General features: G+C 38.8%; 3 protein-coding genes across 4 annotated transcripts in view; 1 reads left to right on the forward strand and 2 right to left on the reverse strand.

Moving 5' to 3' along the window:
• Window positions 1-20509: 20509 nt before the first annotated feature.
• LOC117301715 (P-selectin-like) lies at window positions 20510-21094 on the forward strand. Its single transcript, XM_033785740.1, has one exon. The coding sequence runs from the start codon at window positions 20510-20512 to the stop codon at window positions 21092-21094; it is 585 nt and encodes a 194-aa protein (XP_033641631.1).
• Window positions 21095-37959: 16865 nt separating this feature from the next.
• Window positions 37960-70650, reverse strand: LOC117301402 (transcriptional regulator ERG homolog). Of its 2 annotated transcripts, XM_033785366.1 has the most exons (6): window positions 70067-70650; window positions 69534-69614; window positions 55360-55425; window positions 51591-51638; window positions 42178-42216; window positions 37960-41517 (listed from the first exon to the last, which is right to left on the reverse strand). In XM_033785366.1, exons 1-6 carry the CDS (start codon window positions 70077-70079, stop codon window positions 40994-40996), a joined length of 771 nt encoding a protein of 256 aa, XP_033641257.1. In that variant the 5' UTR covers window positions 70080-70650; the 3' UTR covers window positions 37960-40993. The 2 variants fall into 2 exon arrangements, with proteins under 2 accessions (XP_033641257.1, XP_033641258.1); XM_033785367.1 differs by lacking the exon at window positions 42178-42216.
• Window positions 70651-96691: 26041 nt separating this feature from the next.
• LOC117301716 (transcriptional regulator Erg-like) overlaps window positions 96692-144179 on the reverse strand; it is a 98667-nt gene continuing 51179 nt past the window's right edge. The window contains exons 2-7 of the mRNA XM_033785741.1: window positions 127638-128100; window positions 117190-117390; window positions 107563-107640; window positions 104547-104636; window positions 102169-102237; window positions 96692-97041 (exon numbers count right to left, since the gene is read on the reverse strand). Coding sequence (XP_033641632.1) covers window positions 96692-97041; window positions 102169-102237; window positions 104547-104636; window positions 107563-107640; window positions 117190-117390; window positions 127638-128100 — 1251 coding nt within the window. The remainder of the gene's footprint in view (window positions 97042-102168; window positions 102238-104546; window positions 104637-107562; window positions 107641-117189; window positions 117391-127637; window positions 128101-144179) is intronic.

Here is a 144179-nt window from a genome sequence, read left to right on the forward strand (position 1 = left end):
TCAAGCATCTGAAAGCACACAACTTCGTGCGAACATATGGTGCGACAAGGGTGTTTTTTCTTACCTTAATATCTCGCAAATTCGACGACCGATTGAGCTCAAATTTTCACAGGTTTGTTATTTTATGCATATAGTTCGTGTATCTAAACATAATATTATTATGTTGAGATACACGAACTATGAAGAGTAGTCTTTGAAAATTACCAATAGTGTGTCCAGTGTCTTTAAAATTACGCGTCTAAAATAACTTAAAGTTTCTCTGAAAATTAGGATGATTTAACTGGAAGTGTTTTATTCAATTTAAAATCAAGTTTACAATAGAGATCAAATGAACCATTTAAAAGTATGGGAGAGTCAATAGATAAGCAAATGTTTCAGACGATGAAAATGATGTCTACCGGTTTAGGGACAAGTCGGTTTTCCAACAAGATGGTTCTGAAGATCGCGATAAACATTGTTTATCTCGGTACATCATGGAGCTAATAAAAGGGCTAAAGAAAAGCTATGATATAAATCTTTCAGTGTGCAAGCCACTGCCCATGTGCGTCTGATAAGAACTAATGAAGACATAATTGGAAAAAAAACAATTGAAACAATTATATGGGCAGGGTTGTTAACACATTGCCCAAGGTGGTGTTGGAGGGGGGGGGGGGTGGCTTGGCATCATGTTATGAATGGCAGCTTCACTGATATGTCAATCAGGGGCGCGTGGAAGGCGCAAGTTGTCAGGCGGGGTAAGGGGCGGGGTAAAGGGGGGGGGTTCTGGGTGATTATATGAGGAGACACGGGCCTAAAGCGATTATTGCTGGTGGAGTTAAATTTCCACACATGAGATACGGTAAGGTGAAACCTTTGTTTACAATAAGGAGTGACCTTGTACATTCCAGGGATTTTCATGGCAGACAAGATACTGATCTGTTATTTGGAAAGTTTTTTTTACCACCTAAATCATATAAACGCAAGATTCATACAAAAAACAGCTATAAAACACGTTTTGAAATGTGCCCTTTCTTTATTTCAAAAGTTAAGAAAACAAAAACACACGTTATCAAGAATTTTTGTGTATGATTTGTTTTTAAACAAAAAACATTTCTTTCATAAAGTTCATAACATTTTCTTTCATGGATATCTGTATAAATCGATTCTGATGGGAAGTCCCAAATCTCAGGACCAGATTCGGCCACGAGCGACATAGGACAACAGCCTGACACCCCCCCCCCCCCCCCCTCGTGGCTACTTCGAAATTCCAGGCACAAATAAAGGTCTGCCCATTCAAATTTTGCATTCAAAGTGAAAGTTGAGTAAAATGTCACTTAATTCTCATACAATAAACCCACCCATGGGAACAAGTTCATGTTTAACAAGATTTGAGCAAACTTAATATCGACTAATCTCCAGAATGTATAAAATGATACATACATTTACTTTAAAGGGTCGGTATACGTTTGTTTATAGTACTGAAAATAAATGTCAATTAAAACTAACTTTTTGATAAAATAGCTGGCACAGTAACTTTGGATATATATTATGCATTTTGAGAGCAATTTCACTACGGAGTACTTCGGTTATGGAAAACGATATCACTTGTTATCCCCCAAAATGTAAAATACGAAGCTTCTTAGTTGTCATGAAAGAAGTTGTGTATAAGAAAAGAAAAGAAAAGAAAAAAAATTGATTATTCTTCCTGCGTGGACATGTTTGCTCAGGGGTCAACGCGACCACCTTTTGAAATGAAATAGAATAAAAACAATCGAACAGTTCAAAAACAATAATAAAAACTGCCTTTAAAGGCAGTGGACACTGTTGGTAATTACTCAAAATAATTATCAGCATAAAACCTCACTTGGTAACGAGTAATGGGGAGAGGTTGATAGTATAAAACATTGTGAGAAACGGCTCCCTCTGAAGTGACGTAGTTTTCGAGAACGAAGTAATTTTCCACGAGTTTGATTTCGAGACCTCAAGTTTAGAATTTGAGGTCTCGAAATCAAGCATCTGAAAGCACACAACCTCGTGTGACAAAGGGCGTTTTTTCCCCATTATTATCTCGCAACTTCGACGACCGATTGAGCTCAAATTTTCACAGGTTGGTTATTTAATGCATAATATGTTGAGATACACCAAGTGATAAGACTGGTCTTTGACAATAGTGGCTTTAAAGACTTGTCTCAGGTCAACGACCAGCAGCAACAATTATAAAATCCAATATATGCTGACCAATGCATAGTTATTTCAACTTGAAGTCTCTCTGCTGACTTTAAAACGCCTCATCTGAATTTCAAAACGAGCGTTTCTTTTTACAAAAGCTTTAGAAACTTACAATTAAAAATGCATTAGTTATACCAGACGCTGAGACTTTGATTTGGGATCTTAAAAGAAGTCTTTTGAATACTAAACTGAGCTGTTATTGTGGATTTATCAAATTGAGCACGGTCAATTTGGGGGCAGAAAGAATTGTCAGATTTGGTAATCAATTCCGGAATTAAGGCTGGATGAGGTGATTTTATATCGGTATTTTTAAGGCAGTGGACACTATTGGTAATTACCTAAAATAATTATTAGCACGAAACATTACTTGGTAACGAGTAATGGGGAGAGGTTGGTAGTATACTATAAAACATTGTGAGAAACGGCTCCCTCTGAAGTGGAGTAGTTTTCGAGAAAGAAGTAATTTTCCACGAGTTTTATTTCCAGACCTCAAGTTTAGAACTTGAGGTCTCGAAATCAAGCATCTGAAAGCACACAACTTCGTGTGACAAGGGTGTTTTTTTTTCTTTCTTAGTTATCTCGCAACTCCGACGACCGATCGCGCTCAAATTTTCACAGGTTTGTTACTTTATGCATATGTTGAGATACACCAAGTGAGAAGACTGGTCTTTGACAATTACCAATAGTGTCCACTGGCTTTAATTCGAAAGTCGTATATTTTTAAAGACACCACACGTTTGGTAATAATTGCGAGAGACCAATTGAGCCTCAATTTTCACAGGTTTGTTACAATGGATACACACCAAGTGAGAATACTTGTCCTCTGACAGTTACCAAAGGTGTCCTGTCAATTTAAGTTTGAGACATGAAAAGGCACAATAGACTTACACTAGGATGGCCCAACATAAACATAAAATAACAAAACCGGAAAAAATTTGGGCTCAATCGGTCATCGAATTTTGCAAGAGAATTACAGAAAAACACCTTTGTTGCACATAATGTGCTTTCAGATCCGCAATGAAAGATTTTTAAATCTTATAAATTGTTAAGGCCTAAAAGCTTTTAGAAGTCTTTTATTATTTTTGAGAGAAATTCCTCTTGCTCAAAAACTAAGTTACTTCAGAGCATGGAAATCTTCCTCCATGTTCAGAGGGAGCAGTTTCTCACAATGTTTTATACTATCAACAGCTCTCCATCTAACAAAAAGTTACTGTTCTGATTAATCACCACTGGTTTCCAGTGCCTTTAAACCTTCAGTGGCCTGTTGTACAAAACATGGATTTCGGCTGTGGATAAAAAAACATGGGAAAACAAATTCAAGCAGTGGGTGTTTTTATTTTTATGACCACCGTCACGTGCCGCACGCTCACTTGCCGCATTACCTCTCAGCACCCTCAGCAACATGGAGAGGAACATGACCCGGGGTCTATTCTCAAGGTCACAGGGTCAATAAGATGGTGTCATGTATCGTGTACGTGCGTCATCGCTTGCCCCGCGGTGCCCCCGGATCTATTATTGGCACGTGGCACTCGTGTGGTAACAATCATGGATACACAACCGCAGAGATACAAACAAGTCCTTTCTCTATAATGATACATCCATGGTGGGGTCCACTAGTTTTAATGGAGAAAGGACTCAATCGAGTCTACTACAGACTATCCCTTCGTGCGCCAAGGGTTTACATCAACAGCAATAGACAGTGCACCAATATTGATTTTAGTAAATATAAACAATAACCACACAAAATAAACAATATTACACGATCGAAGGTAACATCTCTCAATGGGCCATATTTTTGACCGCGTGAGGGCGCTCTCAATCACTTCCGGGGGTATATTAATTCATACGCAAAACAGTTTTTAAAGATTGGAACACATTATAACCACAGACATCTAATCCATCACAGACAATAAGACTTTAAAAGGAGCCGTTATAATCCACCTCTAAAGAAAATTGAAACTACGGCGCAACAAAAGTGACAGAACGCCTATTAATTTGTGCAGGGCGAATCGCGTGTACCCCCGGAAGTGATCAAAATACTATTTATAGCGCCCCCGCGCGGTCAAAAATAAGGGGCATTGCCTATAGAAGGGACAGCTTGTATCAAACAATAAACACTTTGCGCAAACTGTTTTGACTACATACCGAGTGTAGACGAATGTGTTGTGTGCGTTGGTGCACGGAATGGATTGCACGGTATTTTGTTGTATTTTATTCAAACTTTTCATGCAGATTGACTTATGGCCTAACATTTGTGATTTATCAAAGGCAACATAATACATGTACTACTTCATCTATTGTTTGTTCCATTCACAGATAACCCCCAGATAACCCCCAGATAACCCATGGTTTGAGAGTTGTATAGAGAACCAACGGACATGGAAGTGAACAGTTCAACATGCTCGGGGACGTATACTTTAATCCCACGGGATGTGGTGTCAAAGGTCAACTCGTTGACTCGTTGCGTCCTCACATAATATAAATCTCTTGTCGCACGCGAGCACGTGGCACACACACTGCGAGCCCACAAGAACCCCCCCCCCTCCCCTTCTATCTCTTCACTTTTACTCTAGACTTTTGTCAAGTCCTTCCTGGCTTAGACAGCTGCACGGAGCTGCTATCCCAAGCGACTGGATGGGGAGACCACGCAGTCAAGCTACTCGACTCGCGCGCATGGTATATCCCCTTTCAGTCGCTTACAGGATCGCAGCTTTAGAAGCTGTCCAGGTCAAGAAAGCCTTGACAAAAGGCTATCTTTACTTCCGTGGTGTTTCCGTTTAGACAGTGATTGAACACTTCTCGAGGGGAGGAAGGAATAGCTCCCTTGGTTACCAGTAATTGGACCTCCACTATTTAGTGTCGCAACTAAACTTTAAAGGCGCTGATATTTACTCAAAATAGTTGTTTAGCATAAAAACTTGGTAAAACGAGCAATATAGAGCTAGAGAGTTCGCAACATTGTGAAAACGGCTTCCATTTGATGTTGAAGTAACGTAGTTATTGAGAAAAAGATATCTCTCACTCGAACATTAAAGGCACTGGACACTATTGGTAATTACTCAAAATAATTGTTAGCATGAAAACTTACTTAGTAACATTGTACCAAGAAATGGAGTGGAGAGCAGTTGATAGTATAAGTATAACACATTGTGTTGTCTTAATTGACGTAGTTTTCGAGAAAGAGGTAGTTTCACACTCAAATGTTGACATACTTCAGGCCTAATGCCCTTTTAGGCATCTGAAAGCAAACAATTGTGCAAAAAGGGTGTTTTTTCTTAGACTTTTCTCTTGCAACTCTGATGACCAATTCAAGTTAACATTTTCACAGATTTGTTATTTTGTGAGGACACTGCTCTTTTGTGTAATGCCTGGGAAATAAGTAATACTCAACAGCTCGCAGAGTGAATACAACAAAACTGACTACTGGCTTGTCGTCCATGGGGAAATGAAGAAGAACCAAAACAAAATTATTTAAAAAAATAGACAAAAGGTGTTTCCCTGATCCTGACAAATCGGTTGTGGCTTGTGTTCACACCTTCGAGCTCGAGTAAACCAAAAAATGTTTTTCTGGGAAAATGAACAGTCTGCAATGCCAAAGATAAAAACAAAAGCGAATTTATTGCGGTTTAATAATCGGATGTGCTACGCTATCGGGATATCACAGGCTTTATGTTTAAAAACTGATTGTTATCTTAGATGGACGGGTCATCGTCCTGAGTGCAGAGGTGACACAAATCCCCCTCTTTCCCCAAAATGTTCCTGCCCACTCTTTCCGGCCAAAGGTCAGCACCTCTCGAAAGTGTCGAATTTTACGCTGGTAAAACAACAGAGGAAGAACAAAATGAACCACACCTCCTCCACTGTTCAAATGCATGTTGATGAAGTTGTGGTTTGGTTACTACAGTTTATTCAGACCCACATTATGTTCCGACACCTATACTAATCCTAACCCCAACTCTAACATATGTAAACTACCTGTTGGTTTCGGAATTATAGGACGTCGGAATAATACATAAGGGTTGCCGGAACATAAGGAAGGGTGGCAGAATAATTATAGAACAGTCGCATTATGAAACTTAAACGGTGGCTGCTGTATTTTCCGTCACCCTGTTCCGAAAACATTATGTTCCAAAACAACTATGGGGATTGAAACGCTATAAAGACTTGTGTCGGAACATTTAAGATTTAAATTAGTTAAAGTATTATAAAAGTAAATTATTATTAATGTTAGCTTATAGAAAGTTCACGGTCCTTGCTCTCTGGATAGTTTGTGTTGGTACTGACAAAAATAGTCGCACAAGTTGTCATGTTTTGTGTGATCAACCATAATGCATGACCAAACAAACCTGTGAAAGTTTGAGCTCATTGGTCATCGAGGTCATGAAATAATCGTGAAAAGAGACCCATGTGTTTTCTGTTTTTCAAACATCGAGTTTGTTATCACATCGATAAAAACTATTGTTTTACTCATTTCTCAGAAACGATAGCATTTTAGGGAAAAATATTTAAAGGAACCCTTTCTACCTTTACTTACATTTGTAAATCAAGTAAGTTATGTGTGAATCTGTGACCACTTTTGCTTTTCGACCTACGTAGGCAGTTCTACCTCCATCTACACATGGCATCCTGAACCCGTTATTCAATAACTATCAACTGTAGGTCTGTGTCTATTTATCGCGACAGAGGCCAGCTGGGCCTGGTCTGGAGAGCATCACATCAGCCACACAGATGGCAAGTGGCTGCCATAACTGTCACAATCACTTAAAGACAAAGCATTATCCTTTGGTTTTTTGGACCCGTTCGATTGTTTCAATCCTAGGTCTACACAATAAAAAACCTAAGATTAAACTAACCAAAAATAATAAAATCAATCCTTTCAAAAGGTGGTAGAGTTTTTGAGGTATCGTCAAAAATCTGTAGAAAAACCATTTCCACGCATGAAAAAAAAAAATCTCCTAATCCGACGCTTCTCATAATAATTCGAACTTTGGGGCATAAAGACTGTTATCTTTGTTTTATATAACCACATTACTCCGAAGTATTTTCTCAAAATGCTTTATACCGTCATGGAGCAATACGAAAGTATAGCTCCATGATACCACCAAACGCTGTTTTTAAGTGCCATCCATTTAAAAGGCAGTGGACACTATTGGTAATTGTCAAAGACTAGCCTTTTCAGTTAGTGTATCTCAACATAAGCATAAAACAACAAACCTGTGAAAATTTGAGCTCAATCGGTCATCGAACTTGCGAGATAATAATGAAAGAAAAAAACACTCTTGTCACACGAAGTTGTGTGCGTTTAGATGGTTGATTTTGAGACCTCAAGTTCTAAATCTGAGGTCCCGAAATCAAATTCTTGGAAAATTACTTCTTTCTCGAAAACTATGGCACTTCAGAGGGAGCCGTTTCTCACAATGTTTTATATTATCAACCTCTCCCCATTACTCGTCACCAAGAAAGGTTTTATGCTAATAATTATTTCGAGTAATTACCAATAGTGTCCACTGCCTTAAAGGGAAGGTACACGTTTGGTAATTACGCAAAACAAATATTAACTTAACAACTGACTTGGTAACGAGCATTGGAGAGCTGGTGATAGTATAAAACATTGTGAGAAACGGCTCAGCACAGATTTTGAGAAAGAGGTAATTTCTCACTAAAATAATAAAAGACTTCTAGCCAGAAGTCTTTTATTCCTATCTGAAACCACACAAATTCGTCCAACAAGGGTGTTTGTTCTCTCATCATTTTCTCGCAACTTCGAAGACCAATTTAGCTCAAATTTTCACAGGTTTGTTATTTTTTGCTTATGTTGGGATACACCAAGTGAGAAGACTGGTCTTTGACAATTACCAAACGTGTACTTCCCTTTAAGAGTAAATTACCAAACGTGTACCTTCCCTCTATAACTGTTGAGGAAAGCGCAGTGAGTCTTTTTGAGTGGTTTAAAAACCTGTTGCATGTGACGTTGTACTCTACAACAACGCCCTCTCCGAGTTCAATCATTGGCTGAGAGTTGTGTGTGGTGCGTGCTCGCGGTCATGTTTCCTTTGACATCTGTTATGGCAGTAAGTCTGTTTTTCTGAAAAGTTACAATACCAATGGAGCTATTATCGTGCACAATCTATTTTGTTTTACCATCAAACCAGAAACGAGATGGCCTTATATTAAGACAAAAGATTTATCTGGGACTAAGAAGGAGCGGGGGGGGGGGGGGGGGGGGGTGGAGTGGTGGTGGTTGGTGAAGAGGTCCGGAATTTCAGGAAAAACCTTATCTTGATGGCCCATCTGTTAGTTTGATGGAGTTCTTTGAGACTAGGTTGGAACTATACTGTCAATATTTATGCAAGGGCACTACAGATACAAAGCGTGCGTCAATGGTTTCTGAAAGAGTTCTCTAGTTTTCAAGCAATTTATTCATACTTCACAATATTATAAGTAAGCAGTGAAAACAAAAGACGATGTGACCTTTGACTACACACGTGTACAAAAGAGCCACAGAGCCTGGACTTCATGCAGACACTATTTGAACACAGCTCAATTGAATAAAAACATAAAATCTTATATTTTATTGGAGATAAAACTTGTTCAGCTTTTACTTTCATAATTCTTGGTTTTATGTGGAAATTATGACACAAAATGTAAACTTTCCCATAGGACCAGTGTAGCATATTGCCTGCCAGAATACTCGAAGAATGTACAAGGTCACATTTATTGTAAACAAAGTAATATTCTTGCTTTTGTTTTACCCCATACACTGATGTATGTCTTCTATGTCAATGTGAACGAACGGCTCAGACATGCAATTTGGATTGGATTCGAACCCACGACCTTGGTACAACTTGTATCTGTTTTATGTTCAAATGACACCCGTTTTAATTCCTTTTCAGGATCCTCAATAGCTTTTAAAAATCCCAGGTTTTATGATTGATTGATGGGTTGTTTAAATGGATTTTCCCGTCGTTTGAACTGTTCAAGGATCGCTTCCCGTTACCATGGAGCAATCTGGTTTATTGATCAAATTAATAAAAAACATACCATTGCTGAATTTTGCGTATTGTGCATAATATAATTGTTGCGCCATGAGATGGATGTAACACCAGGATTTTGAGAAAGGATTTTTTTTTTTAATTTTGGCTTTGAAACCTTCTTAGAAACGAGCAATGGAGAGCTGCCGATAATATAAACCATTGTGAGAAACGGCCACTTCAAAAGTAACAAGTTTTGAGAAAGAGGTAATGTCTCACTCTAATTAACGCCTTCAGGCCTGAAGCACTTTTCTTAGGCATCTGAAAGCACACATTTTGTGAAACAATGGTGCTTTTTTCTTCCATTCTCTTGCAACTTCGATAATCTATTGAGCCCGAATTTTCACAGATTTGTTATTGCATATTGATCTATGCTCTATGGTTGTTGTACGCACACTGGTCTTTGACAATTACCAAACTTCGCCATGAACCACCACCAAGTCACCACCAGCTGTTTGAAACCATGAAAGTAGAAACCACTAATGCAAACAACTGTTTCAGATATGATTTACAGATTATCTCAACTTACTTCAAGGGTTCACTCAACATCACTCATCGGATATAACCGCTTCGTCAAGTAAAATTAAAAAAGGGACACAATTTTTGTTTACGGGCGAGCGTCCCCCCCCCCCCCCTCATTGACGTCATTGCCGCTAAAGCACCCAGGAAAAAACAAATCGGAAGTGGCTATTTTGGGACCCAGCGTAGCCATAACAATAGCAGCCGAGGTCATAGAGGTCATAAAACAGCGTCTAGCCCGGCTATTAATAGACCCTGGGCACAGTGCGCCATCTTGGATTCGAATTAAGTGTAATTTTTAAGCAGTTGTGATGTGATGGCATTTTGATTTGAGCGGGGTTGTGGAACTTTGCCTGGATTTGTTCCAGTAAGCTGTGACACAGGTTGAGTGGTTAGACATGGTTAGACAGAACCCTCAATTAAAGGCTGTTGCCAGACTATCGACCGCAACAGGTCGTTGTAGATTTCAGTGTCACTGGTGCTTACCTCACTGAAGTTCACAACTACTGCAACTTTTCATAATAAACTTATTCAAGGGATTGTGTATGTTTGGTAATTGGAAGACGTTTGCTTGTTTTACTCCTATAACGAGGCCTAGAGATTATGATAAAACTGACCTTTGAAAATTGCGTTTTTGAGATTTTGACCAAAATCTGGAGCGGTTATTATTGTCCATCACGCAGGAAGAATAATCTGCAATTGGAGATACACAATCAGAGAAACGTTAGTCGTTCCAGCAGCAACGCTAATGAGATTTAAATTTTGGGGGTTTAAAAAGGTGACCCTTTTAACGTTGACGTCTCTCAAAAGGCATTATATATACATAAATAGTCAAAGCTGTTGTACTTCTTACCTAAGTAAGTTTGTAGTGCCATTACCAAACGTAAAAGACTCTTTTAATATATAATAATAATAACCTGTGCTTTCCAATTCCTGCGGGAAGGGGGGGGGGGTCAAATCAACGTTACCTGGATGGAAAAGGGGACCGGGTTCACTTCCCCAAGATCTTCGTTTTCATAAATTCAGAAAAAAAACTTCAGCAAATTCTGTAATACTTTTCTTCTTTTCTACAGGGTAAAAAAGGTCTACCGAAAATCTGTTGCTGTATGTTTGGTGGTTTTAGTTCGTGGTTTGGAACGGGTTCAACCCACAGAAAACAAACAACATACAAAACGTGACACTCTTTGAACGGCCTTCAAATAATGGGTTTATCTGGGCTATCAGAATGTAACACGCGTGGGTACCCAACGCTGCCCCAAGTCAACCGAAAGGGGAGTTTAGACTTGTCACAGTCAGCTGTGTGTATCATTCGAAACGATTTGGGGCTTCCCCATTTTGAAGTGAATCACAGTTGTTCAAGTAATTATTGCTCTATGTTTATTTGAAGTCATCTTTGAGCACGAAGACATACTCTGTGTTTATTATTATAGAAATAATGACACGGAAATGGTGCTTAAAGCCATTATACACTTTCGGACCAGAAAAATAAATAAAAAATCTCCCGAATTTACAAATAACAGTGTTTACAAAAGGTAATGGTGAAATAATTCTCTTGAAATATTATTCCATGAAATGCTTTACTTTTTGAGAAAACATTAAAACAATTATCAATTCTCGATAACGAGAATTACGAGTTATTTTAAACACATGCCATGACACGGCGAAAAGTTCTCGCAATGATTTATACTATCAACCTCTCCCCATTACTCGCTACCAAGTAAAGTTTTATGCTAATAACTATTTTGAGTTATTACCAATAGTGTCCACTGTGACAAACATGAGATAACCAAACATGTATGAAGCTTAACCGCCAACAACAAATTGCGTGCAAGAATGACCCCCGATGACTAGTATCACTTCTTTTTCACAAACCACAGATTACGATCTCTCAACAGACTTGAACTTGTCTAATTCAATCCACCATAACCGTGAGTCGGCTTAAAATAGGCGTTGTTTTCGTAAATTAATAAGTTCCCGAAGTTGGTTTCGTTTAACACTATCAAGGTAAGGACTGCCTCTAAGTGGTCGATGAGAGAGGGGGTATTTACTGGAATTACACGGGAGAGAGTGGGTGCATGTGGGTTGAAGCGCCTTGTGGACAGTGCTGAGTCTAGGGTATAGGTAGGGGGCAATGGGGTGAACTTCTGGAAAAACCGGTCACTGGTGACTGATACAATAAATAAAGCACGAAACCGAAACACTATCGATATTGTTTAAAGACCCCGGACACTATTGGTAATTGTCAAAGACCAGTCTTCTAAACTTGGTGTATCTCAACATAATGCATAAATAACAAACCTGGGAAAATATGAGCTCAATTGGTCGTCGAAGTTGCGATATATTTATGATAGAAAAAAAAAAAAAAACATTATCGCACGAAGTTGTGTGCTTTCAAATGCTTGATTTCGAGACCTCAAATTCTAAATCTGAGGGTCTCGAAATCACCGAAAAATACTCTTTCTCGAAAACTACGTCACTTCAGAGGGAGCCGTTTCTCACTATGTTTTATACTATCAACCTCTCCCCATTACTCGTTACCAAGTAAAGGTTTTATGCTAATAATTATTTTGAGTAATTACCAATAGTGTCCACTGCCTTTAACCTTGTGAAACATTAAGAACTAGATACAGTTAAGCCAGCCTATTGTCAGCTTTAGAGACTTCAGGCCTGAAGCCTTTCTCATGCGCAACACGGTTTTCCTTTTCTTGAGACTTCGATGACCAATTGAGCCAACATTTTCACAGATTTGTTAATTTTAAACTGTTGGGATACACCAAGTGAGATAACTGTTCTTTGAAATTTACCAAAGGTGCAAATAAACACTTTAAGGGGAAGGGGTGGAAGGAGGGTGGAGTTCAAACACTCTATAACTCGAGTTAGGCCCAATCGATTTCAATAATTTATTGAATACAAAAACAAAATCCGTCAACGAGGTAAACAGCATGAAAAATTAATCTTTCTAATTTTGCAGTTCAGTGATCTCAAACACTTTCAAAGCGTATGGAGGGTAGCAGGTCAAATTGAAATCAACATTTGGAGACAATAGCAAGCACCTGTGGGGGCATGGCGCAGGGCACAAAGCATCACTCGTCACTCGTCTGTATACGTGTTTGACCTCAATATTGGAATTGAAGAAGAAAAAAGAAAAAAAGAAAAAAATAACGGGGGAAAAAAGAGGTCTGCTCGCTAAGATTTTCAAGGCACTGGACAAATCCCCTAACAAATCTGTGAAAATTCGAGCTCACTAATTGGTCATCGAAATTGCGAGAAAATAATGTAAGAAAAAAACACCCTTGTTGCACGAAATGAATGTTTTCAAATGCCTGTGAGAAAAGCTATACAGGCCTGCAGTCTTTCTCATATTCAAATAGTTTCTTTTCGTACAATGTTGTGTACTATTAAAAGGGGCCTGTAGTCAACCTGTGCATACACTAGGCTAGTTCTTTATACTGTTTTTAAACAGTATAAAGAAATGTCTTTGTTAAAAACTCGTTGTTTGAAGCTGCTTGTTTCTAATCTGCTTACTTGTAACATGGAGCTCCATGCTTGTAATTTATCCTTGCACATTTTTATTGTTCTCTTTATGCGCTTAGATGCTTTTGCATTGAACGCTTTTCAACTAAATGCACATCGTGTTTGTTTTGTTTTGTAACGTTTCCAATTACAGGACAACAAAACCCTAGATGCACTTCATGGGATTCTGTTTTTAGTGTACATGCGCTCTCCAAACCGTGAGAATTTTCTCCATCGTCCCTTTCTGTTCAGACAGCAACGGGGTAATCCAGGATTAAAAGTGTTATCAAAATGTGTGATTATTTATAAAATTAAACAACAATAGCTTTTGAACGCCGATTTATTTACAATTTTGACTCGCTATAGTTATCATTTGGGAGTAAGCAACCTTAGTAGTGACTATAGTAGGACAATAACATAGGGCCTAGTTCAATGTGACACATTGGTTGTATTTGTATGGTCTGGGAATTGCTGTGTTTATTATTTACACACTGGTCTGAAATTAAAACAAATTTACCACTGACTTATCGGCTTAAAACCCTGTCAAGAAAGACCTGGGCCCAATATCAATATATTGGCACATACAAATAGTATTGCTGAAAGGCAGTGGACACTATTGGTAATTACTCAAAATAATTATTACCATAAAACCTTACTTGGTAACGAGTAATAGGGAGAGGTTGATGGTATAAAACATTGTGAGAAACGGCTCCCTCTGAAGTAATATAGTTTTCGAGAAAGAAGTAATTTTCGACGAATTTGATTTCGAGACCTCAGATTTAGAATATGAGGTCTCACAAAATCAAAGATCTGACAGCACACAGCTTCTTGAGACAAGAGTGTTTTTTCTTTCACTATTATCTAGCAACTTCGATGACCAATTGAGCTCACATTTTCACAGGTTTGTTCTTTCACGCATATGTTGAGATACACCAAGTGAGAAGACTGGTCTTTGACAATTATTACCAATAGTGTCCAGTGTCTTTAACAGAAATAGGTTACCAGCCGAAATTACATTGATTTTGCATTGTTGCGACTGGGGCTCGCTCAGTTAATTTCTTAGCAAGGAAGTTGTCAAGTAGTATTTATTTTGCTGAAGAGTTTTATGCAAATTCCCTAGTCCCCGTACACTGCAAACAGACTCGATGTCTTGTGTAAAACACAAGTAATGTTCTTTATCCCCAATGCAAATAATGTTCCTTGTCCCCAATGCAAAATACATCTAATTAAACATTGTAATAATTTATCTCTCATTTTGTTAATGTTCATTGGGTTTCATTTTGAATAGAAACAAACATCCTATAGTAAATTAAAATGGCGAATTATTGTTGCCACAGATATCAACGTGACTTGTTTTGTTTAGAAAAAGAGAGAAAATAGACACCCGACCACTCACACTCACACCGACACAAACCACAACACCACAAACAAACACTCTAACAAAGAAACAAGCAAACAAACAAGCACCCCAACAAGCTTGACAAAACAAACAATTTCTCAATCTACTATTTTATCATACTTTTTAACGCTTCAAATCTATACCAAAGTTTTATAATTATTCTCTCTGCCAATGTAGCACATTTTGTATAACGCAGACACTATTCTTGTTCATCATAAAAAGAAAGGGAAATACACAGTTGGTTTCGATGTGTAAACCAAGAGTTTCACATGCATTGATTCTGCATTATTGGTGTGTTGACATTTCGCAATTTCTTTCTTCTTTTAGAGCTGTTTCAACATACCTTACTTTCAGTTGCCTTACGTAAATCGCTCAAAAAAAAGTATTCCTATTTTAGATTTAGGTTGATTATTATTTATTTGTTTTATTTAGTATACATCTTCGTACCTGATGTTGTATTGGCAGGGGCCGTCCAGGATAAGACAAAAGTAAACGAAAACAAGAAAAATCCATCAAAGCGATGTGCGCTCCAAGACCCCACAACAAATATCGTATGGATATAAAACAAATAGAGATAATACAATATTATATAGGTTTTCTCGGTCAAATTCGGCAAATGAGCAGCCAATTTCATTTTCATGCGTTCGAATTAAAGCTGTTTTGCCTCTCCAGTTGTTACTGCGTTTCAAATTCAGAATTCGGCCATTCAATTTCGTTTTGAGTCGAGTCAAATTCATTTGGCACTCTGTTCAATTTAGCGTATCGTCATTCTTTTTCGAGACACACACGCCTCAAGAATCGACTGCGAATTTGAGTGCTGCTTTGATGAATTGTTAAATTGAATGTTTATTTTGTTAAATGATTCTGGTACTTTTTCAAAATGTCCATAGATTTACATTAAACTTACAGGGTTTGAAGATAATGATATTACTATCTGAGGTGCTGTAGTTTTTGAGAAATGAGTAAAAAAAATCATGAAAATACGTTTGTAAATGATTAAAATAATTTTCGTCTCATGAGACGAAAATTATTTTCATGACATTGTTTTACTAATTTTCCCAAAACTACAGCACCTCAGCATGTTATATTTTCAGGGAAGCTTTCTACTATCATTCTCTTCAAACTGTGTAAGTTTAGTGTACATCTGTGAACATTGTGTTTTTTTGTCCTACAAAAGTTACATGGACCCTTTAAATCGAATGACGCAACATTACATTTGACTAATCATAAAACGAAATCGAATGACTCTTTTCAGTAGCATTCGATTTCGCGCGAAATAGAATAGCTTGCAGGTTAAATTGGCTGCTCTTTTTCCGAAATTGGCCGAGAAAACCTATAGTACAGGACTCTACATTATTCACTCTACATATTCAATAAAAAAAAAGAAATAATGAAACACCGAATTGACACATTGGGCAAGAGACATTATTGACCAAAACTGAACACTAACAACGATAAACCACAAAACAATTTCACACAAAAATGTCTCCTCCAAAACTCTATGCAACCCCTCCCTATACCATCACACTGAAACAAACCTAGGGGAAGTTAAACAAATCAATCACAAACTGAAAAATAAATGTAAGAATGAAATTCAACTATTTCTAAATCTATTCATTGAAATCGGAAATTGTGCTTGGTTTTATGAATTGCTAAACATGCACCACAGATAATGAATTTGCAAATTAGACACAGTCCTTATGTACATCCCAGCCATAGACTTTGAATGAACTGGTTAAAAGTTTTGATTGAATAAAACAATCTATAAATAAACCCGATGTGAGTATTTCCGAAGTTATATTTGGAAAAGTCTTTTGATTCGTTTTACTCTCGGTGGAATTGAATCAAATACTTTAGGTCCGGCCAGTGGTGTATAGAAGGCTATACTAGAGTGTAAGATGTGGGTTCGAGGATGACACACCCATCGTAGCGGATACAGGGGGTAGACCACCGGACCGAGGAGGCCTATTTATAGAGGGGTACCCCCTTCAAAGTCAACAACACACCCGTCTCTCGACTAGCGACCAAATTCCATGGCGCACTTTTGTTGGTAAAACACAATCTTCTGTAAAGTATTTATGAGCCAATTATCTGAATTTGATTATAAAATCAATGAATATAATGTTTAGTTCATGCTTGAACATGTTTTGTTTTCAATTCAGACCATATTCCGTTTTTTTCTTTTTCTTTTTTCTTCTTTTCTTTAAGACACTGGACACTATTGGTAATTGTCAAAGACCAGTCTTCTCACTTGGTGTATCTCAACATAATTATGCATAAAATAACAAACCTGTGAAAATTTGGTCGTCGAAGTTGCCAGATAATAATGAAAGAAAAAAAAAACACCCTTGTCACACGAAGTTGTGTGCTTTCAGGTGCTTGATTTCGAGACCTCAAATTCTAAAATCTGAGATCTCGAAAACAAATACGCAGAAAATTACTTCTGTCCGAAAACTACGTCACTTCAGAGGGAGCTGTTTCTCACAATGTTTGACACTATCTCCCCATTACTTGTTACCAAGGAAGGTTTCATGCTAATAATTATGTCGAGTAACTACCAATAGTGTCCATTGCCTTTATAGGATGCAACGACGGCGATTGCCTCCATTTGAAATTCCCCGGTTGAAATTTACAATTTTCTCATTATACTTATAGGTTCGCTTTACCAAAAAGAAATGTGCCTTGGTGCCCGTGCCCTTTCAAAAAGAAAGCACGACGTGTGACTTGTTATAACAGAAGTGTAGATCTCTGAATGACATTCACCCAGGACAATTCAGAGGTCACAAACCATCACTAGGCGTTGGTAAATGAGGTTTTAATACCAAACCAAGGTGTCCAGTGTATTTAAAGGCAGTGGACACTATTGGTGATTGCTCAAAATAACTATTAGCCTAAAACCTTACTTGATGACGAGTAATGGGGAGAGGTTGATGGTGTAAAACATTGTGAGAAAGGGCTCCCTCTGAAGTGACATAGTTTTCGAGTAAGAAGTAATTTTCCACGAACTTGGGTGTTTTTTTCCTTCATTGTTATCTCTCAACTTCGACGACTAATTGAGCTCAAATGTTCACAGGTTTGTTATTTTATGCATATATACAACTAGTGGGAAGACTGGTCTTTGACAATTACCAACAGTGTCCACTGTCTTTAAGAAAAAAAACTATAGCTGATTCCTGTGGTGTGAATTAACTAATAAGAAAACCTTGCTTCGGTCTCCATGACTTGTTAGCATCAGCAATGATCTTTGAGTGACATTCACACGAGACAATTCAGTGTTTACAAACCATCACAGGGTGATAATGATCACCGGCCCTAGGCTACGAGAGGGACGGGGACGAAGGAGGTTCTGTACGGGGTAGAGAAACGATATATTTCCGCTGGCTGTCTGCACCTTGCCGATAAGAAGATCATCTCTGGGTTTTGTTTTCCTTTTACTGTGTGCAAGGTGGACTGCACTGATAAGCGCCCGATGGGTTCGGGTCTGAATTGAATGGTCTGGTTTGGACTTGCCATAACAAGTGAAGATCGCTATAGAATGTTTAACACCAAGTCTTTGAACGTTTATTCTTGTTGAAATATATATATATATATATATACATGTAGAGCGCCGGCACGTTAAACCGGAGGTCGTTGGTTCAAATCCCGCTCTAGTCAATTTTTCTTGGTTCAATCCAAAATCATTTAAAAATGTTCCCAGTCAGTTTCCCTTGTGGTTTATTATTTTATATATATATACATGTATATGTATAATATTTTATTATAAAAAGTATGTACTTTTTTTTGAGAAGGAATTTTAAAAGTTTTTTTTTAATCCACTTTATTTTCGTTACAATAAAGATTTAAAGAACGAACCCGATACTTATTTTAGCCATTATAACTGATATTTAATGAAGATAAAGAAAGAACAACAATCGTTTACTTTACCATTAATATATAATATATAACCATATAAAAGAGCCTGGTGCATGTTTAGAGACTTGCCATAACACGCTATTATAATGTTTTAATTGGTGTTATAATCTGTTCGTGTTTGTGTTTTGTTTTGTCTATTTATGATAGAAGAAGGGAAATCGACGGTTATTGTATGGAGTTAACCTTTTTATCCAATATTATAAATGGAACTAAATTAACAAAAAACGGTGACATTAAATAATGGATGGGGGAGAGTTTTTTTCTATAAATCCAAGGCTTGCCGAATAGAGGAAAGGTTGATACTACGTAAATATTATACGACGGCTGATAAGTGTGGAGACAATGGACACTATTGGTAATTGTCAAAGACCAGTCTTCCCACTTGGTGTATCTCAACATATACATAAAATAACACACCTGTGAACATTTGAGCTCGATTGGTCGTCGGAGTTGCGAGATAACTATGAAAGAAAAAAACACACATGTCACACGAAGGTGCGTTCAGATGCTTGATTTCGAGACCTCAAATTGTAAACTTGAGGTCTCGAAATCATATTCGCGGAAAATTACTTCTTTCTCGAAAACAACTTAACTTCAGAGGGAGCCATTTCACACAATGTTTTATACCATCAACCTCTCCCCATTGTTCGTTACCAAGTAAGGTTTTATGCTAATAATTATTTTGAGTATTTGCAATTATCTTGTATACTGTGTAATATAAATTCATAAATGTATTAAAAATTTAGTTAGCAATTAATGCACAGTTGTACATCTAACTCCCATGGTTTTCACTGACGTTTCACTGAGAGACAATACGAGGACAGCTAAAACAATTCTCTGCTTACTCTACACCCAGCTATTAAAAGACGACATTGGTGACAACGGGGATGTAAAATAGCGCCCTCTGTAGACAATGACTGCTTCATTCACGACCGTATACAAAAGACAAGCAACGAGCACGTCCTTTGAAGCTGCGCTATACAATCTTCCCTTAGCAGCTAATGTTAAATGCTAAACGAATCAATACTCTAAAAGAAGACAGGAGACAATCAAACGTAATTTCTGACGACTGAACTTTAATTATCCTCATTATTTGTGGTACGTGTTTAATTTGAGAATTCGTTTGCAATAGGGGGCCAACTAAAAACAAAATAGAGTTTGAAACTGCATTTATCAATTTACTGTAAAAACTTGGAAGGCGTGAGCGTCAACACGTTTCAATTGGCAAGACGTTTGTACAACTACTGGGTGAGATGAGCTGATCGCACGTATTCAGCCCCGTCTCTGTGGGTAACGGTTCGTAAACAAAACCTGTGTTTTCACGGTCAAGGATGCCCTACACACACCAGGTCAGTAGTTGGCAAGGAGCTTCGATAATTAGCCGAAAAGTTAATAGTCAAGTCGTATACAACTAACTGGATAAGGTGATATGGTAGGCACGAATTCGGCCTCGTCTCTAGGTAACGGTTTGTCAACAAAACCTTGGTTTTCACTATATAGAAAGAGAGCTGAGTTGTAAATCTGTTTTAAAACCACCTAAGAACAGTCACAAAATCTTGAAGAGTTCGACTTCAACTTGTAATAGGAGGTTCTTTGAATTTGACGACAGACAGCAAGATATTTGGTTTGCGGTAACGCTTTGTGTATCTACTTGCCTGGTAGTTTTTCTTTCGAGAACTTTGCTTTATATTCTACTACTGCGGAGTATAGATTTGTGAATTCGAGAGACAATTCCGTACTACCGCAGAGACTAGATTTTCGGAAATCGAGAGATTTATCAGTTCAGAAAGTAATTATGTCAAGTTTTGTAGCTTGGGCATGCATTATCTCCCTTTATTTTAACATATTCTTCAGTGGTATTCAAGCTGTGTGTCCACCCGGCTGGTTGACTTGGCAAAACTCCTGCTACATCTTACTGCCTCAGAAGATGACTTGGTTCGAGGCTAAGATGTTTTGTGACCGAAAGGGGAGCAGCATGATCGTCCCAAACTCGCAGTCGGAACACGATTTTATTTGGCATGAATTTGGCGCCAACAAAGGTAACAACTTTGGACTTTGGATCGGCTGTAGAGAGGTTTACAAGGCCGATACAGTGTGCTCGGATAACAACAACAACAATCTTCAATTCAAGAACTGGTACCAGGATCAGCCCGACCGGGACAATGAAGAGTGCATAAAAATGGCATATAAATTTGGTGGTAAATGGGGAGACACTATTTGCACTTTGGACGAATTTGCCGCTTGTGAAATGAGCGTTCCTGAACCCGAGTACTGCCTGACGGCTGAGGATTACGGTCGCTTCACACCTCAGTGTCTGCTCAACCATGACATCAAGAACCTGAGAGCCACTGGAGTCATTGGGTGTGGTCAGGCGTGCTGGGCGGAGCCTCGATGCCACTCCTTCAATATCTGGCAGAAGGGTAAGATCTGCCAGCTTAACAACGCATCCCGCCTGCAGGCTGACGTCGCCAATTTCAAGATCATAGAGGGCTGTTCGTTCTTTGACCTGTGAAGCCCAATCATTTTTAATCTATCATTGCACTGCACGGAACTATTTATGATTATTGTATTGGATTGATTGGGACAATTAAAATAACTATGTGGTTTAATGACAATTATTGATCAGTTCAATTTAGAAGGCCATAGTTTATACGCTTCAATCAATGACCTTTTTTTTAGACAGTAGTTGCATATAGGTCGTGTGTAGAATTATCTGCAATACGGAAGATGGCTATAGGTCGCTGTACAAAAAACTCATGTTAATAATGAAGATAACAGAGCAAACTTGTCGACACGTCGGTACTTATTTCACACCTGCAACTTACATGGCAAAAATAGTCACATGTAAACCAGATTCTAGTAGAATGGTAATCATGTTGTGCTGACAGACTACCTATAAGAAATCGTTTTATTTTTTAAATCTAAAACAACAATAACCATAATCTCATTATTGCGTGGTTTTAAAGTAGTGCTGGGTGGTCAGAGGAAATAATTTTAAAAACAAGGTCCGCGGCACTTAGTTGTTGAGCTCACGGTGCTGTTCAACAGCGCCCTCTGGTGGACATCTCGTCTTACCCCAACAATACAGGATAAAACTACCGTTGCCCAAATGGGACGGCGATTATCTAATCAATTCAGTTTATAACTTACTGAAAGTATAAAGATAATCACATTGGTTCGTCATTTTCATTGTGTGTGATTATGCCCCTTTCCCTTTTCGGAGAATGGTTACGCTACTTTTTAGGGCAGGGTATAACTTTGGTCATGTCAAAGACCGGTATCCTAATAACAAACATAATGTACTTTTTCCTAACAAAAAAACACAATGTCCACAGATTTACATTAAACTTACACAGTTTGAAGATTATGATAGTAGAAAGCTTTCCTTGAAATTTTACTTACTGAGGTGCTGTAGTTTTTGAGAAAATGAGTAAAAACAAATAATTTTCGTCTCAGTTTTAGCATGTAAAAACGTATCAACCAGTTATGCTATGGTTTTGGTATAATCATAACTTGTTAATGGGATTTTACATGATAAAATAATGTTCATCTTTTTGAGACGAAAATTATTTTGTGACTTGTTTTACTAATTTCTCAAAAACTACACAACCTCAGCTAGTAATATTTAGAGGGAAGCCTTCCACTATCATTATCTTCAAACCCTGTAAGTTTAATGTAAATCTGTGGACATTTTGAAAAAAAAAACGAATCCTTTAAAGTTTGGCTGAAGGTCACCGATATTGCAAAGAAAATAACAAAAGAAAAGAACAAACGTTGTTGCACAAAGTACAGTACTCTCTAAATTTAAAAGAGTGAAAAAACACCACTCTTTACATTTCGAGTTGTACCTCATATGGCTCTTTAAAAAGAGTGGTGATAATTTCACTCTTTTAGAGGGGTTTCACTCCAGACCAGGACAGAGTGAAAAATCACACAAAAAAGATGCAAACTTCAATCTAAAAGAGTGGAAGACCACTCGAAAAAGAGTTGTCCCTCATATGGCTCTTCAAAGAGTGCTTTTTCACCCTAATGCATTTAGAGAGTATGCTTTCAGATACATGAGAGAAAAGCGCCATTCCTGAAGCCCTTTTCAGATTCAAAAATGTGTGGGTGAAGAAACTAAGGCCGTGTCCGAAACGGCGACTTCGGCTACAGCTACGGCTAGATCGCGCGCGTCTGCCTATTCTTCAACACTGGTAGACGCGCTGATCTAGACGTAGCTGTAGCCGAAGTCGTCGTTTCGGACACGGCCTAACCCTTTCTAAAAAAAACTACTGCAAACGGTATTAACTGCAAAGTACACCCTGTCTAAAAATGGGAAGACTCTGCTATTCTTAAGGACACTGGACACTATTGGTAATAGTAAATGACCAGTCTTCTCACTTGGTGTATCTCAACATATGCATAACATAACAAACCTGTGAAAATTAAGAGCTCAACTGGTCGTCCAAGTTGCGAGATAATAATGAAAGAAAAAACACACTTGTCACATGAAGTTGTGTGCGTCAGATGCAAGTTGATTTCGAGACCTCATCTAGTTCTGAATAAAAATTCGTGAACAATTACTTCTTTCTCGAAAACTTCGTCACTTCAGAGGGAGCCGTTTCTCACAATGTTTTATATTATCAACCTCTCCCCATTACTCATTACCCAAAAGGTTTTATGCCAATAATTAATTGAATATTTACCAATAGTGTCCACTGCCTTTAAGTAAAATCCAACGTATCAAGACAAAGTTGTCTTTATTAATCTCTTTGTTTGTGACGTAAAATTGCAGAAAAAAATACAAAATAAATAAACAACACGGTTTGAACATCCAAGATTGAAATGAAATGCTGTCTTTCCCTTGTAAACTTGTAAGTTTTTATTTAACATAAATACCCCCTTTTTTAGCCTGCCTCATTTACTATAATTAATTACCCTTTTTCCCCCTCTTCCCACCACTGACTTCGTCTTGTGTGTCCCGCCTCTGCGATGGTCAAACCAGCCCCTTATACCTAAATATCACACTTTTCTTGCCGTCTATCCCCATCATTATTCATCTCATGTTTTGTTCATTTGTTGTCATCTCGTATCCATGTTGCTTTTGTTGGCTTTCTAGACTGCTTTGTGTGTATACTTGTTTATAGGTGTTGTGGATTGTGTTGTCATTTTTAGCCTCCGAGACAGACTCTGCTAGGGTAGAAACGACAGGCAACAAATTGTGCAATACAAACATTGACATGAACAAAATATAATAATAATGCACTCAATGACCTGACGTTTCGACCTTAACATAGTTCAAAATTTAACGACCAAGCTATTACAATTTTAAAAGAAAAAACAAAACACGTTTTAATGTCAGCATTGTTTTTTTGTTTTGATTTCATGACGATGTAAAAAAGTTTTAAAAACAAGTGTTAAAAAGTATTGTTGAATATTTCGCATAATAAAATTTGCCGATAAAAGAGAGGAGCTTATTTTGTTTTTGTGTGCCGCACTGAGAACAGTATTCCAGTAACAATAAATAGCGCCCTCGCTCTGAATAAACAAAGTTGTGAGTACTTGTCAATGCCATAGACATTTGCAGTTCTAATATAAATTGCAATCGAAATTATATTTTGAGGTTTTCATTCAAAACTCTCGGGACCAGGCAGCCATAAACGTATCTGGTTTTACTTTTCCCCTGTCAGTTGTATTTTTAATTGGGTTGGTGTATGGAGAAACTAGGTACACACAACGGTGCTTGCACTAAACTATCATTCAATATGAGACTTTCTGGGACGATAGGTGGCAGCAGACTGACCAGGTAAAATCCATTGTTCTCGGTAATGTGTGCATGCTGAGAATTACGTACACAATGGGAGTTTACCTGGTAAGTCTGCTGCCACCTAGCGTTCAAAAGTCTCGTATTACAAAATAATTACGAAGTCTTCTGTCTGCAACATTGAGTGCATTCGGCTCTTCTCGGAACCACCACCAACCTACATAGTGTCACAGCAAATTTCCTACGTTTATTGTATTTCCACAATGCAAACATTCAAGTCTTAGTTACAAAGTTACTTGTTTATTTCGTCGTCGGAATGTTCAAGAATTTCAAAGTATATAGGAGTACAATGGTGACCCATACTTTGTACGACGCGCATAACATTATGTATAAAATGTTTACACATAACTTACACAGTTAAGTGCAACTGTCAATGGTGGAAAACTTCCTTAGAAATTGGCCTGAAATGCTATTGCCTTTTAAAGCCATTGGACACTTTCTGAACAGAACAAAAATTACAAGTTCACAGATTTACAAATAACTTACAGGGTTTACAGAAGGTAATGGTGAAAGACTTCTCTTGAATGATTATTCCATGAAACGCTTTACTTTTTGAGAAAACATTAAAACAATATTATCAATTCTCGATATAGAGAATAATGGATTTATTTTAAAAACATGTCATGACACGGCAAAACGTGCGGAAACAAGGGTGGGTTTTCCCGTTATTTTCTCCCGACTCCGATGACCGATTGAGCCTAAGTTTTCACAGGTTTGTTATTTTTATATAATAAGTTGTGGTACACGAAGTGTGGGCCTTTGGACAATACTGTTTACTGAAAGTGTCCAAATGGCTTTAACAAAGAAATGAGTAAAACAGTATTCACTATGAACTTGATTACAAGATGCAATGTTCGATAACAATGATGATGTGTGGGTGTGGGGGGGGGGGGGGGTATGGTTCACACACAGTTCTCTATTGACTTCAAGTTGACCGATGGAGCCTCAACTTGCACCCTTTGTTATTTCATCTATGCTTCGCCACACAATTAAAATGCGGATAATGCTTTTTGACAATAAATAATTATGGGCGGTTGCTTACCAATTTTTAATAAAAATTGCCATTATTACACTGCATACCACATCCCTTCACAAGAAAACAGTACACAAAGCAAATGAATAAAGGCTAACAATATGAAAGACAAATGGTCCATGGCAATCAACCATCCCATTGAACAAGAACGTTTTTCGATGTTTCTTGAAAACTTCAAGGGACTCCACGGATCGGGTTTGATGAGAATGAGGGAGACAGTTCCAACGGTGCAGGGCATGTACGTAAATAAACACACAAACCACAGAAGCAGAATGCAACTTCGGTACTGACAAGAGTGTACTGTCAGATAGGGTCATAGGTAGGGTAACTGTTTGGATAGGTAATAATACATCAACAATTAATTACCCTTAAAAACTTACCCAGTGAGAGTCAATGATGATGTTAAGAGTAAAACCTGTGTTGCGAAAGGATTCCTTTCGATGTATATCTTGGTTTTGATAATATAATTGTTTGGTTTGCGGTAACACCATGTGTGTATCTACTTGCCAGGTAAAGATTGTTCTTAGAGAACGGTAGTTCTCGTGTAGGCCCCTTATATCGTTCGTGTAATTGCTTTTACTTGCCATCTTTTGTTTAAATTTGTACTGCAATTTTAGAGTGTTTAATCAAAGTATATAATGGTAACTTTTTATGATCTAGGTCTGGGAGGGCACATCTTTTTTGATATATTTTTTTTGTTTATACATTTTTTGTTATACTTTTGCCCTTCCCTGAACGGCCTGTGCTTGTTTAATTGTTTTGTCCGAAGAATTAAAGTAAAATAAAATAAATAAATAAAATAAAAGAAACTGTCTTACTTTAATCTACTACCGCGGAGAAGGTTTATCGGATGTTCGGGAAACTTCTCAGTTCTGAAAAGAACAGCCTGGTAAGTGGTATGGATAATGTTTATTTCACCCAAACAAATTGAGGCTGAGAAACGAATCATGCTTGAACAGTTTCTCGGATTTCTGGAGAGTTGACGAACAATTAAATTTTCGTTCGCGAGTGTGACTGTCAGAGATGGGGTTGGTATCCCATTGTCACCTCACTAAAACGTGGTTGAATTTTTTCTTGAGAAAATACTAGTTTTTTTTGCTGTCTTTTTCTTTTCCCGCAAAGACACTGAATTCAGCTGAAACTCCCGTATATGAGACTTTCATTGCATCTGCCTGTATAACTTTGCATATCAATCAGATTAGCGGAAACAAAAACAACTACCTAAATGACTCCAACCTCGTTCACGCGTTTGATTTTCAATGTGCATGCTTGCTAGGAAACTTTAAGGCGGATAGGCCTACGTGCTTAAAAAAAAAAAAAACTATTGTGTTGCAAAGTTTGGGTTTTTCGTTTCAGTTCAGTAAGTGCTCCGTGGTTCACTGCAACGATAATATTATACGCATGGAAACAAATAGTTTGGTTTAATACGCCAGAACAGTAAATGACACAAAGGACACACAAAATTGACAATAATAATTAGTAACATTAATTCACTCAGACGGCATTGTAGGCTGGCATGCACGATGATGCAAGCTAACAAAAAGTACATTAAAAGAGTAGGGACGTTTTTGTACCTCTAAAAACTACATCACATTGTTGGATACCATGGAACGGGATAGACTAATTTTACCCCCTACTTTGGCCGTGTTCCAGGAACTTCATCACCGGGCATCTCGAGCCGATTGACGGCAACCTATTGACTGAGTCCTGCCGGGTTTGAGAAATGATAGGCAATTACCTCGTTAAAAATCGGCATCCCATTAGTGACGTGTGTTGATTATAAATAATGAGGTTCATACAGGTGGTTGTATCCTGTACAGACAATGCCACGATAGTATACATGCTAATTGAGTTTTCCATTAATTGCATTATAAATCAATGGTTTTAATTTGATATGGATTCCTCCATGCCAAAGGTTGTCAATAACGGTTACTTGATCGCATAATAACAATTAGCATGGTTGTGCAAGGTTTGTTTTGAGAAAAAGGGGGGGATCTATTAATTGAACCGATTCAATTGAATTCCCTTCAAATATTTTTTTTTTTTTTTTTTTTTTTTAATATCTATCATAGAACAATGCTGTCATGTCGAACTGTTCGTACATATGTTTACTTAGTTTGTTTTGTCCGTATCGTTTTGCTACACCTTTTTTTTCTGGCACAAACATAGGGCCAAAGACTTTTAAGTAAAATGTTTCTTAAAATCCATTAGGCCTACCATCCAAAGCTGCTGTATATTTCGTACCATAATTATAATTTTGTTTTATTGCCATTCATTTTCAGAGTCATTTGCAAACGTATACAAACCTTAGACGTAGGAATAAAACAGTGTTGGCAAAAACAACAAACATAGCTTACAAAAACAAATTATTTAGATCAATGCAACAATTACAACTTAGCAGTTGGGCACACAGTGCTGGGTTTGGTTAGAGTTATGAGGGGGCATATTCTGTTCATTAAAAGTTTCTCGTTTACCCTTGCAGAAGAAAAAGTAATATCTTGCATGTATGCTTGAATAGTTTTTCTGGAAGGTTAAAGATAATCAATTTCGAAGTCACAGCGACCCCGGAATTCACCCAAAACGGCCACCTCTGAGCTGGCCATCAAACGGCTCCACAATACCCGTTGATGGGAGCGGCACCAACATCCCAATGACTCTTCCCGTACAATTGAACTTCTAACAAAGACTTCTAAAAAAACGGCAAGATACCCCGTTGTGAGGTGACTACACCGGACAATAATCACCACATAAAGAAAGACATAGTCGCTGAGAGAAAAACAAAAAGCTCCCACAAGAAAAAAAATCGCTACAGTTAAAACTATGCAATTTTGTTTTGTTGCGAACGTAATCTTCTAAAGCCGTCAAGCGAGAAACGGGTTTGGGATGGATCGTGATCGTAAAGCGTGGCAAGGGTTACGCTTGTGCCTCGGATTTACCCACGCGTGTCAGAGAACAATAGTTTTGGTCAGGACTGTCGCCCGCTAAAAGAAGAGGAAGGGATGGGTTCATTTATTAGGATTTTTTTGTGTTTTTGACTGGACTGGATCAATGATGGACTTTCGGATCAGCGTGGGAAAATAAAAGGTTGGAATGCACTTGTTAAGAAGTATCACATCGGGACAATTGAAGTTGACAAATTGGTTGATTGATGGAGTGTGGGATGACAAGCATCAGAGTGTGATGGGCGCAATATCACCAGTTCATTTATTGTTTTCGTTTTTGTTTTTAATGTTTAATGTTCGAATCCCACCTTAGTAATACACCTGTGATTTTGTTTCCACAAAACTCAGGAAAGTACCGAGTACAAAGTGCTTTCACGCGTAGGTGTAACTTGTAAAACCAAGTAGTATGATTTCAAAGTATTTAAGGTGCTGCAGGCCTTACTTGTGGTTTATATTAATGATATTCAAGTTGTTGTGTGAACAGTTACATCTCTTTCTAAACTTCAATTATGTCAAAAGGGTAGTTGCTACAAAATATTTTCTAAAATCAACAGATCTACTGTGCTCTTCGCTGAAATTCACTTACTAATTTGATGGTATGTTTCTTCCAAAAAAGAAGAAAGAAACCCCAAAACGAACAAACTGTAGGCCTGTCTCATCTTGTTACGCTATTTTATTATTTCCTCCTCTTTTTGTTTGTGTTGCTTTAAATCGACAGCCCACTGGGGTCCAGTCATGGATATAAGTTTCTTCACAATCATAGTTTATTATTATTATCATTCATCACAAAACCATAGATATAATAATCAGACAAAACCCAACACTGTGTCGTTGTCTAGCCACACCGTGGAAAACCAACTCCTTTGTACGGTACACGAGAGCGGGGTTGAAGAACATCGACTGAGGGCTTCACAGTCCCTCACATCACCGAGCTCTCAAGGGTCTCCATGAATCAATAGTAGGGGAACAAAAGTAGCCAATTTAACCTCACAACTTGCGATCCACGGATTAGGATAAAACAACCGGATTGGAAAGGGGCAAACTATTGTACCCTCTCTGTATACATTGTCGGATGAGGGAGAGTTGTTAATCCCTAACAGTAGGTGGATCAATCGATCCATGACTTGATTAATCTATTCTTTAAAAAAAGATGTCAAACTGGGAGTGGAATCCCAGTGAAATCATTTAGTAACCGCTTTTCTCATGGGGGTATTATCTTGACGTGGCTTTCTATTGTTTACAATAAGGGGATTAGCAAGATGAAGACTTTGGAACGGTGGGAACAGCCATTGAATGGGGGATTATGAACATTATTATTAAGCTATGACGTAGATGTAAATTAAGCGGGCCGGCGGGAGGAAGGTGACCCTGTTAAGTTCAGATTTCTTTTGTGTGCATGTGCATGTACATTTTATTCTGATCATATATAACTAGGCATGTAACTGCTTATGTCTGTTGTGATGTCATTAAGCTTTCGAGAAAGACGATCTGACTGGGTTGAAACGTCGGGCCATTAACTATTATTATGATTACACCATAAGTCCCTTTGGCTGGTAGGCAGTTTGCAACAGATAATTCTATTAGTCCATAGTATTACAATGTTTGTATTTGAAACATAGCATGGTGTGGACTAACTAGTAACTTTGCCAGTACACTCTAGAACTCCGGGTATGAGTTGATCCGGTTTCAGATCATAGTGGGTCTGATCTTTTCTGGGTCAGTCTGACCAGAACCCGAGTCAAAATTACCTACAAACGGGTCAAGCTGAGGCAGAATCGGAGCTAGAATTCGATTTTGCTCAACTGTAGGATCAGTATTGCTCGTGAAAGAACCCTGAACACTTATATAACACGGGGCGGTCAAAATCATGCAGAGTCTTAGCTAAAATCCATTTTATTCAACTGCGCTAAGGATTGGTAGTCCTCGTAGAGGAACACAGAATGCCTATCGTGGAAGAGTAGGGGTTAACCTTTGTGTCTCTGATTCAAATAGCATGCAATCTAGTTTACATTTTGTTCTCAGGCTTGCGACCCAGCAGAGTTGAGTGATAATTTATAACGCATCCCTGGTTCCAGAAATATATAATTACCCAAATGATGTCATATCAATCAATCATAACAGTGCATAAAAATAATAAAAACAATACCTTACATGACGTTGGTGAGGATTCAGGTTTATTGAGAAGTTTTGCTCTCATTGTTGCGACAGTTACTGCAGAGTAAGAAAGCTGGAGCAAAAACAACAACAGTATGATGAAAAACATATAAGCCGAGATGTACAAATTTAGGCTTTTCCTGGTGTAGGTAAACATTTTGGTGCCTTACCCCGGCTCTTTTTATTGTTGTCTTCTTAACGGCAGTTAAGCAGTTAAGCAATTAAGCAGTTATGAGCATAAAACCTTATTTGGACGGGTAATTGAGAGCTGTTGATAATATAAAACATTGTGAGAATCGGCTGCCTCTGAAGTAATGTAGTTTTCGAGAAAGAAGTAATTTTTATGAATTTGATTTTGAGACCTCATAATTAGATGTTGAGGTCTCGCAATCAAGCATCTGAAGGCACACAACTTCGTGTGACAAGGTTTTTTTCTTTCATTATTATCTCGCAACTTCGACAACCGATTGAGCTCAAATTTCAACAGGTCGTTATTTTGTGCACAATGTGGAGATACAACAAGTGAGAAGACTGGCCTATGACAATTACCGAAGGTGACCAGTGTCTTTAAAATTTGGTAAGTGTGTGAGGTATGATCCTAATTAAAGGATTCGGGTACTTTTTCAAAATGTCTACAGATTTACATTAAACTTACAGGGCTTGAAGATAATGATAGTGGAAAGCTTCCCTTCAAATAATTATTACTAACTAAGGTTGTGCAGTTTTTGAGAAATTAGTAAAACAAGTCACAAAATAGTTTTGGTCTCATGAGACCAAAATTATTTTAGCATGTAAAATCTCCTTAACCAGTTATGATATTATACCAAAACCATAGCATAACTGGTTAATACGTTTTTACATGCTAAAACTGAGATGGAAATTATTACTTTTACTCATTTCTCAAAAACTACAGCACCTCAGTAAGTAAAATTTCAAGGGAGGCTTTTTACTATCATAATCTTACAGTACACAAATACCCTTTAAATCATATTATTTATTGATTTTATTTTTTTTGGGGGGCTGGTGGAGGGGGGCTTGGGCAATGTGGGGACTTTTATCAAACAGGTACAATATTCACCAATAATGTAAAGACCCCTCGCCAGTGGTTAGCTATTTTATAAATTTATTTAGTTTGGCATGGAGTCATCATGGGAACATGCATCATAAAAACAGTAAAAACGGTATGCAAAGATAAACCCTACCTGGAAACCCATCACATCTAGTGTCTTCTGGTAGGAAAATGTCGCCTGAATAACTGAGATTTAACGGTATAGATGACACGATGTACTTTTCACAATTTTACATTGGCCGCCATCTGTAGACTGGTGCCGTTGCGTTGTGTCGATCCGTTCATTCGTTTACTGCTCAAAGACGTCACATGCTTCACAGCGAACCAGTTATTTCACCACAAGCTATTAGTGTGTACACACACCGTACAAACCTCGACAAAGGGGGGCGGATCCAGGAAGGCAGTGAAAGGGTTGGAGGGCTGGGGAGAGGTGAAGTTTTTGTGTTGACCAGCCACTCTCATGTTTTTAGTCCTTCGTCATACAAATAAAAAAGGACTTGACAGTTTGTTTTCCTTATTATTATTATAAAAGGGTCTATGTACTTTTTGTAAAAACGATCTTTTAGTAGAAAGCTTCCCTTAAAATATTAGTTGCTGTGGAGCTGTAGTAAAACAATGTCATGAAAATAATTCTCGTCTCACTGATCATGAGACGAAAATTTTAGCTTTTAAAAACGTATTTTCATGACATTGTTTTACATATTTCTCAAAAACTACAGCACCTCATCAGCAACTAATATTGTAAGACAAGCTTTGTATTATCATTATCTTCAAACTGTGTAAGTTTAATGTAAATCTGTGGACATTGTGTTTTGTGTTAGAAAAAAGTACCCAAATCCTTTAAGACAGAATAATAATAATGCGAAATAAATTGGAATCAGGTATCAATGCTGATGTAATATTAAGTCGACACAAAGTGGGCTCCTACGTAAATATTTATTTTATTTGTTGATCACCTTTTAGAAGAGAAAAAAAAACAGGCCAAAAAAAATAATACAACAAAGAATAAAAACAAAAACAAAACATACATAAGAAAAGGAGAGAGTGTTTTTCGAATGTCTGGTTGTACTAAATGAGAAGTACATTTTTATAGGTTTTCTCGGCCAATTTCGGAAAAAGAGCAGCCAAGCTAACAATCAAGCTACTCTAGTTCGCGCGAAATCGAACGCTAATGAAAAGTGGTTGGATGTGTGTTTAATAAAACAAAATGTACAAGTAGTCTCTGAAAATATCCGCTTCTAAATAAAATGTTCCTCCCCACGAATACAGTTCCCTGCCATGAAAACGTATCAAAATTCACATCCCATACTTCAACCCAAACAGAACAGATTCGAAATCAAAACAAAATAATCAAGATAAAAGAACCAATGCAAGTGATAAAATGATGAGGGGGGGGGGGTAATCTACTCATTTCGTAGGAATAGAGTAGTCTTTTGTCAAATAAAAAAAATCCTTCCTACCCCCAAGCTCACAAGCGAATATTCCCCGTGTGAATCCGTTTTCATTTTATCGGTTACACGGACAACCTTTATGAAGAATCGAATCATATAACACAGAAAACCAATGTAGAAGAAAAATCACTTAAAGGCACTTGACACTATTGGTAATTATTCAAGATAATTTTGAACATAAAAAGCTTACTTGGTGACGAGCAATGGAGAGCTGTATACAATATTTTGAGAAATGGCTCCCTCTGTAGTAAACGTGTTATTTGAGAAAGAGGTTTATTCTTACTCGAATATTAACCTACACCATCTGATGCCTTTTATATGCATATAAACCACAAGGGAAACTGAACAAAGATATTGACAAAATAGGGACACCGCCAATAAAGGGCTAGATAGCCCAGTTGGTAGAGCAGCCGGCACGTTAATCCGGAGGTCGTTGGTTCGAATCCCACTCTAGTCAATTCTTTGTTCAACCCCAAAAAGCCTTTTATATGCATCAGGAAATGCAAATGAGCCAAAATAATTGTCACGGGTTTGTTATTTTATGCATATGTTGGGACACACCAAGTGAGAATATTGGTATTTGACAATTACCAAAGGTGTCCAGTCACTTTAAGTCTGAGAAATTAGACGGCACAAGAGACATACAATAGGATATTGAGACCGGCCCCTTTAGAAATGGTCAAGGTTAGTTATTAAATCTGTACGGTACTTCTTCGTTCCCTGTCAATTTATTTTCCCGCTTTTTTCTCTTCTCCTCCTGTATTTGATAGATTGTCCTAGAGTAAATCCTTGTTTTCTTCAGTTCTTCTTCTTTATTCTTCGCCGGACCTGTCAGGCTTTTACCTCTTGTCTCTCGATTCACGGGGATACCCCCAGGGGCAATGCGTGCCGTCCCCCAATAAAGACCATACTGGCGGATTGGGAAGTTGCAACGGAAATTGGTGAAACTTGAGGGAGCTTTTAAAAACGCTCTCTTCGATCTTGGCTTTTAAGTGTATATGGGGGGGAGGGGAGGGGGGGGGGGGGAGAGGGGGGAGGGGGGAGGGGGGATGGGGGGTGGAGGGGGGAGGGGGGAGGGGGGGCTCATCTATCATTGGGAGAGATAGCCCTGTGGATTCTATTGAGTCTCGGAAGAATCAAGAAGAGAGGGAAATGTATGTACAAAGTCTGAAGTCAAATGACGTCACAATGACGTACGATGGGTTTGTTTATTTTGTAAACGTGGAGCATTATTGGAATACTTTTTAAGGTTATGGTTAAGTTTACATCCTTTGCCAGATTTTAATATGTTCATAGCATTTTTGTGTTTATTACTTAGGCTTTGCTGTTATAAACAACAAAACAACAAGTATAAAAACAAAATAAAAATGTGTGTTTATATCTAAACGCGTGTATACCTGATGTAATTATTTTGCGATCACTTCACGGAAGTCGAATTAGTGTTTTCAAGTGCAGAACTTTGCTTGAAGTAAGATTGAAGATTTGCCAATAATTCAAACATTGCATTGACCTAATGTTCCAACCGTTACCCCACCAGCACACAATTGTACCTTTGCTTGATTCAAAGAGAGTATACGAACGTCGGTCAGGAATTTACTGTAGTATTATGTTGTGATTTTGCCATCAAATAAACAAATAAACAGATAAACCCAATAAGCAAACATTCATAAAATGTAGTGAAGCCTTATAACTTCAATGAAATTAATCTTATATAATATTTATTGTGCACCCCGACTGTTATTACTTCAACCGTAAACCCTTTCAGAGGTTTGTATTAATTTCGCTCAGAATCCATAAACCAAGCTTGTCAATGAATACCCTCACATAGCATGGAATCCATACCAAACACCTCTCCAGTGTTTTTGTACCGATTTACAAGCAGCCTATGTTAATAATAAACGGCTAATAACACACCCCTTTGGTAACCAGAGGCCAACTGCGCCATTATTGCAGTTAATTTCGCGCGCGCGCGGACATAAGGTGTCCCGAATCCATCTACCGTTTTTTTTCTTTTTATGAAGGACATGGAAGACCACACTACCCGTTTCCAACCCGAACACCATCGGGGTACCTTAATTGAATTTCTTCAGTATCAGGATCAGGTTCCCAAAAGGGAGAGGGGGAAGAGATGTGGGGAGAAAAAATCCTTGGTTCATAAAAAAAAAAAAAAAAATGGAAAAAATAAAATAAAAATAGAAGCACACACACACAAGTATTAGGAGAAAGGGGGATAAGGGAGAAAACAAAATCAGAGCCCGGGAAACAAAAAATCACGCCTGGGGCTAGAGATGCATCACAGCACCGAAATGAAGGATGGGTTTCAGCGAGACGGTTGACAGGTAGATGGTTTGGAGTCCGTATACGCTGGCGTATACCACACAGCACCTCTTCCTTAAGACCAGTGCTTTTGTGTAAAACTGAGGTACTCTGCACTCTTCTGCCTGCCGGTTTTTGTTGTTTTATTCATGGCGGCTGAGCGAGTCTTAATAGTGCTTATTTTTTTTCTTGGAGTGATTTCCTCTACGCTATTGTTATCACTAATGGACTGTCTTCATGAACAGGTGTTTTTGTTGCGAAACTGACACATTCATCTTTTCCCCCTCTCTTTCTAGGTTTTTTTTGTTGGTGGCGCGGATGAGAGGTAATTGCTTTGTTTTGTTGTTGTGTTTTTGCGTAATTAGGGTAATAATAGTTTAAATAGAGAGGTTTGCTGGCGAGCGTGTGTGCTTATTGGGGTGGTGGGGTTAGACGGCAGTTAAGGCATAACATTTAGGCCTACCCACTGTCAAAAAAGTTCACACTTCTTGCCATATAGTTTTTAAAACAAAATATTGTGATGAATCTCCCTTTAAGAATGCCACGTGGAACAAACTGTCCATAAACTATGCGAGTTAAATATGATTTACTAAATGTTATTAATAATAATAGCTGTATTTATAAATCGCCAAACTGCCAAAGGCATGACACAGAAGAAAAAAATGACAGTACAAAGACGCTGTCGATCAGCAGGGGAAAAGATGGTTCTTGAGAGCCCGTTTGAAGGCTTGTTGAATTAGTTCCATCAATAAAACTTGATGACAATCGCAGCTATACATGTATGTTAGTTATGGTCAATCGTTAAAAATCATTACGATTTGTGGCGAAGCTTTTGTTTCAAACCTTTCGGCAGACGAGATACAAACTCAGACAAGACAAAGAAAGAATGAGAGAGATGATTCGAAGAACAAAAGTGTTAAGCACTTATTTTAAGCAACCGAACGCGTATGACAGGGCTTCTGTCAGTTATCATGTCTATTGTCACTTAACAGACACTTAAACGAATTATTTTAATTGGGATTAATATCTAAACGTTTTGATAATCTGTTTCTCTATCACTTATTGTTATTTTGTTATTATTTCCTTTTCGGATTGTTTGCGTTAATTAATAAAGCCACATCATCAAGGTTTTGACGAACTGGCCACACTTCTGCCGTTGACGGCGTGTTTCAAAATGGCAATACCTTGACGTCATAGGAGGGTAATTAAAGGCAGTGGATACTATTGGCAATCATTTACTCAAAAGAAATATTGGCATATAACCTTACTTGGTAATGAGTAATGGGGAGAGGTTGATAGTATAACACATTGTGAGAAACGGCTCCTTCTAAAGTGTCATAGTTTTCGAGAAAGAAGTAATTTTCCACAAATTTGATTTAAAACCACAGCTTTAGAATTTGAGGTCTCGATATCAACAATCTAAACGCACACAACTTCGTGTGACAAGGGTTTTTTTTCTTTCATTATTATCTCGCAACTTCGACGACCAATTGAGCTCAAATTTTCACAGTTTTTTTATTTTATGCATATGTTGAGATACACCAAGAGAGAAGAATAGTCGTTGATAATTACCAATAGTGTCCAGTGTCTTTAACAATATAATATTTGACATACAATAACTTTCAAAAGGAGCACCAAGCGTACAATAACGTTCAAGAAAATCTTTTTATTAATCGTCCTCAGCTTTATACAAGCCCAAAATGTTCTCCAACCTCCATACATCAATATTGATAATATTTTGGTCCTATTCCTCAAAAAACACAAAAATGTACAGCAAAAATTAAGGTAAATATAATAATCCATAGGAGCTTCTATACACTCTGGAATGTAGGAAAATCAACGTGATGTTAAAACGCAATAATTATTATAATAATAATATATAAATTTGTCTAAACTCTCTCTCTCTCGCTCAATTTTTTTTATTATTTTTGTTTTTTTGTATTTAACACTTGATTTCAGAGAACTTTTATACTTAGAGGTACATGATTCGGAGTGTCACAGTCGGTTTGCAAAGTGGCGAGAGTGAGGGAGAATTGTCGATAAAGGGATGTGACGTCAGAGTAATCTTGTGCTCCTACTCTCTAAGTGTAAACGAGTGAAAAACACCACTCTTTAAATTTCGAGCTGTCCCTCATATCAACATATCAAAATGAGTGGTGGTTATTTCACTCTTTTAGAGGGGTTTCACTCCAGGACAGAGTGAAAAATCACTCAAAAAGATGCAAACTTCAATCTAAAAGAATGGAAGACCACTCGAAAAAGAGTTGTCCTTCATATGGCTCTTCAAAGAGTGTTTTTTCACTCTTTTACATTAAAAGAGTAGTGACCCATGGGAAATCCTATAGATTATAGGAAATGGGGGAATGTTGCACATTGCATTCTATATCTGACGTGTGTGTGTAAAGGTCACAAAATTGGCACACATTTTGATGAGTTCAACGAACATACCCGCGCCTAACGCTCTTGTCTAGCACGTGTCTAACCTGTGTATAGTACGTGCCTAACACGCGCCCAACACTTTTCTAACACTGATGACGTACACGGGTGGGACCGAAAACTTGAACGATTAAGTTTTCCTGTCTCGTGTTTGTTTGTTTTGGAGAGTGTTTTTTAAGTGATATTTCCAGCCACATTTTTCTCTGACCTCGATTCACAACCGATTCACTTGAAACTATTTCACAGTAATATATCAAGTGTCTCTTTTACTTTCTTTTAAATTTTAAACTCTAGCGTCTTGAGAAAAAGCCTACGACTGCACACAAAAGTGAAGTCAGGCCATTCTTTCAAAATACTAGTAAAAAAGGAAACTGTTTTCAAACAATATTTACAAAGATACAAAAGTAGACATAAATTCTCAGAATCCTGTCTCTGGGTTAGTATATCTAGGTATTGCAGAGTAAAAAGGTCGCTATAGGCTAATATATTATTAACTTTCGTTTGTTGTAATGTCATTAACTATTATTTTTTAGTTTGTATACGAACTCTGACCTATCAAGGTCAACTTAATAAATTTACATAATTAACAATGTTCTCTCTAAATCATTCTACATTATGCACGCACGGGATACTTTCGTGTGATAACTGGTAGCACGTTAAAAATGGCATTCAAAATAAACAAATTTATTGTATTTCAACTAATAGGCCCCTATCAAGTTTTTTTTAACTGTCTTACTTCGCCAAAGTGTTGGTACACTTCAAATCCAACCCATTATGTTTGAATTATATTATTGTATGGAATAAAATAAAATTAAACCATTGCTCTCTACCTATACAGATTTAATACCAAGTTACTTGTGGTGTGGGGTGCGGGCTTGGAATGTGATAGCTATAGATCGGTGTTATTCATTCAAAGTATAGGCGCAGTTAGTGTTTGGTCTTTCTTAGTTTTGCGCAGAGGAGCAAGGGGCTTTCAACAGAGCGATAGGTTTCACTTATGTCTTCAAGTATACCCGTATTTTATCAACAAGACAATAAATTGGCAAAACAAAAATAGAAGGGCATTCTTCCGAAAGCAACTTAGAGGTAATTTCGACAGTTCTTAAATAAATTAATCAAACTGGAGATTTTTAAGAAAACCAGAAGGAATGTTTGAAAGAAGACAGAGTTTGGCACAGCCATGTCTGAGTAAATTCATAAATAACGAAAAAATATATTTCAAAAGCTTAACTAAATCACAAAAATAGAAAGACCACAGAGAGCAAATGAAAGAGAGATAAAAATGCATCCGAGCCGAATTGCTAGACCATTTCGCGACGTAATGACTGCATCTGACGTAACACTGAGTCGCAATGACGTAACCAGTCACGCGATACAGGTGTTTTCAATGTTGAAACAGAAAGAAGCAAAACAAATAATAATACCGTCACCAATATTTAAATTGTGCGTACTTCTTTAACACCTTTACGACATTCAATAGCTGAGTCACTGATGTTAAGAATGACTGACCAATCGTTGTAGTTTACAATAAAACAAAAATGCTGATAGTCTGGGTAAAAGTTGCAAGAAGGCCCTTTTAAAACAGAAGAACAAATCTACGAGTTGCAAGTCACATTTATTATTTTAGACAGAGGGCGCCCCAGATGCAAAACAGGTTACGTCACGCGTCTATACTCTTACGTCAAAGGTCACATGCCGTGAACATTATATTCTAAATATTTTATTTACAATATTTATTGGTAAAATATGGCATTGCACATTATGGATAGGCACCGCTTCATATCATAACCTTATAACGGCTTGTCAAAATAATCATAAACAATAATTAAATCAAGCTGAAACGAAACTAAAAAAGAAATCACTTCAAAATAAAAACCACATTGTAACAGGGCAATTTAAAATTTAAATAAAATGTGTTTCGGAATGATTTTGGGTAACAATTGTTTATTATTGTTTTAATTTCTTTTTAAAATGAAAAACTCCTTAAAACATTGGAATGGTCAACTAACATGATGGAATGTCGCAAGTTAAAACTGATCAGTTGCTACCCAAAACACCATTTTCAGCGTTACCTATTGTTATCATTACTAAACTTTATACAACAATAATCGAACGAAACGAAATCTGATTTCAATATTCCCCGCAATAATTTTAAAACTAAGAATGGGTGAGTGAACAGCTTTCCTAGAGTGTGATTAACACGGACTTGTTAGGTGGTACCCATGTCCCAACCGTGCACCAACCATGTTCCAACCCTGTCCCACATAAAGGGGCACGTTGGACCAAACAGACAACCGTGTATTTGATGGAGATGTTAGCTCGTGCAAAAGTTGCCTCCAAGCTCGAAAGAGCACACCACTTCGACGTTCAAACGAAACTGGAACATAATTGTTTGTTTGCGTGTGAGTGAAAAAAGGGGGTTTATTCCCCATGAAAAATGAGTTTGCACTATTCCCATCCATGCTCATCGCATGACTGCAACCAGTTCCCACCGCTCGAAAAGAAAATTCCACATACAAATAAAATTAATTACTTCGCGAATAGAACAGCGTCCACAAAAAAAAAACGCTTTTATTTTCCCTGCGTCTGCTTTTCTTCGTACACAATTACACTTACGCCGTGTGGTTTGGCGCCAGTTTTATTAGCCTTCATTTCGCCCTGATCGGCTGTAGTGTTTTTCAAGCCCCATACCTTTATCTGTGCACTGACTACACTAATGAGAGCCTCCATCAATCTTAAGCAAAGGATATACAGTACACACCTTCGTAATGAAAAGGTAAAGGTTAGGCAACCACACAAAAAAAAGAGTCGAGTTGGATGCATGATGTTTTATCTATGCGTGAATGTGACTTCAGTTGCTCTTCCATTTGCAAAGTGTGTGCAGTAAGGCAATGGCATAATTTATTGTGTTGTTTGTTTTATTGTTTAAAACTACACAGTATTCGTTGTCGGTGAAACCATAAGCCTCGATTTAGAGGGTGTAGGTGATAAGCATGTTTATAGAAACAACATAAACTCACTACAATATAGAACTGCATGTTAAAACATGATCTGGTTGAGTTTATAATTACCAACCTAAAAAACACCGAGGATCACACACCTTATAGCTCTGTCCAAAAAGTTCCAATACTGGAATTCATACAGGGTGAAGTTAGTTTTTATATCATGGCACTTTCAGTCTGGTAAATAAAAACACAATGTTTTCTACCCATAATACGTGCCTATGTGCGGTGACACGTGACTATGTGGATGTGCCACGTGACTGCTGGGGTAGATATTTGCGGCACTGGGTGATGACCAATAGGAGCCGTGAGAGCTGAACAAGCTCGCGTTTGTCGACGGGATAGGAGTGCCAACAAAGTTGATCTTGCTAGGGTGATGGTATCCCTGAGCCAGGTAGCTGAGGTCCGACTGGTACCGGTAAACACTAGGGTCGGCCTGCACGGGTTGCATGGCCTGGGCTAGCCCGGCGAAATCAAACTTGTAGGCGTATCGCTTGCCGTGAACTTTCGTCATAATGTTCTTGTCGTAGTAGTAGCGAAGCGCACGGCTGAGCTTATCGTAGTTCATGTTGGGCTTGCTCTTCCTTTCGCCCCATCGTCTGGCGACCTCATCTGGGTCGGTCATTTTGAACTCTCCGTTGGTGCCCTCCCATGTGATGCAGTTGGCGTTGGAGCTATCGGACAGGAGCTCGAGGAGAAACTGCCACAGTTGGATCTGACCGCTTCCTGTTGAAGAAACAAAATTGAGAGAATAAATAACAACATATTTTAACATTATGGACCAATCATAGGACACCAGGGAACTCTCTGATATAAATTATAATGTACACTGTTAAATGGTAGTTGCAGTGGTTTACGGTAGGCCTAGAATACCATTGAGGAAACTGAGTTTAACAATTGTGGACCGAACATAGTACAACAGGAAACAACAATAAAGGCATACTGAACACTGTTAAACCGCTATGCATAGGTGCAGTGGTTTACTGTAGGCCTAAAACGTTGTGCACTGTGGATTGCCTGGCATTGGGATGACAGAAATGCACTAAAATAATACAATTTCAGTTCATGTTCTATTAGATTCAAGAAGACAAAATGAACAATTTATTTATGGAGTTGTTTAAGAGAAGTTTTAAATCATCTCGCATCCCAAATATTAAGCACATTAAAATTAATACCGCTCACCACAATTCAAGTATCACGACAATAAACTAAGACACTGTGTTTGTAAAACACATTGACTTACACATAACATAACTACACTTAAATATCAATAAGTGCACACAAATGCATACGTCACTTTTCAGCAATGCATCATGGGAAATATCGATTTTTGTTTGTTTATTCATGGGTTAATTTTGTTTAACAAAGTCAGAAAAAAATGCTTACGGTTCCAGACAGGTCCTCCTAAGCTGGCAGCAGGATTTTCTGTATGAGGTGAAAAATACCGAATTTTGTTTTCAATTATGGCGGTAAAAATTAAACATTCGACCAAATTCTTACAGCTTGGATTCAAAACGATTGGACCGTTTTCGAAATCAGTAATCAACAAAAGCAGATGTTAGTGATTGTCAGCTTTAGAAATTATGTCGTTTTATAGAATGGGTGGGTTTACAATGTTTATTAGTATTGTTTAGTATTACTATTAGTTCGCATTATCTGGTATCAAAGTAATAAAAATACAAATTTCCCATGATATCTTGCGATAAATGACGTCACTTAACGGGAAGTAGGCTGCTACGCAAACACCGACCGTTTACTGACAAACACTGGGATTGAATGAGCTTTATAATGGTATGCATGAACAACATTAAAAACAACAAATAATAATAATAAAAGTAAAATGAAGAGACGGGTTTACATCAAAGGAAATCAAAATTACATGAGATGCTTAGCAAGTAAGGTTTGCGGTGACACCATGTTCAAATCTATTTGTGAGCATTAGTGGCTCTAAGAAGAACCGGTTTGTTCTGCCCGGTGTTTTGGTCAGTCGACAGTCATTCTATAGAAGATGGTCAGATCACACTGACCGAAACGTCGAGCAATTACAAACCGGCTCTTCTCCGAGCCACCACTACTCACAAAATATATTGTGTACATGGTGTCACCGCAAACCTTACATACACGAGACAGTTTAAAACAATTAAAGAAAGCTGACAAAACAGAGATGCAATACAAGTATAATCAAGCAGGGATTGACAGCATGTGGCTGTGCCTTAAGTCAGTTGTTATTGATTTAAGTCGAGCTAAACGATGGTAACACTAGAAACAGGCAGGCTTGTACAACATCGATCGAGCACAAAAGTCAATCGTTGAAAGTCACGATCAAGTATCGCAGAAGGGAAGGTCCGAACCGGGCGGTTTTTTTCACCCCAGGCCAAAAACTGATTTGCGGTGGTGCCTAAAAAACTGACGGTGTAAATGAAAAAAAAAAAAATATGGAGATGATGTTTCATGGAGGTTTTTGATTTCCACATTCCGTAATGCATGGATGTCGTACTTCGGTAAAGTGGTCTTTCTTCCCTTTCTGCTTTTTGTTTTGTTTTCAATTATTAAGGATTTGCAGCGAGACAGAATGGGGCAAGCTTGAACGTGGGATACATTTCAACATGCGTCTGACGATTAGCTCTCCATGTCCCATTAGTGTCCAAAAACACAATCAATTTGTCGAGGCCAAATTTAACTTGGATTGAGTTACGTCTTCGAGAAACGGTGTCGTTTAGTGGTTTGACAAACAATTGAATGGTTTCAAGTTAAAGCTGACCCTTTTTTAAATTGAGTGACCTGGAAATTTAAAGACCAGTTTGCATTTTCAAGAAACGACAGTCTTGTCAAGACATTTGCTTTTTATTATTATTTTTTAATCTATTACAGTGTCGAAGAGTGTATAAGAGGTAGACACAAGATTTACCGTAACGAAAACGAGTATTGTCAACGCACAAGCGAGCGATACCATTGCTTGCTTTAGTCACGGTAATCGTAGTCACTGTTAGTTAGTTGTGGTCAGTACTGTAATTTAGTTTGGGCATCGGGTAAATTTGTCGGTGGATTCGAATGTTTTTTAAAAAGACTTCCATGATATTTTATTCAAACCGAACAATTGCTCCAAGGGCATCGATGATTCAACCAATATTATTGTTTTTTTTATTCCACAAATTGAATTGCCCAATAATAATTGCGCATGAAAAAAAGGAATGTATGAATACTCCTGAGAATGGCTCAAGGGCGACAGAGTGATTTAAGTGTTACACTGGCAGAGATTTTGAGCTTACAATCTAAATATAAAAAACCGTGATTTTTTTTCTTTTCTGTATTTTCTCTTATCCTATCATCCGTTATTTTAATGATTTTCTCCCCTTGCCTTTCATCTTCTGTTGCGCGGCGATGGATAAACACTGGGCAAGAAGAGAGTAGATGCGAAACAAACTCATGTAATCCCCGCCAGCGCCAGCGAAGATCAAAGCCATTAGCAGAGGTTTTTCTGACTATGCCAATAGTTTTCGCGCCAAAATGCCCGGCGAGGCTATCTTCCCGCGTCACTGAACATGCGTGGTCCCCATCCGTTCCCTGCGCACGTACGCAGGCCTAGAGCGAAGCCAAGCCCTTGGCACCGCTGCTACAGCTACGCTCAAATCAAAATCCTATTATTAAGGGACACGTACACGCGGGTGTGTGAGTCGCGGGTCCATTAAGGTAGTCAGGTCTAGAGTTGCTTTTTAAGATGGTGATTAAGACTCGTTTTTTTTTCTTAGATTTTTTTTGATGAGCGTAAAAATCAAAGAAGATAAAGAAGATGTTCAATAACGCGAATTAAACCTCAGTTTTGTTGTGAAGAGTTTAAGCTTTATTCAGATGGAAATTGTGTGAGAGTAAAAGTATATTGGTTTCAAAAGAATTTAATTTCATTCCCCCGGAATAGGCTTGCTACAGTCGAAGAAAGTGGCTGTCAATTGCGTACGAGTGTTTAAATCTATATATAGGTGCTGCAGTTAAGTAGGCTTATGTTTTGCGTGTATTATTTATTACTTATAAGCATTGACCAACCCTCGTTGTATAGTGTTTGTTAATTCAAAAACGCGACCAACAACACATAATATAATTCAAGAATGTGTTTCTTTAACAAAGATAGTTTTAGGTAGATTTGTGTTTTTATGTGTATGTTTAATTCATTATAAGCAATGAGCAAGGCCATAGTGCGTGTCTGTAAAAAAAACGAAAACAAAAATGCAGAACAAAATTAAATATTGTTTATTTCCAAAGACAGTTATAATCATTTTACATGGAGTTAATTATCAATTATGATTGGAAGGCGTGTGTAATTTTATTTTATTTTATTTGGTATAAATAGTTATCAAAAATTTAAAAAAACATTCTCGCAGCTAGTAGCCTGAATAGCATCATTTGTACAAGTTAAAAATAAAAAGCAAAACAAATCATTGATTCAGCTACGAGTTAAACTGCGATCTCTTTGAAAAGCGGTTAATTTTGTTTGTCGTCTTTTGTATTTCCATTGCTCCTATGTTCTCCCCTTTTCTCTCCAGTGCTTCACGTAAATGGATCTCGATGGCAGCAGACGCATCCAGGTCCGACTGGCAGAATTACAGTCCAAATTAAGTTAAGGTGTTTAACGACGCACGCTGTATCAACCCCGAGCGATATCTGGCCATGTATAATGACGGGATAATTCAATTCTGTCGATGCAGTTACATGTATTTAATTTAGAATCCTTTTGAGTGATGTGGGGGATGGTTTTTATCTACTACACGCTCCCCTGCGTGTTAGGAGGTTGCATGTTAAATCGTGTAGCTCGAGATATGGGATGATGGCTGGACGATGGTTGTTGCACAAGTGGCCATCTCTTATTGTTGACTTAGGTTTTTATACTGCGTAGAAATCTACATGGTTAATATATAGTAGCCAGTGTGAATGTCAAGTGTATTTCAGTTAATGTGGCTGGCAAGCAGTCTAATCAAATGCATTAGTAAGCAACCACTGTTCATTTTTATAAAAGACAAAAACCTGAAAGCCCCTAAATTTATTGAGAGAACATATACATGGAAGGATGACAACACCAATTTAAGGTCTCTGTTAGTTTAGTTAGCATTAATTTGTTGTTATCTTAATGAATTTGAACCATTTTAGTTCATTTCTTACAAAATCTGCTCCTTTGACATCGAAACATTATATATTACAAATGTCTGCAGTTTTCGTCCACAACACTTCTTTATTTTTGTAGTTAACGCAATTTAAACCTATTATTCATATGAAAGGTTATTGAATATTAATGAAAATTATAAAATTAATATAATAATTGGTTAGTGGGATCGGCAATGGATATTTCTCTTCGAATCATCACACAATAATCTTTGTTTAAAATCCAAACCAATAACTTTCGTGTTATTGGATATTTCAAGCCGTAGCGGGTGCGCACCTTCAGCTAATAAAGACTCCATGCTATTTGAAGAGACTTTCGGCGCACGTGGTTTCAAAGAAATACACGTTTTTAATTATTATGATGTTGAATTCATTTCATTTTGTTAGTACCTGAATGAAATCGGTAGAGTTTTCAGGGCACACAGTGAAGGACGTTGGATAACAAGACCATGAAGACAAGAAACGCAATCTGATGACAGACCCATCATTCTCCCCTATCTCTCGGTCCGCGAAACACGATCCAACCAACCCTTCCTGTCCTAAAAGACCGAACATCCCATCTTCATCCACCGTGCGCGTGCCTCGTCAAGACGGGGCAGCTCACGTCTCAACGCGGTCGCTCTCTTACAACCCGGTAACTGAATCCTCTCGTACAAATCGTAACTTTTTTTTTTTCAACCTCAAACTCAAAACCCCTCTCCTTTCAATCAGATGCCTGTCACTGGACACGATCCGAAAACGTGGGGGAACAAAAATCATATACTAGACGAATTTCAGATTCTATTAATTTTTGTGAGGGCTGGCGGAAATGTTGACCCTATGCGCACTTCCATGCAGTTGTCGATCAGACTATCGCAGTTTACGACAAAACTTATTTGTTCAGTTTTTCCCCTTCGTTTGTTTTTGTCTAGCGTTTTATCTTTCGTGAACACAAATTACATTCTTGCACTTTTTGTTTTGTGTTTATACAAATTATATTTAACACATCAGAAGAAAGCATCATTCATCGCTCACATTCTTTGTTCCTTTTGGAAGACACGTCTTAATTGATTCATTTTATTCAAAGACAACAATTCCTACTGTTTGAGATTATTCTACAACTGCGTCTACTTTGTTTCATTTTTGTTTTCTTCTTCGACCAGGGAGTTTTTTTTTTGCACCGTTGTATAAATACCTCCAGGCGTTATTGTTGTGTCCTTTGTGTCCCTTACATTTGGGGTATAACACAAAATCGTTAGGTTTGCCACATGAGGAGAAATTCGATACTATGGAAATACAAAATTAATAAAGTTATTGTTAATTTAGCAGAATTCGATGGCTATTGGTCTTTAAATTCGCGTTTAAAGCTCATTCAAAACAGCACGCACGCTCCAACAGAGAAAAATACAACGAAAGGACATCCAACTTTTGCGATCCTTGTCTTTTGTGTCTGCTTTTATGTAAAATAACAAAACCATAGACCGTGCTGAATCTTCTCTACCAGCCTGCTCTATGATTTGTTGTTTCGTTTCCTGTTAAAACACGTCAATTCATAGGGATCGTTTAATGAAACACTTCAACACGGAGGGAGTGCGCAGAATCTCACTTGGGGAAAATTCTTTTTAGTGTGAGCGCAAAACTCTTGTCATTGTTTGTATAAAATCAAGAAACTTCCAGCTTCACTGGGAATTGTGCAGAAACTTTTGTGGAAAGTTTATGTGGGAAAAAGCCTGGTTGATTTTTAAACCAACAGGCGTTTTTTTTTCTTCGAGATAACCTACCAAAGATTGTAACACTTAGCTTGGGTCAAATATCAAGGTATGACCTAATTTGGTAACAGAAAAAATCCACCGAATATGTGAGCCTATATCAAAAACTAGTTGGAACTATTTTGCAAACAGGAAAAAACACCGAAGATGTAATATTTAGTTGGGTAAAAAAAAAAGTAGTTGGACCTAATTCGCTATTGGAACTTTAGTTTAGGTCAAAGACCCAATACGCCTTCTAAAAGCTATTCGTAGTAAAGCTGTCGCATAAAACTATTGCAGGATCAGCTTATGTGCAATTGAAACCGTCTTCATCAGACCACACTATCTTAAGGAGTAAACTAACAAAGCAGTGATGTGCACTTAAAATAATAGTACATCAAGGATTGTTTGATGCAATGGATAAAAAGTACACCACTATTTATAGATTATGATAAATGATTAAAAGGCTAACTGTTGATCCATCATAAATCAGGGGCGCCAGTCGTAAATTCCCAGTCTCAATGGAAAGTACTGATTCAAAAGCAATTTTCATAATAATTATCCCATTATCATTCCGCCACGCATGAAGGATAGGGGGAGTGTAGTTCATTTTACATGACCCATTATAAGCTAAGTTATGCTAGGTAATAAAACCATTACTCGTGGTGGTCGAAAGAGTGAGGGGCTAAAGTGTAAGCCGGCAAACCAGTCATTCTGCAATTATGTTCTAGATGTATCATTATTGTTTAGAGTAGGAACCTCATCATGAACATCAGCCCCGCAGAAAGGACATGACAGAAGACAAAAGAAGAAGAGCCCCCCCCCCCCCCCCCCCAAATAAAAAAAAAATAAATAAATAAATAAATAAAATAAAATGCGGCGCTGACCATTACGGGTAATGGAGGCAAAAGTGTAAGCCAACCAAACCAGTAATTATACAATATGCCCAAGCTTTTAACATTATTGTTCTCATCATAATAATCGGCGATGCAGAAAGTATATGACCGAAGCAAGAAAGAAGGAAGAAAAAAAAATTGAAAAAAAAAAAAAAAAAAAAAAAAAAAAACAGCACCGCGGCGCTGCGAGAGAGCCTGGTCCGCTTTGGGTGTAAAGTCACTCCTCGCCCCGGGCAAATCGGCCGGTTAACTCGGCTATGAGATGGCAAGTCGGCGGTGCTAGATGCTACTCGTGCCGTAACTCAACCTGGTCGAGTGGCCACTACAGTCCCGCTGCCTCTCCATGCGTGAGGCACTTGACGCCAATATTGCCGTTGGTCTGGGCCGTACAGGGCGAAGCATTTGTAGAAGGCTGGGTGACTCACACACATTTGCATTATCTACAGGAGTCCCAAATTATTCGTCTGCCAACCCGCCCGCCATCATAAAAAAGCTTAAATTCACCGAGAAATTATTGTTGATATTTATTTGCATACAGTCCTACATTCATCCATACTGTCCTCGCCATCATAAAGCTAAAATTCCTTGAGAGTTGATATTAATTTTGACTCTACACAGTCCCGTATTTGTCTATACAGTCCAAATAAAATAAAAGCTAAAATTCCCAGAGAAGTGATTGTTGATATTCATTTGCATTTACTGTCCTTATTTGTCTGTACTGTACCCGCCATAACAAAAACCTAACACTCCCAGAGAGTTGATATTTATTTGCATATATTATACAGTCTCGTAGTCGTCTATACCACCAGTCCCCGCCATAACAATAAGCTAAAAATCTCTGAGACATGATTGTTGTTGTTCGTTTGCATCTACAGTCCTTACTCGTCTATACACTATACCCGCCATAATGAAAAAGCTAAACTTCACAGATGTGAGTTTTTTTAGTTCGTTTTCACATGGCTGTGGTTTGCCGACATTACTCCTGCTTTTTGGCATTCCATCCACGAGCAATTTATATTAAAATAACTCAAAAACGTAATTTTGATATTTGTTTCGTCTTGTTTTACATTTCTGCTCGTTAACAAAGATTTGTTTGAATTCAGTAATAATACCACCAATGTTAAGTGTCACACACACACACACCCCCACACACAGTAATTGTGCATCGCTTGGAGATAAGATTGGTTTCGCATAAATTTGACAATAATGCACGCGGTATCTGGGCTATACAAACATTTCATCCCAAGGGATTGATCTTTGTTTTCTTATTAATTTTCTTCTGCTGTTATTTAATAAGATAGAAAGCAACCTTAAAGTCGCTTTGTGTAAATGCAGCCCGATTCAATTTTGTTTTTCTTCAAAAGAAATTACAGTTTTTAATATCAAGGAATATTAGTGCAAATTCGCAATTTCATAAAGCCGCTTAAGCAACAAATAATTGTTTCTCACAACGATCTGCTAAGCACATAGGCAGGGGTCCAGTCACATTGTACACATGGCAATGTATGTTGGCCTGTAACCTTGTGATGGTAAGCATAACTACAGTGCTTACCTACGTTTTGTCATTGGTGATTAAGCCCTGTTTTTTAACGAATCACTCATTACAATGTAAGACCATTGTTTTACACAAATGATTTTATTATTACTGCTATTTGAATCTGAAATGCTTTTGACATTGACATTGTAGTTCTTATAAACAACAATTAGTAGCAGAACCGCAATTATGCTTCCAACGGAACTTAGGATACATGTGAAGCACTGACCCAACCGTTCATTTATCTAATATATTTTCACAAGTTGAGATTGAGTAAACTGCGTTGTGCTGAAGTGCTCCCAACTAGCAATTCCAGATTAATTAAAACGACCGCTTCAAAATGAGTAAAAATAAACCCTTTGGGTTATACAGTTTGTTTTCAGTTTTATCCGCCACAATGGCAAGAATCCACTGTGCTGAAATCCTACATATTAAAAAACAAAATTCACCCAGCTCCAGCAACTAATATTAAACCAAAAAATATTGTATAAGTTCTCCGGAAAATCATTCAGTAGGTTATTGCAAAGCGAACAATTGTGTGGGTTTATTGCAGCGTGCTGCCGACCCACACCCGAGGCCTCCCTGTTTGTCGCTTGGCAAACATCTTAAACTAACCGGCCGTGATTCCGTCGTACACGGCCTTTCCTTCCTCGGTTGCCGACAAAAAGTGTTCCCTGAGTTTTGAAGATATTTTCCTATTTTTCCTTGTCTGTAAATGCGACTCGCTTCCCGTGAGCAAACCCGCTGCGTGAGGATGTTGGCTTTTTCGTTGCCCGTACCGGTTTGTGTCTAGTAATTATTAACACGGTGCACGCACGCTTTTAAAAATCTTTGATTAAACTTGTGTTTGTTTTCTACATGAACGTCATCAGTGAAACGTTGTCATTTCAAGCGGTTTATCACTCACTCTGTATGCAATTTAACTGTTCTCGTACAATGTTTGAGTTATGCGAGACGCAACAAACACACAAGCCTTTAACCGTTTGAAAGGGCAACCCACAAAATGCACCCACAAAAAGGCCGCGCCCGTCGGGGAAGACTCTGCTAGGGTCAAAACGTCAGGTAATTTACTTCGTTTTGAATTCATACCATAGGTCGTGTTAGTAAGCAACTTGCAACAGCCAACACTTTTTGTTTTGATACTTGATACAGGGAAAGTTTCTTTAAGAACAACCGAGACGTTCCATCAACCACACTGACTTCACAAACCAGCAACTTTCGATGTCCAATGCAAGATACATCGCGACTTGTTGGGATAATAATCTTTCAGTCATCATCTGGACATTTATGTCGTAAAATAACAATTTCAATATTTTCTTTAATGATCGCGTTAGCTCCTTGATCTTAAATCGAACTTTAACTGACTTCAACCTCCCGAATTTATTCCCGATGCACAAGTTAGACAGACACAAATCAATGGCAAACAGGAAAAACAAAAGCAAGACAAAGGAAAACAATGCAATGAAAACAAAATTAATGAAGTGTAATTACCTGGGTTGGCAAGCGTCCTGCTGGTTGGACCAAAGACTTGGTAAGGATCTGGAAACATAGAATAAGAGCGTAGTTGTTTACAGTTGAATCCCATTTCACCGAAAACGGAAACTCAAACACTGGTTGAGATTTGACGAAAATTACAAAATCTCCCAACGTCTCTTGAACAAGAGTAACTTCTCTTTACAATGGATGTACGTAACTACCACCCGGCAGTAATGAGTTACGACAAAGAGAAACCATTGACTCTAAATTTGCGAACGTAACTTGTAACTTGACTGGTATTTTGAAAGTGTCCACTACCCACAGTTGTTTAAATGCCACCAGTTTCTACCACACGTGCTCTCGTGACCAGTCGTTTCGGTTATACTATAGGTGGTGTTTGAGCAATGAGAACAATTTTAACCCCAAATTCCCACTGCCCCCCCTAATTGTTTGCTGTGTGGATAGGGATTAGAACACTAATCCCTTTTCTTTTTTTAAACTTGAAGAGAAAAAAGTAATCCACTTAAAAACAGGCCCCGTTCCCGAAGGTGTTGTGCTGGGAAACAAAAGCTCGTGCCACGCGCCTGGTGTCCGAAGTGACCCACGTGCCAAAAAGTGGGTTTAGACCCATGGCTTAAAAACCCGTCTTGGAAAATGAAAGCAAATATTTGTCTTGTGGTCTCTGAGGGATTGTGGAGATGGGCGAGAGAAAGAGAGAGAATACACGAAACAAAGACTAATCGATCTGTGTTACATGGATGTTGGATCGTAGATGGTGGGGGATTTGGACTGGACGTGGAGGCAGAAGAGAGGACGGGTGGGAGAAAGTGACAAACGGAGCAATTTGTTTCGGCTTAGGAAGAGATAAGTGATTTCTTTTGAACAAATAATTTGGTGGTGATAGCCTGGGAGCTTGATGAGAAATACGTTAACAATGGCATTGAAGGATTGTGAGCTGATGAAAGGAATTGTTGGTGGTTTTGTGGTGTTGGGGTGAAGATAATGCTTTTGGGAAACAATGCTTGGGTTTTGTAGGCCACGGGCAGAGACTACGGGGGGTTTCACACGACAGAGGACAGAATAAGTTCAGGTCAGTAAAATGGCACCTACATGTATGATGGTCAGACTACCATCAATCACATCTTGCATTAAGTGGCTTGTTGCAAATCCATTTTGAATGTAACTTTGCATGTGTTTCTCATTTTTCCCTTTACATTGCTATTCAGGTAATATTTTTTGTTTAACCTTTACTGCACAGTATCGCCGAGAAAGGTTGGAACGTGAATGACTTTTTGAACTTTCGATTTTGATGTGAACAAAGCCCGAATGTAAAAAACGACGTCATTGTCAAATAGAATGTCATGCATCTGACCAATTCGCACTGGTGTACTTTCTATTTCATTGACGACAACTTAAGAATTAATTATCTAAAAAAAAAAAAAAAAAAACACTAAGGCTGGGTTGCCTTGCCTCGTAGGATAAATGGCTGTATGCCAAAGTATGATAGTGAATTGTACAAGTACCCGATATTTTTTTTAAAGCGTGTTCGCAAAGCAGATAAGAGGTATCGAGACGGCGAGCTGCCCTGTTAGCGAGGCTGCTTCTTTCAAACAAAAACCTCGTTTGAAAACAAGACTGGCACTTGGTTTTAGTCTATTTTCTACCTACATGGTTTTAGGAACCAAACCCCCGAATTTGTTTCAGCATCAAATCGGCCTCCATCCTTTTCTTTGACTGTATTAACCTTAGTTCGATAAAATGCATTCTGTAATGCTGTGTTTTTAACAGTATAAAATGTGAAATGAATTAATTAATGCCACTTAAATGTGAAACTTGGCAGTGAAGAGACTTTGTAATGCACGTCATCCATTGTCCATTTGTTTTCCCCTTTTTTAAAAGTCCGCACCGGCTTAATGCCAGTCTGTTTATGAAGCACAAAGGGAACAAAGTCGCTGTTCGGAAGGATTTGGTTTTTAAAAGTGGATTATGAGAAGTAGAAGAAGAAGAAGAAGAAGAAGAAGAAGACGAAGAAGAAGAAGACGACGAAGAAGAAGAAGAAAAAGAAGGCAAAAAAAAGAAGCCAGTCCAGGGCCGACCAGGGTTAACCAGGTGTAGATAATAACGTAACGCTTAATACGCGTGAATAAAACACAAAACCGCATGAAAAAAAAACTGCGAGTCTGTGGGACGACTCTGACCACTCGCCGTAGAACTTGAGGCATTAGTGGGATACTGAGCGTCTGCATTAAAAGGGTTTGCGCGCCAGCACTTAACCCGCTATATGGCACACACAGAGACAGGCGACTCTCGCTGGCACAATGTGCTCTTGTGTTGTTGGTGTTTCTGAACTCCATTAGTGACCTTTGAAATCAATTTGCGAGGAGTTTGGGGTGAGGATGAGCGAGTGGGGAAGCTGAGAGGGGATTGTAGAAAGGGGGGGGGGGGATTCAGACAGTCAGCTTGGAGACAGTAAGGATGAGTGGATTGATGGGAAAGAAAGGGAGTTGGAACTTGGATGAATGGAAAAAAATTGCAACCCTAAATAGTCAGGAGGAAGGCATGAGGTAGAAGAAGAAGAAGAAGAAAATAGAAAGGAAAATGAAACATCGATAAAGATTTTCTTGGTACGTCGAAACGCAAGACCACTATTTTTGCATGTACACCATAGATCTTTTTGGTTGTTGGCAAGCAGTGAGCAATAAAAAAAAATTAAAAAAACGGTAAACAAAAACAAAAACCACTATGAACATACAGACTTTCGATTGTGAGCACCTACTCTGCAACTTTGGTAGAGGTATTTTTGTTTTACAATTTATCAGTAAATATTTCGGGTACCGATATTATTAGAACGCAGCTATTTCAACTTAATATCCAAATAGTTACAGAAAAGGCTTAGCAAGACCTTTTGTTTACAGAACGAAATATTTTGTATCAAAGACCTTGCTTTCAAAACGGTGATTGTACGAGTTATCAAAACGCGTATTGTTTGACTTCGGAAAAAAAAGGCCAACTGCCATGTTGGCAAGAAGAAGTGAGGTCATTCTTTGAATCACAATTTCACAAGTAAAAAAATAATCATTGTAGGTGGGTATTCTAATCACCTGGTGTATTAAAAACTGCAAGAATTTCATTAAAAACCACGGCATTGTTCATGTATCATTTACATCGCATAGAGTGTTGGTTATATTACCAGCAACCGCAATGTGGGGCACACAGGGTGCGTCAATGAGCTAGCTAGTTTCTAGAGAGACGCAGCAGTTTTTTTCTCTTCTCTCCACTGTGCGGCAAACCACGCGGAGGAAATTAAATGGAAGGAAGGAAGGACGGAAAGAGTGGAAATAAGAATACTGATAATCAATATAGGACACGGGAGAACACCGGGGGAAGGGTTGTCACAAAGAGAGTCGACCAATGGGGGAGGGGGGAGGGAAGCCAGCGCAAGGGTACTAATGGCCATACAAAACTGAAGTTTTGTTTCTCGGGCAAGGTGGCCTCTTTTTGAAATAGAAGTGGCATCAGATGACACGGGAGAACACCGAGGGAAGGGTTGTCATAAAGAGAGGGGGAGGGGGCAAGAGTCGAATAACGGGGAGGGGTAGTTGAATCCAGCGGAAGGGTGCTTTTTGCCATACAAAACTAAATTTTTGATTCTCGGGCAAGGTGGCCTCTAAATACAATATCAGGGGCAATAGATGACACGGGAGAACACCGGCGGGGAAAGGTTGCAACCAAGAGAGGAGGAAAGAAATGGGGAGGGAGTAGGTGGACTCTTGTTTAACATTACCTGGTCTGATCTGTGTGGTGGGCTCAATACCAGGCTTCGGGACTGATGTCGTTGTCTGAGTAAAACCTGCACAAGGTGACAAGAAAAAAAAAGTTACATAAGTTCCTTTTATTAATGTGATAAGGGGTTATAATTCGGCACAATGAGTCTCAACTGGTAACTAGTCACCGAAAAGACAAGTTTGTTTTTAGTTCCTTGAGAAAGTACGCAGAGAGAAACGCACGTCTGGGTAAAAATTGTACAAGATGACAAGAACAAAATGTCATGTTAATGCCGGGGGAAGGGTATATATTATTGTGGCACGATGAGTCTCAATAGGTAACTCGTCATCGAACAACTTATTAGGGTTGTTTCAACTCATTGGGATCGGTGCAGAGACACACGTAAGCTTGAATACGTAAGTCGACACCAATCATTCCACTATTGACTCAAAACTCCCGTGTAATTCAAATAAAAGAGGGATGCAGTATAATTTGCAGGGATGCCTCAGCATTTCCCCTCTTGGTTTCCGCAACTAACTTTTGTTCTTTTTATTTTCCTTTTTTCAATTCCCACATGGAATATCTATGACAACTCCTGGCAATTGATTGAGCGAACAAAAAAGCACGAACAACACACGCACAAGTTGAATCCCGCAAGCCATTTTAGACTTGAGTTTCAGCGAGCACAAAAAAAAACCGTACAATTGTCACGCAGAAGTGAGGGGCAGAAAAAGTCACCCCGCGTGGCGCCACACTCCGCAAGGGGTCCCGCGAGTTCTGGGGTAAATAATAAAGACTGAATAAAGACTGAATAAAACAAAACAGACAGAGAGAGAGAGAACTCTACACATTATGATGGAGTGAAAATTTCGAGACAAATGCCTTGGACATGGAGGTTGTTAAGTGGCCGGCTTTTACGCTCCCGTAAAGGAAGTGATAATAGCCAACGTACAGGAAGCCCTACTCTCTGAGGAGCGCATCTTAACGACAGACCACGAGAGCGCATTTACTGCGTCAGCGCCCACGAATAACTCTTAAATCCGCGCTGAGATTTTGTTTTCAGACACTCGCTCCCCGCTCCTCTCCACTCTCTGTACCGTGTTCCCCGTCAACCAAGCGGTTGTGATTCTAAGGGAATCCTCTGCCTATACTACGGATCACCCATCTGCATCAGAACACCGGCTGGGGAGAGCAGGCGGCCATGAAAAATTCACGACGGCAAAATGCTGCAGTTTTGTTAAAATCCCGTGGGAGTGCTAGCTGATTATTGCTCGTATGTCAGCGCGCATCATCGCGGATTGGCCACGTATAAGACTCAATGTGCGTCTCTCTGGTATTTTTATCGACATGTTTTTTTTTCTCTTTTTTTTTCGACAGAACGGATATCAACAACGTCTTGAATTGTACGGTACAATTACAGGGCAAAGATCCCATTATGATAAAAACTTACTGGTTAAGGGAATTTAACGAAACCATATTTAACACAATCTTTTCGTAAGTACTTTCGAACACAGGCCGAATTGGGGATTGATTAACCTTGATTTATTTAAGCAAAATTGAATTCGAACAAAATTAAACATGGTTATTTCTTAATAAGCAGGTAAGTTTGTGGCAACACCACATTACGGTATTTTAACGCAACTTAATGTATTGATAAAATGCCTAGTTCAGAATTATAAGCCTTTATAACAATTATTTGTAGGTGTACCGTCCTCACTTTATCGAACACACTTCACTGTAGAGTATCACGAGAAGAGAGTCGGCAAGTGCCGTAGTGCGCAGAGAGGTTCTGCTGCGGAATGAGTGTCAACTTTAACTTCGAAGAGGAGGTGCATGGCTCTGTAAATAGCTGCTTGGTTGGTTTATTCTCGACGTTTCAATTACCCTGATTTTGTTGTCGTCAGGAGACATGAATGGCCAGAGAGGTACCCGGTATCCGAAACGTTGCAAATGTACCACTGAGCTCTTGTCAGAGCAGATCTCCACGAGGTTTAAAAACGAGAGACCATCATATGTTGCCCCAAAGATTAAACTTATGTTATTGTAATCTGTCGTTGTTGGATCGAAATTAGGTTATGCCTTTGTTTTCTAAAAATGTTCATGACAGGAAATTAATAAACCATTCTACATGACACAAGGGAAACGATTGTTGACACAAAACCCACAAACAACAAGCGGGACCCGTCTATAATTATTTCCTTTGCGGAAACTCGCCCAGTATTTTCAAAACCAAACCCCGGTTTGAACGCCACCGGTACTGCCGTCTCGAACCCGGGGATCGACAGAACCTGAGTACAAGGTCATGAATATCATCCACATGAGGAAAATTATCTAACTGGAAGAAAAATCAGAAAAAAAAAAAAAAAAAAAAAAAAAAACAGGCACCAGATGTTCCACGAGATAAACAAAACAAAAGACAACCCATTCCAATACCCCCTGCATGGAAACTAGCCTATGTACAGGGTGACAGAAAAAACAGCCCCAAAAGACGAAAAGACAAATTAATCCATTCCAATAGCTCACTGGATACTATGCATTAAACAGGAAGACATTGGGGGAGGGGAGGGAGGGCATCAGATGTTCCTTCCTGGAAAACAAACCAAACCCAAGTTCCAACAGCTCCCTGGATACTACGTTTTTAAAAAGGACGACAGCTAAAAAGCACAACAAAAAAGGGCCTCAGATGCCACTTCATAGATAAAATACAAAAACCCAAACCCATTCAAATAGCTACATAAATACTTTTTTTTTAAAGGACACAAATAAATGGGGGGGGGGGGGAAAGAGCCTCAGATGTTTCTCCCTAGAAAACAAAAAACTAAAACCAAACCCATTCAAATAGCTCCCTGCAGGATACTATGTATTTAAAAAAGGAAAAAGGAAAAAAGAACGAGAAAAAAGGGCATCAGATGTTCCACAATAGCTCCCTCGATACTATGTATTTAAAAAGGGAAGACAAGGGGGAAAGGCCCAGCACTGTCATGCACGTTTGACTGGTTAAGCCGTGGTGTTAGGGGTCCCTTGGTGATTTTTATTGGGGGATATTAGCTGTGGATGAGAAGTTAAATACACTGGAGACGACCGTGAGTGGTGAGACCACGACATGAGCTTAAACCACGGGCACAGATGGTCAAAGCTTTTAGGGAAGGGACGAGATTTTTTTTTCTTCTCAGGTTTTGTTTTTCGAGAATGTTAAGAGTGTGTCTTTTATACATCGCTGTACACGCTGACTAGTGTTGAGTTCCGACTCTCCTCCTCAATTGTTGTTTATACAATAAATACAAAAATATTAACAGTAATAATATGAGACCTAAGGTTGTGCATGGTTGAAAATATTAAGGTTTGCGGTGCACTATGTAAAATATCTTTGGTGAGTAATGGTAGCTCTGAGAAAAACCAGTTTTCTTGTTTTTGAACCGGCTTTTTTAAGAGCCACTACTTACTCAATAATAAAATGTATTAATAAATAAAATAAATACACAAGGTACTATTTTGATCCTATTTTCGATCAATCAACGTGAACGTGTATGTCTACAAAGCCCCAATTCGAAGGGGAAATTTCTTTAAGAGACCGAGTGAAATTTCTTTACAAACGATCCTGCTACAGTGCTGTTTAGAACTTCGTGTATTCTTATTTATTTGCGATAATAGTAAAGGAAAAATTGTAAAATCTTCATTCCAGGATCACTGCGCCCAGGCACTCCTGTATACTCATGGAGTATTGTTTTCATTTTCTCATGAAGACGATCAGAGTGCATTGATCGAAACGTCGAGACCAAACCTGCTCTTTTCAGAGCCAAAACTCTCTTATTAGAGAGTCAATACATGGTTGTACCCGCAAGTTTTCTATTGTTAAGCATTCTTTTTATGCCCCCAAACATAAAAATTTTTTGTTAAAAAAAGAAAAGAAAAAAAAAACTCGAAGCCTCAAGGAAGGTGAAAAAGCTTCCGATCCATTGGCATTCTCTCCCGTCAGTGCGCACGCGCAAGCTAGGCGAACGGCAGGAGTAGAATACAAGTAAAATGAAAACAAGATCCGCCAATGGCGATGGATCGATTCTTTCAGCGGAAGACTATAGAGTGAAAGCAATATTATAGGAATTCGCTCGTCGTGAACTTGGTATTTTACCTTGACCACGGCGAATTTACTTTCATTAGGTTCTCTTGATATGCCTGCCTTTGATAAACTCGCTAAAGAAAATAAAGCATGGCTATTTTTTTTCTCTGACAGGGAACATGAAGCGACGTTATCAGCATAAGGAACGGCATTTGTTTGCCATTGCTGTTGTCGTTGTTTTTTTTTTTCTTTGTTTTTTTTCTTTATATAATTAAAATGTTTGTTTTCTTCAAAACTAACAGCATGGTAGTTTTCGGTTGTGGATACAAACAAATGGATATCAAACCCCTATAGCTTCTTTCTAATTCACAATAGTCATCCATCCCATTCTGTTCATTAGTTTAGTTTATCACCTTTACTGCACAACTATTAAAATACATCGTGGTGCGAAATAAAGAAACAAAATGCAAACGCAGCCCCTCTAAATGGGGATCCTTGAACAAACAAACATCAGAATAATGTCATTCTCAGACCATTTTGTATTGAAATTGTAGAATAGCTTCATTGAAAAGGGCAGCGAACTTAGGAGCAAATTATAGTTAAGTTTAAACAATAAATGAGTGATTTCGCCCCATCAGGAACTCCACTCACAATACGTTGGAAATCTCCTGACCCGAACCTCTCCACAACAACCTACGAGTGGCCGTTACGGAACGCTGACACCTCACCTCGTTCATCAACGCCACTATGGATGATATCTCCAAATAAATACAGTCCTATATTCCTAAAACATAAGCTCTAACTACTACCATCACTCAACATATCCCAATTGGGCATGCATTTCAGCACCATCATAGTCAAAAATCAGGCCAAAAAGTCATTCCCAATTTACTTTAAAAGGAAAAACACACATGATGAGTTTGTAGAGCATTTTCAGCGCGCTTTATTTCCCGCTTTTTTTTTTTGACAGGGCTGCTATCTTGCGTGCTCGCAGCACTCCAGCGCTGTTCTTATCGCGTCTGTTTAGCAAACATTGCCATATTTATTAGTCAAATATGGATACCTTATGGAGGAAGGATGGATGGGACAGTAATACTGAACAGCTGTTTCAATGTAATATGCAAGCATAAGAGGTGATTTAGTCCTCTGTGCCTACATGTAGAGAAGGGGAAAGACAACACTAGCGGCACTTCAGTGTTACGAGGTCTGTCCGTAATCCACATATGGACCGGTATTTAAATATGAGATCGGTGAACGTCTGATAATGAATGGCGTGAAACAAAGACAATTCATTGAAGAAGTGTCACCCTATATTTATAAAACCATCGTTACATATCATATGTAGCTCAGTATTCTCACTTGGTGTATCCCAACCTAAGCTAAAAACAAAACGAACATCTATGAAATTTTTTACTTAATTAATAATTGGTCATCAAATTTGAAGTAAAAATATAAGAAAAAACAGTGCCCCTTTTTGCACAATTTGTGTGCTTACAGATGCCTAAAAAGGGGCTTCAGGCCCGAAGACTTTTATTAGGAAAATTATTTTCATTCGAAGTACATTTTTGTGTGTTTATTTTCACTCAACATCTCTATAATAGTGATATCGTTTCCTTCTCGTTTTTGTATTCGTTTTAAATAATATAAAAACGAGCAAAACAGCAAGTCTCTGACCTCGTCAAACTGACGTCATCTTAGAGTAGGCCTACCTGTATAATTAAGTGGTGGTCCGTTTAATTATTGAAATGAAGAAGAAGAAGAAAACAATTTACGAAATTTTGTTTTGGGGTTTTGTATGTTGGAATGAAGTAACCACAAACGACTCCGCGAAGGAATTCCCCCAGCGCGCAGTCCAAGCCACAGACCCGCCGATGAATCGGCTCCGTCACCCCGGTCGCTTGCAACCATCTGCCCGCTGTCGCCTCGTGTTTACACGGACTTCCCAGTGATTTGTACCGATAACGTTATATCGGTCACTTTATACTCAATCGATCTTTATGGATCTACGAGTTAGGGATTGTTCCGAGATGGCTAGTGTGTATATAAACTCAGGAAGTTGAAGCTGTAATTAACTCATGAACATATGGATAACTGCTGCTGCTGCTGGCATGATCCTTTATAAATATATTTATTTTCACCCGAACTTTCGCATGAGATGTTGATGATCGTACACACATTTCTCAAAACTGAAACTTCCTTTTTCATCTTCCATTGGATTATTAGCTACTACAGTGATTAAGTTCGCTTTTCTGAGAGTTGTTGGCTTCATCACAACCAGATCGAAATGAAATGTGAAAAAAGTCAACTTATTTAAAGACAGTGGACACTATTGGTAATTGTCAAAGACCAGCCTTCTCACTTGGTGTGTCTCAAAATATGCATCCTACGATATAATTAATTGATGTTCATTCAGGGCCTTCGTAAAGTGTTGCTGTTTGAAACAGCTACGATACATTGTGTGTACAATCAGTTTTGTCTTGTGCTTTACTATGAGGCTGTGGCTTGGTGTGAAATCTTCATCTCTTAATTAACTGTTATGCAACTCTTCCTCAAACACAAAACATTGATCACCCTGGGAAAACAAAGAGCCGTTTTGGAATCTCAAAACACATACACACAATAAGATCTATGTATAGAATGCAAGGCTGTAGGATCAGTCTACGGAGCGACAATCAACGCAAAGAGTCGTGATAATATGCAAATCAACAGAGCAAAGATTGAATATTAAAGGCAGTGTATTGATAATTGTCAAAGACTAGTCTTCACAGTTGGTGAACCTCAACATATGCAAAAAATAACAAACCTGTGAAAATTTGAGCTCAATAGGTCATCGAAATTACGAGATAATAATGAAAGAAGAAAACACCCTTGTCACACGAAGTTGTGTGCGTTTAGATGGTTGATTTCGAGACCTCAAATTCTAAAATTTGAGGTCTCGAAATCAAACTCGTGGAAAACTACTTCTTTCTCGAAAACTATGACACTTCAGAGGGAGCCGTTTCTCACAATGTTTTATACCACCAACCTCTCCCCATTACTCGTCACCAAGAAAGGTTTTATGCTAGTAATTATTTTTAGTAATTACCAATAGTGTCCACTGCCTTTAAAGATGGGAGCCGAGCTCTTTGAGTACGATCGCTTAAATCTTCTCAATCACACAATTCCTTTTCAACATGATTGATAAAAACCGACGTTCGGTATAGTATGGTCGCATCCACAACACACGTCACTGATGCTTAAAGGCATTGCTTATACATTCTGCTGTAGAACCGTTTGGCTGTTTTAAGTATATACGTGTATTTGTATACAATTTTTTTTTTTGATATTACCAAAACTCCGGAACGAATAATATTCATACCTTATCCGAAAATGAATACAGAGTCTGGGAAGCGTTACCTGTACACGCTTCGCCTGATTTTTGGGATAACTAATTATCTTTTCCTAAACCGTAGTAGAAATGTTTCTTTAAAAATGCAAAAGCTGGTGAACTTAGTACCACATAAATTGTGTATTGGCATTCAGAGTCAACATCAAACATATTATACAGACTCTTTAATGCTCGCTGCCCTACCCCTACCCCTTAGCTCTTATTCCTATAGAAAGCTAATGGAATTATCTACTCCATACGTCACTAATGCTTAATGCTTGCTTCCCTATCCATACCACTACATCCCTCCTAATGCTCGCGTCCCCCGCTCCCCCCCCCCCACTCCCCCACTCACTCCTCCTATTCATATAGTACTGGGAGTTTAAACTCTGTACGTCACTGATGGTTAGGGCTCGCTTCCATACCATAACCCTACCTTCACTCTTAACGCTCAGTTCCCTACCCCTACCCCCCCCTCCCCCAACTCTTATCCATATAGTACTGGAAGTATCAACTCCATCCAGCATCCGGCGTGTGCCACGAGACGACGATGAGAGAGTGGGGGAAATCGCGCTCTCTTAACGGGGTAGGTTGTCCCCTTGCAACCCGCTAAGGTACTTGAACACCCCGCTGCAAGTGGCTAGGTAGTTATATACTAAGACCGCTCGGAAGTTGGGGCAAGATGGCGGAAAGCTGCTGCGCACCGTCAATACTTGACCCTTTAGAGAGACGAGCGAATGAATAATTTCTTTTGAGAGATTTTATTTCTTTCTTTTCTTGAAATGTGTCCTGAGTTTGTCTCTGCTAGCGACGAAGGCTTCTAATGGAATATTATTAGAGCATGTCAAAGTACAGGCTTAGTTTGTTAGAGCGTGGCGGACTCGAGGAAAAAGGCTAGAGCGGCTAGAAAATATCAAGTCTAGCCGAAGGAAACAAATACGATAAAATAGGGAGAAAATCTAAATGAAGAATGCTCAAAGAGAAGTGCATGAAAGGTGACTCAAACTTGAGCCTTTTATCCTCAAAATATAAACAGACAGAAGAAGAACAAGTAGGCTAACTCGCATTACCAAAGCTATAAAAGCTAACAAATCGTGCCCAATGAATATAATAAATGAATAAATAAATAAATAAATAAATAAATAAATAAATAAATAAATAAATAAATAAATAAATAAATAAATAAATAAATAAATAAATAAATAATTAAATACAAATCTGTAAACTTGTACTCTATATTTAAGACTGAAATGCTTCCTGAATATGACTATCGTTCAAAAAAAGGATGTTGGCTTCAAACCGATTAATTCAGCTAATTTATTATTATTATAATTGTCTGTTGCCATTAGCCCTGCAGCAATCATAGTAATGTTTAACTGCGGATGAAAATTTTAAAAGCTGTAGAAAAAAATACTGAACGCTGTAAAAAAACAAAAACAATATATATATATATATATATATATATACTAAACACTGTACACAAAATTACTTAACTTGTGTACTGTAACGATTACAGCTTATTAACTACTAACACACAGACGTAGGGCAAGGACCAAACGCATGGACTCTTAATTGCTCTATTATGCTATTTGATTGAGCTGTGGTGAGGAGGGGTGGGGGTGATGGACGTGGGGGGGGGGGGGGGGTGACAGCCATGAATTGTGTGCCCATTCGTTGGTCCAAGCCAGCTCAGGGTCCATCACGGCGAATCTAGAATCGTCCTAATTAGATGACTGCTAAATGCGTTTTGAGCCCACAGCAGTTTTCTGTTTTGTTAAATATCAGATTTCAATTTTTTTTACAATTACGGAGAGGGATTGATTTCTTGGGGAAGGATTTTAGCAAAAATCTACTAAGAGGGAGCGAGGATGTTATCTAAACACCCAATTCGAAATAGCGTCCCAAGTGAGTATTGACAAATATTCACTTATTTTTCTGTTGTGTTTTTTCTGTCAACCTAAAATTGACTGATGTCGTAACCGTATCTCGTTTTCATACACACCTAGCAAACCATCTATAAAACAAACAATGCCAACATCATTTCCCAAGCATCTAAATTCGGTTCATCCACAAAATTTCAGATTGAAAATAATTAACTGTCATTTCATTAACCAACCCTTTATCTTGTCTTCAAGTAGTTGCTGAAGTCTAGAATTTCACTGCACAGTCTTGCATGGTCATTAAACGTTGGCTATTGACGCCTTCGTTATTAAAATCACCGAGCTCCGTTTGTTTTCTCCTTTATTACCAAATAGCAGTCAAGCAAGAAGAGATCTGAACAGCTCTAATTAAGACGACCTTTTGAAATGAAAGACGGTGACGTAATACCAAAAAAGGACTATGCATATTATTCCACTCGCTTTTCTATCAGGTCCGATCGACGCTTACTTTAAAGGTAATTATTAGTCATTTCTTGACAGCAAGAGGGAACACGGGGAATGAAGAGAAGCATGGAGGTTCGATCCAATAAAGGACAAGGGCATATTCATCCAAAACAAAATGTGATTCACTCAGATTGATCATAGAACATGAAGGAGACAATGTCAAAGTCAAGTGGGCGGGGCTAAGGCTGGGGGAATCTCAATGCCGAGATTTATAATAATAATAATAATAATATTTATTCGGGCAATCACATTTACAAGCACATGTACATACATTAAAAATACTTAAGAAAACAAAGTAAAACAACAGGTGGGTGCCCAGGAGAGCATAAAAGCCAAAAGGCGTATGTCTCCTAAAACCCTAAAAATACATTAAGGCAAGAGGGGGCATATAAAAAAGCACAGAAGATAATACAAAACACTAAACAATTTAAAAAGGCAAACAAGCATAGACATACACAGATAAACACATTTTGTAAATTCCATTCCAGTCTGAGTTCAGTCAGAAATAATGTCAGCATGTTTTCCTTTTTGTTTGCAATGGGTTTGGCTTAATGTTCTGGAGGGGCGGGCTGAATATTGCAAAGACACTCACAGTTGATGAGGTTTTGCTAAATGTTGCTGCTTATTTCAAATAAGTACAGGGGAGTTTTTAAAAATAATTACATGGAAATTTCTAGGTTGTGGCAAATCAGGCAAATGTTGACAGTCACTACTAAGTAAAACAATGACACAAAATAAAGTGGACATCTAATTTATCCATTCCCAAATGCATGCACAATTCTCTACACCCCCCCCCCCCATTCAGTCGACAGAGTCAGAAATTATCATTGTTACAGTACTGGTTTTGGCTTAATGCTCTGGGGCAGGCTAGATATTGCAAAGACACCTATACAGTGGATGAGGTTTTGCCAAATGTTTTTGTTTATTTTGAGCAAGGACTAGGACACTGCATTGATTGTGGATACTAGATCAGAAAAATGCCGGCAGCTACTACTGATTTAAAACCACAATGCATAAACGCATGACGATCTAACTCATGAAGCTGTGCTGTTAGCTCACATTAGCATGCAAATTTAGCCCCCCCCCCCTGTAAAATTGACATCGGCAGGAATCAACATTGGTAAGGAACACGACAAGTGACTACAGTCCAGAAGTTATGACAGCCTAGTCACTATTATGTTTTTGTTTAATAAAGACCTATAGACGTCCACAAAGCGTCTTTGCATTGAGATATGGGGAGATAAGATAGCAAGAGCAACCCTAAATGAAAAATCAGACTGAAACCAAAACCTGTGCATAATATTGACAAGAGCTTCCGTGTCAACTACGAGCGAATCTAACACTCAGGATCACTTTCAGATTCGATAGAAGTAGCTTAATGAAATCAGTCTCTATGTGGAAATATAGAAGGGCATCGCTCATTGGTTCAATAGAAGTAGCTTAATGAAATCAGCTCTGTGTGGAAATATAGAAGAGCATCGCTAATTGGTTCAATAGAGAAAACCACATGACATTTCTTCGTGAAAATAAAGGAGAGCAATGCCCATTGGTTCAAAAGAGAAAGGCTAATGACAATCCCCTCTTCGTGAGAATAAAGAAGAGCAATGCCCATTGGTTCAAAAGAGAAAGGCTAATGACAATCCCCTCTTCAAGAGAATAAAGAAGAGCACCACCCATTGGTTCAAAAGAGAAAGGCTAATGACAATCCCCTCTTCGTGAGAATAAAGGAGAGCAATGCCCATTGGTTCAAAAGAGAAAGGCTAATGACAATCCCCTCTTCAAGAGAATAAAGAAGAGCAATGCCCATTGGTTCAAAAGAGAAAGGCTAATGACAATCCCCTCTTCGTGAGAATAAAGAAGAGCAATGCCCATTGGTTCAAAAGAGAAAGGCTAATGACAATCCCCTCTTCAAGAGAATAAAGAAGAGCAATGCCCATTGGTTCAAAAGAGAAAGGCTAATGACAATCCCCTCTTCGTGAGAATAAAGAAGAGCAATGCCCATTGGTTCAAAAGAGAAAGGCTAATGACAATCCCCTCTTCGTGAGAATAAAGAAGAGCAATGCCCATTGGTTCAAAAGAGAAAGGCTAATGACAATCTCATCTTCGTGAAAATAAAGAAGAGCAATGCCCATTGGTCCATTAACACCATGTGACTCACTACCATGTATTTTGTTGTTACTACTATAGTACTTGATGTACAGTTACTGCTGTTTCCTTCGGACATAATTTTGAGGTTGTACATTTTTAAAGCCTAATGAAACCCCCTCTTTGTGGCAATAAAGAAGAGCAACGCCCATTGGTACATCAACACCATGGGACTCACAACCAGGCATTTTGGTTCTACATTTATCATGATTTGTGCGTATTGTTATCGCTGGGTGTGTTTTTGTTTTTCTAAGAATGTTTGCAAACCTGCTTGGAGGTTGTTAATTTAATGATCAGGAGTTACCAATACACCGATGTGTGTTAGCACTGTATACTCAGTACTTTCCCCGACTCCTGTGAAAAAAAAAATCACAGGCATATTACTCGGCTGGGATTCGAACCCACGACCCTTGGAATTATAGAGCAGTGTCTTACCAACTAGATTATCCGGTAGCTAGAGGCAGTTCGAATCCTATGCTTTGGCACCGGGTACCGCAACGATATATAATTATATGTTAAATTTGCATCGGGGATAAAGAATACTTATTTAGTTCTGACTTGATAATTGATATAATTTACAACGAGATACCTGTCTGTTTATGCGGGTGATTTAACCGGGAGAGCAGTATGAAGCGCTATGATTTAATAATTGTATTATAGTTTGGATAATCCGAAGCCTCTCAATAATTTAAAGTATCCTGAACGTCACATTAGCTTCGTCATGTGGAAATATGAAGTCGATTGGCGTACGAGGAATTGAGCTTGTCCAACGGATTAGAAAACTACTGTGATGGGCAGGATTTGCTTAGAAGGCTTAATTTCAAATACTGGTTGGAAAGTATTTGAACACGAATAATAAAGGCTCTACATTAACCTAACATTACTTAATGTCATATTGAAAAATTAACACATTTTGTACACCGACCCTACAAGTCCAATGATGATTAGTTTTGTTTTGCCCGCTGATTAGTAATGATGCGATGATTCCAGTTTCATTGTTTATTTAAAGGCAGTGGACACTATTGGTAATTACTCAAAAATAATTATTAGCATAAAACATTACTTAGTAACGAGTATTGGGGAGAGGTTGATAGTATAAAACATTGTGAGAAACGGCTCCCTCTGAAGTAACGTAGTTTTCGAGAAAGAGGTAATTTTCCACGAATTTGATTTCGAGACCTCAGATTAAGAATTAGAGGTCTCGAAATCAAGCATCTGAAAGCACACAACTTATGTAACAAAGGTGTTTTTTCTGTCATTGTTCTCTAGCAAATTGTGTTCAAATTTTCACAGGTTTGTTATTTTGTACATAATGCAAGTGAGACGACTGGTCTTTGACAATTACCAAACGTGTCCAGTGTCTTTAAAGACATATCAAGCTTCAATGGAGTTGGATTTATACGAAGAACACATAATTGGTGTAAAAAATATCGCATATTGTATTATGCGTTAAGATTTGCATTTTTTATGAGGTTTTAAGCACGTTTTGAAATAAGGATAATTTTTTCTCAACAATCTAGTAGAGGATTTGCTAATTGTTAAAACATTTATTAAGAGACAAATTGTGTTCTCTGATGACTTAAACCGACAATGAATTTCAATAATTTTAGTCTTTTGTAAACCGGTTATTGGTTTGTAATTATAAATTAACAAGGGGTTATGAACGTAAATATAAAAACAGCTAACCAACAGCTAACTGAAATACGAACGTGCCAGCCACTAAATAGCAACAATATTGAGCCTAGTATTAACAATCGGGAGCGATAGTTCGTAGAGAACGAAGGCAATGTCCCAAGTAAAAAAAAAATTATAATAATGCCCCGACTACTAAATCTAGCAACAACATTTGGGCAAAACAGCGATGAGTGTTCGTTCGTTAACTAAGAAGACAATGTCACAGGTAACAATTCAAATCACATGGCAAATATTCCAATTCCCTTACAGCAGAGGAGTCAACATTCGTTGACAGTTTTAGAACTCTGTAAACTTTACCATCTTGATATATTTAAAATAGGGTGCTAAGATTGTGTCGACCACTTAATATAGCAACCAAAGTTGAACCAGGACTTAACGACAAGAAAAGGTCATTCTTCGAGAAAGAAGACAGTGTCACAAGTAACAATTAAAATAACACGGAAAATATTGTTTATCCCCACGGCAGAACGGCCATTATCAATTAATAATTTATTTAACTTGTCAATCTTTCAAAAAGAAAAAAAAAAGGTTGTTTCAAGACTTACCCTTTGACGATGACGACACAGGCACCGATGTCGCCCAGCTATTCTGCCTCCCCCTCACCAGTGACTCGGCACACGATGGCTCTACAATAAACATCGAAAGAAAATAGAGTTGGCATTTAGCGTCGTCCGTAGTTACAACAAAAATAAGAAAATAAAATCACAATCCAAGGGAGCGAAGACAAACGCCTTCTGCGGCTAAGTCCGAACGGGGAAGAAGTGGCGAGCGGCACGGTCTGAGATGCCGTGCGCCGCTCGCTCAAGAGCCCCATTGCACCGCGGTAAATAAACGAGCGGGGGAAAAGGGAACCCTTCAGATGCATGGAGTTGTAGACATCCTTCCTTCCTTCCTTCCTTCCTCAATCTCAATCTACGATGGCGAGGACGAGATAAGTGGCAGGGAGAACTCCTCCCGCTAAAAATAAAAACCCCAGTTAATTGCCGGGTAGTCAATTAATCGGGGGTGAGGTTTGTTTATAGTTGTGTTTGACTTGGCTAAGAATGAAATTAGCAACAATAATAATGTGTGGAATTACCCGTTAGAAACATCTGAGCGGATGTGTCGTAGTGATGTGGGTAGGAATGGTGATGACCTGGCGACCACCGCTTCCCACCTATTTTGTCCGCCAGTGCAGCGAATTTCTCTCGCTGCAGCTCCACAATTGCGACTTTTTTAACGACCTACACCGGTAATTTCCAGACAAGATCCTGACTTTCTAAAAGCCACAGCAACACACACGGCAGCGTTTTTAAAAACAAAACCCAACTCGTTGACTTTTAATACACGTGCATATGAACACGCAGTAGCTGTTCAGACGACGTGGTTGGAGAAAACGCGCCAAAATTAGAAGTGGAAATTTCGTTGGTAGCAACAACACACGGGTAGCAGACGACATCCAGTGCTCACGACACGCACACAGCAACCATCACCACCACGGTCCGACTGTGATTTATCAAATATTTTGCTTGGGATTCATTGTTAGTGATTTGTTTTTGGTGGGCCTGTACTACGGAGACGATAAGGGTGAAAAAAAAGAGGAGTGAGAAATAAAGCCCGAGCTTCGTTTGCCTATAGTCAGTGATGTGACGGGTTATGGCCTGGCGGCCTAGCAACAACAGTGAGCTCTTATTGGTTTGTTGGCCTTAATGGCTGTGAAGAGCGCGTAAGTCGCATGAATAGCGATGAGAGTAAGGGCCAATCAAGTGTCTCTATCACGGGCAATGAAACCAGCGGGTGAAAAAAAAATGAGATGGATGGAGAGCTATGAGAGAGAGACTGGGCGAAGGGTACTTGCAGTGCTCTTGCGCTCCAGGCATGCATTAGAGAAAACTCCAACCCGAATCAGTGGTCAAGTCAGCGATCTTGTTGGGCCGCGTGCGAGGCACTTTTCCCCCGTGCCTCTTGTGATGTTAATCGGTGTAGTCTCAATCACCGGTGTAGTCCGGCCTTTCGTTTTTTCCCCAGTTTTTTTTATCCTCTAGTTTTTATCTAATATAGTCACAAGTCCCTCCTCCAAGCAAGTGAAGGATGCAGTCAGACAGCATTGGTAGTCATCAGAGTGTGGGATATAGCTATGGTATCAGTTCACCAACGTGGAAGACCAACGTCCGGAGAACCCCGTCCCAATTGGGATGCGGGCGACCGTGAGGAAATCACAAACAGCCCGGTGAGAAGAGAAGGGAGATTGCCCCCGGTCCTTGGTCATTTTGACGGCACGTGTAACTACGCCGGTACGGAAGGGGTACTGCCTCCCCTCCAAAAATGTCATACGATCAATCAATAAATAAAATAAAATCACAATGGCGATCTTTTGTAGGCATTATGATATGACCTTATGACTTGTGTCAACTGAAATATGACGGCTCGTTCCCAACGCTTGTGCTAAATGCAGGCCTGCGTGCAATGAAATATCATCTTGAAGACTGTATGTGCACTCAAATGACTCTTATAAAAAATAGAATAAAATAATGAGTTTTTATTCGATGGAGTATATTATAAAGTGGTAACTAATTCGGTCTCAAAATTCATCACTGCAATAACCTATCTTTCTGAAAGTTTGTATATACTCAGCGCCTTGAGTACCTTGTTTGGTAGATACGTGCGCTATATAAGACTTCGTTATTATTATTATTATTACATTTTTGAGTGTTTATGTACTATACAGTAAAATTAATATTATTTCCTAAGCCGGTCTTTACGTTATTGTTGTTATGTTTTCGTCTGGATTTTTTTGGAAAACCTCTAAAAAAATACATCGTTTGTAATAAGAAAAAGGGAATATTTTGTCAGTTGTGAAAACAATAATAAGGACAATAATGTCATCAAGGGTTCAAAACAAACCCCTGTAATCAATAACGAACAAGTACAATTTTCTATCAATCCATATTGCAACGACAGGCAAAATAAAAACTGCGGCAGCCTAAATTTAGCAATTTGAAGCTTGCAAATTCCACTAATTTCTCCTGACAGCGATATTAAATTGAAATGCTTCTTCCAGAACGAACAACAATGAGAAGGTGCGTCAAATTGTAACAGATCTGACGTTTATGCTTAAAGGCACAGTTCTTAGAGCTGTCAAACTGGACAACAATATGATGACAGTTAACCATAAACTGGACACTAGATGGCGTCTCGTACGGCACAACACGCTCGCCCATAGGTGACATCTACCTGGTTTGAAACAGCACAACAAAGGCAGTCGCCAATCGCATACACGAATGAAGCACAGACAATGGTTTTCTGTCACAGTTGCCAAAACAAAGAATTGACATTTTGGGTGGAGATACGAAATGTTCTTATTATATCTTGGGGCACACCCTCTAAGAAATATACACAGTCAATGTCAATTAAAAGTATCAAAGGTGGACAGTTGGCTTTGTTGTAAATAGAAGGGATGAACAAAAAATGCCATCAATAACGTCGCGTTTAAAGGCAGTGGACACTATTGGTAATTGTCAAAGACTAGCCTTCACAGTTGGTGTATCTCAACATATGCATAAAATAACAAACCTGTAGAAATTTGAGCTCAATCGGTCATCGAACTTGCGAGATAACAATGACAGAAAAAACCACCCTTGTCACACGAAGTTGTGTGCGTTTAGATGGTTGATTTCGAGACCTCAAGTTCTAAATCTGAGGTCTCGAAATCAAATTCGTGGAAAATTACTTCTTTCTCGAAAACTATGGAACTTCAGAGGGAGCCGTTTCTCACAATGTTTTATACCATCAACCTCTCCCCATTACTCGTCACCAAGAAAGGTTTTATGATAATAATTATTTTGAGTAATTACCAATAGTGTCCACTGTCTTTAACGCGTGTACTAAATTTTGCGTCACTGCGTCAAGTGACCAACAAAGTATCTGGGACATGGTAAAGTGTTATTTATTATAAACTATAGATCGAAATAGCAACAGTCAGCTTCATGTATCTCGATCCACTTTCTGCACAGTGTTAAATTTTAATAATAAATTAAACCATTAATTATTGTTGACCATATTCATGTATTTCTACTTCCCTGCTTATGTTACACTAATTAGCTACCTGTTTGTGTTTGTAGTGTTGCCATTTAGCCTTTGATTTAATATTCTGCTATGGGGTCAACACATCAGACCATTATTTTATTTTATTTTCATTTATTAAAGAGGTTAGACAAATTTATATGTCCATCAATGACGTAAATGATTTCTAAGAGGAGAAAGGGAAAAAAAGGTGTCAAATGACCACGCGCTCCAATTTCAATGTTGGCACTGTGACATAATCGACTTTATACGCGGCAGTGCGGAGGACATCCGTTTAGCGTATGTTCAGCTGAAATATAGCTCCGTTTTTGAATATCATAAATCACAAAGTCGATCAGAGCTACGGCATTTTCTCCCGCCTTTCCATGTCACGGCCGCTTAACAATCAATTAGGCTCAGCTTCGAATCATAGACAGAGCACACACACCGTCTTAAAGGCACTGGACACCTCTGGTTACTTGGCAAAGACCAGTATTCTAACTTGGAGTATCTCAACATTATGCATATTAAATAAAACAAACCTGTTAAAATGTGGGCTCAATTGGTCATCGAATTTGAAAGAGAATAATGCAAGAAAGAACACACCTTTGTTACATTACTAAAATGGGATAGGCTTTCAGATAAATAATACAAGGCTTCAGTTGAAGTATTTTATTATTTGAATGAGAAATTAACTCTTTCTCAACAAACTACGATTTACAAAGAAGGAACCGTTTCTCACAAGGTTTCATTCTACCGACAGCTCCCCATTGCTCGTTACCGAGTAAGTTTTTATTCTGAACATTTTGAGAAATTACCGATAGTGTCCAGTGCCTTTAAAGTCTCTATGTTTGCCAATATCATATCAGGTAAAGGAATCTGCCGTTTTGAGTTTTTTCTGCCCGTCCTTCCTTTTCGATGATAACAGAAACCAGGATAAGATCAGCGTTTGTGTTTATCAACCCCTTGGCTTATAGAGTGAGCTTCACGTTACGGTTATTGCCTTACACTTATTCATCTATTATTATGTTCACTTTACTAAGTTACAAATAATCAATTTATCGAGAAAGGTTATTCGGCAAGAAATTTACCTAAATTACCCAGTGCTCGTTAGAATTTGTGAATGGAAAGGGGCAAGATGGACCTCACTATGGATCATTGTTAAATAATGAACATTACTTGAACAATATATAGAAAGGTTTGTGGTAACACCATGTAATGACTATCTCTAATGAGTTGGAGTGGTTCTGAAAATAACCGTTGGTTTCAACGTGACGTTTCGACCAGTATGCTCTGATCGTCTTCTGGAGAAGACTTAAACAGAAAACTAAAATAACAAAAAGGAAAACAAGAACATCAACTACAACAACAACATTATACAACAACAATAATAATAATGACATAATGCATTCAAATGTGTCGAATAGTTTAAGTTATAAAAGGCAAGTATTTAAAACAAGCAATTAAGTCAGTTCATTCACAACTGCATAAAATGCACTTACAAAATTGTGACACCCATTTCTTGCATTTCTAGGTGAATGCACATTATGTTTTGCTTAATTTATTTTGTGTATTACATCATCATTGATGCATGATTAAATTGTTGTTTTGTGTAATATGTTTTTATCTACAAATAAACAATGATATTAATCAGACCACTTATAGTGCGCCGGTATCCACCACAAGTGATGCTCAGTGCGCAAGGAAGAAACAGAAAACTAGGTTTTGAGGGCCTCTTTGAACTTATAAATAGAAGACATGTTACGGATATTAAGAGGCAGATTATTCCAAAGTAAATTACCAGCATGAGAAAAAGCCCTGTCACCCCAAACGACCTCTGTATTCTTTGAGTCGACTCAAGATTTCAAAATTCAACCACAGGCATCGATACAAAAAATAGAACACAAAAAAAAACGCTTGCATTAATGTCATTACTTTGTATATACAAATGATATTTTGCTTCATTTATTATGTTCATTATAACATTGCTGGATATAATAATTATTAAATGTGTTATGTTGTGTCTTCAAAGTGAACCATATACTTCTTGTCTTTTGGTAGACTCAAATTACAAAATTCAACCCCAGGCGTCGCAAGAAAACCTTGCATTAATTGTTTTCTTTACTTCATCCCACAGCAAAAAAATTCCCTCTAGAGGGGCATAAATCCTTGCTTTTATGGCACTAAATGTTCTTCGTCGCATGGTAATTTGCGCCCCATCCATCAAACGGGACCCGAGTCCCCAAGTCTACAACTGACGTCTTTATTTAAACACTGGCTCCTATTTTTTTTTTTTTTTTTTTTTTTGCTGGCGCTGATTCTCTCTTTCTCGGCCTTTTTTTTATCTGCTCTCTTTTGCTTGCCTGTATTTCGCCCGAAATGTGAGCCGCTCGCTGAATATTCAACACGAGAGTTTGATATCGCGGTTGTCTACGCCGAGTCCAAGCTTCTATCCGCGGGTGATACACATAGCGCGTGGTGAGGACTTAATAATGCTCTCGTCGTCGTTGTGATTTCTCGCTGCGAGTAGGCCTGTAGCCCTGGGACACTTTTTTTCCATTCTATTTCTTCTTCCCATCTCAGAGATGCTCGGTTAAAAAAAAAAAAAAAAAACATTTTACTTTTTTGATTTTTTTTTTCGTAATAAAAAAAGGTGAGTGGTGATGGATCACTATGGGGGGAAGAGATCAATTGAAACAGAATATGTGGGCATACACACGAAGCTCCATTGCTTGCCTTGTTGGGAGAGAGTAGATGCAATAGGGCGAATATTCATGCTTTGAAATGAAAAGAAAAATAGCTAGAGCAGAAAAAAAAAGACCGGCGGGGGAGTCGGCATTGACTGAGGTTTTGACGAGGTACGGGGCAGAGAATAGAAAACAATCACGGGGTAATAACATGCAAATCCAACCGGTTAAAAGCTCTCGTATAAAAGCCAGCACCCTTTTATATTCTCCCCTTTTTTATTATTATCATTTTTGTTTTGTTTTGTGTGTGTGTTTGATTTCGACTGGCTCTTGGCCTGGCGCAGCGGTCCGCCGCGTGCAATCGTTTATCGACAGCACGTGTGGACATCAATTTGCCCCTGGACAACGGTGGCCCAGTATTTGAATGAAACTGAAGCAATACATTTCTCTCCCCTTCTACTACATTTTTTTTTCAAGAACACTGTGATCATTAAATCCCTTCGTTTTACGAGCTATAATAGGTCGATTTCATCAGGTGTATCGGAGGGTAAAATATAATACGCAGGGACAAAGGTAGCTCAATGTGGGATGTGAAGTTGCATGGATAGTGCCACGTGTGTCTTCACCGTTCAAAATAAACTGAAGACCAGTGGAGTGATGTTCGAAACGTCGAGATTACAACGACACTAAAATCTATTTTAAGAGCAAAACAGGCGTAATGTTTTTTTGAGATGGGTAAATTATGATTGTTCAGTTCAGTTGATCATATATTCTGTTTTTTTTTACATAAAATAACAACAAAATGGAAATTTTAATTATTTATTTGAAAGAGTTTTCAAAAGCGAAATGGTGAATACATAGTGTGAAGTTGTTAAAACATAACGATTGTCAAAACATACATTATTTAATTGCAAACCACACTGTTTGTTTAGTGTAAAGTAACTTTTGCAATGGAACTTTAAACATGCAAAAGTTTAAAATAGTTTTGGGTTATTTGAATGTTAATGTGTTTTGATTGATTGAATGATTGCCTTGTTGATTGATTGACTGATTGAATAATCGTTTGTTTGATTGATTGATCGATTGATTGATTGATTGATTGATTGGTTGATTGATTGATTGATTGGTTGATTGAATGTCTGTTTTTCTACATTTTCATGGTGAATGTGTGATTATTATTGTGCCATTGTCTTAGCTTGTGTTTTTGTGTAAGAGGTGTTGAAAATTGTCTATGATTTGAAAAATAAAACACAAATAAAAATAATAAACGGGTACAACCATATATTAAGTAACCTTTGTGGGAGTGTTTGCTCTTAAGTGTTTGTTTTCTAATTTCTTCTCCATTCTTCAAGAAACTCACAAACACAATTGACAATTATCGCGGCTGATTACAAACAATGTCGTTCTGCTTCAAGGCAAACAATAACAAGCTAATTAGAATATTGGCAAACCCAACTTGTCGCACCGGACAGTGAAAATTAATTAACCACTCCGCTCCCTTTTATTCTTAAACTCCCAAAACGGACAATGAGTTGCTCTAGAGTGTTTTTTTTAAGCATCCAAGTGTATTATGTGCAGCTTGTACCTCTTCAACAACAGTAGCTGCACTGAAGCGTATACCCAAACGCACAAAATAAGTCCATAATCAACAGCCTAGAAAAACCCTTATTAGTCCTGCACTATCATTGCATTTAAAGGTAACTGGCGTATCTAATTTAACCTAACGCGGGTATTTTTAAAACGTTGAAAACTACCCATGCGCGTACCCTGTTGAGCGCTCTGTACACAAATAGAAGAGCAAAAAAAAAAAAAAAAAAAAGTAGCACAACAAAACCCAAGAGATCCCGATGTTTTAATTAAAGACCGCATTTTGTCAGCCGTGATTGACGTGAACACGGCGCATGCCTTTATTGAAAAAAAGAGAGACTTTATTTTGTCTAATTAACTGATTGAGACAAGATACTGAAATTACATCTCTGTTGGGGACTGAACGTGGTGTAACATGTCGCGGAGTAAAGATATGCGGCGTGCGCGGGGATGGTTAAATATTGTCAGAATGGATGCTAATAAAAAAGACTAACGTCATTGCATAGCGTGCAGGGAAACAGGTACCAGTCTTTTTTTTCTGGAACCGCTCATTTTGAGAGAATATTATTCATGACTTCTTGAAGTACATCCATCTTTAATGTTGCAAGGAATTCAGTAGACGGGTAATAATTATTTGGCATATATATAACGATAATTGGCTTCGATGCAGCATACTAACATCCATTTTGGATTATTCAGAAACTACTCTAGTTTATTGAGAATATCATAACTAGTGCAGTTTTTCTTGTTGGAATATTGTAACTTATATTGGCTCAAAGAGAGCAAGTGACCTAGTAGCGACAGTAAATCTTCGCAGTAAATCTTCGCATTTAAGACAGTCGCACTTGAGTATAGCTTGGCAATGATATTAATATTCGATCGATCTACGTTTTTACGTTTCATGACTCATTGTTCTCATATATAACTGACTTCATTTAGATCGAGACTTGATCTAGGATATCAATGACATGGTGGGCTATTATCGTTTGCATAAACGGGATCGGTGTTTAAGGCAATTAATTGAAGTAAAGAATTGGGCTAGAGGTTGCGGTGAGGTGATTCCAAGTCACAACCTCTTACTCTTGTATAAGATATCAATGACACGGTGGGCTATTGTCGTTTACATACGGGATCGGTGTTTAAGACAAAACCTCTTACTCTCAAGCCTTGAACGATGACAAGAGGAGCTGTTATAGTTTGCATACCGAATCGGCGTTTGGCACAATTAATAGAACGATTTGGGGTAGAGGTTGCGGAGGGGGTGTTTCCAATACACAACCTCTTACTCTTGCCTGAATAATGGCGACATGGGGGGCTGTTATTGTTCATACGGGATGAATGTTAATGGCTGGCGATTACGGGATTTGGGCTCAAGGTTACGATGGGGGTACAACCCTCTACTTTCGCAAAGTCTATGTACCGTACTCAAATTTAATAAGACGTTCATATAATTTTAATACTTAAGTTAGAAATTCATTAAGCCAAAAAGTCTGCATATTTTTGGTAGATGTTTATTAATTTATGCGATTATTAATTTGGTGTCTATTATCGTAACCACCGTATTAAAAAAAAAAAAAAAAAAAAAAATAGGCTACAATAACTTGCCTTGTATCGATTGTTACCCACATAATCATCACAACTGTTGAAAGGAAAAACAAATCACTTCCTAAACAAAAAAAATCAAAACAGCCAGGGATTTTCGTTCACACATATTTCATTCAATGACGCATAATTTTGCATCTCAATATTTCCGTCGTCGGCTGAAATCCGTTCCAACCTCCCGCTCCATTAATCAACGATGTATGTCGCTAAAAAAAAAAAAATCAAAGTGCATCCCTTCAGTCAAGGTTGCCCATCTCCAATATCGGTCTGACCTCTCTTCTTGTTAATTTAAGTCCCTTTCTCTTGCCGCCAGTTCCTTTGATTGAGATGGATTCTGTGACCTATACGAAATGCTCAACAAGTGCTAAACGATGTGACCCGACTACGTTTGTTCTTCTTTTAATGCTGTCATTTCCTACAGTGCTTTCTGGAGACAAGAGCAATAGACGAGTGGTAATGCCACGCGATACGCGCAAAGCGAGTCGTGCGCGATCCCAACATACTGGTTGACTCCACCGTGCTAGCTAATTAAGACTTCGTCCCCTGTACCTTGGAAACCTCGGGCCCCCGATCGAAGCTAGCTAATTGATCTGCGGTCAAAATTCAGACTCACGCGCCTCGGTTATTAAAATCGCAGGCAGTGTTGGTGTGCCGACTTTTCGAGCAAACTCGCTGGCCGTGATTCTCGGCTCAAGATGGGCTTGAATCACGTTTGCTCACGCTGTTCTTACAAGCCCCTAACAGCATTGTCAATTAGCTCGTATGGACGAGGTACATCTTTGAAGTGAAAATGCCATTAAGCGCAAAAAGTTACCAGACATTTGCATTCATTTATATCAAGACATGATGGCTTTGAAAACAGGAAGACAAAACAATGAGTAGAATATTTTGTTCTGCCTGACCGAGCATTCACAAAGCGTCTATATCTCTACTTTGAATCACAGAGCAATCACGTATTGACTTGCAATTGATCCTCAACGAGTTAGCTTTAGGTAATAAAATGATCTCATTTTACAAAAGAGGTGCAGCCCGGATGAAGATACCATAATAACCTATTTTATTAAAGATTGAATCGTTAGCTACGAAACTGGGTTAACATTTTAAAACGTGTGCACCATTTTGGTTTTCCAGGCGGCACTACTTCTGGCCATTTCCGTTTCCGTTTGTATTTTTCTCGTGAACATGTCCATTTTCAACGCTCAATTTTTGTTTCCTTTCTGATAAGATAACAATGACAAAGTACATATTTATGGGTGTAAATAAAGCAATTGTGTAAAAAACTTTTAAATAACTAAATGAAAGCGATGTTTAGGGTGCAGGGGGGGGGGGGCACGGACATATGCAAATATGGGGTGTGACACGCCCCTTTCTCCAGTTTAACCTACACAAATTTTCTAAAAACAGATACAAAAACTACAACAACACGACAAAAAGAGGACAGCTAGTCAAAACACTTAATTAAATGTAATAATAAAGAAAATTAGTTTAACTTTTCAATTATCACAAAAATCGGTATATATTTTTAAGAACAGCTGTTGCCGAACTAAAATCAGTTTCTTCACCTGTAAACATTTCCTGCTTGGTAAACAACGATGGATAAATCTATCTCGATTAACATGCACTAGCCAATACAAAAAAAAAAATGTATAACCAAGGTCAAGAAATTTCTCCTTGATAAAAATAAAAAAAAAAATCAACCAGAAGCTACGGAAATTGTACACGTTCCACAATACCTATAACATCCTCACTGGCCAATCAACGGTGGTGTAATCTTTGTGAAAAATGTAATTAATTATGTTTGGATTGGGGGAAGAGATATAAGGAAAAGGGGGGCGAAAAAAAACCTGAAGTAGTCAGCAGATATCAAGACACACTTAAAGCACTTGTCACGTAATCTTCACAGCCGGGGAAATTTATCATTGAATATTTAAGGGTCACTGGATTTTAAAAATGGCAAGCACGAACCCGTTTTTATTGGATCGGACAAAGAGTCGGTGGTGAGAAACCTCGAAGAATCGAAGGGAATGTTTTCTCTGCAAACGTGAAAGGTGGGTTGAGTGTTAAAGGCACTGGACACTATTGGAAAATATTCAAAATATTTAATGGCATAAAAACTTACTTGGTAACGAGCAATAGAGAGCTGTTGATAGTTCAATTCAATTCAAGAATATATTTATTTCCGTACTCTCATAAACATTGTTGTTCAGAAAGAGGTTTTTCAATAGTTTTTCAGAAAGAGTTAATCTCTTTCACACTTAATAAAATGGTTCAACTGAAGCCTTTTACTATGCATCTGAATAAACACGGAGATGGCAACAGGTGTGTTTTCTTCTAATTTTCTCTCACAACTGAGATGACCAAATGGGCCTAGTTTTTGTATTTGTTATTGTATGCATAATATTGGGATACGCCAAGTGAAAATACTGGCTTCTTAGAATTACAAGAAGGTATCCAGTGCCTTTAAAGACGACTCTGCTGCAAAGGATGGAATGATGGTGGGGTTGGATGGCGATCATGCATGCACACAGGGACACGGCCATGTTTGTCTTCAGTCGCTCGGTCGCACTGCACTCGATGGCACGGCCAAACGGAAAACGCAATGGGGGAAAACTCGCCGCAGCTCAAGAGCCACATCCTCGGCCCGTCGCTGCGAAACCTTCGCTCTTGAAATTTGGAACGGAAAGCGCGGACAAAGTGGAGCGGCAGGAAGCGCACACGGGCAAAAAAAAAATGGCGGGGAAATCGATCTTGTCAACCAACTTCCTTCCGAGGCTTTTCAGTTGCTTGGTGATCGAGTGGGGGCAGTTCGCAGTAGCTTGGGGTTGGGCCTTAGTTTTAGTCTCCACTCTATCTTCCCGTGTGTTTATATGGGTTTTAAGAAGAGTGAGATGGGGGCGGGGCTGTACACGTTTATGGTGGAAATATCTGGAAAGTAAATGAAGGGGGGAAATCAGCTTTGTCACTTTCCTTCCCTGCACTGTTTACATTGATACTAGATGATTAATTGCTTATAAGGTGCAAGCGTCCGTCTAAGACGCAAGGGTTACTGATGGAAATAGGTATCCCTAGCCATACGCACGACTTCCCCCCTCCGTGGCCTCAACACTCTTTGTTTTCCACTAAGTCGTGTTTAGTCTTTCCGAGAGCCTTACATAGCATCCGGGATCTTCGCGAATTTGTAGCAATTTTCAAACGCACCTTCGGGGGGAAATAATCCAAACCGTGCGAACTTCATTGAATCAAACGGCACCAGTCGATACTATTTGCACTGTCAATTTGGAACTGAAAAGACAAACATCACAGTCGTGGTCTATTTCGATACACCGTGATAACTCAGTTTTTGAGTTGTATCGCGGTGGAGCGATGACTGTTTTTTTTTTTTTCTTCGTATGTTTTTCTGAATAGATGGGTTTAATTTTGCATCCCGATCGCTTTGATTTCGAGCCCTAATGGTGCGTCGTTGCCATAATGATGCTCGCAAGTAATGGATGTCCTTAAGGTGATTGATAACCAGTGCAAACTGCCTCTGCAGTATATTAAGACTCCATTCGGTCTTCTTTCTTGCACACGAAAATAACAACCTCCGATACAAATGAAGGTTCGACTTTTGATTGTCTCATTTTGTTTGTTTGGACCTTATAAATAACAATAGCTGAATACAAATGAGCGAACTTTGACTTTTGAATCTGGAACCCGATTCCAACTCTCAAAATGAGCTTGAATTTAACAAATCTGGGTTGCTTAACGTGGTTCTCGGAACCAGGAGCTAACAATGTTAAATCAAGTTAAATTGTTGCTGATGTTTTGTTTCCGTTGAGTATGTTTTGTCTGTGCTTAGAACATCCGTGTGCATCAAGATGATTGTGTGGCGTAACAATAATTGTAGCTGAGGAAATCCACATGAAGACAATCAGATCACACTGATCGAAACGTTGAGTAAACCACACAAACAAATTCAAATCCTACTTAAAATTCGCCTGATTCTACAACACCCAAATGAATCATTCAATATCAGTCAATCTTACAGATGATTTGATTTCAGGTTTTCCAAAGGTGTTCAGATTGAGTTGTAATCGGGTGTATTTGAGTAGGACAAATATTGTCAGGGTGTTTGAACATCTAGTAATAATAACAGGCATTATAGAGCACTCTTACACGGGGTACCACAGCGCTCTACAAGAAATAGTACAGCAAGCAAATTATGACACAAATAATGGAAAAATAGTCATTCTCCATCAATCCAACATTACAACGGCAACATAATTTGTGTTGTTCTGGAGACTCATAAGAACGATAAACAATGGTTGCCATAAATTAAACATGATATTTCAACGGGACCTGAAATAATGTACATTGGCACCCTACTAACAATACAAAAACAAAATAATAATGCGGTTTCAGACTACCCTTAAAGACAGTGGACAATAATGGTAATTGTCAAAGACTAGTCTTCACTGTTGGTGTATCTCAACATATGCATAAAATAACAAACCTGAGAAAATTTCAGCTCAGTCGGTCGTCGAAGTTGTGAGATAATAATGAAAGAAAAAAAACCTTGTCAAACGAAGTTGTGTGCTTTGTGGTGCTTGATTTCGAGACCTCAAATTCTAAACTTGAGGTCTCGAAATCAAATTCGTGGAAAATTACTTATTTCTCGAAAACTATGTCACTTCAGAGGGAGCTGTTTCTCACAATGTTTTATACTATCAACCTCTCCCCATTACTCGTAATCAAGAAAGGTTTTATGATTATAATTATTTTGAGTAATTACCAACAGTGTCCACTACCTTTAACAAAAATCCCTATTCGTAGAAAAGGTATCGGCTGACGGGGAGAGGAAAAGAGGCCTTTAGAGAAAGGCGATGAGAGTGTACTGGCGGAAGACGAAGGTAAAGTTCTCTAGTGTTTACTCGAGTGAAACAAGGACTGGATGCAGCGAGAGGGAGAGAGGGATAAATATGGTAGGCTGAAGGAGTAGACACGGCGGATGGACCCTTGAAACCAAACTGGGGAAGATGACGAAGAAGTGAAATGATGATTGAGACATGAGAGAGGAGGAAAAAGAGGGTGATTTTCAGACGAGAAGAGACAAAGAGACTACTACGGCTGTTAATGAAGGAGGACCCGGGATGATGTTACAGAGGGGAACAAGTGAGTGGAGATGAAGAGGAGGTGGGGTAGTTTAGAAAGGGGGGGGGTGGTTGTAGATCGAAAATATTGAGGTGAGGATGGTTTGAAAAGGAGGAAGAGAGCACAGATACTGGTAAAGGTGAGGACGGTTTAGAAAGGGGGCAGGTTTAAGAGACCGAATAAAGGGTATATTTACTTTTTGTAGGACAACAATCACAATGTCCACAGATTTACACTAAACTTACAAAGTTTATAGACAATGATAGTAGAAAGCTTCCCTGAAAAAATTACTAACTGAGGTGCTGTAGTTTTTGAGAAATGAGTAAAACAATGTCATGAAATAATTGTCGTCTCACTGATCATGAGCCGACAATTATTTTAGCATGTAAAAACGTATTTTCATGACATTGTTTTAACACCTCAGCAAGTAATATTTTCAGGGAAGCTTTCTACTGTCATTATCTTCAGACTGTGTAAGTTTAATGTAAATCCGTGGACATTGTGTTGTGTGTTACAAAAAGTACCCAAAACCTTTAAGATGAGGAATAAGGTGAAAGAAATATGATGGGACGAACACACTTTAAATCACAAAAGTTTCGACCTTCATGAAGCCTTTACAATAATAATGACAAAATACAATGGCCACATTGTTGTCTTTAACCAGTCGTCTTGACACCATCTGTAAGGTATATTAAACAGTATTTTCTATGCATTTCCCATTTTGTTGTATATATTCGATTTTATTTTGTTTTGTACATCTAAGTGACTTCTGAATATGCCTGTTGTCTAGAATTATTTGTGTTTAGTTACAGAGTTTTATTGTACTCGATTTGGGTCCTAACACAAACGTATTTTCATAAACACATGTTAAAACCTACTTTATTATCACCACAAATTAATACTTATGAAGGACATGATTAAGTTAACGTGAGCAACTTTTGGAAGTTTCTTCTGCTTAGTCACTTTGCATTTTGGGTAATAAGAGTATGAGAGAAGCGCCCCTGCGCATGCCCAGAGACCTGTCAACTGCTTTGGTTGTTCATCATCCCACGAGGATGAAAAGTGGTCCCCTCCACCGGACGGTGTGCGTGCCGTCTAATCCTCGCTATTCACGGCCACGTGCCCAGCTAAAATACGGTTACCGCTCGCGTGCGCAATCGTTCCCCTGCGGGTTAATAAAACTTTGGCGTGCCATTGCCCGACGTGTATTCAAGCGCAAGGTGCGTGTGCAACAGATAGTAATTTTTTTTTTTTTTAGAAGGGGGACATAATGAACAAGCTGCATGGAGCAGTAGTTGACGAACAAGATTGTTGGGTGATTAAAGCAAAGGGGGTGTCATACAAAACCGAGGGCAAGAGAATGGGACTCTGGCCCGTGCTAGTAATGGGAGGAGAAGCGTGGACACGTGAATAGTGAGTCGTGTGCCGCGTCAAAAGTTCGGCGCTCCGGTGGGTTTAGTGTGGTCTGAACTGTATTGTCATTAGACACTGTATTAAAGAAAGTGTATAGTTCAGGCTCGCCATAGGGGAAGATTATCTCTTAGGATAGTAATATCAGAGTTATTGTGGAGATTCATGTATGTCATCGATACCAGGGTATGAATAATATAGACAAACTCTATACCCATTTTTGTTTGGCCAATGTTGTGTTAGGAAGTCGTTTACTTCTGTGGTGTGGTTTTGTAGATTAATTCGTACAATTAAATAAGACTTTGTTTCTTTGTTCGAATTGGGTTACCCTTTTGAGATCACTTTTCTGAAAGTTAAAGATCAAAGTTGTCGAAAGGCTTAGCTTATCCTCATTTAGTGGGACCGGGATGTGAACTTGGTGTAACGTTTCAGGAGTAGAGGTTCTTAGAATTTGAGCTAGGTAGATCAGGTCATCGGGTCTCTATCCGCTGACCTGGAATAAACTTCTAAGGTTTTGTTTTTTCTTTCCGTCTTATTAATCCATACAAAAGTTTCAAATCACTTACTTGCTTATTGATTTATTTGTATTTATTTGTTTTCTCCATCGACTTTAGACATTGTCCTTAGCTTGCACATCAGCATTACCTGAAATAGCTAAATACTATAAATATAACATGTTCTCAACTGTTATCAGACAACATATGAATTAACAAAAAATAAAAAAATACTCAAATAAACTATGCTCAATTTGGTATGACACATCTACGTTGCATCTTTTTTTTTTTTTTACTTTAGTGTCAAACTCAGCAATTATTTTAATGTGGGGATATGCTGGACACTATCCTATGTACGAAAATTGAAGTTGAATAAATAAATGGTAAGTAACAAATAAATAGTTATTAATTTTGTTTTCAAGTTTTATTTACAAGTTTTCCTATCACATTACACTGTCAATTGTACCTATAGGGAGAAATCAATTTGAGTTTGTTGGTATCTTTACTTGTTTTGTATTCGTTTCAATAATCGCATTCATAAAAATGATAAACTATGAATCATATGGGTTGCTTATAACGAATGCCATAAAAAAAACACCTGTCCAAGGTAGAATTGAACAATATAACAACAAATAAAACTAAATTAATAAGATCCGATTAGTACCTCAACCAAACCGTACATTCTAAACACTACAGTACATGCTAATCAGTTCGCCCTCATTCATTCCCTTCCCCAATCCGACAATGCCTAAACATCAGCTCCTGCAATTTAATTAAACATTGTGAAGTGCCATTAAAAATCAGCCAAGCACCCCCCCCCCCAACATCTCTCCCTTTTCGTTTCTTGTCGATTCTCCGACTAAACCAAAAGACCCACCTACTCGCAATGAATTGAGCAAACATGGTAAACACCCCAAATGCGAGAGCACTGATTCAACGCAAATACTGGCAGAGAGAGATTCTTCGAACGGATTTGGTTTTGTTTGAACAACGGCGAGAGCTAACATGAATAAATTTGAATGAATAAATAATGAAAGTCGGGGGAAAAAAGGTGAGACTTAAGCTTTCAAGTATCGGGTGCTGGGAACGTATTGTCTGTTTCTAGATTAAACTGAGAAAAAAAAACGACTCGCAAACACGTTGAATCAAAATTAAAATTGTCTTTTGTCACACGTATTATTAGTGGGACACCTGTAAGTTGGGTGATAATTCAGAAGGTCGTACACCAGCCGCTTTGTGACTGGTACCCGTTGATGAGTTTGCGCTTCGTAAAATCGGCTTGTGTTTAAACAACGTAAGAGTGGAGACAACACTTGGTGCAACTTGTTCTTACTCCATTCGTTATTTGTGTTGAATGTAGTGAATTTCGGTAAGTTAAAATTATTGTGGGAGTTGCCATCGAACCTGAATTAATAAGTCAAAGGGAGAATAAAAGAGTTCTATGACAAAGTCAAGACAGTTGAGTTTACCTTTTTAACACGAGTTTGTGGGAAAACCGGACCAACGTTTACTTCAAGTGTCTTGTGAAATAATATTACCACTATCGCTTTATCGAAACAAAGCACACCGATGCAAAACGAGAAACCAATTGAATATGGCACCAACAACTTTAAAGACACTGGACACTATTGGTAATTGTCAAAGACCAGTCTTCTCACTTGCTGTATCTCAACATTATGCATAAAATAACAAACCTGTGAAAATTGGAGCTCAATCGGTCACCGAAGTTGCGAGATAATAATGAAAAAAAAACTTGTCACTTGAAGTTGTGTGCTTCAGATGCTTGATTTCAAAGGGTCTCGACATGTAATTCGTGGAAAAATTATGCCTTTCTCGAAAACTACTCAACTCAAGCCGTTTCTAACAATGTTTGATACTACCAACCTCTCCCCATTACTCGTTACCAAGTAAGGTTTTCGGCTAATAATTATTTTGATGAATAACCAATAGAATCCGCTGCCTTTAAACTTCAGGCCTGCCTACTTAATCTTTAAACTAAAATGTGGTCAAAATAATGAACTCCAACGATGTGCTGTTTTTATCAAAATGATTCTTGTCACAGTAACATTTTACCAGTCGCGTTTTACCGATACACAACAAATTCCAAATTAAAAACATGAAACCGCACACTGATTTAAAACACTTAAACACTAACTTGTATAAGCTCAATATAAATTGTTAGCAATTCTATTTGGATAATTTAAAATCATGAACGAAATTATAAATCACCTAGTACGCGAACCAAATCTATGCGTGTTTCCTCTCAACATAGCTATTTTTACCATTTCGTATTGTCAAACCCCAAAACAATCATCCAAAATCTCACCGGTATGACTTTAATTAGGTATATATTGAAGTCGAGGTCAAACAATGGTGAAATTCACCTGGCTATGTTGTTACTGATAAAGCAAGCGTCACAAACAAAGGAACCCTCTCTCTGGTGATTTTTCTGTCGTTCTCCTTTGCCATTCTTTATTTCATTTTACAATCCCCAGTCTCAAACCTCTCGATCCTTTTTGCTAATGTCACTTAATAGAGCCGCAAGGATTGATGAGTAGCACAATAGCCCACGTCAGGGCAACCATGAATATGCGATGCCTGCTATAATTAACCCACGGGAGCTTGCGGGGGCCTTCACAGAGCATTAGCGGATGCCGTGCGAGTCGATACCCCGAACAATGGCACGCGACCTGGGAGCACGAGAATCACCGGAAATGTGCGTCTGTGATGCGGACGTGGGGCCGGGGAAGACGGGGGGGATGGTGATGGATAGACGGTCGGAGACATGGAACACGGGAGGGTTACGAGTAAAAAAAAAAAAAAAAAAAAAACATCATAAAAATACTAGAAGAAAAGTCGAAAGGAGAGGAACGAAATATATATATATATTCAGGAAGATGGAGAGGAAAGATGTATTGACTACTATTACTAAAAAGGGAAGGACACGCGGATGGAAAAAAGAGACTAGAATTGATTGCAACAAGATGGGAAGGGTTAATAGAATCATTATATTTGAGGTATCTCTGGGTTTCCAGATGTGTTATTGAATCTGAAGGTGGGACGGATAGAGGGAGTTGTAACAAACTGCAATATTGACATGAATCTGACTTTAAATGCCGACACTTGTAATCGGAATGTATGAACGTGGATATGTTCATGTCCTTATCTGGTTCTCGATTAAAGACACTGGAGATTATTGGTTAATGTCAAAGACCAGTCTTCCCACTTGGTGTATCTCAACACATGCGTACAATAATAAACCTGTGAAAATTTGAGCTCAATCGGCCACCAATTGAGCTCAAATTTTCACATGTTTGATATTTTATGCATATGTTGAGATACGCTAAGTGAGAAGACTGATTTGTGATAATTACCAATAGTGGCCAGTGTCTTTAATCACTGTAGCTTGCAAGCCTAGCCTAAGGAAACCTGTAACATGGATACTTGCTTTGCTCAAACCAGAAACCCCGGGTTGACCCCTACTCTTCCACGATAAGTGTTATGGGTTCCTTTTCAATAAGCTTTTAGTATTACATTTCCAAGAATCAGAAAGTGAGTGACAGAATATTTGATAAAATCACAGATCGATGAAGGCAGTAGACAGAAAGCCTGGCGAAAGATGGAGTAGAGGTGGTTCAATAGGACAAAAACAAGAGGATACAATTGCAGGTACAATTTAAACAATGCGCAGGAGAGAGAAATCAATTTAAGAATACTACATAGCGATACACACTCAGTCACTTCCGTCCGTCCGACGAAGGCGAAGGAGAAAAAATGACGAAGAAGGGAGGAAATAGCTTCAGTGATCTAGATCAGCGGCTGAAAATTATTTCTTTAAAAAATAAGATGTTTTCTTTTCAGTGCTCATATTGAGCACTGGGTCCCGTCACTTAGTGGAATCAATTCTCCCTCAGCGCACATACGCTAAAGGTTTCTCAGTCTTTTTTTTCCTCGGTCTTTCTCCAAACCCCCCCCCCCCTCTCTCTCTCTCTCTCCCCCGTCCACTTCTGAATAAATCAGGTGCTAGCACATTGAAAAAAAAGGCGCCAATCTGCAAACGACACTTATTTCTGCTTGACATTATCGCCAACAGCCACAATATATGCCACTAATATCTCCAAATGCCACCTCAAATCCGTGTTGTCATTGCATCAGCAATGGCGAAGGGGTGCCGTAGACATCGATAAAACAACGGCACCCTCGATCGACCGGGGTGCCCGCGTAAATTGCGCCAGCACTCACGGGCTCTTACCTTGTTGTTTTAACCACTAAAATCGGCATGGATTTTGTTTTGAAAGTCACGGAGGTTTTCTTACGATAACAGCACCGGTTAATTTTCACTGTTGAGGTTTGCTCCTTAGTGCCCGTTTTTTTTACCCTTTCTTTTTACAAGAAGAGGGGAATGAAAGTCACTGTTTGACAATCGGTGATGATTTCCGATGAACATTTTACAATGTTTTCAAATCCAACCTTAAAGTGGTGTTTGGTTTAATTTGTTAAAATTCATTTTACACATAAATAATTGATTGTCCGGATGTTAAGAGTCGAGTATTACTTATTAAACCTTTCAAAGCTCTTACGTCACTTTTAAGCCGATAGTTTTACCGATAATTTTCGTATTAATTTGGGGACTATATGACTATGGAATACTGTTGCTCTTTTTTTTTTTTTTTTTTTTTTTTTTGGGGGGGGGGGAGAATATCGGAAACTTTATTCAACTGGTACATCTTTATTTCAATCACGATTTTCAAAGTAGCGGCACCTTAAATAGCCTTCTCAATTGATTTGAATATTTTATCGCGCGCCAGAAATCACCACTTAAAAATTATGTGCTGTTTGGGGGGGGGGGGTGACGACGGTGGTCTGTTATTAGTACAGTCCGTATCATAACAAAGGAGCCAACCACATCACGCAGCAAGCGTGTGTCTCGATCACTACCATGCAATCCAATCCATCCAAGACATCCACCGCGATAGAATTAAACCCACTCCTCCACCCCCCCCCCCCTTCCTTTAAATTCAACCATTATTCATATCCCCGTTCGGTAAACACTGTACAAGACCGTAGTGTTGTCGCCGAGCCAACACACACCAAGAGTGGCTAAACGTACACTAAATCCAGCATTTCTACCCCTTACTCCTTCTCCCCCCCCCCCTACCCCATGATAAACCATGTTGTTATTAACAACTCCACCGGATTCAGAACATATGCTTGCTGACATCCTAAGTAAAGCCTAGCAATACCACAGAGGTAATGACAACCCTTAGCTATGCACACTGTACATGACTATTAGCTATCCGTTGAGGATTCTGCTTATATTTACTTCCCGCCCTAAGCGACTCGGACCGTCTGTTTTTCCTAAGTGTGCACGCCGTGCATCCATTTGGCCGACTTGGTCCCCCAGGCGATGTGGTATTTTCATTTTAGCGCCGCATGAATAATAGGCTGCTAATTACAATATCGCCTTCGTTTTTTTTTTTTTTTTAAGTATATTTTGTTATCTTGACGGGGTAAAGGCAGCGATTATTAATCTAAAAGAGCATCAGTTTTCTTAAATGTACCATCTTGTTAAATTAATACATTCCACTGGGTTTAGAAAAGAGACGAAAAAACAGTGGTTGCTTTAAAAAAAAATTGAAATCAAGAGAGGGAGAGAGGGAGACAATTGTGAGAGTCGGCTCCCTTTTTGGTGATTGGACCAATTTATGACTTATTAATGTATTTGCTGCTAAATGATATCACTCGCAAGTAATTCCCTTTGCATGGAACGCAGTTCTGCTCAGCTAAATTGTCAATGCTTAGCAATTTTGTGTATCAGTCTCTAGTTTGATGAACTTATAGGTATACCAAATTAAGCTTATATAATTTTCTACTAAGTTCTGCATTGTAACTGCACTCGCAAGCTATTCCTTACGCTCGACAACTTGACGGGAAATCAGTTCATCAAAGCCGAATTACCATTGCTTAGCAACTTGGTGTACCTCTAGTTTGATGGACATAGACTTAAAGTATCAAATTTATGACGAATTTATGAACCAATTTATGGCTGATTTGTTTGCAACTTCACTCCCAAGAAATTGCTTTTATTCAATTTCTGTTTCAGCTAAGCCAAATTATACATGCTAAAGCAATTTGACGAACCTATGTATCGCTAGTGTCGAGAGAGAGAGATGGGAGGGTAACATTATTGCTGATGTAGGAGTGAGGGAGCGATATTGTCCCCGTGTGACACAAAGTGGAAACGCCTCACGCCGTAGCCCGTAGGGATACTTGTAAACCATTTGACAACACTATGAAACAGACCCCCATGCTTAGTGGAGCAGGAGTTGAGTTACACGGGAGAAAGATGACGTTCTCAGAGGATTGTCTTTTATGTGTAGAGGAAGATGGTTCTGGAGGGGAAACATGAATGCGTAATAATGTCCTTTCTTTTTAGTTTCTGACCTCTTGTGCACAGCCGCCCGTAACTCCTCAGTGAAATTGACTCAAATGTCAATGTAACCCGAATAAAGCAAACACTTACTATTAAACAACGACAACAAAAACAACATCTATCAAAATATTGATTTGAAACACTTTGATTCCATTGATGTTTGATATTATGGTCGTAACTATGTCAGCGATGTCCATGATATCCCCATGTATTTACTTGTTACACATCCAACAGCTAGCGTCAATCAATATCAGGAACAAATAGCACATCATTGTAAGCGTTACCACCGTACATATTATGTAGTCCAGACCTAATTCTACCGGACCTAAATGTAGCCCAGTTTAACTGTAGACCCATTTTATTTACCTATGTAGTCCAAATCTATAATTCTTTCCCGGACTTTACGATCATCTCAACAGTCATTGCTTTCTGCTACTAGAGCTTCTTCCATTTTTTTATGGCCACAGATCTTTTTCTTACGCCGCACCGTTTCTTTGGAATAGTCTTCCTGTGCATATTCGCCAAGCTAATACTTTACAATGTTTTAAATCCTTGTTGAAAACTCATTTGTTTAAAGCTTCTTTTTGGTAATTTGCCTATTTGTATCTTGTATCTTTCTCTAATTGTTTATTTTATTGTTTCTTTAATGCGCTTAGAGGCTTTTGCATTAGGCGCTTTACAAATGTCTTATTATTATTATTATAAATGTAGCAGGGCCTTAGATGAAGGTCCAACCATAGTAAACCCTACTTATTAAGTCCGGACCTAGTTTTGTCTGAACCTTAATGTAGCACAGCCTTAAACGTAGACTAAACCATTTTACCTATAATGGAGTCCGAACATAATTATACACTACCGTTCAATCAATCATTGGTCAATACAGTCATTTTGTTTTGTCTACAAACATTGGCAATCATCTTGTGTGTGCGGCCATGAGTATGCTGACGATGTATGACATGGCCACTTGCCTATTAATGTGTTCTTTATAAGAAATATCAAGCAAGCCCTTTTTGTTCATAATACAATGAATGTGTTCGCCTCTTTCCTTCCTGTTTTGAGGTAGCTTCCACTGGTATAAATGATTTGGGGTCGTATGATTTGTAAATAATAATGCAATGTTGTCTCCCGTTTCAATTAAGGGCACCACTAATTTTGAAAATTGAACTTACAAAGAGAAGTCCATCATGGTTTTGTACGATACCGTGTTTTGAATATTGAACTGTAACAGACAAAGTCCATCATGACAGAACGCGATACCTAACACTCACAAAAAATCAATAATCCCAGCACCATTTCAAAACCAGGATAACCCTGCTGAACCCACCCCATCCCGAACCCTACAACCTCCTCCCCAGACCACCACATTAAATCCAGAACCAATAATACAATCTTTCCTCTAGTACTTCCTCCTTCCTTTCCCCAACCCCTGACAATAAAAAAAAACCGTCTTCCCTCATCTCCTATACGCGTATTCTGTTTTGTCGCGGCTTCATCATCTCCAGACTCTCCCACATAAACGGGACTAACCCTGTCACAACATTAGCAGATAAACATGGCCGCAGCACCCAGCAGCACCCGGCAGCTCCAGAATCTAATAACGTGCAGTAAATGGCTTTCTAGCTACAACCATAATCGTTATAGAACCTTATTAGATCCCATTCGCCTTACGGCGTGCGCTGTGTGATTGCCATCTTGTATTATGCGGGGGCCGTTTTGAACTCCTTCAGATGTACTCGATGACTGTTGTATGTACGCTTATCGGCGAAGTCGATGAAATTGGTGTTGATGTTGCTTTAACTTTGCGTATTCATGAAAATAATCAAAATAATGGACTACAAAATATACATACTTTATTGTATTTATTGTAATTATTAGTGAATGCCCATTCACTATCTATCTAGTTTTTCCTTGTTATGTTATTACAGCAAGTGGAAGCCACAATTCGGTATTCTATTTTTATGATGTGGACAAAATAACAAAATATATATCACGATAAACATGATAAGGGGTTTTCGTTTCCTTACGAAACAAATAATACAAATGCACAGGTTTTTGAACAAAGCTAGCTCCGACTCAACCATTGTCAAAAGACCAGATACATTTATTTCACACTTGGTGTGCAATCCAGGTAACTAAAACAAACTTATAATGCCAAAGGGCGCCTGACTATTTTCTTCCCAACGATATGGTCATGGGGATAAATAAGACCATGTTGGCGTTGTTACATATACCAGGAAGAATCAGTTTTCGTAGTGTAAATCCAAGAGTTACTATTCATTTGTCAATTTATGTGGTTTTTAATTTTCTTTAAGACTATTTTATAAAGCATGTTGATAAAATTTCGCCAAAATGGTTTAAAAAGATGACGACATGTTATCATCAAAGTTAACTTTAAAGAGATTGCATTCGATCATATTTCGGACACAGAACAGCCGTCGATGTCTCTGTATGCACAACAACTACTAGACTTCTTGAGCGTCACTCGGTAGACCGTGATAAGCGGCACATCTTACTGATCAGTGCAGCCAAGGGGCCTGATGAGAGCCACATCGCATGCACCAGATAAGCAACTCTCATTATTTTGTAAATTGCTCCATTTTTTCATTAAAAGGTGATCGTTTGGAGGGATTTATGTCAGATTTAAATACAAGAGACGGTCCGCTCCGGTGATAGCGGTTGGACATATTTGATTAATCTTTTTGGAATTTTATTTTCAATTTTGGGTGGTTGCGAAAACTTACTGTTGTTATGTGGAGCTTTGAATTATTATGTCTGCATATGGACAATTAGAAACCTTGCTTAAAATTTACTACGCTGCAGAGCAAAATGTTAATTGATTATAAATAAATGACGGTAAGATTTCAAGTTGTTGGCTACAAAGCGAAAAGGCTTATTTCTATTAGCTGAGGTTTTGAGAAATCGTTTTCAATGACCAGGGAGTTAACCCCTAAGATGCTTAGCGTAATTCTGATCTTCTTATTCACTGGTAGCCTTGGATGGTCTTTCAAGCAAACCGGCCTCTCGATGATAATGATGTCATTATAAACCGTTTACAATGATAGTTATAACAATTATACAAAAGTGTGCCGTAGTGAGACAAAGAATTGGTATATCGTAAAGAATTGTTTGATTAATTTCAATATGAAAGCTCCCGTTTCACGCAGTACCGAGGATCCCCCATAGATTATTTCAGACTTAAATACTGTCAAAGTGAAGACATTCAAAAGACATCTAACATATTCATCCACAGAAAAACATTAAAGTTTACCAATAAATTACAACCGGTTTGTTTCGAAATATTAATTATATTTAGTGATCATGTCACCAATAGACATCCGAATTGTATGACAGTTTCACAAGTTTGGTGTATGTTGTGTTACTTGAAAAGTAATGGGTAGAATCCAATTGAGGCCTTATCTTCTAAAACAAGGTTACACCCTTTCAAAGTTCACGAAGATATTGACAAAATATCAACTTTTGCAACCATGTTTTTAAATTTGTGACAATTATAATAATTAAAAAAAGAAAAGAAAATAATTATGGTTGCAATAATGGCGCACACTATTCCCACACTGCATTTTAAACACGACACGAACAACGCTGTTTTAAAAATCCTCTTAAAAAACAACTCCCTAGAGTTGTTCAAGGAGCAAAACCTCTCGCCAGTTTGCCAAGGGTTCGAGTTTTCTTATATTTGCGCAGCTCTGAGATTTGCGAGTCTCGCTAGCCACGTAATGACCATCATATTAAACTCGTTAGTTGAACCATTAATCATTCCAAAGCATGAAGTTGACGTTGAGAAAAGATGATAATAAAGGAGTTAACGACGAGAGAGGGGACAAGCAACAGGAAGCTTCATACCCAGTCTCACTATGTCTTATAAATTCCCAGATATTAGTTCTTCTCCTTCTCTCTTTAAAGCCGACTTTCTCATCCCTCTCTCTCTCACCCCCCCCCCCCCCCCTCTCCACCCGTCTTCCTTTTTTTATAAGCACTTGCACTGACTAAGAGAGACAGTCCAAACAATAGATTATCACATTCCCCGCTCCGGACCAGAAATTGCTACTCAAAACCTCTTCCCGCCGAATCACCATTAATTAAAAAAAATTGCCCCTGCCCGAGTCTTCCTCTGTTCCACGGAGTAGGTGAGCAGCGCTTAGTTTACACACACACAAAAAGGGAGATTTGAAGGGACTCACCCCACTCCACTTCAATAAAGCTATCAAACTTATCATCCCGGCAAAACCCCGGCGACGTGATCGAGTTTCTTACGAAGTTTTTTTTTTATTTGCGTCCATTTACCCTCCCGTTTATTTTAATTATGTTTGGATAATACTTGAACGAGGATGGGCTGCGCATGCGTCTTGGAGACTGAGAAGGATGATGGCCGGGGTGCCCGGTTCTCCCCAGCACGCGCGTGCGTCGCTCAGCCAAGCGAGAGGAGATGTAGCTCGAAGCACGTCGCTGATCGAGGAAGGGAGAGATTTCTCCGCAATTAATTCCACGACGAGCTTCCTTCCTTTCCTACTCTCTTCAACATTTCCCGATTTGACGAGCCCTCTTCCTGGCGAAATTGCCCAGCTCCGATCGCTCCTCACAGGCAATCTTACGTTGAAGCTGAGACACACCGAGATAGAGGCAGCCGCGGTCGGGGTTGTAATAAAACCGCCTGCGGTATATGTGTTGGCTATCAGAACATAAATATCCTTCTGCAAGCCAATATTCGTTTCTCGGGGCTTTAGTGGCTAGATAATGAGACATTCAACTCCGGCGCGAGCGAGGCGAGCGAGCGATAGACTCTGCCGAATAAAAGTCAGCGCGGTATAAACTGCATTGAATAATATTGCCCTGTGAGTGTCAATGGCGCATGCACGCTTGATTTGAGTCCCCGTTCGCCACCGTTTTGTTCTCGCACGAGTACGTTTCGTCATTCACGTATACTCCCCGCCGTGTTATAGTGAACTAGGAACTAGCATCACAAAAGAACCCCGCACACAATTTGAAAAAAAAGGAAAATCTTCCGCAGCCATTATTTGTCTTTTTTTATTTCTTGATGTAGCCAAATTAACCTTGGCAAAATTGCCTTTATTAAGTCTCGACTTTTATCATGTTGGTAACTAATGATTGGATATGATTTTAATAACATCAATAATGTCACATTACAGCGCGGGAAAGTTGACCCCGCAATCAAATTAGAGGAGTCTGGTGATTGGTTTATCCGAGCTAACCCGTGGTGTCCCTACTATTTGATGGACCAATCAAAGTCGTGGATAAATAAAAACAAAAACATAACCCGGGTTGACTCTCGAGCTTGGGTTAAAGAATCTCTCTCTCTCTCTCTCTCAAGCTATCTCTGTCATAAATGGAACCACTTGTCCCAAATCTGTGCACAAAGGGTTGTCTAATGGTCCCCATTAGCCAATCAAGGCAAGGCCTCGAGTTACAAACATGTGACTGGGTTTTCAAGAACACGAAAAAGGGTTCGATCGTGCGGCTGAGCACAATGATTTTTTTTTTATTTTTTTTTTTTACGGACGGGGCTTTTATTGGACAACGTATACCGTGCCCAAACGAAACGAGCCAATTTTTTGGCTGGAGGCTGTTCCAGTTTGACAAAGGTTATGGATGATTGTAGGGGGGGGGGAGAGGTTGCGTGAGGAATGATGGGACTTGGGTAGATATGATAGGATTGGGGGTAGGAGATACGGTGAGAGGTTCAAGTGAAGATGAAGAAGGGGGGAAGAAGTAAGAGTTCACGATTGAAAGGAAAGTGGTTGCGAGAAGAGAGTCTGTTTGAGGGTTTACGATTGAACGGAAACTGGTAACGGGAAGAGAGTCGGTTTAAAGGGTTTCTAGGTGATGGTGAAATGGTGCAAAAAGGATGGAGTACACACGTTGATGTTGGGTGATGTTTGGACGGGAAGCACTGAAGAAGGGAGTTGCCCTCTCCACTGAGGCTGTCAAATCCTCCATTTACGTGGTTCGAATCCCTATTTAGACATTTTATGGTTTACTATCGAGTAGCCAGTCGAAAACGATGGAGTACAAACGTTTACTTCGGGTGCATGGCGATGATTGGACGCGAAGCTCAGGAGAAGGGGTTTTGTCTCTTGTTGCCTCGAAACTGTCTCATTCTTTCGGCCAACTGACAAATAGCCAACTCCCTCTGGGAATTATCTGACCCCCCCTCCCCCCATTGCGAAAAACTTAGTGCATCTAAAATGATACGGGCATGATTTCTGTGTCATTCGAATAGGGTGAATTGATATCTTTAGAAAAAAATCATATTCATTACAAATGCCACCAAACTGTCGTGTGCCAGTTGTCTTGCAGGAGTGTTTACTGGGGTTACATTGTCAGTTGTCTCTTATCAAATTTTATCAAGTCATGGCATAATTGTTGTATATAGGCTACGTTTGTATACATTGACCCACAGTTGTCGTGTTTAGAAGGTATTTGGCTTCAGTTGTATTGGAGGTGGTGTTGGGAGCGTGCAAGGGTTGTGAATCAACAGGCCAGAGGGACTGACGAACAGACATGCCAAGCCAACAAGGAGCAAGTCCGAGCGAGGGACTAAAGTTGACCATTGGGCGATTTTGCCTGGTACCCATGATGTATTGAATTCATAGCTAACCATGGAACATTGACACAATAAATGGTCGCCCCTCGAACTTGCCCAGAGTAGAGATAGGTGAAGGGGTAAGGGGGGGGGGGTAATAAAATCAGATTTTTCACCGTCATGTTATATTGTTCTTTCTTCTTGTTGTACGTGTGATGCATTATTCATGATCTCGTCTGCCCCCGGGGTTGTAGTCTTTGGGTTCGTACCTCGTCCGTCAAACAGCCGCACGTGTGTGTGTGGGTTTTTGCCCCCCCCCCCCCCACCACCACGTGTCCTTATAACCTCAGAGAAAAAAGAGAGGGGGGCTGGGGGTCCGACCTGATGTTTCACCCCTTCTCTCTTTCTTGATTTACCAATTATCCAAGGGATATGAATGGCTTGCCTGATCATCGACGTACTGTCTCCGAAGTCCACCCCCCCCCCCCCCCCCTCCCTCAATGAGTTTCCGTTGGGAGAGCTCCCGGGCCGGGGGGATTCAGTGTCTGATCAACGGCCGTTCGAAATTGGCCGGGCACGTGTCCGATTATTGGCCGGCCACGTCGAGAACGGAAGAATACAATTAATAGTGGTGCAATGGACTTGTCTGTGTGTGTGTTTGGTGTGTTCCCCCCCCCCCCCTCTTCCATCTCTCTATACCATATTCCTCTTCTTCTTTTGGTGAGGGGAGCTCCCTCCGTGATGGGGTTGTTTCAGGGGGACGTTATCCGGAGTGAATACAGCAATGAATCAACACGGACCATCATTATGGGGATCATCTTTCAACGGGGGCAGGGAAGCGTTTTACCCGGGCGGGCAGCGCTCACAACGGCGAGCAAAGCAGCGTCCGCCGGCACCCAATTTCAAATTCATGGTGAAAATTGATAGTTGCGCACAGGATGTGGGAAATTTTAGACCAATCGACGGTGGCTGATGGCCAAATCAGAGAGGAGGGTGAGAGATGCTGCAGACGAAAGAAGAAAAAAACACCTGCATGACAGAAATTCATAACGTGGGGAGAGCTTGGAACACAAAGGAGCATTTCCCGTCGCTTCTTGTTGTTTCGTCGCGATCGGCCCCAGCGAAAAAAAAATCAATATTGCATTTACAATCACAGGGCACAGTAGTGGCATACACACCGCGGGACCGGGGACTGGGGCCTCGAAACGAAATCCTGGCAATTACCGTGCGGCGATTCCAATCAGGACCCTCCCTTGTTAGCCTTGATATAGCATCCCCAATGAATGAAGTTGCAGCGCTATTAGCTGCAGTTGATCGACAAAACTCACACCATGGTTCTATCACTATGGCCGGAACTGTAGATGCCTTTGAACTACCCCACAAAAAAAAAAAAAAAAAATAGTAATACTAGAGAAAAACACCGACTTCTTTGCAAAAAAAAAAAAGTCAAAACAAAAAACGCCAAGCAGTGAATGAAATACAAAACAAGTCACTCTAATTACTTTGTATAAAAGAAAAATGTATGTCAACCAAACTGACTTGATGAACAAAATTAAAAATACAGTGTTGGGCAATTTTCAGAATGAGCGAGTTTGAAAGAGACCGTATAGCTTTTAGTACACATTTCTCATTGCTAAAAGAAAACCGTTCCGGTTTAGCGGTGCCAGTGATCATCTCCACAGGGCAGGCAGACTCGGGAAAGCTATCTCACTCGCTGCCGAGAAGAGTTACTTATGGTCGGTCGACGGTTTCGCTAAAAGGGGGGAATCCTCTTGGTGTCATCATCGGATGGATAAAATCACCTGCTTTTTTCTCTGTTTTTTTTTCTCTTTCCTAATTTATATTACACTCTTGAGATATTTTGTTTGGCCGATCTGCGCCTGACCATATAATGCGAGGTGATGGGATGGCATTCAACAGATAAAGGAAAGAAGTATTAGTGTCTAGACTTAGGTCAGGGAACTTGTTTTGGGGTTACTCCTGGACGGGGTGTTTTTGAGGGGAGATTAAAAGCGTGACGCCAAACTATTCCGGAAATTTGTATAAAATATTGCCGTTTACATATCAAAGATTTTAAATAATATTGGCTACGGCTAGAATGTTCGTTATTAAGCCGTAGTCGTGTTACTCACTTAAGACACGTTATGGGTTCAATAGGTTGAGCACACAAGTTGTATGGTAAATTAATTTGCCTAAAGGAACAAATGAATAATAGGGGACCAGTTGCATGGCTTCTGACTGGTGTTCTATACTATAATCACGATAATATATTTATGCTATTTATTGATATTGTCTCGTATTGTAGTGTATGCTAAGCAAATGGTTACGCTTACCAGCTGTGTGATGGTGGTAGTTTGGCTGGTAACATTTTATTGCTAACCATTATGTTTATGTGCTTATCATCTTTAAAAACACTGCAACTGCTGAGTTTAGTCAGAATCCTTGACAACCACAACCTTCCTTCAAATATGCTTCACCGAGACTATGGAACTACAATCTCAAAGACTGTTCCACGATAGAACAATTTAAATTTAAACTTAAAACCCATCTTTTTATCACATAAGCGCTTAAAGACTTTATTTTGTTTATAATATTATGCGCCATATAAGAACTGCTTATTTGTATGTATTATTGATAATGAACACATACTATTAGAACTGAGTGCCGGACCATCAGAGACCTCTATCAAAATGCCACCATCTTGGTCATGTTCCCTGTATCCAATAACGCAATGGATGGTGATAGTCATTGTACAAAAAGGACCCACACAGAATCTTCTTCTAGTTTGGTTTCATTGTTTTGAATGGGAAACAATCAAGATGGCCACACCACGATGAAATTATATTGGTACACTCGGAGCCTCGGTGTATTGGTTTGTGTTCGGTGATGGAGTTTGATATACGTAAGGAAATCATCTTTAAGGTGATTATGTGATTATACACAACCATATAATAATTCTCAATGGCAAAGTAGGCAAACAGGTGGAAGCGGCAATTAACAAACCCTCTTTTCCTTTCTCCCGTGGCCACCTACACCCATAGCCACAAGTTAAGAGTGAGAACAAAATTAAAACCATCCAGCGCCGCGGTTCATAAAAAAAAAAAAAAAAAAAAAAACTGCTAGATCAGACACGCTCACTCAAGGCCGGGGCGGTAATATTGTATTAACCCGCGCACCGCGGGGATTGCAATTAAATCACAAATACAGGCAATCAACAAAACAAAAGGAAATTCTCACCTGTCCTCTGCATCCGAGAGTTTGTGTCCACGTGTGTGCTGACTGGGTAAGGAAATGCAGTTCCACTCCCTGGGAAAATAGTGAATAATTATAGCTCCATTGGTTAGAAAATACTGTATAAAAATACTAGCGAATATTCTTAGCCAAATTCAGCTTATCACATAATACGAACATTTATATTACACAGTGACCTAAATAAATAAATGGTTAGTAAAAAGCCAACAACACACGAAGGAAAGAGAGAACCGAACCCGAATTTGTGTGATTCTGAGGGAATTTTAGGTCTACTGGCCTTGCGTTTAACCGTGAACAAAATGTTTGTCCACACCAGGATCTCATTTTCATTTAAATGCTTTTAAAGAATAAAAGTTATGCTCAGAAAAAAAAGATACCTTCAGCAGAATGTACATGTGATACGGTATTTTAGCCGGTAAGCTTATTCCAGTAAGCAACATTGTGTTGTGCTTAGCCACTCTCTGTGCTGAAAGACAGTGGACAACGTGTTAATATTGTCAAAGACCAGTCTTCTCACTTGGTGTATCTCAACATAGGTCATATGCACAAAATAACACACCTGTGGAAATTTGACCTCGATTGGTCGTCGAAGTTGCAAGATAATAATGGAAGAAAAAACACCCTTGTCACACGAAATTGTGTGCTTTCAGATGCTTGGTTTCGGGACCTCAAAATCTAATTAGGAGGACTCGAAATCAAACTGAAATATTTTAGTGGAAACAATTTTTTCTTCTTCGACAACTATGTTAATTCAGAGGAAGCCGTTTCTAACAATGTTTGATACTACGAACAGCTCCCCGTTGCTTGTTATCAAGTAAGCTTGTTTGCTAAAAATAATTTTGAGTAATTACCAATAGTGTCCACTGCCTTTCAGCAGCTGTAAAAAGTTGGACCCTGGTGTACCGAGGGATACAACCTTATACAAAACAGGTGTCAGAATGAGGAATGTGGATCGATGTTTTGGTGCGAGAAGTTTGTTAGTCCAATATGAAGTGAAACATTCAGCATGTTTCAGATTACCTTAAAAGACACTGGACACTATTGGTAATTGTCAAAGACCAGTCTCCTCACTTGGTGTATCTCAATATAACCATAAAATAACAACCTGTGAAAATTTGAGCTCAGTTTGGTCGTCGAAGTTGCGAGATATGAATGAAATAAAAAATAAACCCTTGTCACACGAAGTTGTGTGCTTTCAGATGCTTGATTTCGAGACCTCAAGTTCTAAATCTGAGGTCTCGAAATCAAATTCGTGGAGAATTACTTTTTTCAGAAGTAGCCGTTTCGCACAATGTTTTATCTTATCAACCTCTCCCCATTACTCGTTACCAAGTAAGGTTTTATGCTAATAATTATTTTGAGCAGTTACCATAGTGTCCACCCCCTTTAAAGAACACCTTGAGTGAAAACGGCAACAGGTGACTTTTGCCGAAATTATTTTGAAATGCTTCTCAATCAAAAAGGATCAATCAATCAACCAATCAGAGATAATTTATATAGCGCCAAAATCAACCAATGTTGTTCAAAGGCGCTCAAGACAGTTGGAGGAAACGTAGTTCTGGTTCTAACTCGATGCTCTCTAATAAGAGCCAAACGAGAAGAGAGGATGATAACGACATTTGAGTTTTAGATGTAGGAGGAAAACCTCAGAGAATGTTTCGGGGGAAAACCCACACAGTCAGGTGGGTCTGGAATCCCAATCCACATATAGTACCCCCGGTTGGATTAGAACCGGGTTCCATAGTGGAAGGTAGGCATGACACCGCTTCACCAACCTGACCACTCAAAATGAAGTTAAACAAATGCAAACACTTGGACAAACTTTAAAGGAACAATTTGCCTTGAATCTTAAATGCTATTAAATGCATATAGTCAGAAAGAAGTTTTAAAAGTAGAATACAATGATCAACACAAAATGCCTCGAAATTGCATGGTTTTCCTTTTACTTTGCGAACTAACACGGTCGGCCATTTATGGGAGTCAACAATTTGACCATGATAGTCGACGAGGTAAAAGGAAAACCACGCAATTTTGAGTGATACTTGTGTGGATCATTATATTCTACTTGTAAAATATCTTTCTAATTATAACAAACGGTTACAAACGCTTTGTAAAGACCAACTCGACTGATCCAAGGCAACGTTTTCCTTAAATGTTGCTTCTCATACAGATACGCGAACTTGAGCCCTATCACGTGATTACTCATGCTACGTCATCAGTGTGAGCTCCGTTTTGTAAACCCGCTTTGTTTCAGCATGTGGGTGTAACAAAGCAACATCCCACAAATGACGTCAAAGTAATGTCATTTTGAAGCCCGCCATCACCGGGAGAAGTGTTTCTAGTTTTTGTTTAAAGTGACATACCTTTCTGCACTTGTTCGGGGTAGTAATTTGATGCATTGCACGTGACGTATTTCTTCTCGGTGATTGGCTGGGCTGATCCAATATTTGTAGCTGTGTGGAAGAGTAGGTGATAGATATGAAAATACACGATGACGAATTCTGAATAAGTGAATATAGCCACAATCATTGTCACACATCTGTTAGTGTCCATTTTAAGAGCAACAGTTTTAAAGACACTGGACACTATTGGTAATTGTTAAAGACCAGTCTTCTCACTCAACATGTATCTCAACATGTGCATAAAATAACAAACCTGTGAAAAATTGAGCTCAATTGGTAATCGAAGTTGCGAGATATAAATGAAAGAAAACAAATCACCCTTGTCGCACCATGGTCACACGTAGTTGTGTGCTTTCAGATGCTTGATTTCGAGACTTCAAATTCTAAACCTGAGGTCTCAAATATCAAATTCGTGGATAATTACTTCTTTCTCGAAAACTACGCCACTGCATCAGGGAGAGCTTTTTCTCACAATGTTTTATACTATCAACCTCTCCCCATTACTCGTAATCAAGAAAGGTTTTATGATAATAATTATTTTGAGTAATTACAAATAGTGTTCACTGCCTTTAAAAACCACTGATATGTAGCAGTTTTCTAAATGTTATATGTGTCAATAATGAATACACAATACTTGAGATTGTCAACAATACGAAACATAGTGCTTAAAGTTACTTCTTTATTGTTTACATGTTGTTCGTTTGGTGTCTTTGTAACAAAACGTGTACAAATAAATTATTGTGGCTGTGCACTATGCAATGTTCAAGTGTATAACAATTAATGTTTTGTTTTGTCTTGTTTGGAATATAACGATAAAAATAAGGTAAAGAAATGATTCATATAATATGTGAAATGTCCCATCAGCTTCAACAGGAAAGAAGGTGACGCCAAAGATGGTAAATTTGCTGTACTGATTAAAATGATCAAGATGATTTTGATTAAGGTGATGATGATCATATGACGAGTTTCAATATCATTTTGATGAAGTCACCGCGATAGGTTTGTCACTCGTACGCAGGAAAGGCCAATTACCGCCTGGTTTTACCTGCTATCGATCAGAGATTATATCAACCCCAGTCAACCTCTATGCCATAGAGAAAAGAGAAAAGAAAAAAAGGAATTCCCCCTGGCAAGAGGGGCCGAATGCAAATAGATTTCTCCCTTTTCATCAAGTGAATTTCGCCTTTATTATTGAACAACTCAGCCGAAAAGAACACAAACATTTACACGTCGGTTGAAAAGCGAAGAAGAAAGAAAAAAAAAACTCATGAAGATGCATGGGGACTACAGAAGTCAAGGGAATTAAGAAAAAACACCGTGGCAAACGGGACTTTTTGGAAGATTGCTCGCGGGATACACGGGTCCATTTCCCCCCCCCCCCCCTCCATCCTCTTCCGTCTCAGAACCAAAATAAGATCCGTGTTTTCCTTGTCAACACGCCATCTCTAGCGTCGTTTTGTGACGTGTTGTGACTTTAACCATCGTGACTTTGTGTGTATATTTGAAGGTAGAGAGGAGAGGAGAAGGAGAATAGGGGGGCCGGGAAGATAGAGCAAATCGTGGCGGTAGTGGGGGTCGCGTTTCCTCCGGAACCACGTCTCAGTCGCTTCGCTGCGAGTGATTGTTTGTACGCGGTGCGCGTTTTTTTTATTATATGAACCTACAACCATGGAGAAGCAGATATTAAAAAAACGCAGTTTGCAACCCCCCTCTGACTCTACTGTATACCATACGTCCATACACAAGATAGACTTAATTGCTAACTCACTGTGGACTAGAGTAAGGATGGCGTTTAATGAATTATTTGAGAAGGAGGTACAATTTCTTTTTCATAATAGGAATAGCTTCTTGAGTTTTGGTGGCTTTTTTATATCAGCATCCTGGACTGTTTATTGATGACTTGACAAGTCATTTATCAGCGATCGATCATCTAGTCAGGGGAAATAATTGCAATTGTGCCTTAAGTGCAGAGAGTGTAAACCCCTTCAGCGTCTAAGACCCCCTTGGCCCTCTCTCGTCTGTGTGCGGAAAGGGGAACAAAAGTCTCTTTTTGTTGCGCGATTTTCCACGACAGTAACCCCTCACATTGGAAACTCACTCTTTCTTATTGTGGAGTTGTCGCCATGTCATGTGGAATAACTGTTCGTGATATATCTTTACAAGTGAAGATGCCCCTCAAATTCACTTCGACCAAGGGTAAATACGTGTATCAATTAATTCCATTTGGTGGACGCGTTTTACCCTTGTGAGAACACATCGAAATGCCGATTCCAGACGAAACAGCTTCTAGTGATTTTCAACACCATACATAGTCTTGGACCACCCCTCCACAAACACGTTCACACACACAGCCTTACGGATCCGGTTTGTGGGGTCCTGCCTTTGTTGTTCTATTATTCCCCACGCTAAGGAATTCCCTCGTGGTGTCCAGGTTGGACAAAAATAATACCCTTGTGGGGTCCAGGGGGTAAAGGAACCCCCAACTGGTAACCCATACGCTCACAACTCTGTGTTGCAGTCACTGTGTGAACATTCCTGAGTGTGTACACTTCAACACTTTATTTAAAAAAGAAAAAAGTCTACATAGTGCTTCAAGTCCTCGCATTGTTTGGACCTCTTTTGTTCCCAGGTACACACTTTCTGCAATATTATTAAAACGCCCTACGCACACGTTTTGACATTACCGGTGTGAACCAGCCGTCGATTTCACAAAACTCTTCTTAAGACTTAAGATTAATCTTAGGACTTAGGACGAGTCCCAAACATGCACTGTAGCATGCAGACCTTAAGGTTAATCTTAACTCGAGATAAGACGAGTCCTAACTCTTTGTGAAATTGACGCCAGGACAGACAGTGTGAACACCACCAATCACTTGGTTGTTCCAAAATAACCCGGGCTTAAGACCAAATCCCCGGGTTACAACCCCAATAGACTATCCAAGTTACAAGGAAGGACAATACATTATGTTGCTATTACCTTGTGAGCTCGGAGGTGCACGAGGGGATGGCTGCAGGGCTTTATCCACGTCATCTGACGTAAGGTTGGGCAGTGGAGCTGTCAGACAAACAAACAAACAAACAAACAAACTTGTTTACAAACTTGGCGAGAGCTCTTAATACAGTCTAAATTATCAGTGAAGAGAATGGTACATCTCAATACTCATTCGTCCAAAACCTAAAAGGTTAGTTTTATGATGTTATAATTATATTGTGAAGATTGCGTGTTTTTTCGGAGGTAGAGGGAATGAGAAGAAATCCCTGCAGCCAGCAGCCCCCCCCCCCCCACCACCCCCGTCCAGACCTCTTCCGTGTGAACTCATAACTATTGTTCGTGTCAATCAATGGCACTCTATTGTTCTCTATTAGAAGGTAGGCAAGCAATAATGTATTGTTCTTCATTGTTGTGCTTGACCGAGCATAAAGGCCGCCGGTGAACAAGCAACCGTAGACGGTACTTGTTTTTACAGTGTACTAATTTTCACAGTGGGCTTCAACAAAGACGCCCTCTGTTGCCGGTGTAGGTACAGGGATCTGTATTCACCGAGTCCTCCAAGCCATTGAGGTTGGAACATTATTCAAGACATAGTGTGGTGCCGAGGGACTTATAAACTTACCATACCCTATATGTGTCAAAAGATTACCAAACACACTCATTTCTTACATACATAACGTTTAGTGTCTGCACCAAAAAATGTGCCCATCTTTTTGTTTTGCTCACATAACCTTGGATTTTGTTTGTTTGTTTGTTTGTTTGTCGACGTAATGTTCGGATTATTATTGTCATCCTCCCCATCGCAACACATTATATTTTCAAACTTTAAGTAAGAACGATCTGAGAACGATCAATAAATACTAATCAATAATCTAAAAAAATATCGAAAGGTGGCGCTATCGAGTTTGGTCCTTCACTTCTACATCTGATGACAAATCTGAATTGAAGTGAAACAGATCATCTCATTTTTCCCCCCCATTTTTCGTCCTCATAAAAAGATTGTTAATTAAGAACAATACCAAGGCATAGTGACAAAATTAACCAGTTCGCAATCATCTCAGAGGAAACATAAAAACATCCACGGCCCATTAAAAGGAACAGAAAGGAAACAACTCTGCCAAAAGGGAAAACTGGAGAACAAAATTGCACTTTTCATTTTATATTTTGAAAATCCTCGGACTTTGATCATAGCGCGGGTAGGCCCTTCAGGTCGGCCGCGTTTCGTACCGACCAGCCCGCCGTAAAATGCTCCTCGTGTGAGGGGTAGAGTCGTCGTCTTTAGGTCCCGCGCCGCCTAATTGACAATGTACACACGCAATAATCACATATTAGAAGATCTAAAAGCCTTTTAAAATCACTTCCAACACTGTGAGTAGCTGAGTATAATTGGAATTGTCGTGCTGTGATATCATCTCGATGTATGATATTATTAAGTGCCCCTGCCGGTAGCTTGAACGAAATGCTAAGTTAAAGGGTATCGCTGTTCACCAGTTGAAATTTTTTGCCATAATTTTTTTGTTTCGGAGGCACCGAATTAACAACTAAAAGCTTTTCTTTTATTTTTTGATTGACGAAATACAAAATGGTATCATACACAGTTGATGATTGTTTAGCCTTAGGTGTCTTTGATTGTCCTAAAGCGTTGCAATTTAACAATCACGCTTAGTTACTTTGTGTGAATTGTCTGTGTGACTTTCATTTGTGAGCGGGTTTTGTTGGTTTTTGGAAATCGAATTAATTGTTACAGCGTAGCCTATAATGTTATTGTTTTGTTCTTGTTGTTGTGTTTGCTGTCGTCGTCATTAATTCATTCATTCGTTTCTTTTATCTGTTTCCACACACAAAGGAAAAGTGATATAATTTACATTACATTAGATTATAATGATTTAGGAAGACATAAGTACAATAGGATTCTGTGTGAGGATGGAGGTCTACAAGAAACATCAGCTGGTCGAGTAGAGATCCCACTCATACAATAACAAAACAAATAACAATACAACAATATGAAAACACAACTTAGTAAATACATAAATAAATAAATAAATGAGTTCGTCGCCTTTAGTGCAATCTGCATCCCCCAAACAAAAATGTGTTTTTATTACCGTAGTTGCTATTTGCTGCTGTCAATGTTGCTTATGTAACCTGATATTGTCATTGTCATCTCTCTTAATGTAAAATAGTGAAAAGGCACTCTTTGAAGAGCCATATGACAGACAACTCTTTTTGGAGTGGTCTTCCTCTCTTTTAGATTGAAGTTTGCATCTTTTTGAGTGATTGTTCACTCTGTCCTGGAGTGAAACCCCTCTACAAGAGTGAAATAACCACCCCTCTTTTTGAAGAGCCATATGAGGGACAGCTCAAAATGTAAAGAGTGGTGTTTTTTCACTCTTTTACGTTTTGAGAGCCCTGGCTGTCATCGTCGTTGTCGCCGTAAAACGTCATCTTCAAGTTGTTCCTTCTAATGCTGTCGGAACTATTTATAAGTACTGTTTGAAGCTTTGCTTGGTGTGGATACATTGGAAGAAACTATAAATAAATAGTAAACTTGCGGGTACACCATGTCAATAATGTGTTATTTTTTTGGGTGGGAGCGTTGGGACAATTTCTGTTCTCATATTTGTGCATTCATAAAATTCACAATAATACTTTGTGGGCATTGCCTTTAAATATGCTTTCACCGTCCTATACAGCGCGGTGTATGAACCGAGGTTTCCACTGTACATGTACTTTGCTCTGTTTACCCATAACTTAATTACGTAAAAACCACATGCTGTATGGTTAATGTATACATGATGCAATTTGTTTCCGATAAACGGTTAATTGCTAGACGTTATTGTGATTTATTGCTCTTTGATATACATGTTTTTGAGTGTTTTTTTCTTCTCAGACATCAAACAATGGATTTTTTCATCTCCTGGGCAATTAAGTGTTATGGTCAAATTGCCTTTCTTAGGGGGTATGTATTTAACAATAATATTATATGAGTCTTATATAGCTCACGTATCTACCAAATAAGGTACTCAATGCGCTGAGTATACACAAACTTTCAGAAAGATAGGTCATTGCAGTGATGAATTATTAGACCCAATTAGTTAGCACCTTATAAGGTATTAAGGTGATACGGTGCATTCAGCAGCCACAGCCAGGAACACCGGGGCGAACCCCTTCTCTTTTCGATAAGTGCACTGGGTTCTTTTACATGCAGTTACACAACACATGGGACCAACGGCTTTACGTCCCCTCCGAAGGACGAAGCAATGGTTAAGTGTCTTGCTTACGAACACAAGTATCACGGCTTGGTATTCGAACCCACATTGTTGGTCAGAAACACCAGAGTTTGAGTTCGGTGCTCTTAAACGCTCGGCCACAACGTAAAACAAATCTTAACTATTTCAAATTGTTCCAAAAACAGAAGTGTGTCTTAGGACAGTTATGGATGAACCATATGGAGGCGCCAGTTGTTCTTTGGTCACGTGGTTTCTGACACCATTTTGGGGTCTAAATGCACTTTGTCAGCAGCCTCGCTTCCAAATGGAGCAATGGCCGAATTAGCACCTGGAAAAAGGGTTGCGAGATCGACCACCACTGGGAACGAGGTTTGGGTATCAGGCATAAATATTATTGTTCTGGTACCCTCAAAACCTCGCCCATAGTTTAAAACTATCAATCATTTATTACTTTGTATTTGTTTTGTATTGTGTTTATTTAATTATTGTTATTAATTATTTGTCATTATTAATATCAATTTAGTAGGTGGTAGTTTGGTGTAGTTTTTTTTTTTTTTTTTTTTTTTTTTTTTTCGTTGTGTTTTGTCTATGTTATACCTTTCTTGTCTAAAGACAAGCAGGTCGGCCATTTCGAGGTCAACTTGACAGTAACTTCACATCCTACTAAGAGGAAATCAATCCAACATTTTGATTTGTACCAATAACTGGATAGTTACACTAATATTTCGCACCAGCTCTGCCCCATGGCGATGGCCTTTTAAAAGCCCTAGCAAACTGTGAAGTAGAGAGAAGGGAGATTGTTCTAAAGTAACTACTCCGCCTTTCGCATTAGGGATCCCATGTTCCTAACCCTAAACTGACGTATGCGAAAAGACAGCTCCACGGCAAAAAATATAGACAGAAACATAAATTCTCAATCATCTGAGAATCAATTTAAAAATGAGTCATGTTTTTTTCTAGCAACAACAATTTTGCTTCAAAAGGAAATCAAATTTATTTATTTGTTCTTTCTGCTGTCCCGTTTCAACTAAACACACTTAGGGAATATTTGGGTCAAACCAAATATTAAATCATGGATAATTGACAGTGCTTTTTGGTTTAGCCGGTTTATGTTGGCTTGCATCGCGGGTTTGCCATTAGGAGTTGATTTGTCATAGATATGGGTTGAATTGGGCTAAATTTGACATGAATTGAAATGAATGTATGTTGTTTCGCCTGATAGAAAACGACAGGCTGGTTCAGTTCTGGACAAGTCGGTGACAACTTGAGACATGCCATCATTTTTGTCTATTAATAACCACTAGAAATACGTGCTTTGGAAGGTAGCTGTGAACAGAGAATGGACATGTCCTCACTCTGTCTATGACATAACGATAATAATAACAATATCGAAGTCTTATATAGCACACGTATCTACAAAACAAGGTACCAAAAGGCGCTGAGTATATACAAACTTTCAGAAAGATAGGTTATTGCAGTGAAGAATTATAAGACCCAAACATGTAGCACCTTTGGGTTTACAAGGTGCTACGACGCATTCAGCCACAGCCAGGAACACCGGGCGAACCCATTATGTTCACTGGGTTATTTTACATGCGTTACACAACACACGGAACCAACGGGTTTACGTCCCATCCGAAGGCCGAACAACCATTAGAGATACGTGATGTGCAAAGGAGTAAGAATCCATGTTTGGTTTTGTGGTTGTACAGATAGTTGCTGGACGCCAAATTCAGTCGAAATGTAGCACAACCCATCCAATGGGCAGGACTAGTCTGACACCCTATTTTCGCATATGCATTTTATGGGAATCGGCTATGGCTCTTACCATAGGCGTGTATTAAAGAGGGACCAGTTTTCTACGGTCACGTTGTTGTTGAAGCAGACTTGTCTGGTACCTTGTGTTTGTCAATGTGTAATTGTTTAGACAAGTTTTCACAATTCACCCAATATACACAGCTCTGACCGTAGGCCCTCAAATACTCCACCAACGTTCTGAATCGGCCATGCAGTCATCCACCATCCCAGTGACCTTGCTCACAAGAAGATCCGCAATTTCGACACAACCGACCAGCAGTTTTACACGTTGAGGAAGGGGCTTGTTAGCTGAGGAAACCACACGACATGCGAGTTGAGGTTTGTCTGAAATCCAGACAGCCAACAAGAGGCTCATTGGAGAGCCAACATCGATAAGTCTCGAAAGGTTAAAAGCCAAGCATTATTATAAGTAAGATTTGCGGTAAGACCGTGTAAATAATCACTTTTATTAGTTAGTAATGGTGGCTCTGAGAAGCACCGGTGTGTACTGCTCGACGTTTCGATCAGTGTGCTCTGACCGTCCTCTGCAGAAGCCAAGCATTACACAAAACCTTTAAAAAACAACTTTAAAAACGGTGTCCTCAAGAAAACTTCTAGCTAGAGACTTCCCTGACTCGTGACGGTGTTTTGTTTATACTCGACAATTAATTTAAAAAAGGTGCAGGTCTATTTTAATACAAAATGCGTTAAGGAGACTCTGCTACTATACCAATTCCTGTCGTGTACCCTGTCTGCATGCAACAGCAACGACTACTACTTGTCATTATACTAAGAAACACCCTTTTCGAAACAAGGGTTCGGCTATGGTTCAGGCTCAGGCTCTATCAGTTATTTTGGAAAGGCACGCTTTCGGTTATAAGCTTCAAAGAGGCGAACGGTGCATTAGCCGAAGCCTGCAAGCAAAATCAACGATTTCGAAACGGCCGTTCGACCTTGTCCCCAGCAGACCCGGAAGTTGTCATTCATTTTGGAAACGAACTTGATTTTCACTTCTCTTCCATTTTAATCAGTTAGGTAATGGATTAAAAGGGACGGTAGTTAAAAACGGCGCTATCTCGGTATATCCAACTGATATAGAGCAGTTTTTCCTAACCCCATAAACGGGTTAAAGTTTCTGTCATTTTCAGTTACGTAGGCTATCCAATGTTTTCGCGCAAGCAGCGCGCTTTGTTTTTAACACACAATCGCTCAATCAAGTATCGGCTACTAGCAATCAATCAAAAAACCAAGACCTGTTTCGCGACCCGTCACTTTCATCCCCCCCCCCCCTCTCCCCACACCACCACTCAACATCACTGCGCAATATCTTCTCGCTAGACGCACCGAATTGCCCTCAAAACCATCCACTGTTTTATGGAATATTGAGGGGGGGGGTAGTGTCGTGCTTATCAGATGCAAAAGGTAGCGCAGCACATTTTCCGTTTCAGGCTAATTGACAAACTGCGCGATTTCCTTTGGGCCAATCAAAGTTGTAGCGCAACCCGAGAGCGAACGTGGAAGGGTGGGGGGGGGGGGGGGGGGGAATAGATCCCATTCTATACCCCCCCCCCCCCCCAACCTACACCGTACACCGGCTGCACGTGAGGTGATGCTATATTTTGTGGTTGGTTTTTGAATCCTGTTCGCATCCTTTCTGCATCTGGACCCAATTTCATGAGGCTGTTCAGCAGAAAATACTGCTTGACAAACTTCTTTTCTTAACAAAAAAATAAGTAGGGCACCAGTCACGAAAATATTAACTTCATGTAATTTTGACTGGTAACCTGTTTCTGCTAAGCAATACTATTCTGTGTTTAGCAAGTTTCCGTGCTTATTTAGGGCTTTATGCAATAGGGCCCTGCCCACGTATCCTTTCAACATTATGGAAATGACTTCGCTCAGAAAAAAAAGTTACATTTTCGAATTCTCATGTGCTTTAATTTAACTTAATAGGCGTTGTGTGGGTGGGTGAAAACTCGGCCATTATGAACTAAAGGGGGACCCTTTAAAATAAAGTGATGGTGGTTTTTTCTTCATCTTTTAAGAGCGTTCGATTAAACCACGAAAATTCAACTTGGAATCCTCTGTGCTTGTTGACATTTAATTAAATGGCCGTCGTGTGGATTGGTGAAAACTCGGCCATTAGCTATATAGGCCTACATCCCCGGTGCTGGACTAAGAATGGCACCCTTTAAAATAAGCTGGGCATTTCCACTCACTTCTCCTTTCTTGAAGACATGTTTGACTAAACCAAGCAGACTCACAGGTAACTCTACTTGGTGTGTATAAATGGAGAAACGAATGAAAGGTGACAGAGAGTTAGATTGAGATAGATTTGATCGTCTTGAGAACATGTCGAAGTGGATGCCACGGCATTCCGGTGAATTCCTACGCAGTCATGGTCAAAGTTGGATAGAGAGAGTGAGAGAGAAAGTTGGCCGTTTACTAGTTGGGAAAAGAGGTGGCTGTTGCGAGCATCTAATCAGCCAAAAGTATCTATAGGCCTATATTGTATTATTGCAAAAAAAAAAAAAAAAATAATGGCCTGACGTTTCGACCTCGGTATAGTCTTTTTCAGAGGCTTTTGAAAGACAGCTGCTTGGGTTAAAGGCACTGGACACTATTGCTAATTGTCAAAGACCAGTCTTCTCACTCGGTGTATCTCAACACAATGCATAAAAGAAACAAACCTGTGAAAGATTGAGCTCAATTGGTCGTCGATGTTGCGAGATATGAATGAAATAAAAAACACCCTTGTCACACGAAGTTGTGTGCTTTCAGATGCTTGATTTCGAGACCTCAAATTCTAAATCTGAGGTCTCGAAATCAAATTCGTGGAAAATTACTTCTTTCTCAAAAACTACATTACTTCAGAGGGAGTCGTTTCTCACAATGTTTTATACTATCAATCTCTCCCTGTTACTCGTTACCAAGAAAGGTTTTATGCTAATAATTATTTGAAAGTAATTACCAATAGTGTCTATATGCTTTTAAGAATGTTTTTCTTTGTTTGACTCAAAATGCCTCTTTTGTCCATAGTGGCTCTAAACTACGGAGTGTTCAGGAGGAATGATTTCAACAGCACTGTCCATAACGTCATGTTCTTCGACATGGGAGCCGGGAGCACGACGGTATCCATCGTTGGTTACCAGATTGTGAAGACGAAAGAGAAAACCTTTGTAGAGACTTACCCTCAACTTGTTGTCAAGGGACTTGGGGTCTCGAAATCAAATTCGTGGAAAATTACTTCTTTCTCGAAAACTACGTCACTGCAGAGGGAGCCGTTTCTCACAATGTTTTATACTACAACCTCTCCCCATTACTCGTTACCAAAGGAGGTTTTATGCTGATAATTATTTTGAGTTATTACCAATAGTGTCCACTGCCTTTGAAACGTCATGACATTATCTATTGTTTGAGTATATTAATTTAGAGCTCTTTTAAAGAAGAAAAGCAAGTTATGATGTACTAAATAAAGTAATACAATTATTGATTGATTATTGCATCGTTGGTTGTGTAATCTTGTTTCGTAATGATACGAACAATAAGAATAAACACAATAAAGTTTTTTCCTTGGAAACTGTTGTTGGTCATTATGTTGTTACTTAGGCCAATAGTTACTAGTAATTTTAATCTTTATGATATTGTATTGTGTATTCACAAAACATGTGTGTGAGCTTGTTAATATTGATTAATTTATTTATTTATCAATGTATTTATATTCTAATTGATGTATTTGATGTTATTGTTCTTTATTTATTTATGTTATGTTGTTGTTGTCAAATTGGCCAATTTGAGGCAGCATGTCATCAAATCCAAAGGTGGTAGAGGGCGCCCTTCCCTTCTACCGTCATCGCCTATTAATAATTTCAGTTAATATACAGGGAACATGACGAATCGGGCTCGATACGATTTGGGTTAGCTTTGCCTCCTTTCTGATCAACAGGACTAGACTCGGTCCCTGTGACTTATTCGGGCTCAGTGACACTTGACCTTGTGAATGTGTGTGGTTTAAAAAAACACCGCACATACAGAAAATAAAATGAAACATTAAAGGAACGTTACAGAATTGGTAAGAAAAAAAAATCGTGAAGATCACAGATTTACATAAAATGATAGTAGAAAACATCCCTTGAAATATTTCTGTCTGAAATTTCATATTTGATGACAAATAAATAATCTAATTTCGCGTTTGGAGTTTATCGCTCAGTGAGCGTTTTATTCATTTTTGTTTTGGCGTCCTGCAATGCAAAATTTTTAATCGTTTTTTCACTATTCTCTGGTGACCCAGATGGCCGATCGTTCTCAAACTTCTACAAGTTTATCAGTTTATGTATAATAATGATGGTTTACATAAAGTGCTTACACTGCCAGCAACTGTTGGCTAGCAAAACCAATTCTGTAATGTTCCTTTAAGCTTTAACTGTTCGAGCTCTTTTTGAATTCTTACTATCTTTGTTATTTTGCCTCATTGTGGGTCAACAGACATTGGTACATGGGACACAGTTTGGGATCAGTGACCATTGGCGCATGCGCGCAGAGAGAGAGAGAGAGGGAAAGATTAAACTTAAACCTTTTGAACTCTGACCTTGTCTGAGGAAGTTGAGGTGTGAGAGCAATACGTCAGCGTTGTAGGAGCTGGTCAACCTTGTGAAGTCATCTCTGGTCATCTTACACAACTGTTTGCCGTCGATGTCGAATCTGTTCACCATGACCTCCTGGAGTGAGTATTCGCTGACCGTCCATTGTACCCACTGTTGGACATGGTCCGTTGACCATGTGTTGGGGTCTGTGTGGAAGAGAAAGATGGAGAGGGAAATTAATTTGCATTTCTTCGGTTTTGGTTTCCAAAGCATCCAAAGCATCTGAAAGCACACGACTTCGTGTGACAAGGGTATTTTTTCTTCCATGAATATCTCGCAACTTCGACGACCAATTATTTATTGAGCTCAATTCACGGTCTTTTTTTTACTTTATGCACGTTGAGATACACCAAGTGAGAAGACTGGTCTTTGACAATTACCAATAGTGTCTAGTGTCTTTAACTGGTGTGTTGCTACACCATATAAACTACACAAATCCATTTGTGCTACATGCGACAAGACAGTGCCCCCCCCCCCCCCGCCCACCGCCCGCCCCCCAACCGCTAAACATAATTGTTTAAAAAATAGAGGGCGCTGTCACGACTATCCGTGGCGGTCTCGAAGTGTCTTCCCGAACCCATTCCGTTTCTTATGAAGACTAGATCGAGTCTTTCAAAATGACTACTTTAAAAGTGAAACTAAAAACATTCTGGTGTAATATTACATGATTTTGCACCGTGGAGCTCTAAAAAGCTTCTTTTCAAAGTGTGTTACGTTTATACTCAAAATCGGATTTTTTTAATATGGTATTGTTATTATTATTTTTTGTTCAGGAAATATAACCAAATTGTTTCTCAGCGACCCCTTTCTCTATGTCGCGATGTTAAATTTCTTCTTTCGGACAACTAATGCTAGTATGGTAAACAAATTTATGGTAACTTTCGGGGAAAGAAAACGGAACAAATGGATATCCAAGTCATATCAATTTAATTGTGTATTAGTTAAGAAAATAATATCATTGTTTCGATGTGTCTATTGTCTTTCCATTCCACCAACCTGGAAACTGATTGTCATTTTATAAAAGTTTAGTTTTAGCGAACCACGTTACCCTATGCACCATAGGCTTGTGGTCTGACCTGGCATCTCAAACCACATGATACTATACAGCACAGTGTCATGTCCAGATTATACAAAAATAAAAACATTACAGCAATAAACCGCTGCATGTTTGTGTTGAATAGAGATAACGGATGTACCTCCTTCCTGTTTAGGGAAGGAAAAGTACTCTTCACGGATTCACCACATAATGTTTATACCATCTGGGCTTGTGACGTCACGTAGGGGTCATGACCTATATTGTGTGGCACCCTGACGTCTATTTATGTTTTAACTGACATTTTTATAAGTGGTGTTGCTTGCGGCAGTAAACGTTCGGGTCCAACATGTATTAAGTCTCTTTTGTGGGAGGGTTGGCTCTTAAAAAGAGCCGATGTGGTATTAACGTCAGGAGAAACATTTTGATATAAGGGTAGGAAAAATACAATACGGATTCACCACAATTTTGCCTTTTCGAATCAACGGCTTCGGCTTTGGAGATTCGGCTTCAGGCTCCGTCCTCTCGTATGAAGCCCTGAGCATCGCAAAGCAGGCACAATATTAGTGTCAAAACAACCACAGTCCAAAGCTAGCCTTAGCCGAATCCCAAAGCCGAAGCCGTGGTTTCGAAAAGGGCCGTAGATACAATCCAGGCTCCCGTGTGACGTCACGTACAGGTCACGACCCCTGTTGAGTGCTGTGTGGTACCTCGACGTCGACTTGTGTCTAGCAAGTTGTGTTTTGTTTTAGATCTGCGCAAACGGTATTGTCTAATTTGCTACAGTTGTAGCAATAAACCAAGGGGCTGCAGCTTTCCTCCAGTTGTCAGACATTTTTAATGAATACAAATTAGCAACGAAGGGCAAAAACAAATTAGCTTGTAATGTAAGGCAAATGTGTGGCCCAGTTTCCTTGTACACTTGCAGCTTAAAGGTATGGGGTCATATATTGGATTTTGTGTCAACGTAATGTTGATGGACATGCACATCATTATCAAGTGAGGTTAACAAAAGTAAGCTGTGAACGTTTCAGCTTAACAACACAGTTTATACTTGTTAAGAAAACAGAAAATAACTGACATGGTATTTTTACCAAAAACGGCGATTTCATCCAAGCTCGGTGAAGTGACAGCGGGTACACCAACCGCTTTTCTAGCCCTTTTTTGCGGACTTTTGAATTTTCGGTCAAACCTCAGAAATCGTTGATCAGATTCGATTGTTTTGGGTGAAATTTGTTCAATACGAGTATTGCGGATTGAGTCTTCAGCAGCTATTTCATCCACTCTGCAATAATCGATACACACTGCAATCAATGTTGAGGATTGGTACTGTTTTTAATTTAAATCAACAATTCAGCAGATGGACACTATTGGCAGTGGACACTATTGGTAATTTCTAAAAATAATTATTAGCATAAAACCTTTCTTGGTAAAGAGAAATGGGGAGAGATTGATGGTATAAAACATTGTGAGAAACGGCTCCGTCTGAAGTGCCATAGTTTTTGAGAAATAAATAATTTCCCACGAATTTGATTTCGAGACCTCACATTTAGAACTTGAGGTCTCGAAATCAACCATCTAAACGCACACAACTTCGTGTGACAAGGGTGTTTTTTCTTTCAATATCTCGCAAGTTCGATGACCGATTGAGCTCAAATTTTCACAGGTTTGTTGTCTTATGCATATGTTGAGATACACCAACTGTGAAGGCTAGTCTTCGACAATTACCAATAGTGTCCACTGCCTTTAAAAAAAAAAATCCTGTGATTAGACAACTATTCATGTATTTAATTCAGTGACAAGCCCTTGGTTTCCCTCGTGACTATGCGTGAACGACCCCAGCGCAGAGGTGACCCAGGCAAATTCACCCGGTGGCTCGGGTCATGATAACGCTTAAGATTTCCCGGTCATCTAAACTACGACACATCTGTTTCACACCGTGAAACACCGAAAACCTCCCCCGAGAGAGACCCACGAGGGTTTTCGGTAACGCCCGCTGAAGTTGAACAACGCATTAAAATGAAACCAGATCTGTTACACAGTAGACCAACGATATAAAGACATCAATCAATCTGTACTTAGATCAATGTTTGTGATTTGTTCTGGTTCTGTAGGATATTATAATCCCGGTTATAAATATTTTGTGTTTTTCCTCAAGGAGACCCAAGGGAGTATAGCTGATCGACCAACATCAAAAAGAAACAAAAATAATAACTTTCAAGAAACTACTATTGCTGTTGTGCTTTTATTGGTTTCGCTGTTGATGTTGCTGTCTTTTGTAGTTGCAGTTGTTGTTGTTGTTGTTGTTGATATTAACTATGTGTGTTGTTTGTTGCGCTTGTTGTTCCTGTTGTCGATTTTTTTTTCACTGTTGTTGTTGATGCTGCAGCTGCTGTAGTTTCTGTATGTGTCTGTTTTCTAATGATTTTTCTGTAAACTATGATCTGTTGGTGTTTATGTTAACACAACTTCTTTAAAATAATATTCGCAAGTAAACAAAAAGCCCGTATCAATACAAGGAAAGTCCGATGACGCCTATGCACACTATAAAGCCAGAGACATCCGAACAAAAACATCCGTTCGCACTTCGCTCCACAGGCACACTTACTTCACTAAAGAACATGAATTATTTCCCATACATAAAGACATAATAATTGTTGTCTGTCTTTTCTTTCAGTTCAAACAAGTCTGAGACCCCATACCCAGCCATCAAGAACTCGGTTGAGCTATTGCATGTGTCACATGCTAATCCACAATTCATTGGGTGTACACAGCTGCCCCCTGCGCTGAATGATTGATAGCACAGAAAATCTGCAACGTAACTTCGAGTCCCCCCCCCCCTTCAATCTCTACCCCCTACTTGAAATCTCCTTCTCTAAACCAGATTATTACCTTGTTTGTTAATCCCCCTAATCTCCCCCAAATCCGTGCAAGCTCTTGATTTCGAGCCTGGAAGATTGCGTTAAATTTGGGGTTGTAATTAACGGGTTCCTGCCGGGGTGCTAAACACGTAAGTCGCGGTCTCGACTAATCGAAAGTGCCCCCATGGAACGAAACCCTTACGAGACACGCGCACTTGTTTTCTTGCCCTCGTTTTAAGAATTGTTTTTTTCTTCTTCGTATTCTCAGTCTGTTGTTTTCGTCCTGGTGGTTTGTGATAACATTAGATAATCTGTTATTGAGCTTCTAGTAAAAGCTTTTAATTCAACGGGGACCAATAAAACATAATGACGATCACTTTTCTTGCAAAAATAAGTAACTAACAATACATTAGGAAAAAAGGTCTACTGCCTTATTTTTGTTGGAAAATCGCCAATACCTCGCTGAGTTTTCAAATGTATTTTTCTTTTACATTTAAAGATAGTAAAATGAACTATTTTTTGTTTGGTGATTGTAAGAAAGGAACAGTCCGTAAGATGGTAATGTTCTGCAAAAGTAAAGTTTTAAAAAAAATAATAAAAAAAAATGAATATTTTTGTTTTCTTCTTTCTTATACATAAATCTGTTTTGGGGACGGCAGTAGAACACAAAAAGTTTAAAATACCTGTAACATTTTTATTTTATTTTTTATATTTAGTTTAAGGAAAGACAAAACAATTGTCATGTGAATTTCACTGATTACTTTCTATTGCATTGGCCTTGCCATACAATAATTGTGTTTACGCTTGTTTGTTTAAGTCCCAAAGCCTATCCCTGTTTTCTTTGCCCTGTTACATGGCTCGAACTTCCTGAATTCGGTCAAACGTGATGAAGAACTGAAGCCTACATAAACCAAAGCAAAATACAAGCTTAGAGTTTACCGCATGTGTACACCAGCATCCTCCGAAATATTGCAAGTCACACATCACCACTGAAGATCGAAAAAGGGTCTTAAATCTATAACTTCCAGATTAAAGAGTTGACCGAGCTAGGTCATTAAAGGCACTGGACACGTTTGGTAATTGTCAAAGACCAGTCCCACTTGGTGATACCCAACACATGCATAAAATAACAAATCTGTGGGCTCAATTTGGTCGCCGAAATTGCACGAAATTAATGAAAGAAAGAAAACAAACCTTGTTGCACAAAATAATTTGAATGCTTTCAGATGCCGACAAAAGGGTAGAGGCACGAAGCCTTTATTAAGTGAGCAATTATCTCTTTCTTAAAAACTACGCTACTTCAGAGGGAGCCGTTTCTCACACTGTTTTATATTATCAACAGCTCTCAGTTACTCGTTACCAAGTAAGTTTTCATGCTAAAATATGTTGAGTAATTACAGAACGTGTCCTGGGGTCGATTTCACAAAGAGTTGGGACTTGTGTTATCTCGAGTTAGGACGAACTCGTCCTAACTTAGGATTAATCTTAAGGTCTGCATGCTACAGTGCAGGGTTGGGACTCGTCCACAGTCCTAAGATTAATCTTAAGTTAGGAAGAGTTTTGTGAAATCGGGGGCAGTGGCTTCAAGCCTTACTCGGGCATGAATTTCTTTCTTCAGTTTCTTGTCAAAATTTCCACAGATGCATATGTTGGGATCACCCAAAGTATCTGGTTCCTTTAAAGCACTGCACAACCTAAGTCCAGTTCGACAGTAGCCTGCAATTTTGTTAGTGGTTTTGAAAGCAGGAAGTCCGTATTTCTTCTATCGAATTAGCAGATTTCCGTTCCGGCAAACTGCAACCTTCCTTGATTCCTATCGCGTTCGCCTGCAGCTTCCGGGCTGAGGTTGGAAGGGCTGCAGTGGCGCGTGGCACTGAAGGGTTTCTTTTAGACATGGGTTGGGTTGATGGGGGTGGAGGGTGGACGAGGTTGTGCCCTTTTAGTCTCATTTACAAGTCGTCTGTGCCCAATTCCATTGCACTGTCTACCGTGTAAGCACACGAAGGCATGATAATGATCAAAAAGATTTAAAATATATATTACAAAAGTGAATGAATGCTTTACTTGGAAAACAAGTGTTTATGTTTGCTTACAAAATTCTTTGAAGACAACTCTTGTTCATAAACCCCATTTAAACTACAAAAACTGAGGGTGTTAAATTGGTTCTCCTTGTATATATAATGTGATAACACCGACACGGTGTTAATTTCACCAACGATATAGTAATGGGGATGTCACAAATTGATAGCAGTTTTTGCAGTGTACCTTAAGCTCAAAATATGAAAAAGCAGTTTTACAAAATCCATGAAGTTGCAGATTGTTCTGAGCAGACAAAGTGTAACACGGTGGTGCGGTCACTGTCCAGTTCAGAGCTCTGAGTGGGTGTGGGTGGGGTTGAGGGTGGGGTTGAGGGTGGGGTACGGGGTTGTGTTATATTGGCATTTGGACTAAGTCGACCCTGTCCCCCATCCCTTCGTGGTCACCCCTCCTACATCAAAACATTTCTATCGCTCTATCGCCCATGATACATCGAATAATCGTCAAACGGATTATATACTCATTGACATTTTAGAGGCAATTCTGAAACTCACCATCATAATTTGGCCTTTTTTATCATGGTACTAAATATTACACCATTCCACGGTTTAAGTTGGGTGTATACCGACAGTGTTTATCCAGTGGTAATGCGCCCACCATTGTTTAAAACTGTCAGTTGAAATTTTGCAATTCAGTTCGATATGCTTTCTATTCGACAAAATGAGGTTTTGAAGACACACAAATAATAGTAATCAAAACGAAGTGTCGGTACACACATTATTAAAAAAAGGGCAAATTTCCAGATTAACATATATTCACTCATTTATAGTTTAGTACAATAGCGTTAGAAATAATCTGAAATGGTTGCAACTCCATTAAAATAAATCATGATGCGGAATTGTTCGAAAGGAGCACAGACAAAGAGAAATTAATTTTTACCAACAAACCTTAATTTCAAAACAAATTTTCTACGTCCCTTTTCATAAACTATAAAACTACATAGGCCCTACTACTGCTATTGCTATTGTAAAGAGCTGATGCCATCAAATTCAAGTAAGCTCGTTGTAACTAATTTAGAAAATATGATATTTAAGTTATTTTGATATTAGCTTTTACTGATGAAGAGCACACCCGCCAAAGAATATAAATAATGATAAATTAGATGTTTGCGCCGAAAGTAAAAAGTGTTAAATTTAATATTACAACCATCGAAATATCTTGAGTTTGTGTCCTTGACTAGCAGACAGAATCAAATCAACAAAGTTAAAAGCAATGTTTTCCCATTGACTTTATAAAGGAAGGTCTCGTTTGTAATAATCATATTTTGCTCTCCAAAAAAATATAAATAATTGGCTTTTTGAACCGAAGGTAAAGTGTTAAATATTACAGCCATCGAAATAACATGAGTTTTTGTCCTTGTATATTAAAGCATGCCGTATTAGTTGCTCAGTGACTTCATAGCTTCATATACAGATAAATCAACAGAGTTAATCGCAATCCTATTCCATTGACTCTGGGTACGGCAAGGTTTATCACCGTGTGTAGAATATTATCATATTATAGACACACGAGCGAATGAGAGAGAGTACGAGCAGGTGGTTTCTGTGATTAAGTTTGGCATGGGGGAGAGGGCTTCATTGATCGGGTAGCTCTCGGCTGGCGACGCTCGCTCTGGCCCGAGTATTATTGCTGTGCTCGAAGAACAGGTGATATGACGGCGAGCTTGAAAAGGAATACAAGCCAATGCCGCGCTACGCGCATAATGAATGAGATGTGGGTTTTTTTTCTCTTGGGGCGCGTGTATGGAGATACCACAAGTGAAGATAGCACGGGACTGAGCGGTGTGTGTCTGACAGAAATAATGTAAAGCGATGACAAGGATGGGTTTGGATGATTGGTGGGTTTAAGAGGGGGGAAGACAGCGTGAAGGTCGACCTGAGAATGGTCAGACTGGCAGGGGGAATCCATCTCTGTGTGGTTCAACATCAAATGCACTTTATGGTTGATGGAAGGCGATGATTAGGACACAAAGTTCGTTCACACTTTTTTTTTTTTTTTTCTTGTACTGTGCAGTGATTTGATGTTGGAATGTTATGGGTATAATATAATTGGGGGAAACATACTCCACTATATTCTAAATGTTTACAACTAAAGGCAAGGTAAATGATAGAAACAAAACAGTGATTTGTACTGATTTTGAAAATGATTTGTTCCCAATCTGAAACATTTCTTTGTTATCAACTTGATGTCAGTATATACCGAATGTCATGAGAGGTAACTTCTTTTAAAACGAAACTATTTGTCCGTTGAAAAAGTTTAAAGGCAGTGGACACTTTTGGTAATTACTCAAAATAGTTATTGGCATAAAACCTTTCTTAGTGACTAGTAATGGGGAGAGGTTGGTGGTATAAAATGTTGTGAAAAACGGCTCCCCAAGGTGCCATACTTTTCGAGAAAGAATTGGTTTTCCATGAATTTGATTTCGAGACCTCAGATTTAGAACTTGAGGTCTCGAAATCAACCATCTAAACGCACACAATTTCGTGTGACAAGGTTTTTTTTCTTTCATTATTATCTCGCAACTTCGATGACCGATTGAGCTCAAATTTTCACAGGTATGTTGATATACACCAACTGTGAAGGCTAGTCTTTGACAATTACCAATAGTGTCCACTGCCATTAAGTTTTTCTTTGTGAATATCCTATAGATATACTGAAATCAGTTTAAACTAGTGTTTGCTTTAAGGTGTGATTGGATTGAGAGCAACAACATGTCATTCACATGGCATTTTTTGTAAAGACACGGGACACTATTGGTAATTATCAAAGACCAGTCTTCACACTAGGTGAGATTATAATGAAAGCAAAAGCACCCTTGTAACACGAAGTTGTGAAATCAAACTCGTGGAAAATTACCTTTTTTCTCGACAAATATGTTACTGCAGAGGGGGGCCGTTGATCACAAAATTGTATACTATTAACAGCTCTCCATTACTCGTTACCAAGTAAGGTTGTATGCTAATATGCCAATAGTGTCCACTGCCTTTAAGTAACATGATTGCATTTACCCATGTATGTCACTCTAACCTTGAAAGGAGCATTTAATTTCAAACATAAGCTTTTTGTTCCTCGTTATGGAAAGACCTCTTTATATTTCATTTGCCAAGATGACTCTCTTCAGATTTTCAATGAATTTGAAACTTTATTTGAGTAACTATTGTTTTATGTATTTAGTTTCATTGTTTTATGTTACGTACTGCGCATAGAGGCCCCTGCATTATGCACAGACGTATTAATGTATTGTGTGGCAGTAATATTTTTACTATTGGGAACAAAGGGCCGGGGAAGGTTAACCTAACAATGACTCATTGTTTCTACTTTCGGGACAATGAACCCAGGGGAGCATACGTATTGGTGTGTCATCACATTATGGATGAACCCAATACATACAAGGTCAAGAATCATGGTTTGCGAATTATATTTTAATATTGGCCTACAATACAATAAGTGGGGTCATTGCGACATCACTAGACATACAATTTGACCTTAAGTCAGCTGGTCAAACAATGACTATGTGTTATTGTTATTATTGTGTTGTGAAACGAGACTTGGAAGCGTCATGGGCTCAATTTCATAGAGCTGCTAAGCACAACAATTTGCTCAGCATGAAATTTCTGTCTTGATGAAAACAGGATTACCAACCATATTTACACATGCTTTTTTTGGATAAGCAAACAACAGCTGAATACCAGTAACAAGCAATATGCAACAAACTAAAATTTGGTTGGTAAACCTGTTGTTATCAAGGAAAACATTTCATGCAAATTTGTGTGCTTAGCAGCTCTATGAAATTGGGCCCAGATGAGTTCAACATTCGCGCTTGAGAAAAAGTAGGCAAAGTATATAAAACTGGTCCCCAAAACGATGCCTGTTGTTCCCATCATCTTTCATTATTTATATGACAGTGAAGTTAGGTTGATGTTGGACATTGTACATTCACATGTCTGACAGCGAATATCAATGTTGCTTTTTCGATATAGGATATTGAACATTCACAGAGGTTTGTACAGCGAATACCAATGTTGCTTTTTCGATATAGGATATTGAACATTCACAAAGGTTTGTACAGTGACTTTCTTCACACATATTCCAATATTTAGGACAGCAAGGTTGGACATTCTACATTAACATGTTTGTACAGAGAACATCAATGCTGCTTATTCGATATTTGACATTGGGCAGTCACAAATTTAAACAGCGCATGTCTACCTTTTATTTTGAAATTCGACATTGAACATTCACAAAGGTTCGTACAGCAATGTCCAATCTTCAATTGAAAATGACACTTTTATCAGGTTGGTGAGTTGAACAATATTAACGGGGTGACAATATCGGATTGGAGACACAAAAAAAAAAAAAAAAAAAAGAAAGATCAGCATAGTAGAAAGTATAATCAACTTACCAGCTGGCACGATGACCCGTTTTTCATTGGTGGTGACATTGGGTGGCGGTGAGCGGGCCCGGTCGGACTCCGATCCGGGGTAAGGGGGGCACGGGTAAGGGGGTGCCGCCTGGGACGCCTCGGACATTGCCCCATGAGGTTGCTGTCTCTTACTCACGCTACAATCCAAGGGGGATTCAGCCTCCACAACACGGCCGATGGTACCGGCATCATGCCCGTGGGCTACGTGGTCCGGTTCCTGCTTCATACGGATCTCTTGCTGGCGGCACTGGTTCCACTGGGGAGGAGCGGCGAGGTCTTGCGGGGAGGGGGACTGCCTGGGCTTGGGGATCACACTCTGGAGAGACGCCGAGGAGTGGGGGCTTACCGAAGATACCACGATAGGCTTGGGCGGCTCTTGGTGGTGGTGCTGGTAAGAATTCTCAAACATGGACTGGTCTTCGGACACTACGGACAGGGCTTCCTGTTTGGAGGAAACAAAAAGCAAGGAAGTCAGCAATGAGGAAACTGAGATTTGTTGGTAATTAAAGCTATTATGGATAAACTGGAAAGTGTTACATCCCTTTCGTGTTAAACCACGCCCACAAAATACCCACTGCTCAACAATAGTGTAGCATATCCAAAGAGGTATTTCCATGGTTCCATACCCACGGCACTCTTATTCCGTTCACAATAAATGAAATTAACAATATTTTGCTACAATAGTTTGTCTAAATATAAATTAGTTGTTGACATTACAGATTTAAGTTATGCAATAATTTTAAGTGTACGTTCAATACCAATTCATGCCAATGTTTACAAGGACGATGCACTAAATTTCTGGAAACGCAGAACGGGAAATCCTACTCCCGCTTCTCTATCAGTCTTTCCACACCAAAGATTATCCACAATATTTTCTGAAAAAAATTATGCCGGATATCAATCACTTGTTGTCTCAACAAAAGTTATTAAATCTAAAGTAAACGGTCAGTTTCCAATTCATGTGGGTTTTTTTTACGAGGAAAACGCATCAAATTTCTGGCAACGCAGAAAAAAAAATTCTACTCCAGTTTTGTAGTAAACAATGGCAACAAATCTGCTAATAATGTATACAATCCACACTTCATCAACAAAACATGTACTTTTCATTTCTCAGTACCAACAACACACATCCGTTCGCATATTGAAACAACATCAAAATACAAAAACTTCCATTATTTGTAAAGTTATTGAGGAGCCAATCAAAATGACGGTTTTGCAAAATAATAAACAATGCGGACTGAGAATTAATTTGAGGTGCACGCTTGCGGTGTTGGATTAAATTTCGAGCTGTCACTCACTTAAATAAATATCTGCATCGCTATACCTTAACAATCAAGAGTGTGAAGTTATTATTTTACAGAGGGCCAAAGAAAAGATGTTTTTTACTCTTGGAAAAAAAAAGGAAGTGCACACAATATTAAAAATGATATAAGCAGTCGTCATAAAGCCGGACCAAAAGCACTAAACATTTTTCTGCCAATGTCGTTTTCAATGATTTTTTTTCTTCTTTTCTAAAACGATTCAAAAAAGGGCATCCATTCGATTCCATTTCTCACGATTTTATTTTTAAAGTGCTCGATAAATTTAATTTCGGTCCCTCAGTTACAAAATGGATCCGGGTACTTTACAACCAAGCCTCGTCATCAGTTTTAGTTAATGGGTTCCTTTCAGAATCATTCCAGATCGGGAGAGGTTGTAGACAAGGAGACGGATAAAGAATTTATAATAATTTTTGGCTCGATGTGTTCAAATCGTGGTCTAATTTTACTCGGGTCCACTTACCCACAACTACAGTGGAGGTACTAAAGAGCACGCTTTGGTTTAATGATAAAATTAAAGTTGGTGGGAAGTGTATTTATTATAAACATTGGGAAAGCAAAGGAGTTAAGTTTATTTGTGATATTATTGACGAGAATGGGGATTTTCTCCCTCTTGAAGATTTCAAGAACACATTTAGTGTCCACACTAACTTCCTGGAGTATAGTGGGGTGTTAAGAGCTATTAAGTCGTCCTTTAAGGACATCTTGATAGAACACTCGCATCTTAATTTTCCTTTTTTACCTTTCAACCTTGAAGTCCTTTTAAAGGACAAAAAGGGGTCACAAAGAATCTATCATGTTTTAGTCCTATCTAAACAGGTCAAAAGGAAATTTATTGACAAGTGGAACGTCAAACTTAATACCAACCTCGATTCTTCGAAGTGGTCTTTGATTTTTAACATTCCCTACTCATGTACTGTGGACACTAAACTAAGATGGTTTCAATTTAGATTAATCCATCGGATCCTGGGCACTAATTCATTTTTGTTTAAAATCAATAAGACCGACACTAATCTCTGTACATTCTGCAAAAAAAGAAGAAGAGACCATTTTCCATCTTTTCTGTTCCTGCACCCATACTATTTCTTTTTGGTCCTCAGTGTTTTCATGGATAAAAGAACAGACTAATTTCTCCCTTGCAATGGATAACGAAGTCTTTCTTTTTGGTAATACCAAAAATAGCAATGTGGTTAACTTGATCCTGTTGATATGTAGATTTCATGTGTATACAATGAAAATGATCGGGAAACGCCCATCACTTTTAGTTTTAAAACGAGAGGTGAAAAAGTACTATTCAATGGAAAAATTTATCAGAAATGGGACTCATTTTTGATCTTAGGCCAAGGTTAACTTGCTTTTGTTGTTAATGGTATTGTATTTGTCATGTAAGAACTGTTTGTACGAATATTGAGACAAGTGACAGTGGAAAATAAATGAGAATCCCTTGGATAAAAAAAAAAAGGCATCCTTAAACAAAAATCAGGAATTTCGTTGAGGATGGTAATTATAATGTGCAGACAAATATTGCACCGAACTTTGTATAAAGAGAGTTGCGACGTAGGTGAGCCAGTTTTCTTCGGTCTTAGTTGATGGACGTCATTAGTCGGTCCAAGTGCAGCACAACCCAATGGGCAAACTAGTATGGCACCCTGTACACTGCCCGACATATTTTTGCATGATTCGGCCTTCTAACATTTACTAACTCCCCAAAAAGAAAAGAATGAGCAACTCGCTCTAAATTAACATTAAATTGTGCTATTTGTTTCCCCCATGTGTAGCACCAATGTTTAACAGTTGGAAAGACCGAAAGTCAAAAAGGACTTAATTTTAGTGAAATTATAAAGACAAATCTTGAAGGTCAAAACTGAAACTAAGAACCCACGCTGTTTTGTTTTCAAGAGAAAAGGCACAGTACAAACGAAACGGGTTGTTGTTGCTTTTTTTAAAACTAGTCAAGGCTTACTTCCTTTTTATATTGAATTCATTTAGGAACTCTCAATTTCTTCTGAAAGTTACAGTTTGTTTTACCGGATAAAACATTTCTGACAGGACCACGGTGCAATCACCAGGAGTTGGTGGTTATTTTAAGAAGAAGAAAACAAATATGTCTTTATATTACAAAATAGGAATTATTATGGTTTATAGTATAGAATATTATAACATTCGCAAATTTAGGAAAATAGATAATTTACCACCAGTTCCATCAAGCTCAAGTGTATTGTGTTTTAACAGTCACCCTGAGATGTACGCGATATATTAACATTGAATATCCAATCGAAATAGCAAAGTCGACATTCGCTGTACAAACCTATGTCCAATGTTCAATGTCAAACTAAAACTTTACTGTCATCAGTCCAAATTACTTTCCATGTAAAATAGAGGAAGTACCCAGCGGGCATTTACTGATACACAAAGACTCAATTGAGCAAAATAAACGAGTGTTACGGCACGTGCCGAGTCCAGATAACGTCCAGTTGTTTAAACGGAAAAATGTCCAATATGGAAACAGCAAAGTAGACATTCGCTGTAGAAACATGTGAATGTCTAGTGTCCTATATCAAACTATTCCTCGATGATCAACGGAGTATCACTCTGCGCTACCTTCCAGGTAAAATAGAGGAAGTATACACTTGGACTCAATTGAAGAAATAAACTAGTGTTACGGCACGTGCCGAGCTCGTAAGAATGTCCAATATTAAAAAAGCAAATTAGAGATTCGCTGTTAAAACCTATTTAAATGTTCAATAGCAATCAAACTAATGTTATGTCATCACATTACCTTCCAGGTAAAATAGAGGAAGTCAGTGGGACTCAATAGTGAGGAAATTAAAGAGTGTTAAGGCACGTGTCGAGTTCAGATAATACCAGTTGTTAAGAATGTCCAATATTGAAAGACAATGTAGACCTTCCGTATACAAACATGTGAATGTCAATAGTCCAATATCTAACTAACTTTATGTCACCACTCCACAGTACCTTCCAGGTAAAATATGGGAAGTACAAGCGGGCACCGGTGTACACATATACTCAATTGAGGAAATAAACGAGTGTTACGGCACGTGCCAAGCTCAGATAACATCCAGTTGTTAAAAGATTAACTTGTGTTACATCTGGGAATACCACCAGTGACCTTGGGGTTAAGGGGAAACCGATCCACGAGTATTAGGGTTTCAGCGCCCTGATGCCCGGCACGCGAACTGGTTCAACATTGGCGTGCTTTTACACCCGGGGATAATCGCTTTACCTCCCGGGTGGTAAGCCCGTCGTCGTGTGCCGAATTATTTCCAGTGGGGCGAGAAAAAGGTTTATATTCGCAATTGTTTGAGTAACAATGTGCATGGGGTAAACAGTGTTATTGACACCACCGGGGGCAGTGTGATCCATAAACTTAATGCCACATCAATAAACAATTGAACATTGAGGTAATTGGGTCCCAATTTCAAAGTGCTTTTAAGCAATACATGTTTGCTAATAACTACAGCAACAATGTTATTTCGAGCTGATAAACTAGTTATAATGGGCACAACTGTTAATTATTTAATTTATCATAATATTGTTTTGCTAAAGTAGATCATGAAATAACGAATCCTTTGTTGTCAATTACATACTAAATTAATAATATCATGGCCAAATTATTCGACAAACTTCAATTTGTTAAAAGCAACCTAAATCCACATAAATGTATAGTTAACCTTTAATCAAAGAAGTCAAAGGACTGGTTCAAGTCGTGAAAGTGTTCAACATCTTTTGAGTAATCTTTAACCACTTTCATAGGATATACACATCGCATGTATAAAATTAAAGACACATTACAAAGGCATCAAAGTATACTAGACTTTCTGGCAGTCCTCTGGAGGGTGTGATTTAGGAAAATGTGTCCCCGAGTAAAAGTGTATCAGTACGTTGCTTTAAAGACAGTGGACACTATTGTTAATTGTCAAAGAATAGCCTTCACAGTTGGTGTATCTCAACATATGCATACAATAACAAACCTGTGAAAATTTGAGCTCAATCGGTCAGAAGTTGCGAGATAATATGGAAAGAAGAAAAAAAATAAACCTTGCAACACGAAGTTGTGTGCGTTTGGATGGTTGATTTCGAGACCTCAAGTTCTAAACTTGAGGTGTCGAAATCGAATTCGTGAATTATTTATTCTTTTATCGAAAACTATGGCGCTGCAGAGGGAGCCGTTTCTCATAATGTTTTATACCATCAACCTCTCCCCATTACTCGTCACAAAGAAAGGTTTAATGCCAATAATTATTTTGAGTAACTACCAATAGTGTCCACTGCCTTTAAGGTCAATGTTAAAATTGTGTCACATCAAGGCAAGTATTTTTAACAGCACAGTTTTAAGCCGCAGTTGAATACACAGTTGAATATAAATTAAATACACAAAACAACCCGATCCGGGTAGACATTATTGTAAATAGTCTGGCAGACATTTCCTGTTCAATCCACGTCCGGCACGTGGCATTTTGTTTGAATTCACCTCTGATGGGTCCGGGCCCAGACCTCAATGGAAATAAACAAACTTTCATTGACACTTCATAACGTGTCTGTACGTGTCAATAAGTGGAACTAATTTGTTAAAATATCGTTAAAAACTTGCCTGTTACACAGTGCGTCGCATGACATCCATTCTGTTACAATACTGCTGTAAAAGCAATGGCGGTATCACAGTATTTGCTATCAGTGTAAAACTAAAGCACACGTGTATATATCATCATTATTTTAGGTACAAATCACACTATTATAGCCGATGTCACATCAAACTTTCTGTTTCAAAAGCTAGAATTAAGTGAAAGTAAAACTAGAATACCCAAGCGTTAAAAGTGAGTATCTGTACACACACGACCAAGTTCACTCTATCAGTCCATTCGTATGTTGTCAACACCTCTTAGTTTGTGAGTCACAACGGCGAGACATGACCACAGTTACCCCCAAAAGACTCAAAGAAACTTTAAAGACCGGGGAGGGGTACTTTGCTATGCCCTTCCCTGTTATCAGACATATTATGACGTCATTGGTTGTGGTGTTTCTGGTGGCACTCGAGCGAGTGGCCCGTCGTGCGTCTGTATATTACAAATGATCGTTGACTTCTGACCCCAACAACAGCACCACGCAAGGAAGCCACCGCTAGCATCCTGATCTTGCTCTCAAAATGGCTATTATTTATTTCCATTTCTGATTAAAGTCACTGGACACGTTTCCTAATAATTGTCATCAAAGGCCAGTATTCTCACTTTGTGTAACCCAACACATGCATGTGTGATATTTTGTACTCAATTTTGTCATCTTAGATGCAAGAGAACAATCATATGGCAGAACAACATAGCACCCCTTGTTGCACACATTTGTGTGCTTTCAGATGCTTATTAAAATGTTTCAGGCTTGAAGTATTTTATTATTTGAGTGGGAATTTACCCACTATATACGTTACTTCAGAGGAGCCGTTACTCACATTGTGTTATATAACAGCTCTCCATTGCTCGTTAGCATGCAAGTTTTTTATGGTAACGTTTATTTTCAAGAATTACAAATAATGTACAGTGCCTTTTAAGTGACCGTGAACACTTTTAGGTGTAGTGTACCTGATAAATTTATATAATAGATGTTAAATTTGCATCGGGATAAAGAATATTAATTTTTGGTTTTTACCCATACACCGATGTGTGTTAGCACTGTATACTCAGTACTTTCTGAGGCCTCTGATAAATTTAACTCGTTCGTAGACAATGTCCATCTCATTATGGCAACTGTAGAGTCACTAATGATATTAACAATTATGGCAGTGACAAATACATAAATCAGAAATCAAGTTTCTCTTGCATTTCATACATTTACAAGACTTGCAAACACAGCATTGATTACAGGTGACAAACAAAACTAACTCACACATGATTTAGCATTTTGTTTTTTGCTATATAAAAAAAAAACAGATTTTAAATGATTGAAATCTTCCGTTGAAATCGTACTTGCTGTGGTGCTGTAATATTTGAGATATTGCAGGTAAATCATATAATATAACAAACGTCTTCATTCAGAGTGAGTAGGGATTCATGTCATGGCAAAACACTTGATCTACAACTTGCTGTGGTGCTGTAACATTTGAGAAATTAGTAAAACAATTTCACAAAAATGACTTGTGTCAGAGAGATAAAACCGTATTACCACGTACATCACATTATTTTAATATCCTAAAAACTTTGCTCTACTGATGAGGCTTAAATTTCTACAGGTAAATCATATATAACAAACGTCTTCATTCACAGTGAGTAGGGATTCATGTCATGGCCAAACACTTGATCTACAAAAGGTATAAAAACATCTTCGATAGTTAAAAAGAAAAAAAAAAAAAAAAAAACGAATCAATCATGCATGCAACATGACAATCAACATTTTGGTTGATTATGATCATCAACATGAACAGCTGATGATCAACAAGAAGGGGTGAACAGATAGCATCTTTAAACTTGCCCCAGCCTGTTAAAAAATAAAATGGATTAATTAAAAAACCGAAGTCGTTTGAGAGCAGGTGGTTTTTGCAGCAAGGAGGTTTTCCATTCCCAAATTGCCATGAACTTCGTAGTTTATCATCGTGTGGGGGAAGCCCAGGGCCGTTAAAAGCGTCGAATCGACGGCGGTGTATACGCTCCCAACACACGCTGCTCCCAAAACAGACGGTCTGGTCTCGTAGACGGTTGGAGACACGAACTAAATAGATACTAGACATTCCTTTTGCACTGGGGAGGTGTTAAGTACACAAAAGACTTGGATTGTATGGCAGGTGAAAATAACAGCCGGGAGTAGGGTTTTTTTTCAGCGAGTTGATGTGTTTTTGGCGGGAATCTACTCGCGTGGGGGTCATTTCTTTGCGAAAGGCTTCAACCGCGAGCATGCAACGTGCATGTGTTAGATTATTATAAGATGAATGCCTGGTTAGCTTTGCGATGGGATAATACCTCAGGGGGAAATTGTGCTCAACATTTTTTCTGGAGGGGAAGAAAAAGTTACCCATTAAAGCAAGTGAATGTTTCCTATTTATTAATTATTCATAGTGTACGACTATTGCAATCGTGTTTGGTAAGTATTACAATTTATTTGATTATTGAGTCAATAACCTGCAATGGGTTGAAGTTGTTCCTTTAACTATTTGTAAAAAAAAAAAAAAAAGATTTGACACCCAATTATAACAACACTAGCATCATATCCCGTTTTGATTGATCCGAAGGGGACTGACTATATTTAATCCCACAACATACTCCGGAGACAATAAACTTTCTTAATCTCCTTCCTGCCTCCGTAACTAAATCTTAAAACCCTCCTCAGCAGAGTACATTGTCTTATTAAATGTCTTGGAGTTCTTATCAGCAGCATTCCCCTTGAGTAGTTAAGAAGACAAACTACTGGGATGCTCCTATCTAAATAAGGAACACATTTCCCGGGGGAAACGGGCTCTTGACTCACCCTGAGACCCTGTGATCGAAAGGGCAATTCCCGGACTATTTTCTAAGAAAGGTTTTAATGTTGAATTTGAGTTTTGGAAGGTGTTCAAAGATAAGGTTTTGAGAGAGTACGAACAATGTGTCATTTCATTCCACTAAAAGACATAAATATATTTACACTCTAGCCTAACTCTGCCATACAAGTTTGTTGTGTAGGTGTACCCGCACAAACCGAAACAAAACTGGACGAATAGGGACAAAAATTACTTGTTATAAACCATAAACCAATCAAATGTAATACTCTGTGCAGTGGGTTTCAAAAAGATTCTTCCCGCTGTGTATTTTTACTGTCATACTTTGGAAATCACTACCTGTTTCTTGCTTCCCTGCCTCTTATTCTGTCCCAATTCAAACACAATATTAATAGCAATACATGCTTTTTGGTTTCATCTTCTCTTATCCCATTTCCCTCATTTTAGCCCTTGCATCGAGTGGGCCATTTCAGGTCATTGTGATTGTCAATTTCCCATTAATAAATTGATAAACAAATAAAAGAAGGAGTTCAATCAATGTTGCATGGATTCGAACCGAGTACACCAACTATTTTACTTTCTAGTTTGAACAACAGCTGATAAACACATAAACGTATATTTTAGTAATTTGAGTCAACGAAGCGAATGAATCAGCATCGGGTCATTACCTTTTTTTATAAACCTTGGTCTAATTAAAAAGTTCAACACAAACTTGAAAACAACTCGATATTTCTGTCGAAACTCGAACTTTAAATGTGGGATTATTTGAGGCTATTAATAAAATTCACACAAAACTAAGACACTTTGCAGCCGACACCCTTAAATTAAAGTTACGAAAACAAAGTTCGTATGCGGAGTGATAGCTAAGAACAGGGAATCAGAGTGACGCGTTTGTTTCATTTCAAAACATTACAACCGTAAGACAAGGCTTTCTTTCATCATTGCGCATGCTTGATCAACTCTGACCTCACTTCAACTCCAAGACGAGTTGGCAAATTCCAGAACAAACACAAAACCCTAATCAGTCACTGTTTCTTTGTTAGTCATATTATCTCAATACATGATAAGTTTAGATGCAAGACCAATTTGGCACGGGACGTCCCAAATGTACGGGGGTTAAGGAAGCACCCAATTAAGAACAGTCCCGTTTGGGAATTGTGGGAAACATTTCTTGAACAAGAGCATGCACCAACCGTCACATGTACGGTTGGCAGTTTTGTTTTATTTACATCAAAACTGCAACCCTGTCGTAGTGCTTTTCAATGGGGATTTTTGTTTTCTAAATCGATTAAAAAAAACAGAATCCTTCAAACAAAAATCGGAATTTTGTTTTGATTATGGCCATTCTAAACTGCAGAAAAAAATGTGTACGGACGGTTAAACCAAATGTAATGCTCAGTGTGAGAGTTCATCGAGATTGGGCTACAAGTGCTATGGATTCATTGCGATTGGGCTACAAGTTCTACGCGTTCATCACCATTGGGCTACAAATGCTACGACTTCATCGCGACATCGGGCTGTACTTGCTGCGAGTTCATCGCGAGTTGGGCAACTTGACATGTCGAGGGAACTGCCTTAATTCAAGATGATGGTGTCTTTATCCAGAACTGGGATAAGTCTTACCACTCGCTCACATCTGCTAGTATTGTACTTACAACAGGTTCCTGTTATGAGTTGGTTTACATGTTTTTCATTGGCATTCAAAGATCGTCTTAAAGCAGTTACGCCGGTTTTCACCATTTTGCTATCATATTGTTGTATTGATGAATTCATTTTTAAAGCCATTGGACACTTTCGGTAACAGTGTTGTCCAAAGGCCCACACTTCACGTATCACAATATATATATATAAATATAAAATAACAAACCTGCGAAAATTTAGGTTCAATCGGTCATCGGAGTCGGGAGAAAATACCAAGAAAACCCACCCTTGTTTCCGCACGTTTCGCTGTGTCATGACATGCGTTTAAAATAAATCCGTAATTCTCGAGAACTGATAATTGTTTTAACGTTTCCTCAAAAAGTTAAGCATTTCATAGAAAAGTATTTCAAGAGAAGTCTTTCACCATTACCTTCTGTAAACCCTGTAAGTTGTTTGTAAATCTGTGAACTTTTATTTAGTTTTCTGTTCCGAAAGTGTATAATGGCTTTAAAGGCACTGGACACGTCTGGTAAATTGTCAAAGACGAGTAATCTCACTTGGTGCATCCCAAGATATTAAAACACAATTCTGTGAAACTTTGGACTCAATTGGTTATCGAAGTTGCAAGATAATAATACAGAAAAAAACATCCTAAAAAAGGGCTTCAGGCCTGAAGTCGTTTAATTTTTTAGCAAGAATTGCCCCTTTCTTCGTTACTTTTAAGGGAGCCGTTTATCACAATGTTTTATACTACCAACATCTCTCCATTGCTTGTCGTATACCAAGTCAGTTTTTATGCTAGCAATTACTTTGAGTAATTACGAATAGTGTCCAATGCCTTTAAGGAGTAATTGTTTTGACTATAGTGCGTCTGAGATTATATGTCAAACTTAATGAAACTTGTGACCAATTACGAAACAAATCAGACAACCTAAAATCCAGAATTGATCGATCTTGAATCAATGTTAATTAAACGGACTTTCATGTAGACAGTGTGCAAGAGTAGCGACGGAGAAATAGCGTATTAGATAAAACAACAAATGGTAGCACTTAAAAGTAGGGTGTTCGAGTGGTAAATACTCCAGGTATGGTTTTGATCATTGTCATCAAAACACATTTGAATCTGATAAACGAGCTTTATTGCGAGGTAAAGACGCGTCTTTTCCCATCTTACTACGGATTCAATCTATTCGCCAAGTCACACACCATCACACAATAATGAGTTTCACCATGCACTCACTAATCAGATTCAAAGGGGACAATGTATAAATGTGTTTGTTCACTTCAAAAAATGTGTTCATCGGAAGTGTGATGGTAATATTGAAACAGTTAATATTTTTTGGTATTTCAGGGGGAAAAGGTTAAACCGAAAATTTAACGAGTCCCCTCTCATGTGTTCGTTTTCTATTTTTTTTTTTTTTTTATATCTCATATTTTAAGTCATATACCAATTATGTCCACCAAATTTGCGTCATTGACTCGTGTAAACAACAAAACGACACCAGCAAATAACATATTAAAAAATGCACTTCCCTACGGAAGACAAATTAAAAATTGTGTAAGCTCATCACATACCTTACCACCAGTTATGCTTCCACAACGTAGAGGGGGAGGGGGGATGGAAACTGAACCTGGTGTCGAGTTAAAGACAAGCAAATAACTTGAATAAAATTAACAACTTTCTTTCTGGTCGAAGATCGGGGCTCATAGAGCTGCTTAACCTATTGGTACTTGTCAAAGACCAGTCTTCTCACTTAGTGTATCTCAACAAATGCATAAAATAACAAACCACCTGTGAAAGTTTCATCTCAATTGGTTGTCGAAGTTGCGAGATAATAATGACAGAAAAAACACCCTGTCACACAAAGTTGTGTGCTTTCAGATGCTTGATATCGAGACCTCAAATTCTAAACTTGAGGTCTGGAAATCAAATTCGTGGAAAATTACTTCTTACTCGAAAACTAAATCACTTCAGAGGGAGCCGTTTCTCGCAGTGTTTTATACTATCAACTTCTCCCTATTACTCGTTACCAAATAAGTTTTTATGCTAACAATTATTTTGAGTAATTACCAATTGTGTCCAAGCTAAGCAGAAATATTTCCTAAATGTTTCTTTCTCTAAATTAGCAGAATACCAGTCACAAGTTGTAGACGTGGCATGGTACTTTGGCTGGTAACTTTATTATGGTAAGCATGATTTCTGTGTGCTTAGCTACTATTGGGCCCATGTAAAACAAAACACGAGATGTATATAGCACGAACAGCAAAAACTTTCAAACCTTTTCACAGTATGCATGCAAAGATGTTCAACTTTCAAAGCTAACTTCTTAGAAGAAAGACACAAACAAGTTTCCAGAACAACAACAAAAATAGATTTACACATGATGCTTCTGCAAACCTCACCTATCTAAACCCTAAACATGCAAAGTTTCAAATACCACTAAAACATTATTAAAGGAAATAAAGAAACTTCGCGGGAAACAAGATAATCCCGTTTTAAATCTTTGTATGGCAGGAAAGACGGTACAAACTTACTCATTGGATCGGAAGTAGTACAATGTCGTCTAGTTGTTAAGGCGCACTTGAAGAAACTGTCTTGTTGAAAAAAATGACTTGATTTACAACACGTCTGTGGTCAGCGATTGGTTTATATAAACTAGCCGATAAACGATTCCCAGTAAGGTCAATCCCGATCCCTTAAACGATTAAAAACCGTCAAACTTTGACTCAAGATTTAGGAACGCAGACTCGTGACGTTACCGGTGTTTGAGATGTTCACAACATTTGAAAGAACGGGGTTCTCTTTCAGCAACGGATACTTGCGGAATGTCGGTTAACTCACGAACAGCCCCAAAGTCTTTATACAGCAGTTTTTTTCAGCCGTTAATTTTGAAACACGGCCTTGAAACACGTGGTGTTCTGTCGCAGGGCTTCGGGATGGACTGTGAAGAACATGGATCAGCACAGCTACCGTTGTCGCAAACCCTTCCTAGAAAGTGTTGAAAGCTACACTTGGCTTCGTGTACTCGTCGTATGTAAAAGTGTGTCTTTGAGGATACTTAACCTTGTCGAGTCAAATACAAACCTAAAAGACAACCGTCAGTGGGGGGCTCAGTTCCTAAAATGTAAGGAAATGGTCGGGGTTCTTATCGCTAAGGGGCAGGGGGCGCGGGACAGGAAGTAATCAGGCACTGGTTGGGAAGGTCTCTGGGGGCACACTCGAGGTACAGATCTGTAACCGGTCAATCCAGAAAAAGGAACAGGGACCGCGTCCTATAAGTTCCTTGGAGCAAAAACTCCTAGCAGGAATACTTTTCTTCCTGTAGTGTTTTCTTTGTGAAACCTAACGAGCTAAATTGCAGTTCCGGTCATTTGATAATATAGCTCATCTGAAAACCGGACCACTCCGTTCGTCGCATCATCGTGATCCAATGACTTTCTTTTGGGGTTTTTATTGTTAGGTTTTTCTCGAGCCCATTGCATTGTATTGCATTGTATTGTATTGCTTTGTATTGCATTGTATTGTATTGTATTGTATTGTTTTGTATTGCATTGTATTGTTTTGAATTGTATAACTTCATGTCAGTACTGCTTCATGTTATGATTTTTATGTATCGTCTCTGAAACCAATGAAAGGTTGACAACAATTCTGCATAAATGTTTGTATTGTTTTATCTTGTCAGCGGTGATGAAGTTGTTTAACCCTTTCTTCTTACTACCGCAAGAGGGCTCAAATTTTGTGTTTGAGTTCCAATATGGATCCCAGGTAGCAACCTCACCACCATGGAGTTGCTTCTTTGACAACGTTTCATAGAGATTGTACTTGCTACGGATGTTCAAGGTCAGCATCAATGTACATGAAACATGTTTTACATGTAACAGTCGTTATGATACTGTAAAGTACACGCAATTTGCTTCTAAAGGAGGGTTTGTAATGCCAACAAATAATTATGTAGTGATACTGCAAAGAATTATACATTTTTTTTGTAAATTTCTTCTTTTGCTTCAATCACAAGTGTGCTTGTGTGACGTTCTTTTAGAAGTAAGAGGAATACGGGGCGCCACGGGCCACTTCTGGCCGATTTAACGCAGACCTTGATAGGCTTCTGGCCTCATTTTCTTTTACAAAATGCTTGACTTCGTTGTCAGTGTGGTGCTGATGGGGTTAGTATTATCTGCGCATTATAACTTGAGGGTGCCGTTTCACGCGACCCCTTAATGCATGTTTAGCAACCCGTGCATTTCCGTATTCAATAATACAGAACGGGAAGAAGTTGGGGGAAGGAAGAGATTACCTGATTGTATATGGTGTTCCCGTCAGGGGAGAGAGCGTAATAACAAACGTCTGAAGTGCGTGCTGAGTAATATAGACCAGCCACATATCAATTATATATCAATATACAAAACAAAATGCTGAGTGTAGATGTCGGGGGCCCAACACAAATCGACACCGATGGTTATGACACTCTGGAATGGTTAATTTGGTTAATGTTATCCGCTATGTGTTATCGATTAGTAATTGATGAGTTGCGATTTACATATTGATATTTGTGATAACATGATGAGTGTAGTGTCAGGGGACACAACACCAATCGACATCAATGATTATTTTACCATCCACGACTACTTTTTATTTTATTTATTGTTTTATGCTACCTACTGATGTGTTGTCGATAACTTATCGATTAGTGAAGATTTGGGTCGCAACATTGACTTATTAGAGGCAACCATAAGTTCATTCTTCTTGAATTAACTTCAATTAATGGGTGTTGATCAAAACGCACGCAGAGTGGGAAGAAACAATTAGCAGTTTGCTAATTGAAATATTGTATGATTTAAAGAGAATGAAAGCAATTTAAAAAGTCATCAAATGACCTAAATGTTACAAGCTGTTTTGAGCTTCCCCTGACCCCCGGGGAATTTCCTTGAAGTACTTCATCATCTCTGATTAATAATTAAATTGATTTAAAAAATACAGTCCTAATAAAAGTTGACAAGTACCTGTCATACTTTCCTGTTTAATGTCAGCAATAAAAATAGATGGATTGTTAACCAACCTATGAGATAAATAAAATAGGACATGGGACCATTAGTGTTGTCCATACACACTGAAATGCTTTGTTAGAATGTTTTAAATCATACGAAAACAAACGGCGGCGGTAACCCGTTACACCAAAGTTTCAGTGCTCCATTGAGGATTGCCATAGGCTATATTATTCAAGACGATTGTTAAACATTTCCATGATAAAAACAAACACTTCCTACCAAAGGTATATGTTAAGGTCAGGATTGGGGGGGGGGCTGCGCTCGGGTCTTGCTATAAGGTTGGAGCTTTATGCAGGTGTGGGCTCTATTACTGTGGGAGTTGGGGTAACATTATTTTGTAGGGTTTTTGTTTGGGTTATATTTTGTTTACTACGTCTAGCAATGGATTCATGGCTACGTTCAAGTGTTGGCTTTGTTTAAGGCATGGTTGGAGTATGGCTTCCGTTTAAAGGCAGTGGACACTATTGGTAATTGCCAAAGACTAGCCTTCACAGTTATTGTATCGCAACATATGCATAAAATAACAAACCTGTGGAAATTTGAGCTCAATCGGTCATCGAACTTGCGAGATAATAATGAAAGAAAAAAACACCCTTGTCACACGAAATTGTGTGCGTTTAGATAGTTGATTTTGAGACCTCAAGTTCTAAATCTGAGGTCTCGAAATCAAATTCGTGCAAACATTCGTTTATCACAATATTTTATACCATCAACCTCTCCCCATTACTCGTCACCAAGAAAGGTTTTGCTAACAACTATTTTGAGTAATTACCAATAGTGTCACACTGCCTTTAAGTACAGCGTTTTGGGTAACATTTAGGTAGGGGCTGGAACTACATTTATGAATAGGTTTCGTGTACATTATTGGCCTCAATTTGGTCATGGTTTAAGCTACCTTTATGGCATGAGCTACATTAAGGTCAGAGTTTGACCCACGTTAAGAATTTACGTACAGAGGAAGGATTACATAAAGGGCCAGGATACATCATTATATCGGGATGCATTTTAGGCTCTGCAAGTGTTAGGACGTCAAAT

This window comes from Asterias rubens, chromosome 17, assembly GCF_902459465.1.
Source record: "Asterias rubens chromosome 17, eAstRub1.3, whole genome shotgun sequence".
NCBI lineage: Eukaryota > Metazoa > Echinodermata > Asteroidea > Forcipulatida > Asteriidae > Asterias > Asterias rubens.

Coding starts and splice junctions, on each gene's coding strand:
- LOC117301402 (XM_033785366.1), bottom strand. Junction 42,217..51,590: donor CAGGACGCTTGCCAACCCAG/GTAATTACACTT, acceptor CACCTCATACAG/AAAATCCTGCTGCCAGCTTA. Junction 41,518..42,177: donor AGGAGGACCTGTCTGGAACC/GTAAGCATTTTT, acceptor TTTCTTCAACAG/GAAGCGGTCAGATCCAACTG.
- LOC117301715 (XM_033785740.1), top strand. CDS start 20,510: ATGACTTGGTTCGAGGCTAAGATGTTTTGTGACCGAAAGGGGAGCAGC.